The sequence below is a fragment of the Lygodium microphyllum genome, chromosome 11 (genome assembly GCF_053477565.2).
Source record: "Lygodium microphyllum isolate KBCC chromosome 11, Lygodium_microphyllum_v1.1.10, whole genome shotgun sequence".
Classification (NCBI taxonomy): Eukaryota; Viridiplantae; Streptophyta; class Polypodiopsida; order Schizaeales; family Lygodiaceae; genus Lygodium; species Lygodium microphyllum.
In genome coordinates this window covers 146754779-146870613 of record NC_141145.1, presented here as the reverse complement: position 1 = coordinate 146870613, position 115835 = coordinate 146754779, and the positions used below count along the sequence as shown (strand labels likewise).

General features: G+C 40.2%; 1 protein-coding gene across 4 annotated transcripts; it reads right to left on the bottom strand.

The window, feature by feature from the left end:
* Nucleotides 1-13482: 13482 nt before the first annotated feature.
* On the bottom strand, nt 13483-91738 carry POLD2 (DNA polymerase delta small subunit). 4 transcript variants are annotated; one of them, XM_087688330.1, is made up of 14 exons: nt 91584-91738; nt 91391-91520; nt 52715-52821; nt 38234-38360; nt 25786-25899; nt 25539-25669; nt 25351-25437; nt 25184-25252; nt 25030-25101; nt 24832-24923; nt 24625-24752; nt 14316-14417; nt 14171-14238; nt 13483-14067 (listed from the first exon to the last, which is right to left on the bottom strand). In XM_087688330.1, the coding sequence occupies exons 1-14, from the start codon at nt 91638-91640 to the stop codon at nt 13996-13998; spliced, it is 1356 nt and encodes a 451-aa protein (XP_087544456.1). In that variant the 5' UTR covers nt 91641-91738; the 3' UTR covers nt 13483-13995. The 4 variants fall into 4 exon arrangements, with proteins under 4 accessions (XP_087544456.1, XP_087544458.1, XP_087544457.1 ...); XM_087688332.1 differs by having other exon boundaries at nt 25539-25657; XM_087688331.1 differs by having other exon boundaries at nt 13484-14067; nt 25351-25434.
* Between the last annotated feature and the right edge of the window lie 24097 nt (nt 91739-115835).

Here is a 115835-nt window from a genome sequence, read left to right as displayed (position 1 = left end):
TGTTACATATTCAACATGTTCCATTTCCCTTGCCTATCTTGGAAGCCCTTTCATTAGTCCACACGGCCTCATGGAGTATTAGCCACAATGAACATGAGATCTTTGGGGAAATAAAGATAGACTTGTTTTTGTTATTCTAGGGACCTCTCTCTAAATTCCTTTCCTATTGAGTCCAATCATATCCTTGTTCTATTTTGGGTTGATTGGCTGTACAATGATACTTGTCCAAGTCGAATCAAAGGCTGCCCAAGTCGTACTTCATTTCTTGTTGACCAAATGTAGTTAACTTGTTTTATACTGCTACCAAGAGCCCCATAAAGTTCTAACCAAAGGAGAAAGTTTCTTACCTCGAAACTAGATTTCATTATGTATGACATTGTGCATTGGGAGGTTGTTCATCAGGGGTATGCTTCCACTTTGAGTTGTTCTAGGTTGTAATTAGAATAGCCATGTCTTCTTCTCGTTTTAATTGATTCCATAGATCCACTTTGCTACAAGTTTTTCAACCATACTGTGTATATCCAAATTGTTGTATATCCAAAATGCCTAGCCCTCCAAAAATTCAACCCAGAGTGCAAATGCTTCATGCCACTTTAGAAATCTTGCAAGTGTTACAATCTCTCCTCCAAAGAAAGTTCTTGCAAAGTGAGTCTAACTACTGGAGGCAAGTTTTAGTGGGATGTCAACCTTCCAAAAAATAGATGCACATTGGAATGATTATGTGTTTTAACTCCAAATCCCATTGGGATGCCAAGTGATAGCGAAGGAAATAAGTAGTTTTTGTTTTTTTTTTGGGAGCAATTTATAACTAGCTTTTATAAAGCTCAAGGTTTTTAGCTTTCTTATGTAAAATTTCCATGTCTTTTTGAAATGTTTGCAATTCATTTTACATTAAATCCCAATCTTTAGTAAACATAGCATTGGGTGGTGTATTTGCTTCGACTATGTTCCCCCTCTCTATTCTCTATTAATTCCATCCCTACATTTGGGCAATAATTTTTCATCATTATGTGGCCAACACATTCAATGTGGAAAGATAGAAAAAGTTTCCTTCCTACATACATGCCATCTAAATTCAATGCAAGATACTAAAAACATGACTATTTTATGTAGAACCACTAGGTTAAAGGGGCCAACTAAATGACACCCTCCAAAAGAAAAATGCACCAGTGATAATTATATGCAAAAGATGAATGATTTTTAGCTGTTTGAAGCTATGAAAGAAGTTCTATGAATTAGACAATCAAGCCATGTAAATTTTTCTATATTTTGGATTTTAGCAAAACTTAGAATAAGGCATCCTTGAGCATCAATACTATTGGCCCATCATTGTCATTATTTTGTGACATCTTCATTTATAACAAGGTCTACTTGATACAAACATTAGAGTACTCTCAAACTTTCTACTTTTATGTAATACAATATCTAGTTTAGCTATTTAAAAGACTATAATGAAACTCATATGGATAGAAACAAACTAATGAAAGATTGTGTTGCTCTCTTGCCCCCTTTACACTATGAGCACTAGAACAAGTTTTTGAAATCAAAATCAAAAACTAGTTTCTAGTTTTGAGAATGATGAGAACACTTTTGAGTATCTACAAAACACATTTTTTTTAAGAACTTACACAAAAGCCCTCAACTCAAAATTGCATGTAATTGAAATAGGCTTATCTTGTTTTTATCGTTGTGGTAATTCTCTTGACACTATACCTCTTCTGGCATATCTTTTTTTTACCATTGTGGTAATTTTCTTGACACTATACCTCTTCTTGTATATCTCGTTTTTGCCATTGTGGTAATTCTCTTGACATTATACCTCACTTGGTGGCCTAATGCATGCCCTTCTTGCACCTTTATCTTTGCACAACTATTATCCACTCATGGTTTTGCCTCTTCAAGTCATGCTTAGCTCACATTACAAGGGGTGATAGCATGAACAAAGTGACAATTGACTAAAGACATTAAGTAGTTTGCCACATGTTAAAAAACAAAATTGTCCTCCTTCTATGCATTACCCTACAAGACACAAATCTCCATGCCCATTTTAGTTATCGCAACACCTTCTTGTCATTGAGCAAAGTCGTATTTTGAAAAGAAAGGCCTAACATTAGTGAAATCGATCATTCACAATACTCTTGAAAAACATGTGGCTACACACTTAAGTGGTGGAATTTTTATTGATTTGTACAAGAAAGGTGTAACCATAAAGTTAGCTGAAACAATCAACTTCTTTTCAAGTTGAAGGCTTTAATAATTTGAAACGTGAACTACATTCTAAGATGGTAGGAGGCATTCCAAGATGTAGACTCCCATTCATTGTCCTCAAGAATTGAGGGAGTGTGGTTTTTATGAGTATGCAGTGCAATCCAAGCTATTTTGAGGATTAAAAGATGGAAAGGTTAAATTCCTAGTGAGGCATTGACTATTCCACTTGTTTTAACCCAAGATGGGACTAATCTCAACCAAGTTAGAAGTATATATTTTGATCTATTGATTGAGTACAAATTTGGAAGCTGTAGACATTGTTTAACACATGGTAGTCACTTGACTAACAAATTTGTGTATGTCAATCAACTTTCATCATAAATTTCACCATGTTTGGGTGTACTAAGACGCATATATATTGAGCGGGCTTGCACATATGAGTTAGTTCTATGATAGGTGCCAAAAAAACACACCTTGGGGGTTAGTAATGTGTCAAGAGGAAAGAATATGATGGGAATCTTGCTTAAGTATCAACCAATGATTTGTTGAAAAGTGTCACATTAATATGTCACAACTATATGTACTAACTTGGAAAAGACTCCAAAAGTATGTATATGAGTGCACATAATAAAGATCTCAATATTGGACTCATAGAATTCCCCTTCATATTATCTACCTACTCATGTTAGAAAATTAGGAAAAGTTTTCAATTGCAAAACCAATGCATTTCTAGTCATCGTAAAAGAATTGACCCATCTATTCTAGGCCATACATTTTGGTTGAAATGTGTCTTTTTTGTAGTGTATGATTTTCAAATCGTCTTACTCCAAAATCAATGTTTATGATTGAGGAAATTATATCATCTTCCTACTCATGTCCAAAAATTAGGAAAGTTTTTAATTGCAAAATCAATATAGCATTACTTCTAAAAGATTTGGCCCCTCTATCCGAGACCACAAAATTTCACAGAAATGTGTTTTCTTTTGCTAGTGTATGATTTTGAAATGGTTTTACTCCAAATCAATCTATCCTACCAATTATTTTACGATCTACCATGCATGTAATTAGACCTAACAAAATCCTATGTGTCATGCATCCTAAGACAAATAGGGCTATATTTATTTAAAAAAACAAAAATATGTTTTGGGTCACCTCGTCTCTTTCTCCATTAATAGATCTGTGTGTGTGCGCGCACGTGCATGCATGTGTGTGTGCATGCATGTGTGTGTGCATGTGTGTGTGTGTGTGTGTTGATCTCTCTCTAATATCATATCTTGTGCATGGCTATAGGCAACACAACAACATAGCATGATAGGTCAATCCTTTCTTTTGGTAACTTATAATTGAATTCTTGAGAGTCTATTTTTGCAAGTGACACTCAAGATTATATTTGATATGTGAGAGAGAGAGAGAGAGAGAGAGAGAGAGAGAGAGAGAGAGAGAGAGAGAGAGAGAGAGAGAGAGAGAGAGAGAGAGAGAGAGAGAGAGAGAGAGAGAGAGAGAGAGAGAGAGAGAGAGAGAGAGAGAGAGAGAGCATTGACCAACACACACTGGCATTCTTTTGACTCACTGCAGTTGGAGATTTCATCATGACAGGAAAGGCAAAGCTTAAAGAGTACACTGTTAAAGAAATTGCTACCAAAATAGATGGAGCAACTACTAGCAGGGGTAGGGGAAATAATTTGGTTGTGTGTTTATTTTCTTTCCATGATTATGACATTTTATACATCCACTTAGGTTAACTATTGCTATGGCAGTGCATGCATCCCAACAAGAATAGAAGTTTCTATTTGTGGTGATATGAAAGCAATAATATGCATGGAAAACATAAAATAAATAAATAATACATGAATCAAGTGTTATACAGGTCCTTAAACATATGTGAAATGGAATAGACATGAACAAAGCTTCTAACAAATGTCATGACATGCATGCAAGCAAGCAAACTATTTAACTTTATTGTGTATTATTATTTCAAGGCTATGTTTTTTAAAAATCAACCTTTAATTGCTTTGCCTAAATGTAAAAGGATACCTTATGTATGATGTTTAAAACACTATCGTCTTCATTCACTTTGTGAACGGTGTATGAGGTCAATTATTTAATATGAGTAAAGTCACTATTGTGCAATGAGTTTTGCACTTTAAAAAACACGGTCTTACGTTTTCTATTTAGGATTTGGTCTTCCAATTGTATATTTGTTTTCATGTTTGAAATATGATTTGCACATTATCATTGTGCAATTCACACCCAAGACACTCCATTCCATCTTACAATTGGATAAATAGAGAATAAAGATTTATTAATGTCCTCTAATGTTGCCCCCCCCCCCCCCCCCCCCCCAACACACACACAGACCTATCCATATTGGACCTATGTGATGCATCCACAAGGTTTGAGAGGTAACTCTTTGCAACCTATAAAATTTAGGATATCAAATCATGCTCTTTGTGTAAAAGTAAAATAAACAAAATAATGGTGATTATCCTTCGTTTATGTGACATGGAGAGAGAGAGAGAGAGAGAGAGAGAGAGAGAGAGAGAGAGAGAGAGAGAGAGAGAGAGAGAGAGAGAGAGAGAGAGAGAGAGAGAGAGAGAGAGAGAAGTTTTGAAAGGAAATTTCAACATTTTAACTATTATCTCTCAAACATGCATTATGTTGTCATGAGAATAAAAGAGAGGAGTGTGTTGTTTATATACTACAAGAAGCAAGCTCAATATTTAGCGTATACTTAATAGGAAAGGTGTTGTGAGAGAGAGAGAGAGAGAGAGAGAGAGAGAGAGAGAGAGAGAGAGAGAGAGAGAGAGAGAGAGAGAGAGAGAGAGAGAGAGAGAGAGAGAGAGAGAGAGAGAGAGAGAGAGAGAGAGAGAGAGAGAGAGAGAGAGAGAGGGAGAGAGGGAGAGAGGGAGAGAGGGAGAGAGGAGAGAGAGAGAGAGAGAGAGAGAGAGAGAGAGAGAGAGAGAGAGAGAGAGAGAGAGAGAGAGAGAGAGAGACACACACACACACACACACAAAGGACATAGCATGAAGGGAGGCAAGATAAACACCATCAGTTTATAGGTGGCCTAAGGACTTGCACTTGTGCAGATGCTAACATAGAGCACTAGTGTCTAGGATTAAGGGAATCGCCTCTATTATTTAGTTTCTTTAATGATATCCATTACTTAATGTCAAATCTTATAGGTATGAGAGAGAGACATAGGGAAAAAGAATCTATATGAAGGTCCTAGCTCACATGCCCACATGCTCATAATAGTAAATTTTAGGTTCCAAAATCACAACCTTACACCTACCAAATCCAACACTCCAAAACAATCAGCACTCTTTAAAATCTCCACCCCTTTCAATGCTCTGAACATTTGTGCCCCCCCCTTAAAGCATACATTGCAAAGAATGGAAAGGAGATGTTTTCGCCTACTTCAAACACCCAGATATAGAAGTTTAGTTTATGTCCATGCCCTAATTTCAGTATGGACTTGCATGGTTCATTAATGTTCTTTGTGTGTGTGTGTGTGTGTGTGTGTGTGTGTGTGTGTGTGTGTGTGTGTGTGTGTGTGTGAAGAAATAACAATCTTAAAATCAATTTCCAATTGTAAATCAATTTCTCACTTGAAGGAGTTTTTATATTACAAGCTACATGATTACCATGCCGTATAGTCTACAACTTGTACGTAAACAACTCATAATTTTGGTAGGATAAATCTTCAACCTCCTTGTCAACGAAATAAGAGTATTGTTCAAGCTTCATTTGTTGCAGAGGTAAGCTTTAGGGCATTGCTCCTAATAGCATAATCTTTTGGAGCGATTAAGAACTCTCACATTGATAACATCCTAATAACTCAAGAAAAAGGACATGTCTAGTTCAACATCACTTGGGCACTTGTTAAAGGCAAGACTACTAGAGCATTTGCTAGATCCTCTAACAAAAGGGGCCATGGAGTACTTATTACTATGCTCTTAGCAATCATCCTCCGTATGCTCTACCAAACGATCTCCCTTTGTCTCTCATAGCTTAGAGGTTTCGTTGGGGGTGCTCGTCGCGTGGCTTAATAGACTATGCCACATATCCAACCTCCTAAGGGCCTTGGGCTAAGAAACGACATGCACTTTTGAGTCTCCTTCTTCCTTCTCTAGAGTGCTTAGGGCCAAGAGTGTGGAAAGATCTAGGTTCACCTTATCTCATTCTCAAGTCTAAAGGGAAGCATGCGCATGATATTATACTTTGATCTAGTTCCCTTCATTACATCTACTTTGGGATGGTAGACCTAAACGTAGATGATACTAATAGATCTATTCCTAAAAAATGCTCATGGCCTCTTCTACAAAAAGGAAGAATAAGGGAGTGAGAGGGAACCTTGTCTCACCATTGAAGAGTAAAGGGTCATTATACCTCTAATATAATGCTCTTCAAAACACATAATTAGGATTGTGCTCTCAAGGAATTCCCAACCAACTACCATAATCCTTTTTGAAGTCGAAAAGTAACATAATGAGATATTGTCTCCCAAAATGCATCATTAGGATGGTGGTCCAAAGAACTCCCAATCGACTGTCATAAACCTTCTTGAAGTTGAGAAGTAACACAATGAGATCCTAGAACATGCAAGGGTAGTCATCTCACCAAAGGTAGAGTTAATCTCTAGGTTATTATTCTCGTCTAGAACTTGTCAAGGAGAGGGATGATATGTGTTGTGTGATGGAATAATTTGAGATTGATTCGAATTTGTCTCCATTGATTGATCTCTAATATGTTTGCACTACATTTTGCAATGAGGTGAATCAATCCCTTAGACAATCTCTTTGGCATAGCTCCTAATGCCATAATCTTTTGGAGGGTGTAAGAAGTCTCACATTGATAAGATCCTGATAACTCAAGAAAACGGCCATGTCTAGCTCAACATCACTTGGGCACTTGTTGAAGGCAAGACTACTAGAGCATTCGCTAGCTCCTCTAACAAAATGGCCATGGAGTATTTATTAATATGCTCTTAGTGATTACCCTCCTAATGCTCTACCAAACGATCTCCCTTTGTCTCTCATAGCTTAGAGGTTTCGTTGGGGGTGCTAGTCAGGTGGCTTAATAGTCTGTGCGACCTCTCCAAGCTCCTAAGGGCATTGGGCTAAGAATCGACATGCACTTTTGAGTCTCTTTCTTCCTTCTCTAGAGTGCTTAGGGTCGACAGTGTGGAAAGATCTAGGTTCACCTTATCTCCTTCTCAAGTCTAAACAAAAGGATGCATATGATATTATGCTTTGATTTAGTTTCCTTCATTGTGTCTACTTTGGCATGGTAGACCTAATGGAGCAGATATTAATAGATCTATTCCTAAAAAATGCTCATGGCCTCTTCTACAAAAAGGAAGAATAAAGGGGTGAGAGGGAACCTTGTCTCACCATTGAAGAGTAAATGGCCATTATACCTCTAATATAATGCTCTTCAAAATGCATCATTAGGATGGTGCTCTCAAGGAACTCTCAATCAACTACCATAATGCTTTTTGAAGTTGAGAAGTAACATAATGAGATCTTGTGTCTTAAAATGCATCATTAGGATGGTGCTCCCAAAGAACTCCCAATCAATTGTCATAATCCTTCTTGAAGTTGAGAAGTAACACAAAGAGATCCTAGAGCTTGTAAGAGTAGTCATCTCCCCAAAGGTAAAGTTAATGTCTAGGTTATTATGCCCCTCTAGAACCTATCAAGGTGGTGGATGATATGTGCCATGTGAGGAAATAATTTGAGATTGATTCGAAAGTAATTTGTCTCCATTGAATGGTCTCTAATATGTTTGCACTACATTTTGCAATAAGCTGAATCAATCCCTTAGACAATCTCTTTGGCATAGCTCCTAATGCCATATTCGTTTGGAGGGAGTAAAAACTCTCACGTTGATAATATCCTAATAACTCAATAAAAAGGACATGTCTAGTTCAACATCACTTGGGCACTTGTTGAAGGCAAGACTACTAGAGCATTTGCTAGCTATGCATGCTTTTCTTTTGCCTCCTAGTATACACATTGTGTTGTCTCCTCTCTACAATCTCTATAGTCTCATGAAGAGGAGATACGTTTTTTGAGTAAGGAAAATTATATGAAGTCACATAGTCTAGCTCCTCTCTCTCCCAGAAGACCTACATTGCCACCTTCTATTGGTAGCCTAGATCTATGAAACAAGCTCTAAAAAGGCATATGTTTTATGTCTTCTCATCTCTCTTCTATGAGGGAGGAATCTCCTCCCCTTATTGAGGAGAAGGTAGAGGTAAATGTGCTTGTATCTTACCAAATGTGGTTCAAGGGAAGATGGAGTGTGGGTGTGATTGTCTCGGTCATCGCTAGCAATGTAGATGTAATTGTCTCTACCACTATGTCTAGTAACACTAGAGGACCCTAGTCCTCCTAGGAGGCCATGGTGCAAGGCAATGAAATTAATAACACTCTCCTAGGATGCCATGGTTTAAGACTAAGCAGTTGCTTTACCTCTAACAAAAGGCATGAGGCCTCTAAGATCTCCCCACCATCTATGGAGATGTTGCTCTTTTCATTGTCAATCATGTACCTTTGTCATTGTCCCTTCTAGCAAGTCATATCGCTCCCTCACTCCCTCACTCCCTCCCCCCCTCTCCCCCTCTCTCTCTTGTAAGGGGCACTCCCCCCTCATCATGAAATGAGAATTGTGGAGTTACATGTCTTAGTTGGCATGTTTGGGATTATCTATTGCAAGGTGGATTGCCATCTTGCATGTGAAACATTACCCTAAGAGACCATTATAGTTGATAGTTGGAACGTGCACCAAGGGGATCTTGATGGTCTAAGGGATCTAATGATGAGGTTGTGTTAACTGTCAGACGAACAAGGTGGAAAATCTGAAAAAGTTAAAGCAGAAGAAAAAGGCCAAGGAAAACTGAAACGGAAGACAAAGGTGCACAAGGAAAATCTAGAAACACAAGAAGCACAGAAAAGTCCCAAAGAATGGAGAAAGATGCACAAGGAAAAGCGCAAGTCAATACTTTTATAAAAGAGCGCAAGCGCATCATGATTTAATTTGAGCGCCGGGCTCCCACCCGTGTAATTTGTAAAGGTAGATCGGCGGTAGGAAGGAAGCTAGAAAGATAGGAGGACAATGGGAAAAAGGGCCTGGGCCACGGCCAGCCATGTAAAAAAGGGGATAAGGGGATGGCCGCCCAAAAGGGATTTAGGGTTTTGTATATAAAGTTGAAAAGTGAATGAGAAGCTCATTCTTGTGTGTGGCCAAAGCTTCTTCTTCTTCTTCTCTTGTCTCTTGCCTTCTTGCTTGTGCTTGAGGGATTGGGGGAGTGTGAGGGAGTGAGGGATTGTGGAGAAGAAGCTCCCCATATTCTATTCTTCTCTTCTCTTCTCTCTTCTCGCGCGGCTATGGAGGATGGAGCTTGACGGAGAGGGCTTGAGGTCGCTTGAGCTTGCCGCAAGGATCGTGGAGCTACCAGAGTGCAAGAGAGAGGAGGGAACTCGATCGAGCATCAAGGTAAGCTCACTACACCCATAAGGTAGGTATTGCACGTCGGCTATGTGAGAGGTAGCCATGGCCGCTTGGCTTGAAATACTTGATCAATAAGCAGTCCGTAGGTCTCGGGGTAGAGCTTCGTAGCTCCCCTTCATTTTGGTTCCATTGTCGCGATCGACGGAATCGAGCCTTGAGTGCCGCGCGCATCGAATCGAGCATAGAAGTAGGGTTTGCATTCCGAACTGGTGCTCGAGATAGTTAGGAGATTTAGGAGGTTTTAATTCTTGGAGCAAGTAAGTGAACCGTGACCTTAACCAATGGGTATTGAGAATTTGCACCCCTTTGAAATTTGTGTTTGCATGTCCAAATGCTCAGCCAATTTGAGTGAGATGAGGAATAAAACCCATGCAAACACTTGGAAAATGAATTACGACAACCATGTCATCATTCGAGTGAAGGGTAGTTCTTGCCAAGGACAACCATATTAATGCCAATGAAATTTGTTAATTGATGAAAAGAGCAATCTCAAATTCAATCAATAGTCAATTTTAGTTAATTATCAATCTTATTATGAATTAAAAGAACTAACATTATTTCCTATTTGGTTTAACGTTATCCAATTTATATTTATATCTATATGATTAAAATTTATATGGGAAAGTACAAATGCATACTACCTTAATTAAACCTTCTATTGTCATTTTTCCTAACCATTTTTCTAATATATATACCTTATGAGAAGATATAACTATTAATGTTTTGAATATATTTGTGATAAATAAGAAAAACAAAAATTATATTTTGTGTAATATCGTACTTGTGAAAAGAGCTTCTCTCTTGTTCTTTCAAGCCATCTCTCATCAAGAAAACTCTTAAAGATGCATAGAATGCAATGTTTTTTTGTGATAAAGCTTTATCAATTATTTAAAAGATAGTGTTTGTCATACCTTGATCAACATCATTCTTTTGATTGCCTTTTTTACTTATCAATGTTCACTCTTTCTTACTTCACTTTTCTTTTGTATGTCTTGTACTTTTGTGGTTATTTTCTCAACTTCATTTCCAATCTTTTTGTTGTTTGCAACTTCTTCTCTACCAACTTTCCCTCTAGTTCTATCGACAAGTGTGTAAGAACTTCAACAATCGAGTCTTTCAAAACCACTTTCTCTACTTCCAATGAAACTCATTTGCATCTTGCTTGGAAAGTGATTCCAAGACCAATTAGAAAGTCTTCAGGTCCATCTCATTGTTAATGTGGGAGCTTAAGCGTAACCCTCTCCCTAAGTGATACTCTTGTACCGCAGGAGAGATAAGGCAACCACCACGTGATAGGAAAGGTATTCTCTTCATCAACAAAAAGGTTGAAAGCTAGAGAATCATCTAACTAAAGCATATAAGATTTGAAAAAGAGTTTTTCAATTCCATAGTCTTAGTTTGTTGCAAATAAACTCTTTTATTATGCACAATAACTCTTGTTGCATAATAACAAAAATGAAACTTGCATAATGACACCCACTCATGGAAAGAAGCAAAAGAATAACATGGCACATTTCATCCTCTTAGTTTATGATTCTATTTGTTGAGGTGATTCTCTTATCTTAATATAGCAGGGCTTGGGGTTGGTGGACTAGTTTTCATACCCAAGGTTTATTGAATCTATGTCTCAACCTTTGGCAATGACTAATTAGTGATGTCATATTCACACATTGGCTTTATTCCATAACCTTGAAGTAGGTTTGATATTGGTAGTATGTAGCAACTTTCGAGAGAAAACAAATAAATTCCAAAACATTTGGCAAGCTTCAACAAGATTGCAAGAGAATTATCCAATCAAGCATAAGAAGAACATCCTAGTTGAGTTAAACTACTTTTAAAAACAAACACATAAAAGATGCTTTCACAAACATTGGATGATGGTTATTGAAAGAAACACAAAAGGGAGCATACTAAGAGGAAAACTTCACTTTACATGCTTCATGAATGATTAATAGAGACCTATTTATTGTAGGACAAGATAAAAACAAAGAAATGGGAAAAGAAAAGCTCAAGCACAAAGTTCAAATGAATAGTACATCCATTTATGTGACCCTATCATTGTTTTGCATCAATAGCACAAGTAATAGAATATTGGATATACATAGGCGCAACATCAACAAATAGGATGTACATTCTAGTAATTGAATGTGTTCTACAATTTCCAAATATTGGATAATGGTAAAATTGTGCTTACATAAGAACATAATGTTATATATCTTACCACTCATTTCCTCAATGAGGTAAGGGGAGCATCATATTCTCATTTAGACTTCGTGAGCATCATGTTCTCGCTCAAACTTTGTATGTCCTATTTTTGATGTTTTTGGATATGGATTCATAAATTGTCAAGTGAAGTGTTGGACAAGTTGCAATATTACTAAAATAGTTTATTGATGCATTTCCTCAAAAGTTACCTAATAGTTATTGCCATTATGCAAGTAGATCATGAGAACCCAAAATTGCCGATATTTAACCAATTAAAGTGCCTTAGTAGAAAAATACATTGTTGATTGTTTAAGAGACCTCATTGTTTACCACAATTAGTGTAAATTGAGAAGAAAGATAATCCAACCTTTTCCATGTTGATGAAAGGCCACCCTAATGTAGCATGTAAATAATAACATTTTCCATGATGAACAACCACCTTGTGTGAATCAAGAATAAAGATAACCCAACCTTTCCCATGATGATAGACCACCCTAATGTAGTATGAAAATAATAACTTAACAACACATCACCGTTGTTAGGAAAGTGGCTAAAATTACATAATGTCATGAGTTGTACTATCAGTATTGTGTTTCTTATCATGCCTTTTGATTTAACTATTACACAACTAGTTTCATAAGCCCTTGGCAATGCAAAAGCTCACAACCTCATTTTATGTTTGAAATTACATTGTTAGTTTTGTTTCTATCCAACAAAACCTTTCTTGTTTTTGGGAAGGTGATTAGTCATGTAAATTTGAGAGTTGGTGGTCTTTATAATAAGAACCGGAGATATCACCTTGAAACTTGTCAAGTTGAGTATGCCAATACAACAACACTATCAATTTATCACATATACATTGTTAAATCCATCAAAGGTTCCATGAAGCAAATAAGGTATGTAAAAGGAATCCACATGTTGTTTGGGCTGATTAAATGGTGTAGATATTGCTTAAACTAATTAATTACATTATCAAACTACCTAATACAATAGAGTGCAATGTAGGGCAACATAAGTTAATTGTTGATACCCAAGACTAGCATTAAAAAATCATTTTTATGGATATTCACCAAATGAATCACTTTCAAGTTTATGGGCCATTAAATCCACCCCAAATTTAATCATGTAAATGAGAAGATAATAAATCAAAGTATCCACCTATGTATGACCATGAAATACAATATAGAAAAACGAAATGATTGTTGAGACACCTAGACTAGCACAAGTATACCGTTTGTATGGACTTCAAATGCAATTAGCAATAGAGTATTTAACAACCATTTCTAAACAATTGGACTTATTTGAGTATATCATACTTAGCATGAGTCTAGTTATAGCTTACAAATATAAGGTACACAAAAATTTCACATAAGTAATATTAAAGACAAGTAGAAAATGACAATGTGATAAACCATGATGGCCCTTGAGAGAGTATCCACTAATCCCTTTGTTAAGGCACAAAAAATCCTACTCATCAAGAGCCAAAAAGACCTGGGGGTGGGGGATTGTATAACACTTATTTCAACAAAGCAAAAACACTTGTAGCAAGTAACATGGGCCATAATATACCATGCAGGTTCTACAATTACACATGAACAATGTTCATAACACAAATTGGCCTAGCTATTTGGATATTCATAATTACAAGTGGGTATAGGTCACTTCTGATAGCTAGAATTGAATAATTTAACAACATGAATCAACAAAGGCATGAAATGTTGCTATGAGCATACATAGTAAAGATTGGTATCGAAGGGGTCATTCATACAACTTTGTCACCAAATACCTACTAGGTATGTTGAGATTCTAGAACCACCTTGACAAATTACCTTCGAGACCACAATGTACCTGTTCATCCAGGAAAAGTTGCTTCTCTTGGACATATTTGTATGACTTATTGAATAATCAAAACCTTCACATACAATCTAACTATCCAGCTCACTGCATAGGGTCTTCAACACAAGCAAGTTAAAAGGGCGAGTATTAGATTGCATTACGCTCAGCTTCTTCAAGCTTTAAAGCATTCATACAAGGCTGAAAACATATGCCAATGTAGTGTCATAATGTTACATCCCAGTACTTTCAAGTAAAGCTGTTGAAAGAGAGAGCATATGGCAGTTGAAATCTCTCAAGTTCACCTGCAATATTAAAGGATTTGATCAGTCTTAAGAGTGTCCTGCCCCAGCTGAAGATTGACCAGTATTATAAGGGCTACATGCTACATCTAGGAAAGTCACTTACTAGTACGGCTATTCCTGTGTCATAGAAGCGAGGAATGGAAACAAGTCTAACTGTTTGTCCTTCTTCACCTGCCATGTCCAATGTTTATTTGCTGATAAAGTGCCCTGATACTAAAGGAAAGAAATACAGTACTGAAGCTTCATACCTGTCAAAATGCGAGTTGCAAAAGTATCCTGATTGCCGCAAAAATAAACATGTGGACATGTCTCAATGATGAAAGGATCCTTGTCCGTGTAAGGATAACAGGCTACCAGAAAAAGAAGAAAGTAGATTTCAAGCTTTGAATGTCAAATACACTCTTTCAAATACTCTTTTGACTACATTTTAAGTCAATATCCACCATTTATACAACAACATGCAGAAGGAATGGAGACAGCAAAGAATTGGCAGCCTGACAAAGATTTACAGTTTTGAGCTTCTGTTCAATAAATGACAGCTGCAACATGCCTCCACAATGGCTGTAACCATCCACCCAGCTAAAAACATAAGCTTTTATCTGAAAAGGCCATGCAATCATAACTGCTTGGAATGACATTTTGGATCTGCAAAACCGAAATGCCATCTTCGTACTGCGTAGTGATGTAGGTGAGATTCATGTGCTCTCAATGTTGATGCTGGTTATGGCCAACCTAATGACTCGGTTTAGCTGAGCATGGCTAAGCTGCACCATAGGTGCATCTTGGGTATATTGCAATAGTGGTAATGCATCCATCTAGAGCTCATGGTTGTGAGAAAGGGAAACTAAAGCAAAACCAAAAGAAGCGATTGCTGGATGCAAAAAGACATGGAACAAGAAAACAAAAACTAGATACAGATTTGCAATGAGGGAAGGAAGGTGGAGAGAGGAGGCACCTATAAATAGGCCAAGGAATGGGGCTGGAGGCTGCCCAACTGCCCACTGAAGCACCCATCCAAATACAACAAATAAAACCCATGAACTATACTAATGCTAAGGCACTCTCTCACGTCATGGGTGACAAGTAAAATGAATCACACAATGATGAGGAAGCACCTGAATTATACAATGACATGGAACAACAAGCCTCTAGGAACCATCACCATGTCCCATACCAGAACAATGGTCAGTGAGAAATCTGTATCACCATAGTACATACAACAATGACAAGTAGAGAGGATTGTGGATACCTAAGCAATGGGTAAGCAAGCCACCGCCTCAAAAAGACACTAATGCCGATGTAGATCGTACCAAGCCTTAAAACAAAGAGTAGAAATAGTATGAGTCTCCATGTTTGTCATGAATGAGCTCTGCAAAAGCACATCATGACTATGGATTCCCTGCCTTTGCACAAACAACCAAAGAGATCACTTCATTCACGAAGAGGCTAGGTGCAAATAGTGTTCACTATCCAACCTCCCGTAATGAGCCTAAATGGGAAAACCAGCTCTAGGGTTTGCACTACCAAACTACCAATTTTGTGGTCATTGCATGCTATTACAATTCTGTTGAAAGTTGTAAAACAGGTATTCCCAACCCTTTTGGCTACCCCTACAAATATCCCTAATCCAACCTTGGAAAGCACAATTCAAACTTGTTTAGATGAAGCGAAAAAAATAAAAAAGAAGGCAAGACTAGTCAAGCATCTACTTCAATAGTCTGTAAGAACCTCTTGGTTCATACGGTCTACACTAAATGCCTCTTTTGCAATAAAAAGGGACATCTTGTAAGCAACTGTTGGAAAAAATATCATGACAAGAAAAAGTGCAACAAATGTAAGAAGACAATGCATATTACCAATAAATGCCCTACCACTCTTCAAGTACCAAAAAAATTGGAGGCCAAATTTGTCTCCAATATAGCTGATGAAAATCAACTTTTCTAAATCTATAAAACCTGCTCTTATAAGCACTCTTGTAGCCTGATTTATTGAGGCATCCCATTTGTTTGAGGGGGGACACATTAACGTGTCTTGTAGTCCAATGCCACTCTTACATTGAGGGGACATGTTGAGAGATAGGCATGTGAACCTTTTGTATGCAAGGGTGGATAAAGGTAGCTAGGTGTAAATTTTTTTTTTTTGGCAAGTAAAATGTGGCTGATTATATTACTTAAAAAAACCAATTACAACAGAGTGCTCATGCTCAACAGACTAGTTGGAGCTGATGCAAAGTCACCAATACATCATGTATACAAGCCTCTCAAGGCGGTCTAGGGGGGATGGGGGCAAGAAGCCATTGGGGGGGGGGGGGTATATATTGCCAACTGGGGCTGCCTACCTGCATCACGAAGAAACGACCTTGGTCGCCCCAAGTACGCATGAAGTGACCACAGAGCTCCTGACGAGCCCTGGACTCACCCTGCACCTGATCACATCGGCCGCAGAGGGAGTGGATAATGAACGTCTAGAGCTTTGCTAACGTCGCATGTGCTGAAAGCCTCTTGACACCGCACCTTCCATATATGCCATCCAATAAGACTCCCTATGATCTCCCATACCTTTGAGCAGTTTGCTATGGGCTTCAATATTTGGCGGATGGGTAGAGCCTCTAGACCAACCATTGTGCACGACCCTGCCTTGATCATTAATATCGTGTCTTGCATCCCGGTCTCATACAAAAGGTGATGGCCCTAGCTGATTGCCTGCCAACAAAAGGCTCCCCATGAGAAACACCCAAGGCTGTGTACTATACAATGAAGGATGTGGCATCCTCTTGCATCAGTACATGTTTGCCAATCCTGGCAGTATACTCTAGGAGCCTGGGTGGCTTCTTGGCGACTGCAGAGGCCAGCCATAGCAACTCTTCTGGATCCCACTCTAGCTCATCAAGTGGTTTGCTCTCCCAAATCCAAAGGCGCCACTCCCTGAGCTCCTTCCAAAAAATAGAGGTCCAATAGCCATGTCTTCCCCTAAAGGCCCACCACCCAAATCCTCCTCCACGAAAGGCTGGCAATCCCCTCATCCTGCTGCCCCTTGTCAAGGGCCAGACGTCCCACCTCCTGAACGGCAAAGAAAGTAGCCTGCAAGGAGCCACCCACTCTACCTACCATCTGAAGGGGGATACCTACTGGTGAAAACCTAGCTGCCCATACCTCCCCGGGCTCTATCAACTCTCGTATCAGGGGCGCAAGCCACTTCAGAGGTATTACTGTGTCTATTTCTCCTCTCAACTCAACTCCTCTCTGGCATCCTGATACTCACTGCAACACCTTGTCTGCAATCTTCTTTACCTCTCACCAATCTTGATGGTACAAGCTGGGCCAGCCTCCCACCCAGCCCATTGAATGTGGGGACGCTCACCTATTTGTGCCCCTTCCCGATCTTTGATCTGGGAGTTCCAAATCACCAACTGACGGTCTATTTCATCCTGGCAGCCTGGGGGGCTCTGGATTAGGGCCTTGCGGAGGCCCTACCACAAGCGGAGTAAGCTGTGAAGGAAAGGTTATCTTGGGGGGGGGGGGGGGGGGGATGTGCGCTGACGTGAAGATCCATCTTAGGGATGGCCTCCACTCATCGCCAAGCCTCGGTCTACAATCCTGAAGGCCTTCCTGCAATAAGACCTTCCAAGTCTTCCCGCTTTGTGTGAGACTGCGGACAACTAGCTTGCCCAAGAGGGCCATACTTTGATACTCTGGGTCTATGATCCCAAGCCCTCCCTCTGACCTATGTCGTATGATGGTTGCCCACACCACCTTGGCCCTAGAATCCTTGGAACTATCAGACCTTGACGAAAGGAAATTCCGCACTAGGCGACGAAGCTACACTATACACGATAAGGAGAAGCACCAACACGAGGCGATATGCCAAGCTGTCCCTAGGAGGACCTGGTTAACCACCAAGGCTCGTCCAACTAGTGAGAGGCAAACTGTGCTCTGGCAGGTTAGTTTTCTCTGAATAGAATCAAGGACAAGAAGAAACTGCTGGGCAGGAGTGATGTGGAGTCCCACCTGGAATTGTAGGTATTGAAAGGTCTGCCCTCTGCTCATCCATCTGAATCCCAGGTGGACAACCCTCTTCGTGCGGGAGTCCGAGTCTGTGAAAAAACCAACTGACTTTTGCCAATTGATTTTCGCTCACATTGCAAAGCAAAACACGTCAAGAGCTAGCCTTACGCTCTCTAGCATCAACTCATTGTCCTCTATGAAGAGGGTTGTATCATCTGCGTACTCTAAGTCTAACAACTCAGTCTCCTCTCTTATTGGAAGTTGAAAACTCTGTAATCCGCTCACACATGACCTGAGGAAGTAAGACGTCGCCTCTACAAAGAGTAGAAACAGGTATGCGGCCTAGGGGCAGCCCTGTCGAACCGATCTCTCCAGCCGAAACTCCTCTCCTTGCCTTCCGCCTATGAGAACCCTGTTGATGGCCGATCTGTACAGGCTGGAGACCCCACAAATCCAAGCATGGGGGAATCCCAACCTCACCATGGTGCCCTCTAGGAAATCCCAGTCCACCTTGTCATAACCATTCTCGAAATCCAAGAGTAGTACTGCCAGTCTTTGCCCACTGTGTTGAGCCCACTCTGTCCCCTCAGAGAAGGTAAATACATTGTCTAGGATGCTTCTATCTTGGACAAAGCCTATCTATGTGTCATGGAAGATATCTCAAAGCACGGGGCATAGTCACCTATTGATCATCTTTGCCAGTGCCTTATAGGCCACTGACAATAAGGTGATCAATCTCCAGTGGGAGAGCTCCAACCGGTCTCCCCCTTTAAGGAGAAAACTCATAAGGCTTGCTGAGAGACTCCTTGGCATCTGTCCTGAAGTGAAAATCTCTTGGAAAGCCATCAATAGGGGGTCCTTCACCACTTCCTAGTAGGTAGTCAAGAAGGCCTTAGAGAAGCCATCCTCCCTCAGGCATTTTTGCCCATCTTGTATATGGAAAGCCTCCTCTAGTTCCTTCTCTGTGAAGGGGGCTAGGAGGGAGCGTCCCATCTCCTTTGTGATGACGGACGGGATATGATCCCATACCTGCTATCTACATCTCTGTCTGCTAGTTGAAGCTGTCTCCTGTTGGAAAAGATGCGTGTAATAGTTGGTGGCAATCTCTATCACCTCATCTGGGCTAGAACGGGTCCTCCCATATTGATCGCATGGCTACGTATCTGCTCTCTTGCGGTGCGGGGCTGGTGCACCTGGAAGAACTCCCTACATATCGTGTCCCCATTCTGCACCCAGAATGCTGCTGAGGTGTAAAAAGAGAACTTTGAGCGCTTGTTCTTTAGGCCAGCAATGGCTGCTCATGCACGCAGCTCTTGTGCGTGGAGAGTGGGATATCTTGGTGCCTCGTGCAATAATCTCTGCATGGCTACAAGGTCCCGCCGGAGTGCTTTCTTCTCCTCCCAACACTGCTGACTAGCCTGTATGGCTACCTCTTGGCAGATTCTGCTCGATCGGCTAGGACCTCTGCAACCTCCTTTGCTATCTGGACCCTCATGTTCCACTCTCTAGTGCAAGTCTGCTCTATCTGCCTCGTCACCTCCTCCCTCCTATAGATCGAGTTAAGGATCCAATAGGATCGTGTGTTTAGGGCGGATGCTAGGGGGTCAAATGTCAAGAGAACCAAGCAATGATTGGACAACGTAGTGCTTGCCAACTGGTCAATCTGGCCTCTACGAGAGCCTCCCTACTCTCCCACATAAAACCTGTCGAACCGCTCCAGCAGGACTCCACCTAGCCGCCTGTATCTCCAAGTCAAGTCCTACGACCTCTCCCTCTTATGGAAGGCAGGGTCTCTCCAAGCATCATGTGCTTCGACTATAAGCAAAAAGACCTCCCATGCCTCCTGCTCCTCCCTAGCCATGCCCTGGTAGTTTTTTCCTTTGCCCTGTTCGTCCTCCAAGGCCTCCAGGTTGTTGAAATCTCCTCCAACGATCCAAGAGTCCACCTCTGAGAGTCCATCTGCGATCTCCACCCAGAACCTGTTGCGTGCCCTAACATCCATAGGGGCATAAACATTGAGGACTCCAATACATAAGTCTCCAATATCCAATCAGATCCATAGAACCCTTCTTGCCACTATCGTCCCAAGGTCTCGTGCATAGGCAGTGAGACTTGGGCCAATAGAGGTGCATACGCCTCCACTCCTCCTGTGGGCACCTATTGCGTGCTCCGAGTAAGTGTGTGAACTACCTAGAAGTACCTTTCCAACCCGTTGGGCCTGGGTGGGGGTGAGCTTGTGCTCTTGCAGAAGCAAGATGTCAATCCGTCCGGCGAGGGTAGGCTGAAACTCCTGCCGAACAATCAATTTCCTGAAACCAAGCGCACCACTGTAGTGGAAACTGTTCACATTCCAAGATTCAAGATGTAAACTCATGGAAAAATCTGTGACTGACCGAACAAGCATCTATTCGATGTGGAGGCTCCTGATGAGAAGGAGAAACTATGGGGCATGCAAGTATGCTTTGCCGCAGGTCTAGACAATGAACTCGAATCACCCATGGTGGCCTTGGGCCGGACCATAAGGGTTATAAATGCTCCGGGTGATACTATCAATGCATCTATCAGCCATGCTAAAAGTTGGAACTCTGTACACTGGCAGAAGCGGGCCACCTGTGCTAGGGGCCACTCAATCACATTTCGCGGAGCCAGGGACCTTGGCACCAACCCACCAGTTAATGTCCATCATGCAGCCAGGCCACTGCTGTGCAAACAGTGCTAGTCCTTCTCCCATCCACTGGGAGATGCGGTCCTCCACCTGACTCTTCAAACCCTCCTCTATCTGTGTCATCGTCCAATCCCCTGATTGAGAGGACTAAAAGAAGAAAGCGTATTTTGGTCAATCCGATGGTGCAAGTAGATGGACCTTGCCACTCCTGGACTTACGAACCACGAAGATCCCAAACTCTAGAGGTAGTGGAAACTCTTCGCGCTCCACGACTCTCAGGCAGAACCATGGGTCAATGCGGAAGAACTCCTGTGGCAACAACTTTGCCTTTTTGGAAAAGTGTGACGAGTGGCAGGGGCAGATGAGCTGGTGGCTGTGTGGAAGGGGGAGAATTGCTAGTGCAAGGAGGATGGTGGCGTGAGTAGCTCATCAACTCTTGTGGGAGGAGGGGGGGTGGGTTTGAGGGGAATTACCTGAATTGGGGGTGCATGGCAGGGGAGGTGGTGGGAGGGAAAAAGACCGAGGGATGGGGGGGGGGGGGGGGGGGAAATATGGGATCTCACATGGGGTAGTATATGGTGCGGGTGGTAGATGTAAGGGGGGTGCGGTCTTGCGGGGTGGAGCAGGCAAGGGGGGGCTGCGGAGTGCTTTGTCGAGGGGTGTCGCTCAACCTTCTGCTCCCTATTGTCAAGGTTGCGTTGGAGGAGCTGGCTGTGGCCCCCCCTGCCGTCTCCCTCTCTCTAGTCTCTCGACCCATGTGAAGCCGTTAGTGTCCACTTGTGTACTTGTCAGCGAAGCCACCTTGGCTCAGAAGCATATACAGTTTACTGCCTGATGCCCAAAGTTATGGGAGTGTAGACCTTGGTTGCCCAGTCACAGTGACCTACTGCCTAAAGGAGTGACCTCCTGCCTCAATCTCCAAACACTTGGGTATACTCTTTGTGTCTTTCACGGCCACTCGTACCTTGGAGACTCCTGTAGCTGACATTGCATCCACATAGGAGGCAGAAAGAACTGTGCCTAAGAGCCGTCCAAAGTCCCTTACTAACTGGCGATACTCTACCGCCAATCCCGGGAAAAGTAAAGTGACTGGGTGTTTGAGAAATCTGTTGTGGAGCTCAAATGATTCCATTGTGAAGCCGTTAAAACAAGGAACCATGTGAATGACCCCCTTCATGGAGGCATAGAGTGAGCTCTCCACTAACTTACGAGTTGCGTCCGCAGAGGTGAGACGAACCATGAATACCCCTTGGCCCATGAGGACTGCCTCCACGATTTGCTCTGTGCCAATGCATAGCGTAGAGTGAAGCTAATCTCGAAGCTAGGCCCTGGATGGAGAGTGTCCTATTACCTGACTGAAAATCAATGTTTCTTTAAGCTCCAGTTTTGTGGTACAGACAACCAAGAGCTGTTCCTCACAGAGAATAACGCGCAAGGTGTTTGACTGGGGGTCACTCCCAGAATGCACCGGTGCCTGACTAAGGGTTTCCATTGTGTGACCCTGTTAAGGACCTACTGATCCTACTACTATGCTGCTGAAAGGGGGGAGGTGTTGCTACAAGTGGAGGGAGCAATAGTATTGGGGGGGGGGGGGGGGGGGGGGGGGGCCTGGCCGAGTAGGGGGGAGTTGACGAGCGCTAGCGAGAGAGGATTGGGCGCAACGCACCTGTTGTGAAGCAGCGTAGGCAGAGGGAAAGGGGCAATTGGGTGGCTGGAGGAGAGGACAGATGTTGCAGAAGGCAAGCTTTGAGTGAGTGAGATGGAGTGGAGGCAAAGGGGACGTTGGCGGACCGGGGGGAGGGGGGGGTGGGGTTATGAAAGCTGGCAAGAAGGGGTGAGTGCAACGCCGCTGCTATAAAGTGGCACAGGGTGGAGGGAGATGGATGGTTAGGTGGCCGGAGGAGGGGGCGAATGCTGAGGAAGACGAAGGGAGGACCTGGGTGAGAGCGATGGAGGCGCTAAGTGGACGCGAATGCAACGGAGGCGTGATGTGGGGATAGCATTCGTGACGCAACTCTAGGAGCCGTTTAACTAGGTGTGAATGAACTGGAAGGCAAGGGAAAACCCTAACCCTAGCCATCTGGAGGCTATTTAAACAACCAAGAGGTCACTCTCAAACTGTGGAAGAGAGCACCAATTGTACTTGTGAACAACTCATTAAGCAAGATCTTCTTCTTGTACTTGAGCTCTCTCTCCCTCTCGTGTACGCTTTCTCTTGCTCTCACTTTGATATTGCAACAAATTTAGCATAGAACATTTAATTATCCGTAAGTGTCAATGGTGAGACTACGGAATTCACATTAATTAATTAATCAATGTCAGTTCTGAGGCTAATGAGTGCCTAGAATACTTGGTCGATAAATTGGCCTAGCCAATTTAATTCTTGGTAAGTTGAATTACTTTCATGAGCCATAAATAATATCTAAATTAAATTGCCCATGCAAATGAGGGAAGGTTGTTTGGAGGCTGGGGGAGAGAAAGAGAGAGCATTTTGAGTTGGATCAGACAGGGAGTACTTACATGTATCACTGTTGGATGCTTGATAACCATTAGTCTGATATGAACTGCAAAATATTGCATAGCTATGTACCTTCACTTATCAATCTTTGGCTGTTCGTTGCTTCACCCCATCACAAAGTTGGCTTTCATACCTACTATAAGACACTAGTTTCCCTATATGCACAACTTGGACATGGCTAAGAAATTCCAAAGCTGGAAATTATCCTCTGTCATATATATTTTAGGATTAATATAGATGCTTGTAGGGATAGAAGCTGCCAACAACAAATCCACACTGCCATTGAAGCTTGGATGGAATCTTGCACTCACATGATCAGAATCCTTAGAGTATGCCTTGCCACCCTATCTAGGACGACCCCAGCTACAATCAGTCCTCAAACAGCCACAATCTACCACAAATTCTCCTGCTCACGCTCCTTCGATCCATGTGCATGCCCTCCCGCTCACATGCTGCTGATAACACTGAGGATGATCCTAAACTTTTGCACCTTTGTCTTTCCAACACAATTGCCCACACATGCAAGTCCTTCGACTGCAAATGTGCAACCAGCATAATCCTGCAATCCATCCTTGTGCTTTATCACAATCAGCTCTGCAGCACGTGCTCTAATTCCAGATATAAGAAGGCATTTGCATAGCTGAAGAGAGGAATAGAGAAAATGGAGGAAGAGACACAAATGAGTTGATGAAGAATGAAAAGGTGAAATATACAATGCCTGAATGAGTGAATGACTGAACAATGGAACGAGAGATTCATGTTGTAGATAGTGTGATGCCATTTGATCAACATAACTGGTGGATATAGAATGGTCCAACCAATAAAGGGCACCCAGCTACTGAAGCAAAATAGTTTATTATGCATCTTTATGCTGTATGGCCATGATCCAATGAGGGCAATCTTAACATGATTAAGTGTTACAGATGTAACAAGGTTTTGTTGGGGTTCAACCTCTTTGCTACACACTAGGAAATCACAAATAACCCTTTTGGTATTTATGCAAGCAACACATGGTCCCACTATGACTACATCACATTATAGAAGACAAAATTCGAGAGTGCTTGCACTGTGCACATTGCTGGGATGCTTCTTTTTCCCAGTATTGTAAAAAAGCTTCAAGTATAGCATTCATAATACACAGCTTGTGCCCTGTGTGTTCCTTCCCCAACCATGAATATGTTGTTTACAGAGCATTGTGCATCATCTATGCAGAACAGACTATTTAAGCTTGCAATCCACCACAAAAGATGATCGGAGCTTATGATGCCATTACTGGTTTATCTACTTGAACTTTTAGCGCCAAAAATTAAGACATTTGTTAACTGCAAACACTCTTCAATGGTCTTTACAAAACTAGATATGATGCATACCTAGGGTATCTGGGGCAGTTGGCGCAATATGCCGCCACTTCAGTGTTCTTTCCATGAAGTCCAGCTTCTCCTTGGCACAAGAGTACTTGTTTAAATCGTCAATATTCTGACCTGAGGTCCCAAGAAACCTGCCAGCATTGAATATTAGCAAGCTCAACAGGCGATACACATATCACCCAACAAAATACATTCTTAAAAGTACTTCACCTTACTCCATCAAGCTCAAAACAATGAGGATTTGTGGCAGCATAGAAAGTATTGTAGACGGATGATCCTGGAAAAAGGCACCTATGCAAGGGCTGAAGCAACAAAGAGTAACCAAGGAGAGGTATTGGAATATTTCATTTTGCTGGAACTGGCTGAATTCTTCCTAAAGCCTCTTCCTGTAATTTAAGGCTTGATTACCTGCTGCGGAAGAGAAAAATTTGCAGGATCATTGGGTCCAGGCATGATATCTACTGGGATAGCTGATGCAAGCTGTCAAAAGCCCCACAATAGTGGTCAAAACCAGCTTGTGGAAGAGCACAGTATCACAGACACCTCTATATGCTCCATTCACCTGAGTTAATGCCAGATCAAGCTCCTTAACTGGCTCGACTAACTTGCTTTGCTCCTTGGAGGTGAGTGACTGTTAAAGTTAGTAACTGCAGCAGTTAATCTTGCCATCCAGATACTATCATATAATTATTCTTTGAAACAAAATTCCTTGTACAAAAATTCCGCTACCTGCCCTGCCAACAAGTTATTCTGCAACTGTACTGAGTTCCCAGCTATAACAACATGAACGACCTGAGCTACAATGTTCTGCTCCTGCTAGAAAACCACAAAAGTTACCTGTCAAGAGAACTATGCAAATGACAAGATGATTCATTTTTCCCAGGAAAACTGGAAACACTAATTATGAAAGCCCTTGCCTTATGATCACCCAGGTGTCCAGTAAGATAGTCTACCAAAAGTTGAAACTCGAGGGGATTAGATTGACTCGCACAAATTCTTAGTCCTGACAATATTGCAACATACTTGTCTTCTGATCCTGCAGAGAAAGCTACATATGCAGCTAAGAATAATAAATCTGAGTCCTAGATTAGTTTAATGTTACAGACTATGTCCAAAAATGCTGAGTCGGCTAATGACATTTAGGTCATTAAATTTTCTTATAACCTGAAATCACAATTGAAGGCAGTGGTGTCTGAGCAGGTAAGCCTGCGTCTAAAATATGCTGGACCAAAAATTCACCATCAGTTCCTTCATGACCATGGACGGCAATAACAATACCTGCCAAACATATAAGACCATTGTGAAAGAAGATGATTACACATGCAACAAAAATGCTCAGACAATGCGAGTCTCAATTCTCATCCATAATAACTTTAAAGACCACATATAACATCAAATGAGTGAATTATTCTAGCCATGAAATAGGACTTCATGGAGATATGGAAACACAGTAAGATAGCCAACATCCTTCATTAATCTCCATACCTCCATCCCTCCCTCTCACACCACCCCACCCTCCACCCCGCACAAAGCTGAAAACACAAAACAGGAGAGCTCCAAATGACTGCTGCAGTGAAAACAAACACAGCAACTCTAGTTGGAGCAACATGCTGAAAATGATGCGTATGATCAGGGCAGCAGCTCTAAACAAGAAATACTAAGTGCATGACCATGACTGAAACACAAAGAACTCAAACACAAACACAAAACGCAAAAACATGCGGTGGTTGCTACCGATCTCCTCTCACCTCTTTGCCTGACAACACTTGAGGGCTGCATTCCACTTCCTCTACAGCTACCCTTCATCATTTAGCATTTACCTTCAATACCCTACTGCCGGGAGAAGTGTATTTCACTCCCTTCACTATCCACATTCCCCACAAGTGCAGCCACCTGATCAGCTAGGGCAATGCAATCATCCCAGAGCTTTGCTTTATTGTATCAACATGATTTATTCGCCATGATTCAATGCTCATCATTTTTCACTCTTCTTCTAAGTTTCTTCTCCCAGTGTTTGCTGTACACTCTAATATGTTTCTCCCTACAAAACCTATCTCTATGATATGGTATGAGTGCATATCGTCCCATCACTTTTCTTGACATGATATCAGAGCAAAAGTGCTAAAAGAGCCAAAGATCCTCTTGATCAGAGAAGGCAAACAAAGGTTACGGGTTCAACATCACCTTCAAATTTCTCCTATTTCTATTGCATCATCTAGAGATACCCCTATCTTCTTCTCCCTCCCACCATCCCGTTTTAAATTTGCCATATTGGCGCTATGGCATCTCCTCAAACAAAAGGATAGGATAGACCATTGGGTTCTCCTCCTGTGGCAAAAAAGTTTATACGACCAAAGATTGTCATCATCGACCTTTGCTGCCTACCCCACCGGAGTATATGCGGCTTCCCCTTGGCACACCTGGTTCCACCTCACTCTTCTCAGCCACAGAGATTGTTGTGCTACAACTATCAGTTTTTTATGCTCAAGGCCATAAGACGCACATGATGCATACTAAGCTCTCTTGAAGACTACCAAAATGTGCTAATGAAGCTTTCCCCATCCATATTTGAAGGGTAAAAAGCACAAAACATCAATCGGTTTGGTGTCTGATGTTATTAGTAATCAGCCCAATGATGATGCTACTGAGTTATGCAAAGTATGCAGCAAAAGAAAAGATCAACATGCTTGATTTTCTTTGATTATGGGGCAAGAGACATGGCAGCCCATCTAAGCATCAAAGAGGATGAGATAGGATCCATGGGAGAGGTTGGTATGGCATGCAAAGACTATGCATAGCTTGTCAAACCGGTATTGAAAAGCTTCATTTGCACATTTAGGGATATGCGGATAGTGAAGAGTTCCTTATTGCTCCACTTGAGGATTGTGATGTCTTGATTGGTATACCTTGGTGCCATGGTATGCATATACTCATTGATTCACATGCTAAAATGATCGTTGTTCAACATAAGGGCAAGATCCATACTTTTGATGTAAAAATGAAAGGGATTTTTCAACAAGCCTTGGATTTATGCATGCCCCAAATCGCATTGGCTTTAGTGGCCCAATGCTTATCCTTAAACAAGAGATGATACACCTGGTTAGTCAAAGCCTTTTGAAGACAAAAACAGCTAGTAAGATCCAAATCTTGCCAAGGGCAATCCGAGTAAAGTGCAAAAAAAGGTAGCATAGGGTGCATCAATTTTTCGATCCAACCCCATAAATCACAATATCCACAAAGAATCAAATGATTCACCAAAAGGAGGGATGCAGAAAAGTGAGCATCGTAATTAAGAACGTGCCATTATGATGCATGTATACTGGTGTTACCATGTATAATATCTCAGTCTTTAAAAAAAAAGCAGACTATAAAGACCCAACGATAATGATCAGTATATATTGTTGTGCCCCTCTCTCTCTTTTTTTTTTTGGTGAACAAGAGTATATAAATGTATGTAGATATTTACATTAGGCCTTTAAGCCAACCAAACAGGATGGAAACAACGGTAATGAATCCAACATGCTAACAGAACAATCTACTACATGGGTAACACTAAGAAATCACACAGAAAGGACAACTGCAATAGAGCAAACAATAGCCAGTCCGGGAGCAACAATATCAAGAAGAACCACGTCTGCTGACATCATAGAAGAGATCTGCCATAGCACTAAACCACGAATACGGGCAACCTGACCATGGATGCTTGATATTGAATCAAAATTAAAGGCATTCCGAGTACGCGAAATATGCCACATGGCTGTCTATCTAAGGAAATGGAAAAGGCAAGAATAATCTAAATGCAAGGAAGACAAAGAGGACATATTTTCCATAATCCACAAACGAGCTAGTATGAGTGTTGAGTCCGTTGAGGACCACACGCAAGAAATAAAACTCCAGATCTGTTGAGCAACAAGGCAAGAGACAAAGAGATGAAGCAATGTCTCATCACACGTAGTACAAAATACACGACGACCAACAGAGATCTTTCAAGCACGCAACACATCCCCAATTGGAAGACCCCCAATAAGCAACCTCCACATGAACACTTTACACTGATACAGAACCTTAGACTTCCAAAGCTAGATAAATCTTTCTTTCCAGATCTTTTTACTATTCCAAAGATGCCATATTTTACTAACCTTTCTAGAGACCCATCCCTTGGCTTCCACCATCTAATGATATATCCGGTTAGCTGACCTCTTCTCGAAATCATCACAAAGCATAAACTTCCAATCACGCCATGGATACAATGGTTGTAACATAGGCAAAAAAGAGAACCTTTGAAGTCTGTCCGGTATGGACGACTAAATGTCACTATATCCACGAGGCAACCGAAAGTGCTGACAAATACGCCCGAAAGAATAATGACGGAACTACCCAAGAATAACACCATCAAGGACTGTCTGCAACCCCAACCGAGCCATCCGATTAAACTTTCTCATTGCAAATCTTTATGCGACAAATCCAACAACTTGGAGGAAGCTAAAACTTCTCTTTACAACAAATTCTTCTCCTTTCGAATATCAAGAGGGCGCCGAGCTGCAAAATGTAGCATCTTCTGTCAGGATGCAATCAAATGAGAGAGGAGAAAAGACTGGGAGACCTTAATAGGCCTTGTGAAATTAAGCACATCCAACCAAGAAGCATGAATAACTGTGCTGCCATGAGAGATGCCTGTCTTTTCTATGAAAAATTTAGCAATATCTGACCAAGGATGACTCAGTATACATAGAGGTTGCAAAAGGGTTAGTCTCAGAGCAGCCATATGCAAGTTAACATCCAACAAAGCTCCACCCTTCATCCTTTTAGAAGGAGTCACATGTTGCCATGAATCCACACCTATCCCAAACGATTGTCTTTTCTTTTCCACAACATGAATTTGATAGGCTAAACCAATTCCAAAAGGGATGCATTATAATCAGATTGATTCATTCTCTCTCTTTTTTTTAAAAAATTCATTTTCTCTCTCTCTCTCTCTCTCTCTCTCTCTCTCTCTCTCTCTATATATATATATATATATATATATATATATATATATATATATATATATATATATATATATATATATATAAAACATATTTCCCACTTGCATGTACAAGTTTTGCCCAGTGGTAGCCTTCTAATTCTATTTTCAGCATTATCCAGCTTATTGAGTAAGTTTCTAGAATGTTAATTCTGAAAATTAGTTCAATAATTATTCTACTACTCAAAAATTTGTGTTTACCGGCCAAGAATTAAATTGGCTCAACCAATTTGTCTCTCGAGTGTCCCTTAGCAATAATTGCCCCTTAAAATGACATTAATTAATTAATTAATGCCTAGTCTCTAATATTACTACTAACATTAGTGGCCAATAAATTGATCTAGGCCCAAATCTAACACCGAATACCACCCTAATATCTATTAGGCATAACTTATTACAACTTCTATCTTTGGCACTAATTGATAACTCAAGTCTTGGGTCCGACCCAACGAAATAATGGATTTGCACCTCACGTGCAAGCCACATTTGCATATTTGAGTAACTTTTAATCAAATGTTGCTATTGACTATCCTCAGTCCATCGTCACCTGCCATGTGGCAAGCACCACTCGTGTTTTGTTGTTTTTATTGTCGTACACCCTATCATATCAACCTGAAGGCTACATTTTCGCTACTCTAGTCTATCCTCCAACTATGCCATGTCATCTCCTTCTATTGACTCCGCAGATTTACAATTATGAGATATATTCCAAGGCTTTTTGTTGCGATTTAGGATCCATTAGAGTACAACACACTCTCCATCTCACACTCTCTATCCTGGTCTGAGAAACTCAAGAGTCTAGGGCTTGGTATTCACCTTGTGTGGTGTGTTTGTAGCATTGAGCATCGTATATATTCAACATTCATTTTCAACTTCAATTTTCATTGTCTCTCAGTTATATTATCCATTGTGTTTTTTATTGGTCTCTTCTTTGTTATACAATTGTGTTTGTTATCTGTAGACAAGTATTTCTTTACACATCCTAGAGTTAATATAAAGAAATCTAAATATCCAAGGAAAGAGGGAGAAAATAGCAAGAATTAACTCTAAAGACCCCAACTACTCAAATGAAATAAAAGATATAGCATTACCTTTTGCATTATTTCTAATCATAGAGTTTTTTTTAAATCCTTATTGGCACCAATCTAGATCTCCACGATGATTAATGCTCAGCGTCTGCATAGCGCAAGAAACAACATAGACATGATCAAGATTACAAAAAAATGGATTGCACAAACCTGCCCACTGGCCTTGTGTCATAGAGACGTGAAATTTTAAGATGCTTTAATCTTGCCAATAAAATTTGATTAAGTTATTAATCAAATGTGCACATTTGTTTAACTTATCATCGAGTCAGTTGATTATTTTTCAAAGCACTGAAACACTGATTAGATTGATTTTCAGTATTTAAAGACTGAAATTAATATTTAATTATGGATAATGCTAGAAAAACCATTTGGAAAGGCTCCCACTTGTCAAAAATGCCCATGCAAGACTGAAAAACATCTTTAGAGACTGGAGATGTTGCTAGTCTGATTTGCAACCATTGAAGGATCTTTTGAAGTAGCCAAGGGCAAGAGAAGATCAATCAACAACAGGTGATAGCATCTACAAGCTGTTGAGACAAGGCAACATCAGTAAATAACTAATTTTCTTAAGCTCTTTGCATCTACAAGCTGTCGAGACAGTGCAATAGGAATAAATGACTGATTTTCTTTAATTCTTCGCGGAGAAAGTCTAAATTTTATCTCTTCTCAATATTCTCTCTCATCTCCTAATCTTTCTATAGCCTTGCTCGAAAGATTACAACATTGAGATCACTAGAGACTAAGGAATTTTAGATTTCTCTACATTGTAAATCCTAATCTGCAACATAAATTAGGGTTTAGCAACAGCCTTGGGAAGCGTGCCAAAAAATGGAAGCTCCAAGACTTGGATTCAACAAGGCTAAAGCTGTTGCTAGTCACATTCAACTGAAGGGACCAACAAATCAATGAATTTGGGGCATTTTCCATCTCCATCAAAGTGGGTGAAGGCCAATTAATTGCTTGAATCAAGGGGGAAATCAAATTGAAGACTTGCTGGTCATTTTGGACAGCAAGGAAAGTTGAAATACCGAAAGGGATTGGGAGAGCATTGGGACTATTCTTTGCAAGACGACTGAGTTGTTACAGCTTATGAGAGCCGAATTCTCCACGGTGCAGAAAAAAATTTGTAGGTCTATGAGAAAGAGCTCTTGGCTGTAATTTATACACTGTCTACATTGAAACATTATTTGTTTGGGGGCTGATTTTACACTGCAAACAAATCATCAAACTTTGAGGTACTTTTTGACCCAAACAAAGTTGTCAAAGAAGCATAGGAGATGGGAAAATTTTCTCTCTATGTTTCATTTTCAAATTATACATATTGATGGTAAAAAGAATATTATGGCTGATACACTGTTACGTACGCCACAAATTTCAACCATTAGCATGGTTTATCACACTGATTTGGATGCTATGAAAGAGCGATATGTTGCTAATTCGGACTTTGCTAATGTTTATGATCAACTTTCCAATGGCCAAAGACATAAACACTTTGCACTAAGAGATGGATTTCTGATAATGCATGGATGACTATGTGTCACAAAGCAATTAAGGCCTAGAGTTATCACTGAAAGTCATGCTCCTCCGTATGCAGAATAGAGAGGTATTGATGCCACGGTCAAGGCAATGGAGCACTTTTTTAATTGGCTAGCTTTAAGGCATGATGTAGAACAGTTTGTTAAGATATGTATCATATGCCAAAAGGTAAAGCATGATAGACAAAAGATGCGAAGTTTGTTGCAGCCCTTGCCTATTCCAGATAGACCTTGGCAACCCTTGCCTATTCCTATAAGGAATGATGGGATATAGACTATCATTTACAGGTTTAGCAAACAAGCCCATTTCATTCCAATGAGGGAGAAAATAAAGACTATTCATATGGCACAATTGTTTTTGCAGCTCATATTTAAGTATCATGGTATGACAAAGTCTATCATTAGTGATCAAGACCCCTAAATGACCAATTTATTTTGGAAGGGGTTGATTGAGAATATGGGTACCATGCTCAAATTCTCATCATCCTTCCATATGGAAGCATTTGGTGAGTCTAAGGAAGCAAATTCCACAATGTTAGATCTTTTAAGGTGCTATGTTTCAGACTACAAGACACAACGGGAGTAATATTTGCCCTTGGTTGAGTTTGCTTACAACACACTGCATAGTTCTACAGGCAAAACTCCATCGATTGCAGATTCTGAAGATGACATGCACACTTGGATACTTGATTCAAGTGCGTGATTTCATGTTATACTACATTATGAATGGTTTTCTGACTACAATGGTGGTGCATCTCTAGGTTGTGTAAGAAATATTGCAAGATCTGTAGTTAGGGCATCATCACAAGTTCTTTTCAAGGAACTAGGCAAGGAATGTGGGGCGATGGTCAAGCCAAGCCTTGCTTGCTCTCCAAGAAGTAACTGAAAGTTACTTGATTGATCTAATGGGTGATTCTTAACTTTCAGTTATTCATGCCCGACGTATCACTATTAAGTCCATAGATATGATTCTTGTGGCGTTGTCCACTTCGGAGATAACTGTGTATGTAAAATTGCAAGCATTGGCCGTGTGAAATTGGAATTTCAGCATGGCACCGTGTTTGTTTTACATAATGTAAGGCATGTACCTCAGCTCAAAAAGAGCTTGATAAGCAAAAGACAGCTAGATGATGAAGGCTATCGCACCACCTTTAGAAATAGCGAACGAAAATTTGTAAGGTCTCTTGCATTGCTACCAAGGGCTCCAAAAGTGATACTTTGTATCATTTGTATGTATCTAGCATGCGTGACCATGTAGTTGCAATAACCGAGCAACCAACTGTTTCTTTGAGACATAGCCGATTGGGACATATGAGTTAAACCGTAATGAAAGTGCTTTCTCGCTTAGGTTATTTGTTGTCTTTGAGATATGCAAATTTTGATTGGTGTGATCATTGTATTTATGATAAACATGCTCAAACGCCACATAAAAAATCTTTCTCTAAAGTCATCTCCCTTAGAGTTGGTGCATTCAAATGTATGCTAGATGTTAGGGTTATCTCTAGGAAAAAAGAAGTATTTCATTACTTTTATTGATGATGCCACACGCAAAGTATGGATTTATCCAATCTGTCATAAAGACGAGGCCTTGGATAACTGTGCATGTAAAATTGCAAGCATTGACAATGTGAAATTAGAATTTCAACATGGCTCCACGTTTGTTTTGCATAATATATGTATCTCAGCTCAAGAAAAGCTTGATAAGCACAAGACAGCTAGATGATAAAGGCTATCGCACCACCTTTGGGGATAGCAAATGGAAAATTTATAAGGTCTCTTCCATTGTTGCCAAGGGCTCCAAAAGTAATACTTTATATCCTTCGTATGTATCTAGCGTGCATAACCATTTAGTTGCAATAACCGAGCAACGAAGAGTTTCTTTGAGTCATAGTCAGTTCGGACACATGAGTCAAACTGTAATGAAAGTGCTCTCTCGCTTGGGTTATTTGTTGTCTTTGAGATATGCAAATTTTTAACCGTGTGATCATTGTATTTATGGTAAACATGCTCATACGTCACATAAATAATCTCTTTCTCTAAAGACTTCACCCTTAGAGTTGGTACATTCAAATGTATGCCAGATGCCAAGGTTATCTCTAGGAAAAAAGATGTATTTCATTACTTTTGTTGATGATACCACACGCAAAGTATGAGTTAATCCAATCCGTCATAAAGACAAAGCCTTGGATAAATTTAAAAAATCCATGGCCCTTGCTGAATATCAGGCATGCAAGTCATTAAAATGTCTTCACTTTGACAATGGTGGGAAATATATGTCCAAAGGCTTTTAGGACTTTTGTCACAACAAAGAGATTAAAAGGGAGCTTACCGCTCCTCACAATCCATCCCAAAATGGTGTTACACAGCATATGAACAGGACTATTCAAGACAAGGTCCATACAATGTTGTCACATACTGCTTTCTCTCATGGATTCTGAACAGAGGCTGTTATGACAGCCGTTCACTTGATTAATCGATCACCAAACAAGTCTTTGGATTCGTGGTTGGCCAGCTTTGTATGCTCACTAAGAAGTGTTTGGCTACGGGGCATTGGTGCACATTCGCAAGAAAGAATGCAACAAACTTGAGCCAAAGTCCTATAAATGTATTTTCCTAGGATATGGTAATGAAGGTGAAATGGACCCTAGCGTATCAATTATGGGATCCCGAGAAAAAAAAAGTAGTATGTAGCAATGATGTCATCTTCTAGGAAGATCACATGCATAAACAGCTCGAAAAGACAGAGGAGGTCAAAAGGGTTGTATTCCGAGAGGATGTACCAATTGAACAGCAAAGGATGCCTGCCAGTCAACAACAAATACTTGCTGTAAATGTCCCTAAAAATGCAATGAATGATGCTGAAATGATCAATAAGACATTGCCCATGATGTACCACAAATTCAGTAAGAACAAATGCCTTTGGACCACCCAACCAGAACCAGCTGTACAAAATGCTGAACCTGCAGAACAGCAAGCTGTTGATGCAGATTTGCAGGATAAACACCTAGCAAATCTTATCTATTGGGTCCATAGGTTGACCACAGTGCAAAGACAACCAGATAAGCTTGTTCTTGGTGTCAATTATGTGGCTAATTATGTCATGTTGACTGATTGTGGTGAGCTCTCATGCTTTTAAGAAGTAATGGACAAAAAAGACAGCAAGAAACGGCATAAGGCTAAGCTGACAAAGATAGAATCTCCCATGAAAAATAGCACTTGGAATTTAGTGCATTTGCCTACAGGGCAGAAGTACTACTATGCAAATGGGTTTACGAAATGAAAGTCACTTCTTGTTCTTTGTCAAAAAACAAGGCACGACTAGTTGATAAAGAGTACAAGCAAGAACACGAAATTGACTTTAATGAAATCTTTTCCCCCATAGTCAAAATGACTACTTTGTGAACCATCTTGGGCTTGATTGCATCTAAAGATATGGAACACATTCAAATGGATATCTTACATGGTAACCTGGATGGGGAGATTTATATGCAACAACCTGAGGGTTTTGTTGCAAAGGGGGAAGAGCACATGGTATGTAAACTCAACAAGAGTTTGTATTGGCTGAAACAAGCACCATGAGAATGGTATCATAAATTTGATACATTATACAATCTCAGGGATTCCATCACTCTCAAGTTGATCACTGCTTATACACCAAGAAGGCTGCATATGGCAACCTTATTCTCTTGCTTTTGTATGTGGATGACATATTGATTGCAAGCAAGGATGCTCACGCCTTGGACTCCTTGAAGCAAAGCTTACACAGTAGCTTTGATATGCAGGATCTTGGTGAGGCCAATCATATTCTTGGCACGCATATATTCAAGGACAGATCAAAGGGTCTTCTCTATCTGTCACAACAAGAGTATGTTACTAAGATTTTACGCGTTTCAATATGAAGGGAGAAAAATCCATTTGAGTACTACTACCTCCATATGTGAAACTTAGTGCAAATGACATCCCTACATTTGATGATGGAAAGGCTGAGATAACCAAGATTCCTTATGCTTCAATTGTTGGTAGCTTGATGTATGCTATAGTTGCTATACGTCCTAACATTGCATTTGCGATGGGCGTGGTTAGCAGGTACATGGCATATCTTGGCAAAAAGCATTGGAAAGCAGTGAAGGATATCATGAGATACCTTAAGGGCATAAAGGATTTGTGTATCTACTTTGGTAAGCTGAAGTCATCTGTTGTTCGCTTCACGGATGCAAACTATGCTAGTCATCCTGACTGTAAAAAGTCTACTTCAAGATATGTGTTCACGTTCACAGGAGAAGCAGTCTCTTGGATATCCAGATTTCAAAAGTGTGTTGCATTGTCTACTACAGAGACAAAGTATGTGGCTGCCACTGAGACATGCAAAGAGGCTTTATGGCTTTCACATCTGGTCAGAGAGCTTGGTATTACAGAGGTTCCTATTCTCCATTGTGACAGTCAGGGCTATCATGCTAGCACAAAATCCTATCTTACATGCAAAGACAAAGCACATACATGTGAAGTATTATTTTATTAGGAAAGTACTTGATAGCAATAGCATTGAGCTTGTCAAGGTACATACACATGATAACCTTGTAAACCTTCTTACGAAATGTCTTCTAGCGGAGGGGTTTGCTCATTGTTGCCAGATGATGGGGTTTGGATAATATACGTATATTTCAGCTTTGTACATATAAAGACTTAGCTAATTCTTTCCTCTACCTTCAAGCATGTTGCCTTTAGGTGGGAAGTTGTTGGGAATAAAGATTCATTCTGCCTTTTACAGTGTTCAGGTGTGCATGCACCCTTACACTCGTACTTTACATATATTATCAAAACCTAAAGTCGTACATCTAGACATTGTACCAAAAACTTAAGAGTGTCGTGCTCTCACTCTTTCCACTCTGAACTCTGCACTAAACCTGATCTGCACCCTATCTCAACTCCTTTCACATCAGCCATCATCACATCCAGAGTAGATAGGTAATAGATAGGCTAAGATTCTCTTAGCCCTTCCTTGAAACTAGATAGATAATATATAGGCTAAGATTCTTTGACATAGGGAGGCATGGAGTATTCACACTACTCTCACTAGAATTTGTTCACATCCAAAAGGGCATACAATATCCAACTAGGGAGATACAAACTCCAATAACTATGATAAACCTGTGTGTGTGTGAGAGAGAGAGAGAGACATCCCATTCATGAGTCCAACTACCTATCCACCCCTACCTGTCCTCCATCCTATCCATCCATCCTATCTGTATACCTATTTCAATAAGCATATGCAACAAGACCTTTCCAAAGGAGTTCTCAGCATGCTAAAGCTACATTGATTTTTCGTCCAAAACCATATGGCATTCACAGGCTTTATGGACCCCATCTGTCTCTTCTAATCGCAGGGACAATTTATCTTATTACAGACTATTCTCAAGAGAACGCAAGGCACCACCTGTCTAAAGCAGATATGGATAAATGCTTGATGTCAATTTCTCAACTGTTTTTGGTCTCATTTGGTCAATAGTGTGATGAAAGTTTCAGAATTCACAAACTAGATCTGAATTTTTTGGATGGATAAGAGGACCCAATCCTACCAGCTAATAAGATGCATTGAACATATCAATGTGCATAAGCAACAAGACCTTTCCAATGGAGAAATCAGCATGCTGATGCTGCATCAATTTTGGTCGCATTTGGTCAATGTTGCAATAAGTGTTTGAAAAATCACAGATTAGATCTGAATCTTTTGGATGAATAAGAAGCATCAAAGCTACCAGCTCTACAAGATCTTGAATATTAGTGGCAGAATGTTGTTTTTTACTTTCTAAGAAACTATACATTGATCCCATTCTTTTGCTATAATATTCAAAACTTTCAAAATTGGAAATACTACTTAAGAAACTGTGCATTGATCCCATTCTTTTACTATAATATTCAATACTTTCAAAATTAGAAGTACTACTAAGGAAAAATATACTGCCTACCAGTTACATATGATGAAACACAAACTGTTTCTCCCACTAGTTTGACTCGTCCACTTTCATCCTCCAAAATAAGATAATCATTGGGATGCATGAAATTGTGAGGGGCAACCAATGGATGAATTGACCGCTATTCACACGGAAATCACAAACAAGTTAGTTCAACAAATATTTCACACAGATTACAGGCCATCTATTTGATCTGAGAAGAGTGATAGAAACTCAAAGGATGAACCTTTGAAATGGTAAATTACAAATTAAAGATCATCGTAATGGTACTGCATTAATTATTTAAGGGACTAGAATTCAGATTTCAAAGTTTGAAACAAGTCACGATGTACTTGACATCTAGAAGGTGAAAGTACAGTCCTCACAAAATACAATCAAAACTACATTTATGCTATTTGAAGAATCTACAACCTAAGTTTAGATTTGAAAAAATGGAAGTCAAATAAGAAACAGGAAGAGTGAAATTATGAAAATGAAAGCACCTGTGTGGGAGGTGGAAGAAGACTTTTGGGGAGGAGTTAAGAAAGAAAGAATGCTCAGAGCAAAAGGAAGTCAGTCAGTGAATCACATTAACATCTACGATATGCCAATGCCACATGAGACAAAAATGATGCATACAATTTATTCATTTCATATCTCAAACCCAATAAAGAAAACTAAACAAACAAGTAATGCCATGTATGTGTACAGTGTACAGGAGCTCCTGCCAAATATCCTCAATGTAAACCACCTTTGGTGGAGTACTTACTGCCATCTCTTTCTGTACCCAGCTTACAAGCATTTGCACTGTTTATGCTCTCTGGGCTGCCAGTTCCCTATTGAACTAGTTCCTAAAGTGTGAATCCATCTGAGAATGCTCTTTTAATAAAATAGAAGCAACATCTGAAAGGCCCTTTGAAAGAGTTTCAAAACAGATAGATCAGTGGCCTTGGAATCCTACAAAAAGCATCAGCAATTTTATTATTTGCAACTTTATTATTTGCACATCAAAGATAGCATATGTCAAAGTGGAACTCTTGCATGAGTTTGGCTCATATGGGAGGCTGATTGCAGAGAAAAGTTCAGCAAATTATGGTCTATTGATCTTGAAAAGCACAATTAGCTGCCATCTAAGTAATGATGTTGATGTCTACGCATGAGAATGAAGATCTATCTTCAACTATTCCTTCTCTTGTGGCATGACACAATTTGCGTCAGCTGGCAGCTCTTGAAAGCAATGGGTTGGCCATCTTCTATCAAAGTGGTAGCTAATATCCATGTGTACACCACAAGGCTTGTTCAAATCAGCCATCCACAACATTCACACACCCACCACCAACAACTTCAACGTAGTTTGAGTCAACTGGCAAATCTTGAATACAACACGTTGAAGCACACAAGAGGAAGTAAGAACTATGGCAAATGGAGCAAGAGAGCGACAGAGAGAGACACCGTATGTGGGAGCTCCAACAATCACAATGTGTAACCGACCTCCCCTTATTCTATTAGTCACTGAAAGAATAAAGAATGGTGTAACAATGATGGGCACCCACCACCCACTGTGTACAAGTATATGGGTACTATCAATGTTATGAATACATCAACAACATAGACAAAAGGTACCTTTACCACCAACCACCTTCCACTTAAAGGCGAATATGTCCCTAGTGAGGAGAAAACAAGAAAAAAGTGGCAAAGTACAAATGTACATAAAGTACAACAGGATGAGGAAAGACATCATCTCATCCAATGCCGGTCATCTTCCTAGGGAAGTAAAATGCTCCGTTGAGTAACTTTTAGTGAGAAAATATCCAAGATTTTGATCCATTGAGATCTTAAAAAGCTCAATGAACTTGTCCTCAATGACCTCTTTAACAAACTAGTTATGCACCTCAATGTGCTTTGCCTTTGCATGAAAGACCCGATTCCTTCCTAACTAAATATCGCTCATAAAGTCTGAATAAAGTGTAGAGACCACATCAGTAACACCAAGGTCTGCTACACATGGCCTAACCAAAGAGCCTCCTTGCAAGCTTCAATGGTTGCAACATACTCTACCTTTGTAGTAGATAGAGCCGTGCATCTCTGCACCCTAGACATCCAAGAAACAGCACCTCCAACAAAGATAAAGACATAGCTAGAGGTGGACTTCCTATTGTCTATATGTCGTACATCATCAGAGTTAGTGTACCCCACAACTCTTATATCCTAGCCACCTTAGTAGCCAAAGAAACGTTTAAAAACAAAACATCAAAAACGTGTTTCGTAAGTTTCTTTCAAAAAGGGATAAAATAAGAAACAAGTTTTTTTAATATAGGGATTTTTTAATAGTTTTAACTCGAAAAAGAGGTTTTAAATCTCTATGAAACTCTCTCTTAAACAAAGAAAGACCAATCAAGCTTAAGTAATAATACAGGAAAGTCAATTGAGAATAATACGTTACATATCAATGCTCCATTATTGGCTTATGTCAAAGTTCGTCTTTGAACAAGCTACACTATGGTTCAAACCTCAAACATTATGATTCATACATTTCACACAAAGAAAATTAAAATAGATAGTAAATAGTCCACGTACAATATGGAATAAGTCAAGTTGCAACATCATGATTCTCATTTCAAAACAAACTAACAAAATTTTAAATACCAAAATCCATAATGAATCATAATATATTATAAATAACTCACAAATGAGACTAAAGTCATATAATAATCAACTCTCAAGAAAAGAATACGTATTAGGTTGACAAAGTCCAATAACTAAACAAAATTCCGAAAAAGTAAGTCTATCTTCAAAAATCTTGAGTCCTCTCACAAGTCATTACTTATCATCATCATCATCATGTTTAACATGCCCAACAGTTTTTGTCCAAAAACCATGTTTTTGGATCCTCCCTCCACAATAGACACCCCCCTCCCAAAACCCAAAAAAAAGGACCCATGTTTTCACTATCAGAAACATTTCTTACTTTGAGAAACATTTCTTAAGTTTCAAGCTCAAAGAAACGCATTTCTTTGCTGCTATACTAGCCACCATAACATGTGCATATATCTACAATGGTCTTAAGGTACCTCATGATACCTTTTATAACATCCTAGTGCTACTTGCTAAGTGTAGCCATATAGCGTGCCATAACTCCCTGTACAAATGCTATATCATAGTGAGTGGCTATCATGGCATACATCAAATTTCCCCCTCCAAATACATAAGGGATCTTAGCCATCTCCGTCTTCTGCTCATCTAATTCATGTGGAAAGATAAAAGATAGTCGATAGGCTTAACATCTTGTATATGGAAGCATTCAATGACCTTCTGTACATACTCCTTCTGTGAGTGACAAGTAAAGAAGCTTTTGAGAGCGATTGCGTGTGTGATGCACATCCCAAGAATATGTAGGGCATGTCCCATGTCCTTCATCTCAAAGCTCTTCTTAAGTTGAGTTTTCAAAGCATTCAGCTTATCATGAGCTCTCCCAACACTCAACATATCATCCACATAAAGTACCAAGATTATAAAACTCATAGTTACCTGGAACGGGGAACAGGAACGGGAGCGGGACCCCCTGGAACGGGGGGAACGTCCAAGGTGGGGGAATGGGAACGGGGGGGGGAACGGCACATATCTTAAGTGCCCCAAATATGCCCTGCATGATCAAGTTGCCCCAAAGAATGTCCCTCTAATTGCCCCAATACCCCTCAATGCTCCAAATTGACCCAAATGTCCCAAAATTGACTCGATTACCCCCACAGCTCCAAATTGCTCATGAATTGCCTCAATTATTCTAGTTTCCCTTGAAATTAGACAATATAAATGGATAATTACCTTGGAATTGCGAATAGGCTGAAATTTGATTGTGATTTGCAAGAGTTCATAATGCATCAAATTTGAGCTTTGCATGGACCCCCAATTGGCTTGTGGGTTGTCTTGACACTTTGAATATGAGAGAGAGAGAGAGAGATATTAGTGTGTGCACATTAGGCAATGGAGATAGGTAAACATGTAGTAGAAGGAGTGTGATATAAGCAAAAAGAAAAAACGTGAAAAAATGTAATTTTTTTGTCAATAGGCCTGGAATGGCCGTTCCAAACAGGGAACGGCAGGGAACGGCCCAGGGAACGACAGGGAACGTTCCCTGGCCGTTTCACCTCCTCCAAGGATCTGGAACGCGTTAAACCGTTCCTATAGGCTGGAACGGCCGTTCCCTGTTTCTATGATAAAACTACCATCACGAGTCTTCTTCGTGTAGAGACAAAGATCCATATCACTACGAGAGCAAAACTACGACCGCATAAATGCATCAAACTTATTAATCTCATCATGCAAGTCCCCTTGTAAAAAAACTATCTTAACATCCATCTAATAGAAGTCTTGGTCTAACTACTCAACCAAAGACAATACCAAACATAAGGTAATCATCTTGACTACAAGAGAAAAGACTTCATCAAAGTCAATGCCATACTTCTACGCTTAAAACACTAAGCAACTAATCTGGTCTTATAAGCTAGCTTTGGCCTTATAAGGATACTCTTCAACTCATACATCCACTTCCATGGCAATGTATGTTTCCCATTGGACAAAGTAACAAAATCCCGTGTATGGTTTTTCTGTGAGAGTGCGCAACAAAAGAGAAATACGAACACAAAGAGAAGCAAAAGAGAGAGAGAGAAAGCAAAGGGCCAAGGAAGAATACTACACTAACTGAAGAATGATGATGGATTGATCACTCCTTACACGCAACCTAAAGCATCAGTGAGGACACCAAATTAGGTTGATGCTGATAGCAACACCAAGCATGGAGAGTCCAATGTCCGAGAATCGCAGTGGGTATCTACAAAGGAAAAATTAAAGATTGAAGAGTATGTGTGCCTATCGGGGGGTGGGTTGTGGGACTATAAATAGCCAAATCTCCAAAAAATTGACTGACATGCTTTCATAGGGGCCATAAATGCTAGCTGACCAGCATTAAATATCAACCATCACCGGGGTAGCCTTCAAATCCTTCTCCTTTGGCTTCAAATAGAGACACTTTTACGAGTACCTCTCTTTAGGACGAGTGCCCTTCCCACAAAGTGAGCACTTCGAGTTCTTCTCCTTCTCATTCTTCTTGTCCTCCTGTTTCTTGTCCTTCGCTTGTGCCTTTTTCTTTCCTCCACCTATACCTACAATAAATGCCTTAGTGGAGCTAGAACTGCTAGCCCCAACCTCTCTAAATCACTCATGATGCTCCAAGACAAGCAGTGAAATTTCCTCCCATAAGAGTATCTCGCGGATCCTCAATGTGATAAGGCTTGTATAGAAGACATTGAGAACCAAGGAGATGGCAATTGAGTCAAAAGGATCATGGCCATCTCTTCAAAGGATACCATCTGACCAAGAGAGACAAGCTTACCTCTCATGTCCTCTATCATCCTGATGTGCTCCCTCATAGAGGAGAAATCATCAATACTAAGCATTTCAACTGCTTCTCAAGGCAAATCTTGTGTGAAAACATCTTGTGCTAATACAAATATACAAGTTTCTTCCGCACTTCCATTGCGGTCTTCAACCTACGAACATGCACAAGGAAAGAATCCTATAAACTCATAAAGAGAAAGAATCAAGCTCTAGAGTTGAGCCAATCCCACAAGGATGTGTGATTCACAGAAGTCCTATTTATTGGATCCTCCTTATGACAAGGGATGAAATCTAAAACAAGAGCCTAAAGATGAAAGGTGTCGAGTATGCACTCTATCTTACATAACCACAATGAATAGTTCAAACCATTGAGTCTATCTTCTTTGGGTAATGAAGTTACGAAAGCACTTCCACCGAGGGTATCAAGGACGACATCTTCACTAAGAATGAAACCTTATGTGAAATATGAATGAAAGGAGGACGGGTACGAATGGGAAACTCCTCTTCCCGACTATAATCACAATAATCGCATCTCCGCTCAAAAGAGTGTCTAGGAAAAAGCTCCTTTGAGTCATCAAAGTTAGTGAATGAGTAAGATATCTTCCATTTTCCAATCACCCAAAAATCTACATTTTGATAGAGATAGCAAGAAAGACAGAAGGCAGCCAGCTACAGAGACTATAGATATGTCGTCTGTCAAGAAAAAGTTGTCGCCTGCAACCAGAAAGCACTTGTCTGCACTAGGATGTTATCGCCTACACCAAGATGTGGTCACCTAGAAAATGCAAATTTGCATTCTTACAAGAAAGATGGGGCCGTCTGATGACTAGACAAGGCCAACTCGTCCTGGATAGTATAGCCTAGTCATCAAAAGGATCTATTGGGCTTTGAAGCACCTATATGGACCGTAAATACAATAAATGTAAGCTGAAATTTTGCATTTTGAACATCACGGCAGCTCCTCTGCGATTAAAATCTGCTCTTTTGCAAGAAATCACCAAACTATGTTCTCACTTAGACGAGGATACCATGTGAGAGTGCACAATAGAAAAGAAACACAATCACAAAGAGAAGCAAAGAGAGAGAAAGAGAGGAAGCAAAGGATGAAGGAAGAATATTGCACTAACTAAAGAAAAATGTTGACTAATCAATCCCTACACGCAATCCAAAGTGTCAATGAGGAGACCAAGCTAAGTAGAAAGTGCTTCTTGGAAGAATGATAGATAAGAGAGCAAAAAGCATGTGGCTAAAATTTCAACATGAGAGCTTATTGGAAATGAAAAGAGAGACCTCAACTACATAAGTCTAGGGCATGGGTGCTCAAAAGTGAAAAGTAGAGGCTACAAAGAGTAGGAACACTTATCTCTTCAAAATGACACATGTCCTATCCTATTCTAAATACCATACATCACTTTTTTAGAGAAAGAAACCTCTAAACCTTCTCCTCTAAAAATCTCTCAAACAATGAAGAATTTGAGATGGCTGTTAAAGACAAAATTGTTCCTTCTTGAATTCTAAAGTCTTTAGCATAAACAAAATATCCATTTGAGGAACTTTCAAAAATAATAACCTCCTAAATTATAGGAGTCGTCAAATCTAGATTCTAGAGAGCTTAATTAGATAGATTCATCAATTCATGGTTTGTTTCTTAGATCATGAGCATCTGATTTTGCTTTATCATCAATTTTTGATGGACGCGTATCTTAGGCATGGCACCTATATTTTTATGTGCTTATTTATCAAAGCGCTTGATATTTATTTATTATTTTTATATGTGCATGGGCGCACGATTTAAATACTTGTAGTGGACATTGATTTGGGTATCGCCTGACTTCTTGGGCGCCCATTAGCTTTAATTCTTTATTGGCACAAAAGCAAACTCAAAAGCTAAAGCATACTATTTTGTAAATTGGGCTATTATTTGAGCTTGAAGATGAATAGTATATTAAATACATGCTTTGTGGAGCGCTCACACAATGCATGGGAGGAGATTGTACCCAATTGGTCTCTTGTTCATGTCGTGCAAGCTTTCTTCATTGGTTTGTGTATAAAAAAATAGAGTTCTTTTATTCTTGGGGACCTTCTGACACTACTTAAACTACTCATTATATGGGCTTCTAGTCAATGTGACTTTCCGAGTGAAAAAGTCTTAGTCATCTAGGCTTTCTACTCGATATGACCACCGGACTAAACTTGTAATTTCTCTTGGATATCTCATTAATGATGACCCAAGTATAATTCTAGAGCATTCTAACCATTGGTCACCCTTGAAAAGAAATATGAATATTTAACCATATTTTTAAACACTCAAAAAATACAAATCACCTTTCAAGTAAATGAGCATTAAATTAATTTGAATCGATGAGTCAATATGTATTGGTGACAATTGCTATACAAAAGGTTTGTTACATCCCTCTCTCTTGAAATCTGTTTTGTCCTCAAGATGTTGCTTGAAGTATTTTTGGTCCTACAACTTCTTCAATAGCTACAAGTATTGCTAGAAAGCCTTTAGATACTCCATTGGTTTTGAATCTAAATGACAGTAATATTTAAATTTTTAAAAAATATTTTCTAAAAATATTCGTTTCTCGTTTCCTAATCATATGAAAAACTATTTGCTCTAGTTGAAGTATCTCTTTCATGTGGATGCTCTATCACAAGTTTCAATGGTGGAGACTCTTCATAGGGCTTCAAAAAATAAATTAAAAACATTGAAAATTCTCCAATGCTTTGAAAGTTCTAACATGTAACAAATATCATTAATCTTTTCAATAACTTCAAATGCCCCATGATTTCTTGCTACAAGCTTAGTAACTTGGGATGAAGGCTTGTTAGGGCTTCTTTGTCAAATTTCAACCACACTCAATCTCCTTCTTGTAAAGCCAAGTGTCTTCAATACTTATCTACTACTTTTTTTGTTTTTCTTGAGATCTTTAGATAGCTCGTCTGACTAGTATGAGCAATGCAAGAAGCAACAATATTCTTCTATTACTTTAGGCCTAAAATATTTAGTAGCACACAACTTATTCTCCATTTTAAAAAAATTCATATTTGATAACATAAGAGTTTATCTTTTTATAAAGCTATAAACTCTCCCAAATGAATTTTAGAGTCTTCATCAGAGGCATACATGTCTCTTATACTAGTGAATTTTTTATGATGAATCATGGATACAACATGAATCTCAGATCTTCTTAACAAGGCATCAACTATCTTATTTTGCTTCCCAAGAGTATGCAATATCCAAAAGTTAAATTAAACAAAATAATTACACCACCGAATATCCTTATTAGAAAACTTTGGTTGGTTAAGCAAAATGTTTAAGACTGTCAGTGTTCATCTTGATGAGAAATTCTCCATCTAAAAGATAGTGTCCCTAATCTTTTAAAGCTTGAATAATGGCATTCTTTTTTGCATTTTGCAACCTTCTGCTAGGATAGGCAACTACAAATCCTTCATGGTTTAAAATTGTACCAATGTAACCTCCTAAAGCATCACATTTCACATAGAAAGGTTTTGACAAATTAGGTATAATTAAAGCAAGTCCTTTCTTGAAATAGACCTTTAGAGCTTCAAAAGCTTTCTTCTCTAGTTTCGTCCACCAAAATGCCACTGCTTTCTTAGTCAAATCATACAATGGCCTAGTAACCATTTGATAAATCTCGTATAATAAGAGCATAATCTTAAGAAACTTCAAACTTTATAAGCACTAATCAATTCTAGTCATTCTACAATAGCCTTGATCTTTTCTGGATCCATCTAAATCCCATCTTTGGATACAATATAGTCCAAGTAGTGAATCTCTTCTTAGAAAAAATCTCTCTTTTTGCCATTTATATAAAGCTTGTATTTATATAGTTCTTAAAACACTATTTTCAAGTATTGCTTATATTTTTCTTCATCTTTTGAATAAACTAAAAGATCATCAAAAAAAGTATCTATAAACTTTCGATATGCTCTAAAGATTCTTTCCATCATTCTATTGAAGGTTGCACGAGTGTTAGTGAGACCAAATAGTAGCACAAGAAACTCATACAAACAAAAAGTTGTCCTGAATTTCATTTTATGAATATCTAGAGAAGTAATCCTTATCTGATGATAGCCACTCTTTAAGTCAATCCGGTTGAATGTTTTAGATCTATTCAATCTATCCAAGTTATCATCAATCCTTCCAATTCGAAACTTATTCTGAATTGTAATTTTGTTGAGGGCCTTGTAGTGCACAAACATACGTTAAGATTCATCTTTCTTCTGCACTAAGAAAACTAGAGAGCAAAAATGTGAGGAACTTTGTCTGATTAAACCATTCTCCAAGAGCTCATTCACCTCCTTTGTAATCTCCTCTTGTTATGTTGAACTCACACAATAGGAATGACCTATTTAAAGGTGATCTCTTAGGAATGAGGAAAATGTGATAATCTTCTGGCCTCTCTAGTGATAACTCACCAAGCAATGTGTCTACAAAACAATCTTGATACTTCTTTAAGAAATTCATTCGCTCCTCATTCATATCTACGATAGACTCTTTAATTCTAGACTTCTTCTTAGAATCTTTGATAAAAATAACACACAAAGAATTTGACTTTTTCATTGCTTTACAAATTTATACATGGGATAAGATGGAAATAGAGTTTTCTTTCACTCCCATATTAAAACATGCATTTTTTTTCCTTCAAAGAAAATCTAAATTATTTTTAATCCAATCAATGGCTGGATCTATTCTTCTATGCCACAATATTCCTAATACAATATCACAATGACTAAGATCTCCCATGACAAAACTCTCATAATCTACACAATCGTGAATCTCAATTCGAAGTTTCAAAAAATGGGAGTAACTTGAAACTCCATTCCTTGAAAAGGACCACCTCACATTTCTGGCCATCCAAATCTCTCCTTTAATAGATGTAAAGCTTCAACAATCCGAGCATGGATATAATGATATGTAGCCCTTGTATCAAAATGATTAACAACGAACCGATTAGCAATCTTACCACAAGCCATAAAAAGCTTTTGTTTCTCTAATGGAGTTTCATCCTATTTTAAAGATTCCTTAGATACAACATTTGCTTGAGATGTCTTTTGGGACAAGTTTTTTATCTTTGCTTTGTTAGGACATTGGCCACCCATGTATCATTTTTCTCCACGAGAGAAACATTGCCCTTCTCTTGTATGTTCTACTAATAACTACTAATATGTTAGATTCCATTTGAATGGCAAATTGATGTACCTCCATCCTTAACTTTGATTCTTGTTTATCTCACTTATTTTGGTCTAACATCTTGGTCTTCTTTTTTAGTAGATCTTCTTTGGAGGCTTACCTAGCATCCATCACATATGTAGTCCTTTAGCTTCTGTATAATCTTCACTATCAAAAGCAACATCAAATTGACTAGTAAAAGACATATCTTTTTAAGATATAAATGTTACACTTAATGCTCTTCTCTCCATACTTGACGTCTCTCTTAGCATTATTTTCATTTGCTAAAAGCATCTTTAGAGATTCAACTACAATGAAAATAGCTAGATCTTTGACTTTCTCCTTGTCCTTCTCCATGGAGAAATTCTTGAAACAACAAGAAGCAGCTTGTGTATGATGAGACTTTGAAGTCACTGCTCTCGAATTATAGGTAATGTATTACCTTTCATAGACTTAGATACATCAATAACATTGACACCTTTCGTACTGAGATAGGTCATCACAACCGTAATACCATCTATCTCAAGAGCCTTCTCAGTGAAAAAATCTTCAAAGACCTTCACTTCAACCCATACTTTAGCACTTCTCTCCATCGAAGCTTGAATTTTCGAATCCGCTTTTACCCTGTATCTTTGTATATTTTCATAGTCAAATAAATATATAGATACACAGCATCAAAAGTTTTCCGATTGTTTGCTAAAATTCTTCTCTTTGCCTCTTGACATGGTAAAAAAGCTTAAGCAAGGGCCCAAATATCTCCTCACTCCAAAAGAGTTCTTTCAAGAAAGTTGTCCTTGCTATGATACTAATATAAGCGCAAGGAAAAACGCAAGAATGATAATACTTTGAATTTAATCAACTTGAGCAAGTATCCCCATGAAAATCAAAAGATAGAGGGAGAGAGAGAAAAAAAAAGTCTACACCACATTGAGAAGAAAACCAACCCCTCCCCCTTTACAAGAATTTATTGAAACAAACCACAAGCACCAAGTGCCTGAACCATATACAAAGGACTGATTTGCTACAAATTAGGGTTTTGAAACTCTCATTTCTATATACTCTAGGCAACAAGCTAATTTTCTTTTTTAAAACTTGCATTAGACCAAGCTAAGTTAAAAGCGCTTCTTGAATGAGTGATAGATAAGAGAGTACAAAGCATGGAACAAATATTTCAACATGAGAGCTTATCGAAAATATGGAGAGAGACCTCCAATATATAGATGTGAAGCTTATGTGCTCAAAAGTAAAAAGTAGAGGCTACAAATGACAAGTGTAATTTGAGATAGCTGCTGAAGACAAATTTGTTCCTTGTCAAATTCTGGAGCCTTTGACGGAAACAAAATTTCCATTTGAGCAACTTTCAAAAATAGTAATCTCCTAAATTGTAGTAGTTATCAAATTAAGATTCTAAAGAGCTTAATTGTATAGGTTCACCAGTTCATGGTTTGTTTCTTTGATTATAAGCATCTAGTTTTGCTTTCTGAAACCACTCATTATATGGCCTTCTAGTCAATGTGACTATCTAAGTGAAAAAGCGTGTCATCTGGCCTTTCTGATCAAATTGACCACTATTCTAAACATGTAATTTCTCTTGGGCATCTTGTCAATGGGAACCCAAGTATAATTCTATGGCATTCTAACCATTGGCTACCCTTGAGTAGAAAGATGAACATTTTGAAACACTCAAATGATATAAATCACCTTTCAAAGTAAATGAGCATCAAATTGATTTAAATCATTGAGGCAATATGTCTTGGTAATAGTTGATATACAAATGGTTGGTTACAACTGCCGCCTCATCAGCCCGAGGTTCACCCATGTCAGCTGGCAACCGCCCAATCAAGGTTTGCTGCCTAGCTACATTTTCTGATCTAGCAGCTGCACACTCAGCATTTGCTGCCCAATGTGGCCACCCAGCATTCAGTCAGTATCAAGGAGTTGTCACCATCTTTCTCAGCCCCTGCATTTTGCTGCAAACAGCCTTCAACAGCAGATCTCTCTGTTTGCCTCTCCTGAAGGACTGCCCAGCAGTCACCTGATTGCTGCCACTCATTCAGAGATCATCAGACTTTTGTGTTTTCTCCTCCAATTGACTGCCCAGAAATCATATTTGAAGCAGCCACAATTCCAGAGAGATTACAGCATCATCTTCATCACTGAGCTCTGAAGGCCTGAGTTCCGCTCCCTCTCTAACCATCCACAATCATCCAGTGTCTTCTCTGACATCTCCCTATCCGAAAGACTACATTTCATCCCCACATAGAGCATCATTGTCCATAGGTTTTGTCACCTCATCGGCAATGGACAGTGCAGTCATCTCCAAGCTTGGATCGGGGTCTTTAACTCAATTCTGCTCACCTCAATACTGGTCCCAAAAACACAAAACCCTAAGACCACTCCTTGTATCAGCATTGTACATGATTCATTATACATTCATCTCCTATGTTTCTGAGTTCCCTCGGCAATGACTCTTAGTGTCTACAAATTTTGCAGGCTTGGATGGAAAACCTAATACACACACAACTCCAAAAGGGAAGTAGAAATCCACAGGGCCTTGTGAAAAACAACTTGGATGAAAGGATCCATGCATTCTCAAGGCCATTGCAGATAATTCCGCAAAAAAACACATTCTATACAATCCCCTAAAGGTTAGCAAAACTTTTCCATTTATGGTGTTTTATTAAGTGAATGAGTTGAAAGACCCTCATGTATCTATACTTTGCCAACCATCGAGAAATGAAAGACCTTGAAGTGTTTCTACTCTGCCAGCCACCTACTCATACAATGCTAAAATACCATAGGGAAGCTCTCTAGCTACTCCCATAGTATATCACATTTGCATCAGTTAGGCCCTTGGCACTATGTTAAAAGCTTTGCTAGAATCCACAAAACAACTATAGATCTGTCTTCCATGGGCTCTACCCTCCTTAATGGCTTTGCATGCGAAGACATGAATGGTGCAACATATTCACAAACAGTTGAAGAAGTGTAAACAAACATGAGAGCATTACTATTAAAACAGAACTCACAACAAAGCAACAAGCAACTTCGGTACATGACACTGAGATACCATCTGTTTGTCAATCTTTCAACAGTTCACATATTCAACTTTTCCATTCAAATGCAACCTTCCACCTCTTCACAAAAAGGTAACCATTTGATAGCAAGACAATGTGATCAATTGTAAATGATCCTTGATGCAATAAAGGATGGATGGGACCTTTTCCAACCCTAGACTAATGTGAGCCAGGACAAAGGGCTAGGCCAAACTTAAAGTTCAGGCTTACCAAAAAACCATCTCAGGCATGTATCTCACTCGGAAAAGGACCTAGAGTACATAAGCCACATATTCCTTTAGTTGCAACACCACTGCCCTCAAAACTACATATCTCGCTTGGAGAAGGGCCTACAATACATAAGTAGTCCCTTAACCACCATGCCATGTTGTGGCACTTAATATCTAATCCACCAAAGTTTGAGAAAGAGGAGAAAGAGGAACTACTCACAAAGCAGTTTCCCAATTTTTCTAGGCGGACATGGTTTATAACAGGAAAATCATAGGGCCAGCACAGACCACACATGGGAGACCATCGTGTGAAGGTACAGTCAAAATAGCGATAATGGTCAAACTGCCTTCTAAAAAGCAATTTGGAGTGTCAAACATGCCTCCAGAAAAAAGGTAGATAAGATCTTCATGAGTTACGGAGAATGGCCACTATTCTACACTCATACGGTTGCTAACTCCAAGGCTCAAAATTAGAAATAGAAGATTGAACAGCCAATTACTAAAAATAGATGATAAAACGGATACAAAGTAAAAGACAAGGGATTAAAATACCTGTTGGTTTACTTTAATTTTGTTATCTCATATGCAAGCATCAAAAAACAACGAGACACTATACCTCCTTGGCATACTCATCCAAAATGGAAGGCTTTAATTGCATTTGCTTGTATAATGTACCAATCACAATGCACTCCTCACCTTCTTCCAAGCCCAAGATAGTCCTAACTGTCAAATTTAATTTAGACATGCATATAGGCTCAAATTAGAAAAGCCTAGGCCAAAAAATTGTCCTTAAACTAAAAGTGGGGTGCAAATAAGTGCGCCAACACTTTGATCACAAATCAAAAACACCATGTACATAGCCCTACTTATACTAACAATGAAAGAATTCACATCAAAAGCAAAAATGAAAAAGTATCACAACAATACAAAACCATAGAAGACAAAACCCCAAACTATGTACATGCAAGCTTTAGAAGATAACAAAGGGATAGCTTTGAAGAAAACATATTGGAATAATGTCAAAGGAACCTTTTGAACTAAAACAAGATTTATTTGCAACAAGATATACTCAAAAAGACAATTCAATATCTTAGCCATGTTTGAGAAAAGTGACCCTTGATAGAGAGAATAATTACAAGCTAAGAAACATATTGTGACTCTACAATTTTCAAAGCACGTACTTTCCAATTCTATCTCATTGCTACACATAAGCCATATGATACATAATTATCACCCTACTTGCCAAAGATCATAAGCCCCATCACTTGTCTAAATCCTATATATTTTGCTTAGTGAGATAGTGAATTATAGTAGCACAATCTAAATATTGCTACTACACAATCCTAGTATCACTGAACATTTTGCTTAACAAGATAGCAAATTATACTAGCACAATCTAAACATTGCTATTGCGCAACCCTAGTATTACTAAACATAATTCGAGACAAGTGACTACAAAAGTATAATAGGTCGAGTGGCTATGGTAATGGACTCCAATAAGTTCCTTGAGAATTAAAGAATACTACATACTAACTAGTGTAGTGCCTTTTAGATTTTAGGTTGCGAAGTCCAACCTAAGACTAGGCCAACCTATGGTCCTTCGCAATAAAAAAGTTTTGGAACAATTAGTATAAGCTCTATCTTGAACTAATTGGCTTGATCTAGGTAAAAAATCTTTATCTAAACTTACATGGATAAGAAAAGTACACACTCCTTGAAAGCAGTGTGTATTCTAAAGGTACAAACTCCTTATTAAACAAGATGCGCATTAGAAAGGGCACAAATTATTTTGTCAAGGGTATAGATTTTGAAGGACTCCACATTCTTATAAAGAAAGTAATGATGAAGTGGCATGCTCATTCATGAAAACACTTCTTATTGATTTATTGATACAAATCAATCATCAAGAAATGTACACTATCAAAGAATTCACATATGAAGGACTTCACATTCTTATAAAGGAAGTGATGATGAAGTGATTTCTTTATTGATGAAAGCACTTCTTATCGATTCATTGATTGCATCGATAAATCAAAAAATGTGCACTATCAAAAACTAACTTCATGCATCAAAATATATATAAGAAAGAGAAAAGGAGGAAAACCATGACTCCCCAAAAAACACATCAATTGAATGCAAAAATTTGGCCCGAGTATCGTATTCCATACACATATAGTACACATTCATAAGATACATAGAATATAGTCAGAGCCATGCACATCGTACGGTTCTCGTACGATGATCTTAATCCCCAAAAATCTAACCATTGTGTGCTAGAAGACTAGTCTTTTTACTTTCTACCCTATTTTGAGGGCTTTTGACCAAACAGCCTGTCCAAAATTTTGGTCTTGGGTGGTTTCCAACCATCTATCCATTTGGTGGTGGAGTGGCCATGCAACTTGATGATGTGTCATCATGATTGGCAGCCCCAGCTCTGCCACACAACTTAATGGCTGGTTTAGTGTCCCACTAACCTGTCAACTTGCTCCACATCAATTGTCCACCCCTTGTGGCTTATTCTAGATGATAGGAGCACCTAAAGTCCACACACTTCCATTAATGATCTACACAAGAAAGCCGCTCATTGAGCTTGAGCTGCCAAGGGTGCAATAGTGTCATGCAAACTCTTTACCTACCAAGTACCAAGACCCATCCCAAATGAGTGATGATCCACCAAGCCCATGTGATGATAGGACCATGGCTGCCTAAAGGAGAGAAGGCCCCTTCAAAGTATCTCGAACCTTGAAGTCTTCTATCTGGATATTGCACCTTCTGGACGAAGGAGGCCAAGGTCAAGGATTCCCTTTAGGAAAATCTACAAGGCAACTTGCCAATGAACCTTTTTGGTCTCACTCATGAACCCTACAATCAAATCAACTAGAAAACACAAGCCAATCCAAATATTAAGAAGCCAAATCAATGATCCAATCAACTATTGCCATCTAAAAGCATCCACTGCCAATGAATCAACATGAACCAAAGCCTTCCAATTCAAATCCATAGGATAGATATAGTGCAACACTCTGTCATCTCAAAAGTAGCCAAGAGCTCCTACATATACGACTACTAGGAGAGAGAGATCCCCCTCTCAATTTACCATATCTCATGGCCTAGAAAAAAGTGAAGAAGCCCCATATTTGTCATCTCAAACTCGTTATTAAGTGTCTACTTAGTCTACTTGATCATTTAGGCATAGTCACCTTCAAAGTGAGATTGTCCACATAGAGTACAAACTATGGATATAAAGATTCGGATTGAAAGTAGATCTTAGATACCCCAACTTCTCCCAAAGAAAAGAGTCTATCTTCTCATTCCACGCACATGGAACCTACTTAAGGCTGTAGAGGGCCTTCTCCAACCTCTATACTTTACCATTAGAAGACGAGGACCCAAGAGGCTGCTCAACATAGATTTCATCTTGCAAATCACCATTAAAAAAGGCTAACTTAACATCCAACAAACATACTGGCCATCTTCTATGGTTGGCTAAAGCAAGAACAATCTTGATGGTAGCCATGCTAGCTTTAGTGGCAAAGGTTGTTAACAATCTAGTCAACTCATGTGTGAATCTGGGCTATGCCCAACATTACTAGGTATTTTAGGCATTTTATAATGGTCGTTATGATGATTATCAAGACATTTACGCTGGTCAACCAGCATTAAATGCTAGCCAACTTGCTGCCATTTATGGTAGTATTTTGCCCCTTTATATTCTAGGCTTTCCTCCTCAGTTATTTATTCATCACCTCAAGTTCTATTGAAAAGAGGGAGCCAATGCCAATGCCCATGTAGCCAGTGACTCACTCTTGCACACAACTATCTCATGTTTGGTCTATGGATTCCATTTCCCAAGCATTCTTCTAAGTTCTTTTTCTTTGCAATGTTCTTCTTTGTTTTCTCTTCTATCTTCTGTTCAGCAGCTCTATTTCAGCATTTGTTTATGCATCCATTATTGCATCCACTTCTAACATGGTATCAAATCTCAAGATCTACCCTCTTGGTGCTATGTTTAGCTAATTATAGATCCTTCTCTGCCCTCGGCTGAGATCAAGCGATCCCTTGCTACTGCCAATCATACTATTTACACCCCTACACATCTGCGTTTTCTGCATTTTATGCATCACCAGCCTATCTTTTGTACTCACACGGATGCGTTTTCAGTCTACTTCCCTTTACTACCTGAGGTGGCTCATGAACTGCAAACGATTGCCGTTTTTTATTCAGCATACCCGTGTTCTCATCGTCTACTGATTGGTACAATGCTGGCAACATCTTTTGGCTCTTTTTTTGCAGATTTTTGTGATTTTAGCATTGTGTTTTTGTGATTAGCTTGTATCCACTACAATTGAACTTAGTTTAGTGCAATCTGTGCTGTTGGTTTGGCCATACTCTCTCCCTCCTCTTCTTTCCTTTATCTTCTCTTTCTATCCTCCCCCCAAGTGGCTCCTCCTCGTTGTTCCAATGAGGACAAATTACACCGCCCTCATTACCTAACATGCAGTGTTGTTATGAAAGCATGGTTTGTGCAAAAGCAGTTATGGTGCATTGTGTCTCAAGCTTGTGAGAATCCTACTCCTCTTCCAACTGATTTTGATCAGGAGAACTATGAAGAAGCTATGCTCACATGGCATACCAATGATGCTCGTGCATACTTTGATCGCTGCATCTTAAAAAAGTCCTTCCAATAGTCAATTCCTGCAAAACTTCTCGAGCAATTTGAGCAAAGCTTCAAATGTCGTATGAGACTCCTTCACCTATGCGTACCATTACCCTTTATAGACAGCTCCAACTAATGTTGTTTGATCTACAAGATATTGTTCATTCATTCTTACTTCGTGTCACACAAGTATAGAATCAATGTCAACACATGCAATTTTCCCTTATAGAGGCTCATTTTGTGGGGACTGCTCTCTACAAGATACCTTCGGAGTTTGATGGAGTACCCAATGCTTTGAGGGCTCAAATGTCATCAACACCTGTAAGATTTCTACATATATCCTCGATGCTACTTAAACATAAGACATGTTTGGCGTTATACAAGGGAACCTTCCATTGCAATCTCGTGGTTCCAATGAGGTTGTTACAACTTCAAAGAGCAGTGATAGGAAGAAGAAGTCGAAAGCCCGATGCTGTCACTATGGTAAGAATCAACTTCCACACATGTAATCTATCATTATAGAGGCTCATCTTGTGGAGACTCTGCTCTACAAGCTACCTCCGGAGTTTGATGGAGTAGCCAATGCTTTGAGGGCTCAAACATCATCGACACCTGCAAGATTTCTACATATGTCCTCAATGCTGCTTGAACTTGAGACATCTTTGCGGTTATCCAAGGGAGACTTCCATCGCAATCTCGTGGTTCCAATGAGCCATTTACAACTTCAAAGAGGGGTAACGTGAACAAGAACTAGAAGACCCGATGCTATCACTATGATAAAAAGCAACATTTGCACAGCCTAAACAAGATCATCTTCCTTAGAGCGCAGAAATGGATTTGCAATCCCTCCTACTTTCTAGTATAGGTGATGTGGTCATCCCTTACGACTCTCCAATGCCATAGAGAGAGTATGAGAGGGTAGTGACATGGGGCAAGTGAGCCTCATCTATATAGGTATATAAGTGCACAGGTTTCAAAGAAGGACATCCCTAACACATCAACTGAAGTCTAGCAAGTTCAAATCCTCGACTTAGATATTAGAATTTGCCAATTCTATGGGCAGTGCCCAATGTTTTAGTCTTTAGTCATTTTTCACTTCTTGGTGTGAACACAACTAAAGTTATAAGTTGTGTCACCACTCTTAGAGTTGGAGTTACAATCAGTTAGCTCGAGTTGAGTTAGAGCTAGGTCTATCTTCGACCTATCTTGTACCTTCCATTCTTATCCTTTCACTTCAACAAGCACACTCTACTCTTTTGCTTTAGCACACTCTCATTGTCTCTCTTTTCTCTCCTCCATAGCTAGCAATTATTTTCAAACATTTGGTATCAGAACAAGTTCTATGTGCGGATTCAATTCAACCACTTTCAACCGGTGCTACCCCGCTTAAGGTCCTATTGCTATCACGCAACTCTATGTCCAAGGAAGGGAGCGACGAGCTACTGTTGTTTTCAACCTACATACAGCCCTACGTACTGCCCAAGGAGCTACTATTTTGGAGGAGCTGTTGCCGTTTTCAGCTCTACCCCTTACTTTCTCACTTCTGCTTGCCATATTCTCAGCCATGCCTGCGATTTTATGCAAACCCTAAAAAGTGTAAAAACTCGTGCCGCCCAAAATTTGGGGCATTTATCAATCTTCACTCCAAAAGTTATTTGCTTTGCTATCACCTTTAATTTCACTTGCATGAGGAACTTTAGGCATCTTGTTTTCTTTACCTTTCTTCTCACAATGCTTTGAAGGGCTTACATAGCTCATGATTGTTGTACCTTTTTCTCCACAACCTTTTTAGCTTGAGTCTTTGTGGTCTTCTTGTTGGAAAAAGCCTTCTTTTGTAAATCCAAGGCTTGCTTTGCTTCCATCACCAATTTCACAAGGTCCTCCAGACTATTGACCCCTGAATCTTCCTTGATTGGAGAAGCTAATGATTTCCAATCCTAACTTTACTATAGAATTTTCATTCCCTTGTTTACTAACACTCATGTCTATTGGATTGAAAGTGTCCAATGACAAGCAAAACTTGTTTGCTTTTATGGTCTCTCCTATTGGTTGTACATTTCATGTAAAGCATGAAACTGTTGTCCCATCCACATCATCTTTGGTAGCAACAACCACCCCCATAGTCCCACGTGTGAATCTTCATTGGAAACTCCAACATTACACAATTTCATCGACATTTGTGCAAAAAATTGGAGCTTTTTGTCCTAGATGCTCAAACACGCATCACGAGGCAAATTCCAACTGCTATTTGCTATTAGCATACACCATGAAATGAGCTGCAAGATACAAACTCCTTCAATTTCTTTAAAACTTAAGAAAGAAATTTAGGGCTTTTGGCCAACACGCATTATAACACAGCAAACAAGTGATACAACAGCATTTAATTGCTATTACAGTCAAATGGAGCAAAAAAAAAAAAAAAAAAATCAATTAAATTTGATAAGAGTCAATACTAAGTTACTACAATTTGTACTTTTGAGGGTATGCATTACAAAGCAAGTGTGGTGCAACAGTGCATTGTTGTTATTTCTTGGCTGAGTGTTAATTTGGGTCGAATTGGGCACACTTTGGCATTTGTGTAACAATTTGATACTTGTTGCATAATCCCCAAGGGATTTTTGGTACTTTGAGAACTACAATCTATACTTCAGCAAAGAAATATTTGGCCGCAGATTTTTGTCCATTACTAATAGTATGGCATGTCAAGGGACTAATGATCAGAGAAACATCCTTGGTATCCTCACTCAGGAGGACAAACTTGATGGATCAAACTACCCATTGTAGAGTTTTATGGTCTGCAACCTTCTTGTAGCAAAGGACTTGTGGGACTATGTTATAGGTGATTTGCAACTACCAGGAGGTCTTATACCTCAAACACCTCAACGTAATGCTAGAGGACACGCTACTGGTGTTGCTCCCCCTCCTACCAAGGATCAGAGGAGATGGGACTCAAACAATGTACAAGCGCTTTCTTTGATTGCCTTATCAATGAAAAGATCAATCATTCCACACATCCGGTCTTGTAAGACCTCAAAATCAGCATGGGATGTACTTGAGCGTATATTTGCAGCACGTAACGAGGCCAGAATATCTTATCTCCATGGAGAGTTGGCCAATGTGAACATGGATGATGGTGATAGCATGACGGATCCCCTTACTCACATATAGGATTTGCGTGAGCAGTTGCTCAACATGGATGAAATCACTCAAGACGCTCAATTGGTAAACATCACATTGAACTCTCTTTCAAAGTCGTATCTTGCTTTACATACCTCTTTGATGATATCTTTGAAGAAGGGGGACGCACAACAACCCCATACATTTGTGGAGTCAAAAGGCCTCTTATTGCAAGAGAAACAAACTTGGAAGAATGTTGCATTCATTCAAGAGATGTAGCTCTGCTTTTGAAGTTCAAAGGCAAAGGAAAAGACAAGCAAATGCAAAAATTAGCAAAAGGGTGATGCTGGAAAGCCATCAAATAAGGCTATCCAAGACATTGAAAAGTCTAAAAAGAAGGGAAAATGTTATTATTGCAAGAAGCCAAGTCACCATATTAATGAATGTCGTAAGAGATTTGCCAAAAAGAAGAAAAAGAACTCTGCTTTGGCTATCCGAGAGACATCAACCAACAAATTACTGATGGTGATGCTTCAACCAAATTTGTGAAGGAGGACTATGCATTTCTGACTTGCAATTATGATTCTTCAATGGCTGATTCAAAACTTCATGCTACTAAAATGCAACAAACATGGTATTTTGGCAATGAAGCTTGAAAGCACATCACTTCTAGCAAGTAATTGTTTTCCTCTTTGCATTCAACCCTATTGGAAAGCGTGTTACATGTGCAAACAGCAGCACTTATGATGTTTGTGGCATTGCGACAATCACCATTACTATTGCAAATGGTGCTGACTTCATGCTTCTAGATGTCTTGTTTGTGCTTGGCACTACAAAGAACTTATTGTCTATCTCTGCTTTTAACAAGCATGGCTTTCAAGTCATCTTTGAATATGACAAATGCATTGTCAGAGAGAAGGAGATGGATTATGCACTCAAGTTGTCTTGGACCATATATAAGGGTTTCTTTTTGTTGGATACCTATACTGCACAGTCTCATAATGCTCCTATTGAAGACCGATCCCAAGTGTTCTAACCACCACTCGAAGTGTGTTAAAGGGTATAGAAGACCAAAACATAGATCACCAAAAGCAATAGGATACCTGGTGATAGTAGTGGAGATACACAAGGATGCCCATGATGGCTGAAAATGCCAAATGTAGCAAAAGAAGTGTTGATTGGGTTGGCAATGACTGTTTAGGGTGAAAAGCAGTAGTGGAAGAAGCATCGAGCAGCAAGTGGCAACTAAAAGGACAATTGCCAAGGGCTGGAGTAGCAAGACGGAGTGGTGGCAACGGTCACAAAGGCGTCATGGAGGAAGGCTAGCGGTGGAGATTTTCACGTGAACGCAGAAAACCTGCATAGAAGGGATGAAGACTAAATGGGGACAGCTTGTCTATAGATAGATGTAAATGGACCCTCCCAAATTAGGGTTTCACAAAAACTCTCCTAATCCACACACTGCTTTTGTATTTCTCATTAAATAAGCATGTTTTAAAACTATTTAAGAGGCTAATCAATATGAAATGTATTTCTTAGCTCAACACCCCCTCTCAGGCCTAATACGAGGCTAGAAAAGAAGGCCAACCTAAGTTTACCTAAGGCGTACTACCCCAAAGCAACCACAACATTGGACAATGGGTGCATGGAGGCTGTCTAGTGCAGTCACTACTCTATCGTCCACTATGCAAAATGCAGAGCTATGGCATGCCCGCTATGGACATATGAGTTTTGGAAGTTTGAAGACCCTTCAAAGATGTCATATGGTAGATGCATTGCCTCCAGTGGAGACTCCACCTCCTCATGCATGCGAGGAATGTATCTTGGGCAAGATACACTGATTTGCCTTCAAAAAGGATTGTGTAGTGCGTGTTGTTCGAAAATTGTAGCTTATTCACTCTAATGTTTGTGGCTCCATGAGGACACATACACTTGGCGATCATCTTTACTTTGTTACATTTATTGATGACTACTCTTGATATACATTGGTGTATGGGCTGAAAGCAAAATCTGATGTGTTATGCATTTTAAACATCTTATTGCAAAGCTTGGGGCTGAAATTGGCTTGAAAGTGCAAACACTTCACACAGATATGGGGGAGGGATACATATCTCCTGCTTTTGAGACATTTTCTTGCATATGGCATTACGCATCAAGCCACTATTAGAATGACTCCTCACAGCAAAATGGTATTGCTAAAAGAAAGAATCGCACTCTTATGAGGATGACTCATTGTATGCTCAAAAGCAAGGGACTATCTCATAAATTTTGGTTAGAAGGCCTTCAGTGTATAAACCATGAGTTAAATCATACACCCACTAAGCCACTAAAGACAATCGCCCCATTTGAAGTTTGGCATGGCAAGAAACCCAAGGTTCACTACTTTTCAAGTGTTTGATTACATAGCCTAACACATGTTCCGAAAGAGCTTCGTGGGAAGCTTGATAACAAAGATGTAAAATGTATATTTTTACTAGCTACAGTTTGGAAAACAAGGGCTATCACTTGTATGACCCACGTATAAAGAAAGTTTTTTGTCAATCGTCATATTTGCTGAAAATGCTGCATTTTCACATGATCAGCTTCAAATGCCAACCACCCGTAATATTGGTGATATCCTTGAGGATTGTCACTTTCTTTAGAGTTCGTGCCTACTGTAAATGGCAAGACATGCATAATATAGCAAATTGTTGCCGCACCATATGTGCCTGAACAACAAGGTATTGATGATGGTTTGCCACATGCAATGGAAGGTGCAGTACAGCATGAAAGAGTTGTTGTAAATGCAGTAAAAATAGTCCCAAGATGGCTGTTACAAACTCTCTAGGAGAGTAAAATGGATGCTCCTTTAGCTCAACGCACTAGGGCTAGACATGCAGCACATGATGCTACTTGGCTAATTTTATAAAAGTAGATAATTGTGATAAGCATCTATTTATACGACTCACTGTTGGATGATAATGAGCCTACTTCCTTGGACAAAGCTCAACAAGATGTATATTGGATGCAAGCAATGCAAGATGAGTTAGACTCTATTGCCACTAACTCTACATGGGAGCTTGTGGATTTACCATTAGCAAGAAGGGCATTGGCACAAAATGGGTTTTTAAACTCAAAAGCAAGGCTGAGATTACCATTGACAGATACAAAGCACCATTGCTAGAAAAGGCTATGAACAGAATAAGGGCATAGATTATGAAGAGACTTTTGCTCCTACATCCGTCTGAGTACGATGAAATGTGTAATTGCTATGGCTTCAAATAACAATTGGAAAGTACATCAATTGGACATTAAGACAACATTCTTGAATGAGGATTTGCATGAGGATGTTTATGTGTCACAACCTCCAGGGTTTGTGGTGAAGGGAAAAAAGCACATAGTATGTAAGCTAAACAAAGCTCTTTATGGTCTCAAACAAGCTCCTCATGCATGGTACTCTAAAATTGATGCATATTTGGCCAGCAAAGGATTTAAAAACAATCCAACTGCTCCCACTCTATACAAAGAATGAGGGGGCAAACTTCCTAATTATCATTCTTTATGTAGATGACATGCTACTCATTGGACCGTCAAAAGCAAAAATTGCATATTCCAAGGCTGAATTAAAACATGCATTTGCTATGTCAAATATGCGTTGTCTATACTATTATTTGGGGATTCAATTCATCCAAAATCAGCATGGTATCATCATCGTGTCTCAGCCACAGTACATGGATAAGCTGTTACATAGGTTTTATATGCAAGATTGCAAACCTATGTGCACTCCTATGAAACCAAGCTTAAAGCTGTCTATGCATAATGGTGAAGAGATATCTAATGACTTTGCAATTTACAACGAGGCTCTTGGCTCAAGTTGTTGACTGTCTTATTTATCTTTGCAACACACGTCCTAACATTCAATATGCAGTATCTTAGGTGAGCACGTATATGCATAGCCCACAAACTATACATTGGCAAGCTGTTAAGCGGATCTTCAAATACTTGCAAGGTACTCAATCACATGTATTATTGTTTCCCAGAGGGGAGACTTGCAATAACAAAATTACAATAATTCAAATTGGGCTAGTGATGCATCTACTAGTGGACATTGATTCTTTCTCCACCATTCATGCATCTCATGGCTAAGCAAAAAAGAGCCTGCAATGGCTACCTTGTCCTGTGAAGTTGAGTGCAAGGCAACCTTCATAGAAATAGTGGAATGTGTATGGTTACGCAGATTGTTGGTTGATCTACATTTACCCTTGGAGGTTCCTACACCTATTCTTTTTGACAATCAGAGTGCTATTGCAATGGCACGAAATCCTATGTTTCATGTTGAGATGCATTGCCATTATGTCAAAGAGAGATGTATGTAAGAGAGATTAGCTTGATGTATGTTTCTACACATGAAAATGTTGCGACTTTTCACCCAGTCACTACATCGTGAGAAGTTTGAGGCTTTTCGCAAGTCCTTGACCTTGCTACCCTTTGGTGATTGATCATTCTTGTACTCCACCACATTGGCACTGTAGGGGGGTGTTTAGAATTTGCCAATTCTATGGGCAATGCCTAATGTTTTAGTCTTTAGTTCTTTTTTAGTTTTTAATGTGAACACAACTAAAGTTATAAGTTGTGTCACCACTCTTGGAGTTAGAGTCGGTTAACTCAAGTTGAGTTAGAGCTAGGTCTATCTTAGATCTATCTTGTACCTTTCATTCACATTCTTTCAGTTTAACAAGTACACTCTACTCTTTTGCTTTACACACTCTCATTGTCTCTCTTTTCTCTCCTCCATAGCTAGCTGTCATTTTCCAACATTAGGATTTCAGGTTCACGATGGGCTATTATTTGACAAAGAGCGAGATTGGCTCCTCGTCCGAACTCATATGAGGGTGTTAGCAAAGTATTTGTTAGCTCATGTGTGAGTCTGATCTTGATCTGGGCTGGGCATTTTTTATTAGGTATTTTAGGTATTTTTCTGGTGTGGCATTTTATGCCAGTGGAGCATTTTATGCACCAGTCGGTCAGCTTTTAATGCTGTCCGACCAGCATTATTGCTCCCCACTTTTTCAGCCTATTTATACTCAGTGGCTCCTCCTCAGTCAGTCACTTCATTTCACCATCTGCAGACTCTGTGGAGAGAGGAGCCAGTGCCAGTGCCCACGCAGCCAGTGACTCACTATTGTATGCGACTGTCTCGTGTTCAGATATATGGATTCCATTTCCTGTGCATACATTTGAGTTCTCATCTGTATCGTGTTCTTTTCTTTTCTCTTTTTGTCTTGTGTTTCAGCAGTTTATTTCAGCACATGTTTATGCTTCCACCGCTGCTCCACTTCTGACATGGTATCGGTTTTCAGGATTTGTGTTTCTGCTGTATTTTCTTGCTGATTTCAGGACTGTTTTGTACCCCTGCTGATCAGACAACTGCTGTCGCAGTCACGCGACCTGTTTTGGGGCTGTTTTCAGCCTGCGTTTTTTGCAGTTTTGCCATCGCCTGCTGCCTGCGTTTTTCATCTGCAGCTGCTGGCGACAGTTTTCTACCTGCTTTTCTCCAGTTTACAGCTTGCGTTTTGCTGATTCAGCGTCTCTCGTGGCTGGGTGACTGTTAATTCAGGCCGTTTTTGCTGTTTTTGGCAGTTTTTGACTGATTTTTTGACTTTCTGCAGCAGATTTTGTCTTCTATTGATCAGATTTTGGGTTATATTGCATGTGAACTCTCATTTTCTGCAGTCTGTGCTTGTGTTTTGGCTGTGTTTCCTCTCTAAATTCCATCTCTCCTCTACTTCTCTTCTTATCCTCTCCATATGGCTCCTCCATGCACTTCCACTGATGATAAGTTACATGGACCTGATTATCTCACATGGAGTGCTGTCATGAAAGCTTGGTTTGTGCAGAAGCGGCTATGGTACATCGTCTGTGGAGCTATTGCTCGACCTCTCCGTCCTTCTCCTCTTCCTGAAGACTTTGATGAGGACAACCATGAGGAAGCGGTGCTCACATGGGACTCGGACGATGCCCGTGCTTACTCGGCGTTGGTTCGGTGTATTTCTAAAGCAGCCTTACCGACGGTTACCTCCTGTAGGACCTCTCCTGAAGTATGGCAAAAGTTGCAGCAGATGTACGAGGCACCTTCCACCATGCGGGCCGTCACACTTTATGGCCAGCTCCAACAGATGAAGTTTGAGCCGAAAGATACTATTCAGTTCTTTCTTCTTCGTGTTACACAAGTACAGGACCAGCTTCGGCACATGCAATCTGCTCTTCCCGAGGTACATCTTGTCGGGACGGTCCTCTACAAGTTCCCCCCAGAGTTTGATGGAGTGGCCAATGCTTTGCGGGCGCAGACATCATCGACTCCTGTCAGTTTTACACATATGACCTCAATGCTTCTTAAGCATGAGGCATCCTTGAGATTACAGGGGCGGCTTCCGGCACATTATGGAGGTGAGGCTTATGTAGCTTCAGAGAAGGGTGACGGGAAGAAGAAGTCGAAGGCCCAGTGTTACCACTATGGCAAGAAGGGACATTTGCAGAAGGACTGTAAGAAGTTAGCGGCTTCCAGGAAGAAGGAGCAGAAGACGAAGCGGGATGCTGACTCTATCGATGAGTCCTCTCCTTCATCACACTCCGACTCCGATCCTCCAACCAAGGTGAAGTCCAAGGCGCGGAAGGGATCCTCTTCGGATTGCGGGAAGGGCTTGGTGGCCCCTTCCTCGGCTGCTTTCTAGTGGTGGTGATGAGATCATCCCTCACGACTCTCTTGTGCCAGAGAGGGAGTGTGAGCGGGTGTTCAGATGGGGCAAGACGCCTCATCTATATTTTTATACAGGTGCACAGGTTCTAGAGAGGGACGTCCCTGACGCATCGACTTTCGTCTAGCGGAATCAAATCCTGGAGCTGGGATTGACATCCAGGTTCATGCTGAGCTGGTTATCTGACAGAGAGCGGGAGGCTTTCGTCTGGAGCTCACATGAGGGGACACTTTGGCGGTCTGGCCAAAGGCAGGGACTCCATGGTCACCTATGTTCAGAGGCATTTTTGACAGACTGGTCTTGTATGCTACTGCGAGACATTGGTGATGGACACAGAGACATGCTATGATCTTCTCTATTTTTAGGTGTTTGGTACGATCGACATCGACATCCGGTTCTCTCCGAGGCACCTTGGTGGTGGCTTGATCACCCACTACTTGGGTATCCATGGTTCTACTTGGTGGTTCTATGTTGTATAGTTTCTGATCCCTTTTCATAATACTATTCTATTGTATCAGATCACTCATGATCTAAGAGAGGGTGTTAGCAGAGTATTTGTTAGCTCATGTGTGAGTCTGATCTAGGTCTGGGCTGGGCATTTTTTATTAGGTATTTTAGGTATTTTTCTGGTGTGGCATTTTATGCCAGTGGAGCATTTTATGCACCAGTCGGTCAGCTTTTAATGCTGTCCGACCAGCATTATTGCTCCCCACTTTTTCAGCCTATTTATACTCAGTGGCTCCTCCTCAGTCAATCACTTCATTTCACCATCTGCAGACTCTGTGGAGAGAGGAGCCAGTGCCAGTGCCCACGCAGCCAGTGACTCACTATTGTATGCGACTGTCTCGTGTTCAGATATATGGATTCCATTTCCTGTGCATACATCTGAGTTCTCATCTGTATCGTGTTCTTTTCTTTTCTCTTTTTGTCTTGTGTTTCAGCAGTTTATTTCAGCACATGTTTATGCTTCCACCGCTGCTCCACTTCTGACAGAGGGGACACCTTGGCAGTCTAGATTAAAGACAAGGAATCCATGGTCGCATATGTTCAGCAACATATTGACAAGATGATCTTGTATGCTATTGCAAGACATTGTTGACACACACAAAGATCTGTTATGATTCTTCTCTATTTTCAAGAGCCAATATGATCAACATCAACATCAAGTTCTCTACGAGGCAACTTGGTAGTGGCTTGATCACCCACTATTTTGATATCAACGGTTCTATTCTGGTGGTCTTTCTTGTACAGACTATGATGAGTTATTATCATTGTATCATTGTATTGTATCAAATCACCCATGATCTAAGAAAGGGTGTTCGTAATCTAGTCAGCTCATGTGTGAGTTGGGCTATGCTTGACATTACTATGTATTTTAGGTATTTTATGTTGGTCATTATGATGATTATTTAGGCATTTTATGATGGTCAACCTGCTACCATTTATGGCACTATTTTAGCCTATACATTTTGAGCTTCCCTCAATTATTTATTCATCACGTGAGGTTCTATTTGAGAGAGGAAGCCAGTGCCAATGCCCACATAACCAATGACTCACTATTGTACATGATTGTCTCGTGTTTGGTATATGGATTCCATTTCCCAAGCATTCGTCTAAGTTCTTTTTCTTTGTAGTGTTCTTTAGTGTTTTATCTTTCCTTTCTCTTTTGTCTTATGTTCAACAATTTATTTCAGCCTCTATGTATGCTTCCATTGTTGCATCCACCTTTAACAAAGGTGTCCACATTGGGCCGCTATGCGAAGTCCACACTAGGCCAATATGCAAAATTTTTAGTAACCAATCTTGCCTTGCCTTTATCCAATGTGCCACCACTGAGATACTTGGTCTTAAAGATCCACTTCACTCCAATAACCTTCTTATGAATAGGATGTGGCACAAGATACGAAGTGCCATTCCAATCAATGGCCTCCAACTCTTGCTCAATGATCTTCTGCCAATGATCGGATTGTAATGCCTCTTTCGTAGAAGTCCTCTCTCTATCCTACATGGCATGAGCCATCCAACATAGTAATGCCTAGTTTCTTCAAGATCACCGTAGGCCATCCTATGGCTGCTACTCTACAAAAAGTCTCTCAATCCTTGCATCAAGAGTGCATCATGTGCCCAATGGGGAGGAGACTAATACTCGCCCCCATCTCTATGACTTTGCAAAAGTTTATGGAACATCCATCGATGGGACACCAAATGGAAAAGTAATCTCCTCATTAACGAAAGAAGTCTCTATAGAAATAGGCTTTGAAGGCCCTAGCTTAGGTGTGCAACTGTCATCGGGATCTCCAAGAATAGGGTGCTCCTCACCCCCCTTTGTAGCTAGAAACTAGACAAACTGATCATCTTGGCTCGTATAGACATCTCATGAAACTAAATGTGACTGGAAACTATAACCAACAAATACATGTTTCTTCGACATGAGCTCAAACTTGTCTCAAATCGTTTTTCAACATGTGAACATATGTATCACATCCAAACACCTTGAAATAAGAAACATCCTGCTTAAATGAAGTCGTATCAGCAACAACTAAGATGAATGACCAATTGAGGATATGAATTGTGGTGGCCACTGCTATGCCCATGGACACCAATGTGTTGGTGCTGGTGCTCCATCATAGTCCATGCCAATCACGCTCTTATTCTTCTACTCCAAGATCCCATTCCCTTGAGGGGTGTTGTTGCTAGCATACTTAGATTTATTTATTCTCTTATGTGAGCACACATTATTGTGTATAAAAGTGTGTATTTAAGTGTGAACACCTTTTACACCACTTAGCATTAAAATACGGATCAAAGGTGTAGGTGGATACCTCATCCTGTATATTCAAGCCCTATCACTTTTACACAATAAATTTAATGTGTGTTCACACACGAGGATAAATAAATCTAACAATACTCGTAAATGAATCCCTCGCTCCACACAAAAACAAGCCATCTCGATGGAGACAAAATCTCCACCTTTCTCGAATCTAACTATCTTTACATTCCACCCACAACGGTTCTCCAAAATGAGCCAATCACAAAAATAAGAGAACACTACTAACTTTAACTCAAAGAAAGTAGTCCCAAGTAATCCTACTAAAATCATTAACAATTAGCATGACACAAAGACTACCCTTAAGGGACTCCATCCATATAGACCCACACAAATTTGTGGTAACAAGCTCCATGGGCTCCTTAGCCTATCTAGAAGTCTTGCTGGAAATTGAATCTCAATGTTGCTTGCCTCGAATGAGGACACACAAGGGGGATGGCTCACCCCAACACAGACCATGAACTAGCTGATCACAAGCTGCTGTCCAAAGGTACTCATAGTTGAGGTGGCTGAATCGAGCATGCCACAACTCGATTTGAGATTGAAGAAAGAAGGAAGGGTTGAAGAACTACCTATCTTATAGACACCTTTCTCCTCATGCCCTTGGCACAACACTTGTCCAGTCTTGCTATCAAGAACCCTAAAGGAATCTACATCAAACTCAATTGTGAGGCCAAGCCCACAAATCTTGCTCATTGAACAATGAAAGAGGATGAAACTCTAATCTTGGTACATAGAGAACCTCCAAAGTATGAGCATCCACCTACCCATTCAAAATAAATTACATATCACCTTTGCCTTGGATAGGCATAGATAAGCTATCACCAGTAAAAAAAAAAATGTCGATGCATCGTATGCATATGGATAATACCATTTGAGAAAGCGATCGTTTGGCGAGAAACACCATTATCTACCATCCACTCTCAAGACTATGGAGCCATTAATGTTGCATCAATCAAATCAACTATAGAAGGCTCAATCAATTCTAGATGAAGAAAGGTCGTTGATGAAGTATCAACCACCACTCCCGAGTTCTTTGTAGTTTTCTTCCCCTCCTCCTTGGTGCCCTTCTTATCCTTGTCAGAACAATCTTTCTTCCAATGACCCGTTACCATAGGTATGGCAAGTAGACTCCTTAACCTTCTTGTTTTTATGATCATTCTTCTTTTCCTTCCCTTTATTTTGGAAATTTTGACCTACAAGAGCCTTTGTTTTTTTAGGATTACAACCCTTTAATTGCTCTCTTGGTCCAAGACCATAGGAACCAACTCTTTCCACTAAGGGTCTCCATACGCCTTAACGTAATCAAGGCAAAATAGAATACACCGAGTCAAGGTAAACCCTATTATAACAAAGTGATCGCCATGTTCTCGAAAGTAATAGCCTTACCAACATTCTAAACCTGCATCTATAATTGCCCAAGCTTGTTTACATGCTCGTGCATGAAAGTGGACTTGTTTGAGATCAAAGTCCGCATTTGTACCTCCAAAGATGCTCATTTCATCACGATCGTCATATTATAGAGCTTGTCTCAACTCTAGCCATATCTCTCAAGCATTGGTCAGATACTTGATATGAGCAATTACACTTGCTGTGCAAGAGAGAAAGAGGAATAAGCAAATGCATGCATTCAACTTATCCCAATGGGTCTAGAATTTCACCAACTACATTTTCTCATTTTTAGAAAGTATGGAAGAATTTTGGTCATCAGACAATCAATGACCTCGGTCACAAGCTCTATCAAATCATAAGACTTTGATATGGCTAAGACCACCACCCCCACATGCAACAGTTGTCACCTTCAAGCTTCTAACCTTGTGGAAAAGCTGGTAGCACCGAGACCTTGCAATCCATAATAACTTGAACTTCCATACCATCTTCGGAAGACATTGTCACCTAAAAAGATCCACACAAGCTAGGTAGCCCCCTCTAACTCCAAAAAGGCCACTTATTAGGGTTTCCTGCACACTCATTCCGAACTTACCTTAGATGCCGAAGGCAACTAAAAACTCAAGTCTACTACAAAAGGCTCAAAACACAACCTTTCTACTTTCTTAACAGCTATTCCTACACAAAAACAACAAATTAATCCCATTTCCTACATGTCTCCACTTGCTCTAGCTTGTGTCAATGCGCAACCCTCTCGCTCGCCCTTGAATGCTGAAAACACAACCTTGATGTCGTGCTAAAATCTCCTCATCAAGACTTCCCACAATTGATCAATCCCTTATACATTGCTCTAATACCATGTCAATGCAACAAAGCGGAAGCATATGATCGGATCGAAAGAAAAGAGTGAACACAGAGAGAATAGAATGTTGAAGACTACAAAGAATGAATGCTAAATATAGAAGGGACTATGCAAGAGGACATGGATTGGGCGCCGTCACGTAGCAGGCACTGGGCGGAGCACAGTATCACGGAGCCGTTCGGACGGACCTTCTAGCACCGCCTATGGGACAACTAGAGACCGAGGAGGGTGTCGTACTTTTTATGGCTGGTGGCACATGGAGGCTTGGTGGTGGGAAGCTGGCTTGCCCAAATGCAGAAGGAGGGAGTTTGTAAGTGTTGCATACAGCAGTCGATGGAAACCCCAAAGCATTGCCTTTGGTCGTGTGAGACGGCACAGCTTGTGTGGAGAGGAGTATGCCACATCCTGCGCCACATAGCACCCAACCTTGGATGTATCTCTTGGGGTGCTTTCTATTGGCAAGCGATCAACCAGGGCCGTCACCTTCTGTATGAGGCCAGGATGCAGGACACGATATTCATGATCAAGGCAGGGTCGTGCGCAGTGGTCGATTTAGAGGCTCTACCCATCCGCCAGGTACTGGAGCCCACAGCAGACTACTTTGAGGTATGGGAAATCATAGGGAGTCTTACTAGTTGGCATATCTGGAAGGCACGGTGTCAGGTGGCTTTCGGCGAAGAGAGACCTTCAGTACAGGCGACCCTAGCAGAGCTCTGGACCTCCATCATCGACTCCCTTCGAGGCCAACGAGATCAAGTGCAAGGCAAGTCCAGGGCTCGTTAGGAGCTCCATGGTCATTTCATGGGCACTTGGGGCAGCCAGGACCTATTCTTCGTGATGCAAGCAGGCAACCCCAGATGGCAATACACGGGGTCCCTCCCCCTCCATGGCTTCTTGCCCCTATCCCCCCCAGACCGCCTTGAGAGGCTTGTATATATGATGTATCTGTGACTTTCACCGGCTCCAGCTTGGTTTGTTGAGCATGAGCACTTCTTTGTATTCGGGTTTTTTCTAAAGTAATATGATTAGCCACATTTTATTTGCAAAAAAAAAAAGAAGGGACTATGTACAATAGACTATGGAAGATATGGAGCAAAAGATCTCTCTTACCCTACGTAAGTACAAAATGAAAATAACCAAGCAGCACATTGCAATAAATTGCAAGAGAAAAGTAATAAAATAATGCAGGACCCAAGTCCGCCAGCAAAAACTAGTCAACTTCATAGAGGCTGACACATGGCACATGTCTAGTGTGCTCCATTACTACAACTACTTGACTACCCCAAACTAGCCGCACTACCTTAGCGACTACATCTCTGCCTATCCAACCTACTCCTATACATGGTGAAATGGTGACAATATCTTTACAAAGGCTCTTCCTTTGCCTTCTATTCTTCATCACATGCACTTTTTAGTGCCTTCAATCACTCATAACATCTGAGGGGGATGTTAACGATCATTCATGCCTTTTCTATGTGTCATATTGTGGTTATGAGCCAAAAATTTGAGTTAGATAGGGACATTTCGAGTGCTCATGCTATCTATCTTGACATTAATTATCTATCCATGTCTTGTTGGGTATGTAGTTTGCATGTTACCAACAAGGCTATGACGGACGGAACTCTTGCAAGTACACACAAACTGAAAGATAGATTGATAATGATACATGAAATAAGTGAGATGAAAGTATAAGTAATGAGGCCTGAATATATAGACTAAGGTATCCTCCTATACCTTTTGTTGAGATAAAACACGCTTTTCAGCTGATTAGCATTCTTAAACAGCCCCAAAAACACATCTGATTAATAAAAAACCCTAAAAAGGAGAGCAATTCGACAGAGTTTCGATGGTCTCCTAAAAACCCTAATTTTTGGGGCACCCTTTTACATGTATAAATAGACAGGCTGCCCCCATTCAACCTTATTCCGACTGTGCACGTTTCACACTCTCCAGTGCAGATTTCAGCAATCAATCTAGCTCCACATGGCTGTCCAGCCTTCGCCACTCCTGCCACCTCTCCATCCAGCCTTGCAATGCCCTAGCGCCTTCTTCCAGCTGTCGCCCACTGTCTCGCACCATCCCTCCTGCTGCATTTGGCCATGTTCCTCATCATCAGCACCTTCACCCTCATCACCTCTCTATGTTTGCAGCTTCTGGCTGTTGGTGACAGTAGGCAGCCCTCCTCCTCCATCAGGCAACCTCCAGTACCCTTCATTTTGGTCCTCCACTACCAGGCGACTGCTGGTTGATGCTCTCCTCCATCAAGCGAAACTCTATCTGCTGCATTTGCAACCTTCTGGGGCCGTCCTCTGCATCTTCTACAGCTTGTGTTTGGTTTTCCAACAACCTCTCGTACCATCATTTTGCAGTTTCCTCTCTCTTCACAACATAATATGGAGGAGTTTCGAAAACGGGGAAAACGAAAACGGGAAAAACCAAAGTTTCGGAGTTTCAGAGTTTCGGCCAAATTTTGGAAACGGGGAAACAACGTTTCGGATTGTACACTAAAATAAATATAGTATTATGTGGGTATGTGAATATATTAATGCCTACAACAAGATGTATCCAAATTCCCCCAAAACCAATCACACGATGCCGAAACGCCCATCCGCGTTTCGGTCCGAAACAGCCGGTCTGTTTCGACAGCCCCAAAACGCCGTTTCGAGGTACTATGCTTCGCACTCCGATTGGTGGTCATAGACTTGGGACCCGTCTCTAGTGGACGTCACACTCCGACATTGCTCTGCCCTTGAGTACATTGTACACTCTTACATTCATTTACAGCATTCATTCACTTCACAATCGTGTTCTCTCTCCCCCTTCTTCTGTTTGTGTTTAAGTTTCTGTGTTTGAGTTTTGAGTTTTGAGTTTTGCGTTTTGCATTTAGGGTTTCAGTTTTGCTCTCTGTGTCTACGTGTGTCTCTTTGTGTTTCTTTCGTCGTTGTACACTCTGTGTGTCCTCGATGCAAATACTAGCAGTTTTCTTCACATCGTATCATAGCTAATGCTCTTGTAAAGAGTATCTTGTGGATATTGTAGAGAGCTAGTCTTTGTGCAAGGCACACAATACGACTCGTAACCGAATCACAATGTCCCAAACACCTTCTTCTCCAGTTCCTATGATGTCCTACCAAGCTTCCCCATCATTGGAGGCCCTGAGACTGCATTATGGACTTGCTGAGGAGTACGACACTCCACCTTCACCTTCTTTTTCTTCTACTCCTATTCTAGATTTCACTAACATGATAGTGGAGAACTTTGAGGAGTACTATCGCAACAAGTACAGTGATGTTTACACCACTCCTACTAGTTTTGCTACCACATTCGAACCGCTTCGTAAGGCTGGCCACCTCTCTGATCATGGAGGATATACGATATTCGAAACGTCTGGTGATCCATTTTCATCATCTCAACCAAGTCCAATGTTAGGTTTATATAATCCTTTTGTGTTGCATGAATCAAAACCCTCGCATGTTTCATCTTTTGAGGTACAACATCTGGATGGCTTTGCGTATGTGAACATCAATAGAGAGGCTCACAAAGCAAACGGAATTCGGGTAGATCTACAGCCTCAATTTCATTTGAGCAGATCACACACACTTCTCACTTCCCTTCCATCCCACCCTCTTCTATATCACACCTCTCATCATCTTTCCAAAACCTTGGATTACACTCCACATCTGCATCACACGCCCTAGGGGTCGGATCTTCCATCTCCGCTCCTAGCACCTTTTCCTTCTCCACCTCATTCTCTACCTCTTTGCACCATGGTACTTCGTTACAAGGAATGCCACCCTTTAACACTGTGTCTCTCACCTTTCAACAAATGAGCACACCCATAACTCCTGGGTCAACTGCTATGGGTATCTCCCTCACTATTCCCAGCTTCACATCTCACATGACCACTCAAACGCAGAGGTTTCCATCCTCAACTTATGGAGCGTCTTCGCAATCTCCTTGGGTTACACCTACACAAGGATTCCCATCTACTCCCCGTGTTCCCATCCCACCTCCTTGGATTCCTCATGTGGCTACCATACCCATGCCTAGTCAACCCATCCCTACCTATGGATCCACCTTGCACACTACCCACATGCCTGGTGGGCACTCTGGGGCCCATTCCTAATTATACTCCACTCCCCCATCCTACCCGCACTACACTTTTTCACACTATCCATCTCTGAGCACTACCACTCCTTTTGCAACAGCTAAGAATGCCTTCACAGATAAGACGCGTTTCAACGGGTCAAATTTCACCAATTCGTCAAATTTTATGCAACGAGTGCTTAAGTCTCAGGGTCTTTGGGACCTCGTCATTGGTCCAGAGCCTATGCCGGAGCCTCGACTAGCTCACCCTGACTACATCCGTCAAAATGGAGAGCCCGCAATGCCACAGCAAATGTTAAGCTGATGCAAGGATTGCTTCCTAAGTTTCACTCTCAGTCGCAGCACTTCCCACTCGCGTCAGAGAGTTGGAGTCACCTTCCCAGCCCCTATGTGGGTCGTGGTCGTACTTGGCACATCAATCTTGACTTTGAGCTTCAAGAATTCTCCATTAAAGAAGGGGATGATCCGAAAGTCAAGTTGGCTGAATATAGGTGGTTACTTGCCAAGTTCGCCACTATTGGCTCTCCAAAGTCAAATGACAATCAGGTTACATTCTTTCTTAATAAGTTGCCTGAAATTTCATTCAGTACATCATCTCTCAACCTAGATTGCCAACCTTCTACGAGTTTGAGTGCCAATTCTTGCGTTACGCGAGGCTGCATGATCAAGTCCACAAGAAATCCTCATAATAGTCTTATTCAGAGCAAACAGGGTTGGTGACCTCTTCTTCGGAAGGAAAAACCACCATTGGCAAGAACTCGCAAGATGTGAAGGCAAGCTAATCAAAGGGTGACTCCTCTTCCTCACATGAAACCAAAGAATCTAGACCTATCTGGCAGCAACTCCCTAAGGAAAACCAGTTTTGCACATACTGCCATAGAGCACGCCATGTGGACGAGCAGTGTCACTCCAAGGCCCAAGGTCTTCCACCTAAAAAGCCTCAGCAGACCGCTGCAATTGCACAGTCCAATGGAGCTACGCCTTCCACTCCTGCTTCATCTGCTCCTTCAGCACCCGTTGTTGTTGCTAGAAATGTGGCTCGAGTAACCTCAACAGCCATCTCTTTCACTACCCCTGAGGGACTGACTGATTGGTTTGCACGTTCCGATCCCGTTGCACTTCATGCTTCCATCTCACCTTCCTCTCCACCTCGTCAAGCGTTCCCTTGGCAAAGCCCTGCTACTGGACATACGTAATGGTGGCCACCTTCTTAGACTAGTATGTCTCTAGGTCCTTTCAAATACCCTAGGTTAGTCTAGCATTCATTTTTTGCACTCTTAGAGCCGGGCCCATAGGATTCATTGTCCTTCGCTTTTCCATTTTTTTGTCTTCCGTTGCATTTACTCACACACATACACATTCATTGCATTTATTTTGATTTAGATTTTCTTTCTATTATGTTTTGCTTTGAAGCATCTCACCACTAACCTCTATGTTAGCAGATTCTTATCTCTTTTGCAAGGTTTTGTCTTTCAGTATAGAACAAGCTTGCAGATTGCTTTGATCCTACCTAGGCTAGAGACATGGGGATGCGCACCGTTCCTTTCATGGTTTCATCATCCTCGGAGTCCTTGCTCTTCTTCCAACATGGCAATTTCTCCTCCCAAGGCCGATCGTGCAACATCTCTCTTGATGCTATCATGGCGGTGACTTCTACCTTGCTCTTCTAGCAGGGTGCTTCATCCACTTTATCTTCTTTCATTCCTTATGGTTCTCGGCACCATATAAAGACCGACATCAGGCTCCTCTTCCTTCTTCGACATCTACATCCAGATTCAGAGGGGGTTCTTGCTCTTCTTGGTATTCTACACGCTTCAACACTTTGTCTTCGACATCGGTTTCTTCCCCCTATTGTACCTTACCCTTTGCATTGCTTGATTTCATCATCTTTGTACTAGGACACTTGGGCAAGTTAACAATTTTCCCATGGAGGACATTGTCCAAGTAGCACCTGCTACATGAGCATTCTTCAGCATGTAGCATACTTTGCATCTCATTGTCCAAAGCACCACTTGAGCGGATCCTCAGTTGTTTCCACCGACGACTGTTGTTACCACACCACCATCCTCCTTCATCACATGGATACCTTATCACCTATTTTTTTCCTCATCATCGACACCCTTGAGTGGATGGGTTAGCTTATTCTGTTTTATGATGTGCTGGGTGTACCCTCCCTAATTCCGTCTTCTAGGTCACTATTACTCAATCGGCCGCATCCCATAAAATTTACCTCACTTATTCAAAAAAAAAAAAAAGGGTTCTATGTGGTTCCATCCACCTTCGTAGGGCTCGGTAGGCCACTAGGCAACCGAGCGTTCACCCTTTGTTCAATGCCTTGTCCTCTTTGGGGTAACTACTTGGATTCCCTTGGTAAGATGGCCATCGCCTTTGTAGCCTTGCTAGGCTACTGGGTAGCCGACGTGCACCCTTTGTCTGATGCCATGGCTGCTTTGGGGTGTAAAACATCACAAAGGCTAGTCTAATCTTTTGGCTCAAATTTTGGCCTGAGAGGGGGTGTTGAGCTAAAACACTCTCTTCAGCTGATTAGTATTCTTAAACAGCCCCAAAACACACCTAATTAATGAAAAACCCTAAGAAGGGAAGCGGTCTGAGAGAGTTTCAATGATCTCCCAAAAACCCTAATTTTTTAGGCACCCTTCTACATCTATAAATAGATAGGCTGTGCCCATTCAACCTTATTCTATCTATACAGGTTTCACTCTCCAGTGCAGATTTCAGCCATTAGTCTACCTCCACATGGCTGTCGCCCACTATTTGGCACCATCCCTCTTGCTACGTTTGGCCCTATTCCTCATCGCCAACATCTCCACCCTCATCTGCTCACTGCATTTGCAGCTTCTGGCTGTTGACAACAGTAGGCAGCGCTCCTTCTCCATCAGGCGACCTCTAGTATCCTACATTTTGGTCCTCCACTGCTAGGCGACTACCGGTTGATGCTCTCCTCCATTAGGCGACACTCTGTCTACTGCGTTTGCAACTTTTTGGAGCTGCCTTCTGCATCTTCTACAGCTTGCGTTTGATTCTTGAGCAACCTCTAATACCATCGTTTTGCAGTTTCCTCTCTTCACACTCCAACTCGTGGTCACAGACTTGGGATCTGTCTCCGGTGGACGTCACACTCCGACATTACTCTGCCCTTGAGCCCACTATACACTCTTACATTCATTTACAGCATTCATTCACTTCAGAGTTGTGTTCTCTCTCTCTCCCTTCTTCTGTTTGTGTTTGAGTTTTGAGTTTTGCGCTTAGGATTTGAGTTTTGCTCTCTGTGTCTACGTCTGTCTCTTTGTTTTTGTGCCGTGGTCGTACACTCTATGTGTCCTCAGAGCAAACCCTAGCAATTTTCTTCACACATTTGACCCTTGTTTAATGCTAAGTGGTGTAAAAGATATTCACACCTAAACATGCATTTTAACACACAATAATGTATATTCATACACAAGGATAAATAAATCTAACAAACCCCCCTTCGAGCCATAGGTAACTAAACCCATTACATGAAATATATAAAAAAGAAAAAGGAAATGTATGTCCTCAATGCAAACCCTAGCAATTTTCCTCACACCTTTGCCCCTTATTTAATGCTAAGTGGTGTAAAAGGTATTCACACCTAAACATACATTTTAACACACAATAATGTGTATTCATACACAAGGATAAATAAATCTAGCAAACCCCCCTTCGTGTCATAGGTGACTAAACCCATTACATGAAATATATGAAAAAGAAAAAGAAAAGGTCTTACCTCAAAGAGACTATGTCTAATCTCATACAATGATCCTAAAAAGAAGATATTTAAGTGAGCGAGATGCAATGCGAGGATGATCATAACATGGTCTACCGAGCACCTCAAGGACTTGAAGTAAGACATGATTCAAAGGTACACATGCATGGCTCGAAGGCTGATCAAAAGCCAACGCAACTAGGCATTGGGCACACGACTAAAGGTCAAATACATTGGTATAGCTTTTGGAATCAACTCAAAGGTTGCATAGGAACTTGTTATAATCCCCTCTAAAATATCGCCCCTTTGTGAATTGGAAGGAAAGAAAATCAAAGAAATACTATCCATTTTGGATTAAAATCTGAAAAGAGGATCCCACACAATTATTTAATAAGTGATTAAAAGGTCTTAGCACATGCATGATCATAGTCATAGGACTAGTTTCAATCACATTTTTATATTTTAATGTTAAGTTTTAACATTTTAAAATATATTATTATTATTTATTTATTAATATTTACTTGTTTAAAAAAATTGGAATAAAAATCCCCCCTCAATGTTGACATCGAGAACATTGCAATCAATGTCAATCGCCTACAACGACATTGCCAAGCATTGAACACTTAACGGGTTGCTCAATGTTAAAAACACAAGCACACACGCAATCTTCAACGTGTCCTTAAAGGCTCCACTTTGATATAGATAGATACCAATGTGAAAAGTATAAAAGTTCAAAGAAGAAATTTTGAGAACTTTCAATTGGAACCAAAAATTTCCAAATTACATGTGAACTACCCCCCCTTGATGAAAAAGTTTAAAACTTTAATTAATTGATGTTTAAACTCAAAGTGGTTTTAGATTAAACATTTTCTTTGGTAATGACTGATGTGGGCAGCTTATGGATGACGATGCATTAACAATCAACACCACAAGATAAGCTGCATTGGACAAGTCAACTGGGGTGGTGCGTTCGATGCAGTCAATTCAAATTGGTGACAAACATATCTAATGTATACAATGTCAGGTAATAAACGGATAGACAAGCAAGTGGTTAGAGACGACACAAGTCATAGGGCTAGAAGGTGCACTATAAAAAGTAACAAAGAAGAGAGGTAGACCAAGCATGCCAATAGAGAGCTCAGGCAGACAGACAAGGTGGCGGCAATCAAAAAGGGCAACTAGTTAGTTGCTACTACTTCTTTTTCTTCTTCTTCTTCTTCTTCTTCTTCTTCTTCTTCTTCTTCTTCTTCTTCTCCTCCATTCACTACTACTATTGCTGTTGTATTATGAACAACAAGTCATGGCATGGGCGGTTTCTTTATTGCAAGGACAAATCAGATCTACCGCTCCAATACCACTGTTGAGTATGGAGCTCAGGTCTTACCAGTAGGCTATGGCAAATGGAACTCCTTGGGGGAAGAGAGAGAGAGAGAGAGAGAGAGAGAGAGAGAACTCTTGCTAGTATACACAAATTGAAAGATAGATCAATAATGATAGGTGAGATTGTTCGAAGGTAAAGGCAAAGTACTAATATCAATCAAAGTCAAAGAAAATATGCTCACATTCGGGAGTGCTCGAGCTCATTAATGAAGCCTACAATAAATCAAATATCCCATCTCCCATTAGAGAGGATTTCTACCTGAATCATTGTTAGATGAAAAAGACTTCTTTTTAGACCAAGAGAAATATGAAGAGAAACAACATGATGAAAACCACCAAGAAGGGCAGCATGAGGGGTGTCACCAAGAGCAAGAAGAAGGTGAGCAACCAAAAAGAGGATAATAAAGGGAAGAGAAGAAAAATAGACAAAGATAATCTTCTAAGAAAAGGCAAAGAAAAGAGGCAACACAAACTATGGAAAACACGACCAAAGACCAAGATAGTACAAGTGATACAGCCTGAATATATAGGCTAAGGAATCCACTTATACCAATGATTGCTGAGTGGTGTAAAAGATGTTCACACCTGAACATGCACTTTTACACTCAATAATGTGTGTTTTAAAAATCCCAAAACTCAACACTCCATGTGTTTTAATGTCTCATAAGAATCAAACTCCCTACTTTTGATTGGTTCCAACTCTATAAGTAGATTGTGCTAGGTCACTTGCATTCCTTGTTATCCCAAATTCATCTCTTCTACCTTGTCAAACTTCATCACATGGCTATCAATCCCATCATCTACTTCTATCACTCTTCATTATCTACTGCCATGGTGATTCTGAAACCAATCTTCCTTCTCGGAGAGGGTGGTAAAACCTGATCAAGCACTTGATTACAGCAATTAACAAATGAACATAAACTGAAATGCACACTTTACAATAACATTCTTGGACATTGGACACCCTGTTGGGCCCAAAACTGATGCCCCTTGCCGTATTTCTTTAATTTGTATTACTACTAGATGGAGTACAACTCCGATTTCACAATCTCCTCCACTAATCCAAAAGCCCCTTGCTGCCACAACCAATCAGTAAGTCTTCGGAGCAATTTGCCCCTTAACCTTCACCCAACTCTTGTACAAATTGGATCCTTGACTAGCCAAATGCTACCCCAAATCAAATGGGATGGGCTAGCATCTGAAATCTCTAATAATTCCTTGAATTTCAGCTGCTGATTTTAGTGTACGATGCCTCTATCTGCTAGCACAGGTCTTGAGGTGGCTGGTAAACCCTAATTTCTGCTGAGAATTAGGGTTTACAACAAAAATCTCACTATTGTCCACAAAATCTGATTGAAAACACCTTCACTTGGCTGAGAAATGCTGAGATACTTTGAGAATGAACTAGAGAAGGTGAGAAAATGTTAAAGAGAGAGAAAATTCAGAATTGCCACACAAGAAATTCTTCAAAATTTGCTGCCCTGTTTGATCTGCATTTAATGCGGTCGCTTGCTGCTTTGAGCCCAGAATATGCAATCGCCAGCCTTCTCATTTTGTTGCTAGCCCCTACAAAGCAAAATTCTATTATCACCTCATACCACTTGGCCCTTGGTGGTGGTCACCTGCAAGAAACAACCGATTCTCTACCCTGAAACTAATCAGATGCACGTTCTCTCTCTCTCTCTCTCTCTCCCTCTAGCTGAATGCACTCAATCAATCTCTCCCAACCCCAGCAACCTTCTCTCCCATTGCATGGGCATTTTTGCCAAGTGGCAGCCTTTTAATCCCATTTTCCACTAATTTTTCTGAAATTTAATTTCAACCCTTTTGACCATGCCCAAAATTAAATGCGTCTATCCACAATTAAATTAGCTAAACCATTTGCAACCTCAAGTGGTCCCCACCCTTAATTAACGCTTGATTAGTGCCTTGTCCCTAGTGTCACCACTGACACTTAATGGCCAATTAATTGTCCTAGGGCCAAAACCAACACCAACTGACATCCAAAACCCAAGTCCCTAGCTTGTCACAACTTTTGCATTTGACACCCACTGCTTTCTCACGGTCCTTGGCCTATTACCATGAAATAACCACCATGTGCATCACATATGAAAGGTAGAGCCTGAGTGGAAACACACAAGCGAAAGCAAGAGCTATGGCGGATGAAGCAACAGAGCGTGCGCGAGAGAGAGAGAGTGTGTGTGTGTGTGTATGTAAACTCCAACAATCACAATGTGTAACCAACCTTCCCTAATTCAAATATCACTAAAAAAAATAAAAAATGAAGTGACAATTGTTGGGCACCCGCCACCTGTATAGTGTACAATTATACGGATACTGTCAATGTAATGAATACACGGGCGGTTAGACACGGGCGCCTTTACCCCCAACAACCTCCCACTTAAAGGCGAATATGCCTCTAATGACAAGAGAACAAGAAAAAAGTAACAAAGGACAATTGTACATAAAGTACTATAGAGTAAGGAAAGACCTCATCTCATCCAACGCCCATCAGCTTCCTAAGGAAGGCAAAACACTCCGTTGAGAGACTTTTGGTAAGCAGATCTATAGGATTTTGGTCAATTGAGATCTTAACAAGCTCAATAGACTTGTCCTTAACAACCTCTCGAATAAAGTGGTAATGCACATCAATATGCTTTATCTTCACATGAAAGACTAGATTCTTGACCAATTAAATAGCACTCATAGAATCCGAATGCAATGTAGAGACCACATCAAGAATACCAAGGTCTGCCATGAAACAACCTAACCAAAGAGTTTCCTTGCAAGCCTCAATGGCTGCAACATACTTTTTACCTTTGTAGTAGATAGAGCCGTGCATTCTTGCACCTTGGACATCCAAGAAACGCCTCCAACATAGGTGAAGACATAGCTAGAGGTGGACTTCCTACTATCTACATGTCTTGCATAATCATAGTCTTGTATTCTAGGCATCATAACATATGCACATATCTGCAATGCCCTTAAGGTACTTCATGATACCCTTCACGACATCCCAATGCTGTCTGTTAGGTGTAGCCATATAGCGTGCCACAACTCCCACTACAAATGCTATGTCAAGACGAGTGACTATCATGGCATACATTAAATTGTCCACTACAAATGCATAAGGAATCTTAGCCATCTCGACCTTCTACTCAACAAATTACGAATAATTGGCATAAATAACCTTCACATGAGAAAGTAAAAAACAACCAATAGGCTTAACATCCTGCATATAAAACCACTCAAGGACCTTTTGAATATACTCCTATAACAAGTAAAGGAGCCCCCTAGAGCGATCACATATAAGCATATCCCAAGAATATATGAGGCGTGTCCCATGTCCTTTATCTCAAAGCTCTTCTTGAGTTGATTTTTCAAGGCATCCAACTCATCATGCGCACTCCCAACAATTAGCATATCATCCATATAGAGTATCAAAATCATAAGGCTACCATCCACGAGCCTTCTTTGTGTGAGAGTGCGCTACGGAAAAAGAAATACGAACATGGAGGGAGAGAGAGAGAGAAAGCAGAAAATAAGGAAGAGAAATCCACACTGACTGAAATGAATGCTAAATACAAACAGGAAGGCGAAAGGAGACTGATCAATCCCTGCATGCAGCCCACAACGTTAGTGAGGGCACCAGATCAGACTAATGATGATGGCAACACCACCACGGGGGAGAAGTGTCGGAATCTGCAAGAAGACAAGTGATCAAGTGGGGAGGGGGACTGTCTATAAATAAGCAAAAGGACAAACCCTAAAAATGCCCTAAAATGGGCGCCCCACATCAGTGACCAAAAAAGTAGCCGAGCAGCTAGTGACTGCCCACTAAAAGAGGCCGAAAAGAAATGCACATCCTAAGACAGTCAGTCGAGAGTGACTAGCCTCCCCCATCATAACACAAACATGTCAGAGCTCCTAATGTCCTCGTCTGACTCAGACTGAGACTCACAAGCAGGAGATGACAAGGCATGACAAACATGACTGCTAACACTTTGTATATAAATACGGATCCATATCACTACAAATATATCCCTATGAATGCATGAAAGCATCAAACTAATGATACCATTCCCTAGGTGCCTGCTTAAGGCCATAAAGGCTCTTTCTCAACTTACAAACTAAGTGTTCCCTGTCTTTTTTCTCAAAGCCCTTGGGTTGCTGCATATAAGTCTCATCATACAAGTCTCCATGTAAGAAAGCCATCTTGACATCCATCTGATAGAGATCCAAATCAAACTGTGTAACCAAAGCCAAAACCAGGTGTAGGACGGTCATCTTAATGACAAGAAAAAAGACTTTCATCAAAGTCAATACCATGCTCTTGCTTAAAACCCTTGGCAACCAACTGGCCTTATAGGTTGGCTTGGGGCTACAAGTACTCTTCAACTTGCATACAAACATGTATAACAAAGTACGTTTTCCACTAGGCAAAGAAACCAAATCCCATGTATAATTTTTTAGTAGTGAGTCATACTCTGACTGCATGGCCTTCTCTCAAGAGTGACTATCACCTCTACACATGGCCTTATCATAGGTAAGAGGCTCAACAACACCTGTCACCATAACATAATCTATAGAGAGCACAAATTAACCAGATTGATGTCTATCTCTAATAGACTATCATGGAACAGACTGTGGGGCTTGTGTATCCTGTCTAACATCATGGTCCTAGGCCACTCAAGCACCAACTGCTGTTGGTTGTCTAGCTGAATGTACAGTAACAAAAGGCTCCTCTTGAAACATCACCCTATCTACCTCAACAACCTGCCCAAGCTACTTATGCATTTTCTCCCCATGGAAAACAACATCATGGTTGTGGATGACCTTCCGAGCCTATGGATCCCACGGGCAACAGCCCATCTCACCTGCATTCACATAACCAAGAAAGATGTATTTCGTTGACTTAGAATCTAGCTTATTGCACTTGTCCTTACAAACATGGCAAAAAGCCTCACAACCAAAGACACGCAAATGAAAATATGATAGAGGTTTTCCAAACCATACCTCTTCTACAACCTAATAGTCAAGAGCAATACACGAGAATCGATTAATTAAATGTACAGCTATAATAACTGCCTCAATCCAAAAGCGTTGCAGTAAATCTGTCTGGCTAAGCATACTACAAACTCGCTCTTGAATCATCCTATTCATATGCTCAGCCATAACATTCTGAGGCAAGATATACGTGGCGATCAACTGATACTTAATACCTCTCTCATCACAAAACTGCTTAAAGTCTTTAAATATATACTCTCCCCCATTATCAGATCATAGGCATTTCAACCTATATCCAAACTAATTCTCAACAAAAGCAAGCCAACGTTGAAATGTAACCAAGATTTCTAATTTCTGCTTTATGGGGTATACCCAGACCTTGCGCGAGTAATCATTAATGAAAGTAACAAAATACTTCGCACCACCTAAAGACTTGTACAGCATAGATCCACAAACATCAGAATGAACAAGAGCCAAAGACAACTCATGCATGTAATACCACACTTCTTATGCAATTTTCTACCTATCATAAAAACAATAATCACAAAAATCAAGACACTTATAGTCAAGGGACGAAAGATACTACAAATAAGTAAGCATTGTCATTCCCTTTAATGACATGTGCCCAAGGTGGCGATGCCATATGGATACATATAATATTGCAACCAGTGTAAAAACATAGTTAATAGACTCGGATACAAGTAAGGGATAAAGAGTGCCAAACTCGACATCTCGTGCCAAGTCAAGATTCCCACACGTAAGCTTCAATGAGAAATCACCAAAAGAGACAACATAACTTACACCATCCAACTGTCTAGCCAAAAGCAAGCTTTTAATCAAAGCCAGAACATGGCATACATCATGCGAAGTAAACATATTGCCTGAAGGAAATTGCAACTATACATCTCCAATACCTACGATATTCAATCCAAAGTCATTACCCAATCTAACAAATCTTATTATATTGTGGTAGAAATGAAACTACTCTCTATAAGGAGTGACGTGAAATGAAGCCCCTAAATCAAGCAACCAATATTGAGCATAGGTAGACGAGACATTAATCGATTGTGAAGCATCAAGAGAAAAAACTACAAATATGTAGTCATCATCAAAATCCCTCTACATGACATTAAGTTCTTCAATCTTGACAATGAACTTACTAGGAATAATGCAACAATCATCATTCTTTTCTTGCACTATATCCTTTTCCTTTTCTTTGCGCTTGTCATCATCACCCATTTTATGACACTATAACTAAATATAACCTTGATTCCCAATAGTAATAAGTCAATGCAAACTACTACCACGTGATGTACTACAAGACTATTTACGTGATTGAGAACGAGACTTCTAAGAGTCTCTCCCACGGTGACCATTACCGCTTTTACCATTATTACCTTCGACTACCAAAGCATGAGAGATACACGAAGCATCGACATTCTTTCTATTAACCTCTTCATTCAAAAGCATACCCTCTATATCTTGTAATTTCAACCTCATCAGCAAGCATATTTGTACGCATAGCAATACAAAATGTGTCTCATGACTCAAGCAATGTGACCAGGAAGAACAAGTAATGAAGATTATCCTTAAATTCAAGTCTCTGTGAAGACAAAAGGCTGAAAATATAATGAAATTCATTTAAGTAAACGGACATGGAGGTTCCCTTCTTCATAGAAAGGTCCATGAATTGCTTCAACCAATACATTTGAGAGGCAAGACTGCTTATCATAGACATTGCAAATCTTATCCCATTATTGCCAGGCGGTCTACCCGTCAGAGACCACATTATAGTAGATCTACTTAGAGAGTGACAAAATAATTGTAGATTTACATAACTCATCAAGTTCAACCCAATCTTCTACATCAAAGCATTCAGGCTTTACACCCTTACGTCTCAATGACTTAATCTGTAATTTCTATACTAAAGCCTATCAGATTTATGCCTTCGAATAGCTATAATTAGTGCCATCCAACTTCTCAATGTTAAAAATAGCAATGTCATTCGACCCACCAATCATGATACAATAGACGAAAGCACAATCCAAGACAAACAAGTTGCTATAAATGACATTAAAACATCCCCAAAATCACAACCAAATCAATTACTAAGCAAGAGAAACTACCAGAAAAATGAGCTATCCACTATAACTGTAACCAACTGTCAAATCCAAGTGACTGCTACCAAATAAAATGCATAAAACTGAAATGACAAGCTGTTGTAATAAACTGCAACAATATACTAATAACCAAGTGTGAGCAACTAAAAAAAAGACCGAGAATAAGCAGCACTAAAGACTGTCACAACTATAGTATATTAGTAACCATACATGCAATAAACATAGATATCATGTACATAAGAGGTTTTAGGATCAAGATATAGAAGCTGCTAAATACACAACCCACTAAGCAAAGCTTAATACATAATCCAAAAGCATATAAATATCACTAATAATACACTAACAGACATAAGTGCCAACCTCCAAGTCCAAAGTAAATAATCAAATCAATCCACTGTAAAGTAACTACATCCAATACATATCAAGAGAGTATGTACATAAAGCAAGTGTTCCATGGTCTCAGTGAAAATAAGCTCAAGCTTTAATTACATAAATCCAAAGCTCTATGTAACATCCAAAGCAGCGTAGGTAACTCCCATTGAAACAAAATCAAATTCCAAATAAGCAATGCAAGCTCAAAATATCAAATACATAACATCCGAGTATCCAAGATATATGAAGCATAAAACGGAAGTATAAAACCCAATAGATTCTTCAAGCCCGTAATTACATAAGCCACTAAAGTAACCAAGGCATGTAACCACAACCAAGAACAATCTAACAAAGTCCAAATCTCAACTCAAAAGCATATATATCATAGCATATTAAAAAGTATGTATTAGCAACCGAAGTGGCAATACATCCATGGAGTATCCCATAAAGCATCAATGAGTATTAGACATAAGCTTTTCACTGATAAATGCTTGCTGCCTTGTTATTACAACATTGAAATGACATTAAAATCTAAGCTGTTTCAAGCTCAAATTAGTCCGAAAAGCATAACCATACCATCCGAGTACTAAAATAGAATTCTTGAAGCATCAAACATGCACTATGGAATTTATTATTTGTTGTCCAAACCAAAACTATTTTGTTTAGTATGAAACAAAGAACAAAAAACTGCATAGAATCAACTCTCTCTATACCAAATCTATAGCTCTCGTTGCGCTCTTCATTTCAAGTTATAGAACACTTAAATTTCATACCGTATACAAAATTTATGGCCAAAATACGACAATGCTATCAAGCTATCATAGTTATCCACAACTTCTATAACATGCTCTATATCCACTCAAAATAAATAAAATGGTTGCTTCTCAACTCAATAAACACTCAACAAGGCTCAACTAAGCCATGGGAAGCTCCTCGACAAGCCGAGAGCAAGCTAAAACAAGTTGAGAGAAAAAAAGACTCAATACATATCGCAAAAGAAAAAAACAATGGCTGCCATGAAACCTTGAGTTGAGGCTTTAAATCTAGACTGAAGCAAAGGAATCAAGATGACGAAGCTCATCGAATGGTTGGCTTTGATACTAATTGAAAGATAGAGCCCGAGTAGAAGCACACAAGCAGAAGCAAGAGCAAAGCAAAAGCTATGGCCGATAGAGTAAGAGAGAAAAAAAAAACTATGTATGTAAAAACTCCAATAATCACAATGTATGACCAGCCTTCCCTTATCCAAATGTCACTAAAAGAATAAAGAATGAAGTGACAGTGATGGGCCTCCACTACCTACAATGTACAAGTGTGTGGATATTGTCAATGTAACGAATACACACGCCGTTAAGCACCTGCATCTTTACCCCCAACAACATGTGTCTTACAACATTGCACATTGGATTATTAAATTAATCAAATGTTACTAGCAAGAGCAAAGCATTTCAAAAAATTCACATCCTTGTGACGAATTTTCAATTGTCATCAACCCTATACAAGGCACCTACAACCTTCATTTTGCTCCAACTCTAATGATATCATCTCGTCCAACTCGTGCACCAACCATCCTCAACTATTGCTTAATCAATTTAAGATATCTATTAGCTGAATTTAGCCCCAGTTTTACTATCACAATGTTCAAAGATGTTGTGGCCATCCTAAATTATCACTAGTCCTATTGGGCTACACATTGCGTTTTGCCCCAACTTGCTAGAGTCATCCTCACCTATATCACTTCCACCTGATTCAACTTGCATTTTGTTATTTACGCCTCTCACCTGACTACTAGTCACAAAATTGCATCTATCAAACAACCTCCTTGACATCTGCAATACATGTTTCACATTTTCTATCTACCACCCTGTTGATCTGCACTCCAAGGACAACTACATCTTGCAGTAGGATGGTAGTGGACCATCCTACTCCAATCACACTCCTACACGCTGCAATTTTTGTTGCTTGTACACTCCTGCATCAAATTCAACTTCAACTGGTGGTTATTGCACTTAGAATCCATCTCTAGTGGATGGGACACTCCAACAACTCCCTCAACCTGCTCCTACAAGAGCCATTGGCTATTGGACAGCTCAACCCTTGACAATTTGTATGCATTCATTCATTATTTAGTATTTTGCATTCATTCAGTTGTCTACTTTCTTGAGTTTTGCATTTTTGTGTATTTCAATTCATTATGTTTCAATCGCGGTTGTACAATCAGAGTTCTCTTTTGCAAACCCTAGGTCCCTAGGGTGACTCAACATATCGATAGTCCCTCTGTCAACTTTAAGCATTTGCTAGGGCTGCCCACAATTCACAGATATTAAAACAATAACACTTGACCTTTCATGCAGCTAATAAAGTCCACATCAAAAGTTCTAAAGATTCAAAAATTTGCCACTGAAATGAACAGGCCCAACCACAAATTCCAAGAATGTAAACATCTAACACAAACATCAGCCACTTCCACCCTAGTAAGTCCAAGTGAAAATTGTTCGTTTCTTTGTTAATCCTGTGTTTGATTCGGACCAAGAATGTTCGTATCATTGGGCAACCCACATGTGCAGCAATCACTTCAATGCTGGCTTCCATCTACAGCACCTATCACATCTTCATTCTCACAGTCTGGGAATTGACAGCTCAGATGTTCCAACACAATGAAAAAGGGAGATTGGAAATGGAATGATTAATGTGTTTGTTTAGGCTCTTCCGACTACAATTCAGTCACCATAAGCTTTCGAGCCGAAAATCGCTGTAGCTCCCTCGATAGTTGACAACACAACTTTAAGGATGCAATTGTACTAGTTTTGTAGAAGAACCACTATTTAGGTAAGAGGCCTATCATGGTATGAAACAATGCAATCACCGTATGCTTTTCACCCAAAAAGTTTTGAGCTAAATACAAAAATTTTGAACGCGTAAAGTGGTGATTTAATCAAAATTCCAGGAGCTAAATATAAAAGGAAAAACATAACCTCGCGCTCTAGGCCATCGTTTTTGAGCCAAGGAGGTAAGGAGGTCCCTGAATTTGTGAAGGCGGCAATAGTAGAGATGGCTATATTGCTGGCCTTTGTAGGTCTGCGATCGAAGGTCGAAGCAGTCGTTCTGCAGGCAGGAAACAAGTAAAGCGAAAAGCGAGAAGAAAAAAGCTCGCTCGCTCGCTCTCACCTGTGGTACATATTGAGCTCGTCTCCTGGCGACAGGCCCCTCATCATCGACCTCCATTTTCACGGCTTTTGGCGCCCTTCCGCTGTACAAACTGAAGTGAAGAACTTTGAAATGTTATGAGATGAGTAGTGCCGCCCCGAACCCCAAATACTCTAAAACTTGGGTCCGTCGACTCTTTCTGGCCCAACGCCCAAGTAGAATCCGGACGCCAAGTGATCCCAATTAATTAATGTAACTCTTCCCTGCCTTCTTTTACACGGGCAGCATAGAGACGCTTTCTATTTATCTTCTTTCTCCTTTATTTGGAACTCGAGTAATGCACTGAAAAAACTATCAATTTGACTTGTCAACAAGGAAGAGCTTTTGTAAGTGCTCACTCCTCTCTTTTTTCCTCTTTTTGTTGCTTTCTTTTCTCTTTGTAACCTACAATCTTGATGTGTTCTTTCTCAATCTACTACACCCTCTAGGAGGCTCTCTTTGCTTTCATGGTACCTTCATTTGACCACGTCCCCTCAACCACAATCATCGCTTTCACCAATTCAATGTATTGCCTTCTATATTTGGATTTCTCAAATAATTCTTCTTCGTGCAAGAAAATCATGCTCATATCCACACATAGAGAGAGAGAGAGTGTGTGTGTGTGTGTGTGTGTTGGTACTATACAATCATTTTTATGTGAGAGTGAGAGAGAGGCGATGGGGATACTTAGAGGTAGGGGTGATATTGGGTGGTGCGTCTAGAGGTAGAGACAATGTTAGTTGGTGTGTCCCTACAGTCATTTTTATGAGAGAGAGAGAGAGAGAGAGAGAGAGATATATATATATATATATATATATATATATGCAAGACCCCCTCACAAAGGGAGGGAGGAAGGGGGAGGGGGAGGACTTGAACGTAGAAACTGTGGGCAGCGAGGACACTTGGAATTAGAGGTGGTGTTGGGTGGCAATGGGGCCACTTGGAGATAGAAATAGAGGTGTAGGAGGGAGATAGTGGAGGGAGTGAGAGATTATTTATTTTTAATTAAAAATAAATTAGTATTTTTCATTTTTGCTTTTTTCACATTTTTTGAGTTTATCAACTTTTTTAGAATACACACATCTTTTATAGTTTTTGTATTTTCAATAGCTTTTATATTCCATGGTGCACCTAGTTGTGCCGTGTTCCTTTGTTGTTTTTCTATTGCAAATCATGATATGATAGGTTGTGTGTGATATGTTTGTTACATTCAATGTTTTTTTTTTGTTACTCTTTGCTTCCAAGGTGATCGATAAAAGGTGAGAAGGATCGAAGCTTGCTTGGAAGTGAGCTATGGCGGAGAGCAAGAGCAAGAAGAGAGACACACACAAATGGGAACTCTAACAGTCACAATGTGTGACCGGGCCTTTTTTTATTCAAACTATCACTAAAAGAATAATGAATAAAATGACGATGATGGGCGCCCACCACCTACACTGTGCAGTGGCAGGTACTATCAGTGTAGTAATACATAGGCGGCTAGGCAGAGGCGCCTTTACCCCCAACAACCTCTCACTTAAAGGCGAATCTGCCCTAGTGAGAAGGGAAAAGAAAAAGAAAAGACGGTATAATGTACACATGTACAACAGGATGAGGAAAAGTATCATCAAATCCAATGCCCATCAATCTTCTAAGGAAGGCAAAGCGCTCAGTAGCGAGGCTTTTCGTGAGTAGATCTGCAAGATTTTTGTCGGTGGAGATCTTGACAAGGTCAAAAGACTTGTCCTCCACGACCCCACGTATAAAGTGATACCTCATCTCAATGTATTTCGTCTTCGCATTGAAGACCGGATTCTTGGCTAGCTGAATAGCACTCATAGAATCTGAATGCATCGTAGGGATAGTATTAATCCCAAGGTCATGAACCAAGTGGCCCAAACCATATAGCCTCCTTGCAAGCCTCAGTGGCTGCAATATACTCAGCCTCAGTGGTAGAGAGAGTTGTACACTTCGGAACCCTGGACATCCAAGAAATAGCACTTCCATAATAGGTAAAGACATAGCCAAAAGTGGACTTCCTACTGTCTGCATGTCTTGCATAATCAGAGTCTGTGTAGCCTACAGCTCCTGTATCCTAGCTGCCATAGCAAATACACATAGCTGTTGCGCCCTTCAAGTATCTCGTGATACCCTTTAAGGCAACCCAATGCTTTTTGCCAGGTCCATAGCACTTCTGTTGTAGACCAAAATAAACAATGAGCTATCACATGCTTTCTTCGTGTAAAGACACAGATCCATAGCACTTCTGTTGTAGACCTGTGACTGCATAAAGGCATCAAATTTATGACACTACTCCCTAGGTACATGCTTCAAGCCATAAAGACTTTTCTTCAACTTGTGCACACTAGGTGCTCCCTGCCAGGTTCTGCAAAGCCCTTAGGCTGCTCCATGTACATCTCATCATGCAAATCCCCATGCAAGAATGCAATCTTCATATCCATCTGGTACAAGTCCAAGTCAAGCTACACAACTAAGGCCAAAACCAAGCGTAAGATGGTCATCTTGACCATAGGAGAAAAGACTTCATCAAAGTCAACTCCATGCTCCTGTTTAAAACCCTAAGCGACAAGTCTTGCCTTATAAGCCGGCTTGGGTTTTCCAAGTGTACTTTTCAACTTATACACCCATTTGCATGGCAAAGCCTTCTTGCCCTGAGGCATTACAACCAAATCCCAAGTCATATTCTTGTGCAAGGAGTCAATCTCAAACTGCATAGCCCTCACTGTCACCCCTACATATAGCCTCATAATAGGTGAGAGGCTCTCATGCACTTGTAACCAAGACATAATGCATCAAGGGCTCAAATCTATCAGGTGGACGTTTATCTCTAGTAGACCATCTCACAATAGGCTCTGCGGCCGGTCCAACACCCTGACCAGGTGCACCAACTCCTGCTATAAGCTATCCAACTGGCTGTGTAGGAGCACACGGCTCCTCTTGGAATATAACCATGTGTATCTCTATTACCTTCTCGGGCTGCCTATGCATATTGTCTTTGTGGAAGACTACATCATGGCTACGGATGACTTTCCATGCTTGTAGATCCCATAGGCGATAACCCATCTCGCCTACATCCCCATAGCCAAGGAAAATGCATTTGACACTCTTAGGATCCAACTTAGTACGCTTGTCTTTGGGCACATGGCAAAATGCCTCACATCCAAAGACAAATAGATGCGCATAAGATGGAGGTTTCCTAGTCCATACCTTCTCTGCAACCTGCACAATTGTACTGATTGCCTCAACCCAAAAGCTCTGTGGTAAGCCTACATAGCTAAGCATAATGCGTACACACTCCTGGATGGTTCTATTCATCCGCTCAGCCAAACCATTCCAGGGTGGGGTATAGGAGGCGGTCAATTGATGCTTCATACCCCTCTCGTCACATAGTTACTCAAAAGCATGTGACACGTAATCTCCCCCATTGTCAATCTTCAGGTATTTTAGCCTATGCCCAGTCTAGTTTTCAACAAATGCAAGCCATCTCTGAAATACAGTCAAGACATCAAACTTAAGCTTAATGGGGTAAGCCTAGACTTTACGGGAAAAATCGTCAATAAACGTCACAAAATACTTTGCACCACCCATAGACTAACAGGGCATGGGCGCATAGACATCCGAATGTACTAATGCCAAGGGCTCACTCATGCGTGTCCTACTAGACTTCTTACGTGTATTCCTAGTTTGTCTGCCATAAAGACAATGCTCACATGAATCAAAATATGCATAGTCAAGGGGCAGCAACAAGTACTGCAAACCAAAAAAAAAAATTCATTCCCTTCAAGGACATATGGCCCAAAGGGGCCTACCAAAGAGATACATGTGGGATAGAACCCACTGACAAAACATGGTCAACAGAGGACCCATCAACTACAAGAAGATAGAGGCTGCCAGCTTTGGCACCTCTAGCAAGCACAAGTTTGCCATGTGTGATCTTCCAGACCAAATCCCCAAATGAAACATGAAACCCAGCATCATCAAGCTGCCCTGCAGTCATAAGATTGCGTGTAAGCGCAGGTACACGATGTACATCTTGTAATAGTAAAATACTGCCAGTAGAGAACTACAACCGTACATCCCCAATGCCAACAATAGCAAGTGACATGTCATCACCCAAGTGAACTAAACTAGAGATAGTGCAGTATGAGTGGAACCACTCACAGCATGGTGCAACATGAAATGAAGCACCAGAATCCAAAAGCCAGCACTGCACATACATAGAGTCAACATCGGTCAATGATGTAGCATCACAAGAACTAGCTGCAAGTATGTACTCCTCATCGAAGTCATCAGTCTGTATGACATTTATCTCCTCGATTTTCACACTGGATTTCGCAAGCATAATATTGCGATTAGAGGACTTTTCATGTACTTTGTTTTTCCCCTTCTCTTTGCGCTTCTCATTGCACAACTCATGACACTGTGGGCGTATATGACCCTTTTTGCCGCAATGATGACATGTCACATTAGCATTTCTCCCACGTGACTTAGACCTAAACTTCTGTGAGTCTCTGCCACAACCATTCCCACGTTCATTCTTGCCATTACCATCTCTGCCTCTAACAGTCATGCGACACATGAGAGGCATCCAAGTTCTTACGGTTGATCTCTTCCTACAGAAGAGCACTCTACATCAGGCAAGTTCAAAATAGTAGCAGGAGCACATAAGGCAGTGCGGAATACATCCCATGACTCACTTAGAGTCCCAAGCAAAAATAATGGAGTAACCTCATCATTAAAGGTAATACCCTGCAAAGTTAAGTTCTTGAGAATAGCATGGAACTGGCTCAAATGAGCACACATTATCGTATTCTCCTTCATATGCAGGTCCATAAGTTGCATCAGCCAATACATCTGACTTGATGGACTTTTCTTGTCATAGAGATTCTTAATTTTATCCCAAAGCTACCAAGCACTCTGTGCTTTCTCAACCACATTGTAATGCACATGTGTTCAGTGAGAGACAAGATGAGGGTGGACTTGCATAACTCATCAAGCTCGTTCCATTCATCATTAGTCATAGTTTAAGGATGCTTGCCATGCATCCTTAATGGCTTTATCTGCGATTTCTACACCAATACCTACCAAACTTGGCTCTTTCAATAGGCATAATTCATACCATCGAGCTTAGTGATGTTGAAGATAGAATTATCAATGGAAGAAGAACCCATACTTCAGTAAAAAACAGTGCAAACGGTTCAAAACTGCTTGATGTTTTCTATTGTAAACAGTCAAAAAAACCACCAAAACCAAGGCAATATGACCACGAACTGATAGCTAATGATGGTGACCACCAAGTATCATCAAAAGTACATAAAATCAATATGATTCAACATGAAAATTCCACATCAATCCATACATAACTGCTTGCTATAATAAATTACAGCCCCAGGTTGAGAGCAAATTGTAGGCAAAATCAATGCACCAAGTCAACCACTGACTGTCAAAGCATAACCAGCATCAAGCAGGCATAAATTAGCATATGACAATCATACGGACATCAAGCAAACACCCAAGCATGTCAAACAAATCCATTAGTAAGCTGGCACACCCCCTGTGTAATAAGGCAAAGTGTACACAACATTGGCAAGATCTGACACAAAGAGGTGTATACTTAGGGAGTGTGAAGCCCAAATCATCCCAAGTACATGTATGTGGACCATGGCATATAAACCATGCAACATCCAAGTGAAGAAGATCTTAGTCTCAGAAGACTCAAAGATCAATAGCATAAACCACCTACTCAATGTCTGTCAAACATCCAACAATGCTCCCACTAGCACAAAAGCCGTATAGATCAAGCCAAGAAGCTCAAGAAGGGCATATGAGAGCACTAGTGACGAAAGATCCAAGACCAGACATCAATAAGACATCATGAGCATATACGCTCTATAGCCTCCAATTAGAGCATCCATAGATATCAATTGTATCCCAAATACAACTCAAGCAAGCCAAGAAATATCCCAAGTAAGTTCCCGAAAGCCAGATTCAAGCCAAAACAAGTCACTAGTAGCAATCGGCTCCAAACAACGTAAGTAGCATGTAGTAGTGGCATAGGCGAAGCATGTTAAGACCGGTCAGACATAGGTAACACACATGCCATATGTACATCTAAGATGAAGCATCAAATGCATTCAAAGCCGAGCTCAAGCTTAAATGAAGATCCGAAACCAAAGACAAGCTCAATGTCGTACCTCAAAGGTCAATACTTCATTGCATATCCCAAAGACATAGCTCGAAACCAATAGGCATAACCAAACTAGAGGTAAAATAACATCTCAACCAAGGTAGCATAAATCCCAACCAACAACGAAGTGTCCACATCCAAATCAAGGCTCAATAGCTCTCAAATAGCATATCTGGGCATAAACCATGATGACCAAGCATCAATACATCCAACAAGACACCCAAATGTCAACAAAGAGCATTATGCACCATAAGCCATCCCTGATAAAACCTTGCTAGCCCAAACAATGTACAGTAGTAAATTCCTACATAAATCGAGCTATGGAATCTCAAACCAAGTTCCAAAGCATCTCAAAACATTGGGTAAACATCCCGAAAGTATTTGGGCATCAAATATCAAGCCTCGGGAGCATCACATAAGCTAAGAGCATGACATTTTCTTACTGTAAATCAACTCAGATCTGTTGCAAAAAAATGATGTGATTAGAATTTGGCAGATCTGACATCGCCATCGTATCTGAAGAGTGCCAAAACCCCAAGTTAGACTCTTATCTTGCCTAAATCGGGTTCTGGATGCCCAAGATATGAGAAAAAATAGGATTTTTTAGCCAAGTTTTGAAACATACAAAAAAAAAGTGAGCTGAATGTGGAACCTGCTGGTTATGCTGAGGATGAGGGGGCAAATGGGGGTATACAAGGTGCCCAATGAAGCCAAGAAACACCTACAAAGAGCTTATGAGGGTCGGGGAGAGGCGGGAGATGAAATCTTACCTTGAGGGGAAGAAGCCATGGCTGGCATTGAAGCTCCAAGCTCTAGGTCTTCAATCCAGGCTGAAGTAATGCCAGGCCAAGCTCCATGATCAAGCTCTAATCCAAAGCTCTGATACCAATTAAAAGGTGAGAAGGATCAAAGATTGCTTGGAAGTGAGCTATGGCGGAGAGCAAGAGCAAGAAGAGAGAGAGACACAAATGGGAACTCCAACAGTCACAATGTGTGACTGGACCTTCCTTTATTCAAACTGTCACTAAAAGAATAATAAATAAAGTGATAGTGATGGGTGTCCCCGCCACCTGCAGTGTATAGTGGCAGGTACTGTCAATGTAAAAATACACAGGCGGCTAGGCAGAGGCACCTTTACCCCTAACAATAGATATTCTAATGATTAGGGCAAAGGCTACAATCATGGATATGGAGGATAAGGCAATAGCTTTAATTGGGAGCATGGAGAAGGGGGTCAATGCTTTGAAGGTATGAGAGGTCATGGACAAGATCCTAGTCGAATTGTGATTATGGTTTGTTTGTATTGTGATTTGATAGTTAGTGTCATACTATACTATTTAATACTACAAGATATAGGCCTTATACCAACGTTAAAAGCGACAAAAATGTTGATAAAGAAATTGGCCCCCATCGTCGCAAAAAGCATCGTTATTGGCGACGCCACAGAACAGTCGGTATTAGTGTCATTATCAGCGTCGCTATATTGACACAAATAACGATGCTGATAACAACGCTTTGCAATGCATTTTGCGACACTAATCGCGACGTGTGCAGTAAATTTGCGATGCTAATAGCAATGGTAACATGAAAAAAAAAATGGTAGATATAGCACTATGTGCTTTATTTGGGCCATACAAAATAGTTTCAGTAATGTGTACAATGCTCGTGTAAATAAAGGCAAAGTGTACGTAAATCATAATACTGATACATGAAATAAATACATTATCGCATAATGAAAGCGACCGTTACAATCATGGCAAGATACTACGACTACATAGAAAATGTCTACACAGATTACATGACAAAAAAAGAAGGGTATGTGAGCTCCAGGGATCCAAGGGCGAGCTATAGATCATCGCCATTTAAAACCTTGTCTCGCCGCATAGGATCATCGAATGGACTCTGCAAAAAAAAAGAAGCAACTATACACAGTCCACCATACAATAATGCATTCTAATTAAACATGGTAATTATCGACAAGAAATATGAGTGACTTACAAGGCCGCCACGTCCATACAATCGGTCGTGCCTCTCTACATATCGAGTCTTGGGGCCAGTGGGATCGCAATTTGTAATGGAGTGCTGCAAAGAAAACAAAATACAACTATTAGAAACACGACTGTCAGTACAAAGGATACTATAAAAAAATAAGCAAGCAAAACAAAAGAAAAACTTACAAAGTTCTCTAGATATGACATGTGGCTACCACTCCTAAGATGATGGACCACTCCGACCTCTAGTTGTGCCCTCACCGCCTCGCGCTGTTGTCTCCAATGTCCTGGAGAATCTGTAGCCTCCTCCCTGAGTCAATGCCAGTCGTCCGCATCTAGCCACTCAGGCTTTGAAGCCCCACTCTTGAGTGCCTTGCGCGCATCCAATCATCTTTGTGACATATATGTACGCATGCACTCCATCATCTAGCTCGTAGAAAACCTATCTGCTACGGCTAGTATCGGAAACTCCTCATGCAAGGATGCTACTATGTAGTCCTTGCTCCCCTCCGATATATTCTTCCAATGATCTAAGACGTTGTGCCGAAAAACTTGGCACAACTCTCCCATGCGAGCCATCACCCTCCTCCCCTCATCATTCATGATGATGGCTCCTAACCTATCATCTACAAGGTAGGTATACCCCTCTAGGGTATGCCTAAGATGAGTCATCTCCTACCTGCAACCACGCTCTTGGGCATATCCAAGAGACCCCTGTACATCTAGTGTACCTACCAGGGTAGTATCTATCAGAGTAGCATCCATAGGGGTGCCACCTGCTGCAGACGGCTAAGCAAAAGCCAGAGTGGGTGGAGTAGACGTCCCCACAGGTGTGATAAATCCCGGAGGTGACGCAACTACAGCACAACAAAAAGATAGAGACACCGCGTCGGTACCTCCATAGCAACTACCTGAGCCACTCTCTCTCGAACCGCCACAAGAGCGAGAAGTAGCACATGTATCCTAAGCCAACCATGGGCTCACTCCATATGGATCTTTGCAGCATCCCCCTGAACCACTCCCTCCGTTTGGCCCAAGTCTAGAGTGTCAACCTCGTCTACTAGAAACTGAATCATCAGAGCGCGCCGAAGTAGATCTAATAGAGCGGCGTGACGGTGTTTAAGACAACTCCTGGTCCATCATATCTCTGAATCTCGCCATCTGATCTAGAGACATATGTGTGAAGATCTCCTATAGCTCCTCGTCACTCATCCCTCAACTCATCCTAATGATCTAAATATCCACAATGGTCACCTGCACAGATAAAAAATTATGTTAGCATAATCAATATAAATCATACAAAGCATGGTAATATAAATATTTAAAAAATGATCTTACTTAAAATGCATATCTTATGTACCCTTATAAGCGATTCGTCAACGAATTGAGTAGGTGGATGCTCCAAGTATGAAGTACCCTATGGTCCCATATCAATCTCCTGACATAACTCTGCATATATACTGGAAGGTCGATAGACATGTCACCACAAAAGGATGAGTCCACCTCATTCTCAAAGAATTCTTGGACTCCTGTATTTTCATCATTCTTACCTGATGCTGGCTCCTCTACATGCTCCAAGCTTTCGATGGCCTTTACCCCTCTATTTGCATATTGTCCTCATTTATACTTGGAACATCTCTTTGATCATATACTCTCACACTTCGAGAAGCTGAAGGTATAACATACCACCATTGAGGTTGTCGGGGGTTTGGATAGAAAAAAATCTGTTTACAATCACGTACAAGAGAGATTTAACTATTGTGATATGTACCATGTCATAATACAATTAAAAAACACATGAGTTCATAGACATGTTCATAATGGGCCTGCAATATAAACGTGTCGCGCAAATCCATCCATTTTTTTCAGAATCTATTTCAAGAAATCTAGATGGACCTCATTGAACTGTTACTCCAGCTCCTTCAAGTACCACTTTGAACCATTGCACATTGAATAGGATCATGGAGAAGCTATGGTAATCCATTGTGACAATACTTTGCAAGTTCCCAAAATACTCCATCTCATCTATAACCGTGTTTGGATCCATTGCTCATTGTCGGCTCTCTTGCTCAAACCTTGCCATGATACCACAATCTATTGTGGAGCGCATTTTGTCAATACGCTCCACGTGGAAATGCCGTCTGCGCAACCACACTGCACTATATATTTTGTACTGTACATTGAAATACTCAATTAGTTGTCGCATATAAAATATAAATACGACAAACCCTAAATACATCATCACCTTTAGACTACATTCCCTCGAGAATTCCCACTATTCGGTTGAGACCTTAGCCCCTTCGTGAGACGTTGCGGTCAAAGCTCCATGCAACCATTGCGGTGACATAAACTACGGCATCTCCTCCATGCCCTCGGGATATCGAATCGATCAATGGTATGTACTACGTCGAAACTTCATATTCAGGATGAAACAAGACAATTATCGTACTTCCTCTCAATCTTTCCTAGCTTACTGGTATCTAGCGAGCCATGTCTCCATAGAGGCATGGTGCAATATACAAAAGCGATTCACTTTCTCCTCCATTACAGCATCCATTCTTTTTTCTACCCCATTTTCAACCACCACATCTCCGGTCAGTCTATCATCGTCCTTCAGCGACCATAGCATACTATTGTCTAAATCCACCGTTGGTAGCCATTGTGAAATATGTACTAGCACCTCAGACACCAACCAACCTTCAGCCATGCTACCTTCTGGCCGAGCTCGTTGTTGCACAAAGCCTTTTAGTGTTTTCATGAAGTGCTCCAAGAAGAACATCCATCGCATATGGACAGATCTAGCAATCTCCACTTCATCTATAAGATGCACAAGAAGGTGGATTTGTATCATGAGCATGCTAGTAGGTAGGTATTTCTCAAAGAGACAGACCGTCTCCACTGCTCCCCGCCTTGCGGATTCAATAGAGGACGTCTTAGTCTCCTTTTGTGAGATCCATTGTACTAAAGTTAACAACTTGTAAACCACCCCGCGTATTTCTCGAGTAAGGCATCATGTAATCGCGATCGGTAGTACAAACTGCCACAAACGAGAAAGCATTATGAACAACGACTATACTCCAAATAGCAAAATACACATGCCACTTACAATCCATTCGTAGTACAAACCTTACATATCTTATGCCAATCATGGGATTTTAGCCCTGATAATTTGTCGTCTTTAGAAAATGCAAACTTGAGAGAACGCATCATACCCGTCGAAGTGTGGATAGACTTGACTATTTGCTTCACAATGCGCTTTTCTTTAGTGGATAAAACCCAAGGAGCGCGAGGTAGCTGGAAGCAACCATCAGCACTCGACTACGGCAAAAGCGCCTCCATTTTGCCTACCTCTTTCAAATCCATTCATGCCCCTACAGTGTCTCTCTTTCCTGTGATGTGGTCCCATAGCAAGTTGCCCATGTTCTTGAAAATATGCATGGGATCCAACAAGTGGTTGATTTGTAAGTGGGTCCAATATGGCAACTCATAGAAAACTGAGAATCGTCACATTCCGTTTGGATGTGACTCTGTATGGACCATTTTCAGCTCTTACCAGCTTTGGGCATTCATACGTACTGGAGGTTGTCCAAGAAAACCTTCCCTGAGTTCATGACCTTCGGGAGTCTAACTGTGGCCCGCACAATGGACATGCATGATAACCTGAGGTAACCAGACCTGTCCCAACACCTCTATCCAGTGAATACAAACTTGAACGAGCTATGACAAATATTACCAACGAGAACGAAAGCCTCCTTACCTGAGCCCTCTCTGAATCCTGGAAAGTCATGCATCATCCACATGAGAATGGCTCGAATATTGGCAAACCGTCGATCATCGTGCTTGCTCATATATTGCACGGTGACCCCCCATTCAGGAAACCTTAATGGAGTTCTGGCACAGCCACCGCACCTTTCCCCTAATGTAATTTTTTATCAATCCTTGCACTAAAATCCATTTCTAGGGTTGCCTTCATGACTCTTGTGCCCCTAGAGAACCCATGCTTTTGTCATTAATGCACATACTAGTTAAATATATCATACTATAGAAGGATGCCGCTTGAAGTATATGCCAATTCACTCAAATACACCAATGTTCACTTGAGAAAAAAGTGAATGCATAGTACAAAGCAAAACAGAATAATAACTTACAAAGTCCTCCATATATGTCCTGTGGCCGCCACTCCCAAGAAGATGGACTTCTTTGGCCTCTAGTCATGCCCTCGCCGCCTCGCGCTGCTGACTCCAACGTCTTGGAGAATCTGTAGCCTCTTCCCTCAATCGGCGCTAGATGTCTGTGTCTACAAAATCTTAAGCTCATCGACTAATGGACGAAGATACATGTCCATATTTTTGACTTTGTAGTGACTAGGAACGAGTAAGCTAAGGATGAGATGTCCTTTCTTCGTAGAAAGCCATGGAGGGATATTGTAGTTGACAAGGACTATAGGCCACACACTGTAAGAAGTTAAGCGCAGACCGAATGGGTTTACGCCATGCATAGCAAGATCGAGCCGAATATTCCTTAGCTCTCGAGCAAAGCCTGGGAAGGTAGAGTCAATGTGGCTCCATGTGCATGAATCCGGTGATATTCGTTGAACTCCATCTGTGGACCTATTTTGTGCATGCCACATTGTTAAGCTCGCCATGCCAAGCGTATGAAACATTGTGGTTTATGTGGGGGATAAGCGGAAAGTTTCTAAGAACTTTTTGAGGGATGGTTTGCTCTTACAAGTCCTGTCGATACATGTGAGCACCACACTTTGGACATGTCTCCATAGTCTCATATTCTCCTCAAAACAATATGCAATCGTTGATACATGCATGGATGCTATTGTAGTCCATGCCAAGCTTTTGTAAAATATGTCGTGCATCATCACGAGACTCATGCATGGTATTTGCAAGTAGTAATATATAATACTTCAGCAACCTGAAAAAAAAATCATAAAATACCTTGAAAAAACACAAATGCATCGATCATTGCCTCCATCTCAGGCTCCAAGATTGTAGGTAAGTCTGGAAGGCTGCCTGTCTCCTCTGGTATTGACAGTATAGATTGGGTAGTACCTTCCAAGTGATGGATTGGCTCAGGCACTCCATTCATCGCATGCCCACGAACTCTTCTAATTGGTCGCAAAGGGTGCACTCCTTCTTGGGACGAGACGTCACCTCCTTGGATAGAAAATTTGCCAGCCACACCCAATGTTTTGTATATGGTATTCAATTAGCTTGCAAATACAACGTATGATTGATATACACTTTTCTTACCGTTTGCTCAAAATCTGAGATCTCTTGATTAATGATCTTAGATTGACACTTACCGAAGCATCGTACATGTTCTATAGACAATCGACGTTTTCATTTAATTGCCAACTTACATTGAGAGCAAGGACATGGAACACGTTGATTAAGATACGCCTAGTGATCTTGAACATCATGACCTTCATCGTTTTCCGTTTTGTCTACGTTACGACAAACAATTGTTTTTGTTATCATTTTTCTTTCTTTCTTAAATTGTTTGAGAAGAGATTTCTTCTCTTGTAACTCAACAAAATTAACGTATGTAAAGTCTCCACCCACCCATAAATTAACATATGTCGGAGTGTTTCCTGTCTCGTGGTATTGCACCAGACCTCACTACCACTCTCTCTTTGTTTCTTATCCATTCATTCTCTTCTCTCCTTCCATCTCTCTCTCTCTACCACTGCCATTGCCACTGCAATAAACAAGAAAAGAAGAAAAAACAGTAACAACAACAACAATAACAACAACAACAACTACTACTACAACAACAAACAAGAAAATAAGAAAAAACTACTACTGCTACCACTACAACAACAACAACAAAAACAAGAAAACTAAACAACAATAAACAAGAAAAGAAAAAAAACTACTACTACAACAACAACAACAAATAAGAAAACCACCGCCATCACTACTACTACTACAACCACGAGTACGATGACTACGACTACAACTACCACAACAACAAAGCACTACCACTACAATAAACAAGAAAATAAGAAAAAGCAACAATAACAACTACTACTACTACAATAACAACAAACAAGAAAAGAAGAAACAACAACAACAACAACAACAAATAAGAAAACTAAACAACAATAAACAAGAAAAGAAAAAAAAAACTACTACTACTACAACAACAACAAACAAGAAAACTACTATTACTACTACTAGTACTACTACTACTACAATCACGACTACGACGACTACAACCATGACTACAACCACGACTATGACTACCACAACAACAACAAACAAGAAGAGAAGAAATTAAACAACAACTACTACTACTATCACTACCACTACCACTACTACTACTACGACTACCACAACAAACAAGAAAATAAGAAATTAAACAACAACTACTACTACTACTACTATCACTACCACTACCACTACTACTACTACGACTACCACAACAACAACAAACAAGAAAATAAGAAATTAAACAACAACTACCACTACTGCTACTACTACCACTACTACTACTACTATTACTACTACTACGACTACCACAATAACAACAAACAAGAAAATAAGAAATTAAACAACAACTACCACTATCGCTACCGCTACCGCTACCGCTACCGCTACCACTACTATGACTACGACTACGACTACGACTACCACGACAACAACAAACAAGAAAAAAAGAAAAGAAGAAATAAAACAACAATAACAATAACAACAAAGCTCTCCCTCCCTCCCTCTCCCTCTCCCTCTCTTTCTCTCTTTCCCTATTATATTTAATGTTTTCTCACACGAAGGAACAATGCACTCACCGTAAAGGCCTGAGGATGAATTTGGCAGCTCCTCTTCGCCCTCCGTATATTTCCTCCTCTTCTTTGTGAACGATGGCGGCGGTGAGGCGGCAAGAAGCTTTCCTTCTCCCTCTTTCTCTCTTTCTCTCCCTCTCCCTCTCAAATGTAAGATGGAGTTTGCTCTCCCTTTCGCTCTCTCTTTCGTTTGTTCGCGTAGAATAACGTGCTCGGGTTTTGACCCACATTTTTTCGTCTGAGCACAGTCGCTATTTGCATTGCATTTACAACTCAAATAGCGACGCCACTATTTTGCATCGGAAAGCACTGCTGCTATGCCTCCGTATCCTTGTAGTGTAAGTGTTGTTGCTGTTTTAAATTATTGTTTGAAAAACTAATATAGACCCACAAGGGGTTCAACAGTCCCATGAGAATAGGATAGGTTGTAAAGGAAGGATAAGAGGATGGAATGGGAGGTGGAGGCTAAAGGTAAAGGGGATGGAGCCTTGCCTCCAAGGCAATGATAGACAATAATTGTTGACTAGACAAGTTTGAGGAGTTGGCAATTAGTGTTCAAAGTTGGAGATGATGACTGGGAGAGCTTCTACCGATGTTTGGAGAGTGTATGGTGGCTCTAGCATGAGATGGAATGTGTCTACAATACAGAGTTATTGGTAGCATGAATATGAGACGAATGTCATGCCAAGAGGAGCCACTAGTGGCATGGGTGTGAGATCTAGGTGAAAGTAAGAAGAAGAAGAAGAAAAAAAAAAGAGCAGAGAGAGGAGGAAATTTGGTACATGGAGAGAGAGAGAGAGAGAGAGAGAGAGAGAGAGAGAGAGAGAGAGAGAGAGAGAGAGAGAGAGAGAGAGAGAGAGAGAGAGAGAGAGAGAGAGAGAGAGAGAGAGAGAGAGAGAGAGAGAGAGAGAGAGAGAATCAGAGTTGATTTTTTAATATTTGAATTTGGTTATTTCTCATGATCGCAGGCTTTACAACAAAGGCAATTATGATCTTCATAGTACAGTCATAGCCAAGGCTGCAATCTACTTTCAAATTTATGTACAATAAAGAAAAGTAAAGACCTTGAAAGTGTAGATGGGGATGGCACATTCTTCCATAATTATAAAATAACAAAGAGACTTTTGTCAACTCTTCAACATGCTACTTGTATAGCATGTTCATGTGCTTTTTTGTGATGTTGCTATACTTTTGTCAAGTTATAAGTTAATCTAAAAGCAATAAAATAGTGAAATCTCAAAGCCATTTCATCTTAGACATTGTCCAACTAGCTTGGTTTTATGTTTTGTGTTTTGCAAAGGTACTCTTCATCAAGACAACATATTAAATTGTATGTCATGTTTTGTACCAAATTTTATTGGCTTTAAAAACTTGTTAAGTGTTGTTCATATTGTGCATAGTTCAAACGACACACGTTCAATTTGCCTAGGATATCATTAAAAGCAATTTCAATTGGACAAGATTAATATGATTCATACTATAAATAGTTATTCTCACTAGATTTAGTTATTGCATACATTATTATCGTGGTCAAAGTATGAATATGTTATATTTTAGCATAGAGATGTCAACTAAACTATCTACGCTTTTGGATGTTCAATTAAAAAATGAACTCCTTGTGCTTTTTAGGCTATGCATAGCTTTAAAAATGTGAATTTTAACTAGATGCATTATTTAATAAATTCTAGTTAATATTTGAGGACAAGCACTTAGAGAATTTAGATATTGAATAACATTAATGAAACCTAACCACATGTATCTCACTAGTTACACTTACAACTTATGAGGACTTTTTTTCATAACTTTTCTAGTTTCACATATAAATATCTAAATCATAGTTCTAAAACTCATAAATTATTTTAGCTTTTTACTTATGCTTAGCTCTTGCAGTTTTTTGCCACACGTACATTCATATGACTAACTGGGCTTCTATGGTTAACTAGGGACAAGTCTTAAGTTAATTGAAGCAATTTTGGACAAATATGGCATAATAATGATAGATTTAGCAACTCATCACTCATTTTGAAGTATTTTTAGAGGGCAATTTTCCAAAAAGAGCACTACAAGGCCTAGAGAAGACTAGATCAGTGCTACTTTTCAAGCATTCTTCTTCCTAAGCTCTCTTTCAAGCTTTCATGGAGGATTCCTTCTTTTATATAGCTCTACTCCTACCCTTCCAAGACATCATTGAGAAGTGATCTAGGCAATGTATGCTACAAGGACGCTACTTATGTAGCATAGTTTCTTGGAGGGAAGACATTAGCTAGCTCAGCACATTTGACAACTCTATTTGCATTGAATTCCAACAAGGCAAATCTCCAATGTCAACCATTACCTTCCCTTCGTAATACTATGGGTAGCACCTAGGACATTATGACAAGGGTCTCTATTTTGGGTTAGTTAACTCAATTATCCATATTTGATTCAATGATTATTGGATTCTCATTTTTTCCACGTTTCAAGCTTTATTTAGAGCTATCAAGATCTTGGAATGGCCAAGAATGATGAGCAAATATACGTTATAAAACCTTACACTTGGAGGGATATGCTCACGTGTGGTGGAGATACATGGAGAAGATATGACATCACTTTCAAAATTGAAATGCCTTCAAAACTATAATGATTGAGGTGTTTATATCTTCTGTGGAGAAAGAGAAGTTGGTATGTCTTTCAACAAAGAGAAAGCAACATGACAGACTATTCAAATCTCTTCCTAATTTCATCCATGCATGTAAAATGAATTTTAGATTCAAACAAACCAAATATGTATATGTTTGGGCTTAATTGGGCATTATCATTAGAGGCAAGAGTTGTGCAGCCCGCTACCATTCATGAAACTATTCAATTGGCTGAAAGATATAACCAAAAATACAAGAAGGAGATGGTGAATTTTCAGCATAAAATAGGGAATCCTTACCAATAAATCAATCCATCAAAACCTAGAATTATTTTAGCCACAACAAAGAGGTGGATACAAGTAAGATGGATAGTCTTCTGCTTCATTCAATAAGATACCCATCTATCCCATTGTTTATGGATCAAAAACATGAAAATTTTTCAAATTCAAAGCCAAAACAAAGAATGACTACAAGTAGGATGATCACATGGGCAAAGCTTCATCTAATACTTTTGAAAGCAAGCACCTATCAAGTGATAAGCTAAGAGAGATGCACTCTAGAGTCTTATGTTACAAATACAGTGAGAAACGGTCATTTGACCATAAGGATAAGTGAAAGGTGTAGCCCAAGTGGAAGTGCACAAGTAAAAGTAAGAGCAAAGCATGAGCTATGGCAGATGGAGCAAGAGAGGAAGAGAGAGAGATGTTGTATATGGGAACTCCAACAATCACAATGTGTGACAAACCTTTGTTTATTCAATAGTCATAGAAAAAATAAAGAATAAAGTGATAGCAATGGTGGGTGCCCACCGCTTGCAATGTACAAGTGTACGGGTCTATATACAATAAAATGTAGGCGGTTAGGCACATGCATCCTTTAACTCCCAACAACTTCGTACTTAAAGGTGAATGTGCCTCAGTGAGAAGTAAAAGAAAAAAGAGAAAATTACAACATGCACATAGAGTACAATACGATGAGGAAAGAGTCATGTTATCATATGCCCATCGACCTCCTAAGAAAGGTATATCGTTCCATTGGGAAATTTGTAGTGAGCAGATCTACAGGATTCATATTCATAGGAATCTTGACAAGCTCAATGGACTTGTCCTCTATTATCTCCCTAATGAAGTAACAGTTGACCTCAATGTGCTTTGTCTTTGCATAGAAAACTGAATTTTTGGCCATGTAAATAGCGCTCACGAAATTTGAATACAATGTAGGAGCATAGGTATACCCAGTTTTACAAAACCAAACAACCTAACCATAGGGCCTCCTTGCAAGCCTCAGTGGCTACAATGTACTCAGCCTAAGTAGTAGTAGATAAGGCCATGCATTTCTACATCTAAGAAATCCAAGAGATAGCACCTTCAACGTAGGTAAAGACATACCCAGAGGTGGACTTCTCACTATCTGCATGTCCTACATAATTTGAGTCAGAGTAACCCATGACTCATGTATCCTCACTGCCATAGCAAATGCACATATCTGTTGTGTCTTTCAGGCATCTCATGATATCCTTCGCAATGTCCCAATTTTGTTTGTCAAGTGTGGCCATATAACTTGCTACAACTCCCACTACAAATACTATATTAGGACAAGTGGCTATCATATCATACATAAAAATGTTCATTGTGGATGCACGTGGAACCTTGGCCATCTCAACCCTCTCATCATTTGACTGCGAACAATCAACCTAACTAACCTTCACATGAGAAGGTAAAGTAAAGCCAATAGACTTACAATCCTGTAAATAAATTTGCTTGAGTACTCAGTGCATGTACTTCTTTTGGGATAAGTAGAGAAGTCCCTTGGAACAATTGCATGTAATGAATGTGCATACCAAGTGTGTGTGAGGCCCCTCCCATGTCCTTTGTCTCAAAGCTCTTATTGATCGAGTCTTTAAAGCATCCAACTACATATGAGCACTCCCATCTATAAGCATATCATCAGCATAAAACACCAAGATAATAAGGCTACCATCATGGGTATTCATTGTGTATAAACACAAATCCATATCACTATGAGAATTTACCCTAGCGAATGCATAAAAGCATCAAAATTATGGTACCGCCCCCTAGGTGCCTGCTTAAGCCCATAAATATTATTCTTCAATTTATACACTAGGTGTTTCTTGCCTTTCCCCATAAAGCCCTTAGGCAACTATATACAAATCTCATGACACAAGTCCCCATGTAAGAAAGCCATCTTCATATCCATGTGATAAAGATCCAAATCCAACTGAGCAACCAAGGCCAAGACTAAGTGTAGGGGTAGTTATTTTAACTATAAGAGAAATGACTTTATCAAAATCAACACCATGCTCTTGCTTAAAACCCTTTGCAACCAATCTAGCCTTACTCACTGGCTTAGGGTGACCAAGGCAACTCTTCAGCTTGTACACCTACTTGCATGGTAATGCACATTTTCCATCAAGCAAGGAAACTAAGTCCCATGTGCAGTTATTCTGCAGCAAATCAAACTCAAATTGCATGGCCCTCTTCTAAGAATGAGAATCAACTCTATAATCCATAGAGGGATCATAGCAATTAGGAGGACGTGAAGCTCTAGTAGAGTGCCTCAAAGGTGGCATGGGGCTTGTACAGCGCATGTCCTCTTTGTCTAACAACACGATCCTGCATAGCAGGTGGATCATGGGCCACTACATGATCAACAACTACAATAGGCTATCTCATTGGGATTGGCTATATAATAATATCAAACTCCTCTTGAAAGACCACCATGTGTACCTTAGCTACTTTCTCGAGCTGCTTATGCATCCTCTCTTCATAAAACACAACATCATGGCTATGGATAACCTTTCAGGCCTATAGATACCAAAGGCAATAGCCCATCGCACTTGCATCACCATATGTAAGAAAAATGCATTTGACAGACTTTGGATCTAGCTTTTTGTGCTTGTTCTTGGGAACAAGGTAGAAAGCTCACTTCCAAAGACCCTTAAATAAGCATATGACAGAGGTTTTCCAAACCATACCTCCTCTACAATGTGAAAACAAGTAGCACATGGGGATCTTTTAATGGGATGCATAGTAGTAGTAATTGTCTTAGCCCAAAAGTATCGCACTAAGCCTACCTAATTAAGCATACTACAAATTCTTTCTTGAATAGTCCTATTCATACACCCTGTAATACCATTTTGGGATGGGATGTATGCACTAGTCAGTTGATGCTTAATATCTTGTTTATCGCAAAATTGCTCAAATGCCTTGGTGACATATTCATCCCCATTGTCAAACCTTAGACACTTCACCCTATACCCAAATTGATTATCAACAAAGGCAACAAAGAATCGAAGTATAGCTAGAACATCTAATTTTTGCCTAATAGGATAAGCCCAGACCTTATACAAATAACCATCACGAAATGTCACAAAGTACTTTGCATCACCCAATGACTAATAGGCCATTGGACCACATACATCGGAATGCATAAAAGCAACTAGAGGCTCACCCATGCTTATAGAGCCAAACTTCATATGCGAGTTATGAGTCTGCTTGCCATAACGACAATGATCACATGAATCAAAATGCGAGTAATCAAGAGGTGGAAGATACTGCAAAATGAGTAAATACTTTAATTCCTTTCAAATATATGTGCCCAAGGCAATGATGCCATAAAGATACATGTGGTCAATTGGTAACAACCAATACATGGTCAATAGACTAGATACAAATAAAGGATAGAGGCTATAAGCCTTAGCACCTCTAGAAAAAACTGAATGGCCACAAGTAATCTTCCATCTAGATTCACCAAATGAGATATGATAACATACAATGTGCAACTATCCAACAAAGAGTAGGCTTTTGGCCAAAGCCGGTACATGGTGTACATTATGCAAAACAAAAGAGCTACCTAAAGCAAATTGCAATCTAATGTCCTCAACGCCCATGGTATCCAATGTAGTGTCATTTTTCAATCTCACAAATCCTGTAATATTGCGATAAGTATGAAACCAATCCTGATGCCAAATAACATGGAAAGAAGCACTTGAATTAAGCAGCCGACATTGAGAGTAAGTAGACAAAGCATCAATCAACTAAGTAGCATCAAGAGACGAAGGAGCTCAGATATATTCATTATCAAACTCAGCTTGCACTACATTTGTTTCTTCAATCTTCACACTAGACTTATCAAGGATAATGCTACGATTCATCGACTTTACATTATCCTGCACTTTTCCCTTGCCTTTGTCATTGTGCCTATCATTGTATATTTTATGGCACTACGGCCTAACATGACCCTATTGCCTACAATGATTACATGTCAAATAGGACTTATGTCTGGGGGACTTACTACGAGATTGTCCACAACACTAAGACTTGCCCACATTGGGCTATGAGTCTCTACCGCGATTATTACCATTATCACAGTTTTTGTCTCTAATAATCAATGCATGAGAAGTGCAAGGTACATTAATATTCTTACTATTTACCTCTTTTGTTAGTAGAGCACTCTTAACATAATTACATTTAAAACCACCCTTAGGGGGGTGATCACTCATGGCAATACGAAATGTGTCCCATGAGTTAGGTGCTGTAACAAGTAAGAACAAAGACTTAATGTTATCTTCAAACAGACTGCCCTATAGTACAAGCTGGCTAAAATAGAATGAAACTCATTCAAATCAATAGACATAGCTCTACACTCCTTTCATGCACAAGTCCACAAAGCTTCTTGAAATGTAGGAATTTTATTGTCATAAATATCACAAATATTTTTCCATAATGCATAACCACCACCATGAGTATCAATTACCTTAAAATGCACATGCTTTGATAATGACAGAACGATGGTAGAATTGCATAGCTCATCAACTTTTGCCCAATCCTCAACACCATAAATCTCATGCTTTATACCCTCTAACTTCAATGGCTTAACCTACCTCTTTTGCACCAAAACTTGCAATATTTGTGTCTTCCAATATTGGAAGTTATTGCCATCAAGCTTTTCAATGTTGGAAATAGCATTATTTGTTGATGAACTTGCCATAATGACTACAAATGACAATAGGATGGGCTACTATAAATTCAACAAAACAACCGTAAAATTGGTACACAAGAGCAAGAATAAATGAGGGTATAGCTATCCACAAACTACAATCAATAGAGCCAATACAAACTGTTTGCTCTCCAAAAGAATGCTAAAAACTATAATTACAACAATGCCGAAATAAAGATAATAGTATATGTTAATCTAATTGTGGCAAATAGCCAAGAAGGCAAGCTTCCCTACCATGGATATTTGGCTATCAATCCGGATACAAAGAATGTAGCTAGCAATGAGACTGAACATAGATCATTAGTACCAAAGACTATCATGAATTCAAAGTGTTAGTAAACCATGCATCCCATAAGTATATACATCATCATGTAGAAGATTTCAAGAGCAACTATGGAGATTGGTCAAATGCACAATTGATTGCGCAAAGAGTAATGGCACTTCGTACTAACCAATATGTATGGATACATCACTAACAAACTACTAGATAGAGACAAGTGTTAGTTTCCAAAGCATATGAAAGCAAATCAGCCCATAAGTGGAGGTAACCAAGTCCAATAGCATGCAAGAGAGCATATATATGAATCAAGAGTTCCATAGTCTCAAAGAACCAAGGTCTATCAAGTAAGTACAAGCATCTCCCAATGAAAATGAATCCAAAATGCAAAGTGATCAAGCAAAGCTCAAGACAAATACATCAAAGCATGAGGGAAGTGCAAGCACATCACAAATACATCTACGAGCATAATTATCTAATGAAGCTTCAATACACATATGTGAATAAGAGCGGAAGCCCAAAGCAATTGACCAAAGCCCAAGTGCCAAAGCATGTCATAACCATATCTTAGCTCATGCATCAATGTTAGACCTCACCATAGACATGTAGCATACCCAAAATACCATGAGACATAATAGGCATTCAAAGCATAGTGTAGGGTATATGGTTTGTGTGTAAGTGTGCCTATGTTAGGTTATGTGCATGGAAGATGGAGATGTTTTGGGGGTTAATTGTATGGGTGGATAAATGTATGTGATTTTTTCGATTGTGTGTATCAATGGGGTTTTATGTTAGGGTTGTGAATGGGTTTACTCAATCATGTTAGTTTCAGTGATGGTGGTTGCTTGGGGGCTTCCTTTCATGTGACCCTATATTGTACTTAGTTCTAAACCTAACAACTTATGATAGGTTTGTGAAATTGGGAGATGATCATGTCTATGATATTGTTGGCATAAGGGATATTGGTTTGTAGTTTAGTACTAGTACTTCATTTGTGTTGCATGATGTATGCCATATGCTGGCTTTGACTAAAAGCCTTATCTCTATAGGATAGTTAAACGATGCTAATATCATGTTTCATTTGGTGATTTTACATGGAAAATCACACATGGCAACCTCATATTGGTTGGAGGTGTCGAGATTGGCAGTCTTTATCCCTTACTTATATATGGCACTATTGATCATGTTTTGGCTATGATCGATCTTCCATATGTATATCTTTGGCATCACCATATTGGCATGTGTCCCTCAAAGGAATGGAAGTCTTGACTCATTTGTAGTACCTCCCACCCTTGGACTTGTTATGTTTTGATTCATGTGTCACTGTCTATATGGAAGGTAAACTC

Coding starts and splice junctions, on each gene's coding strand:
- POLD2 (XM_087688330.1), bottom strand. CDS start 91,640: ATGGAGGTCGATGATGAGGGGCCTGTCGCCAGGAGACGAGCTCAATAT. Junction 25,438..25,538: donor GACACCTGGGTGATCATAAG/GCAAGGGCTTTC, acceptor GTGGTTTTCTAG/CAGGAGCAGAACATTGTAGC. Junction 24,924..25,029: donor ATTTTTCTCTTCCGCAGCAG/GTAATCAAGCCT, acceptor TTGTTGCTTCAG/CCCTTGCATAGGTGCCTTTT.